This window comes from Myxocyprinus asiaticus, chromosome 30, assembly GCF_019703515.2.
Source record: "Myxocyprinus asiaticus isolate MX2 ecotype Aquarium Trade chromosome 30, UBuf_Myxa_2, whole genome shotgun sequence".
Classification (NCBI taxonomy): domain Eukaryota; kingdom Metazoa; phylum Chordata; class Actinopteri; order Cypriniformes; family Catostomidae; genus Myxocyprinus; species Myxocyprinus asiaticus.
Genome location: NC_059373.1, coordinates 2448462 through 2567625, shown reverse-complemented (window position 1 = coordinate 2567625; position 119164 = coordinate 2448462). Strand labels below are relative to the sequence as shown.

Below are 119164 nucleotides of genomic sequence, written 5' to 3'. Positions count from 1 at the left end.
CAAAAATAACCATTGGCAACATTGCCTTTCTTCACAACGGCATTTCCATTTACTTTAAGTTTATTTATTTTGTTGGTATTTTTCCAGCACATCTCATCGCTGACTGTCATGAATGCAGAGGCAGGACCCAATAGCAGAGTAACAAAAAATGAATTTATTGAATACAAAAAATAAAGGGAAAAGACTCAAACTCCCACAAGTGTGAAAAACAATAAACATAAACTACCTCGAAGGGGGAAAAGGGTATCCAGGCTGGGGTAGGGAAAACAGGGCACAGGACCAACTGGATTGGGTAGAGATGGGAATGATAAACAGGACCGACACAAGACCGATTAACAAGACCAACGAACAGGACCGACTGGAATACACACAAGATGAACTGGCACTGGACAGCACACACGAGGAGGCTAAAATAGGGAGAGAAATCCAACTGGTTTACAGGAGACAGGTGAGGCAAATGAACTAATAATAAGCAAACAAGGAGCCAGGGTATGACGTAAGACAGAGAGACACGCGGCGATACAGAAACAAAACACAAAACACCTGAATGGCATGAGCGCACGTCGCCAAGACAATAAGGCAATATACGCACATGCCAACCGACAAACAAGACGAGAGAATGCGTAGCAACACCAAACCAAGCGATGCCACGCATCTCACACTAACGAAACCTGAGCGTACATCGCGAGACAAATGCCACGCGATGCATGCAACAGGTGACAAAAACAAGACAGGACACCTGTGCGGAGTTCGGCCACACACACACCTGTTACACCTTAGACCGAAGTGACCGAACCTCAGCACAACATGAAGACAGTTCGCGACCCGGGTGCACAACGCAACGCGAGCGCAACGCAAGACGGACCAGTGTTCCCGAGAGACAGACAAACTATTGATGCGAGCACATGCTGCCAAGATGTCATAAGTGCGATGCACCCATGTCAATAACAGACAGACATGGAGCACAAGTGTCCTTGAATGTCTCCCGACATGAAACAAGACAGACCGAAGAGCGCATGGCAGGGAATACAACCGAAACCGTGCGCTCACACAAAGACAGACAACGAATGACATGGGACGATGATGTCACGGTCCTGTCAGACAAAAACCCAGACTGACAGAGTGACAGGACCGTGACAGCTGACAGTTAGTGTTGAACACTGCATTGTTGTTCATGAATAAACAGAGATTGATAAAAGAAAGCTTGTGTTTGTACTGAGGTTTGAGATTTTCTTTCTTGCTATAACATGACAAATTACACATTATAGAACAAATAAGAATCAGCGTAACTTCTGGAAACAGACATGATTTATGAACACATGTGAAACAGTTGAAATTGTTCATGGGAAAAAACGTAACAGAATATGAAGCCATATAAGCCAGACCTATAGATTTGAGGTTCCTCAATAGGAAAAGGCAAATTCTTCTATTAAGCCTAAAAAATCTTCCCATATTTGAAATTACAGGAAAAAACATTCAAGGAAAAACATAACTATTAAATCATTTAAACTTATTCCAGTAGAATGATGCGTGCATGCGTGCATCACAGTTTAATACTCAAGGTTAGGGGTGTTAAAAAACCCCCAAAGAATATCCCAGTAAAACTGAGCATTCAAAGAGACTGATTCACATCAAAACCATGTTGAGTTGAACACGCAGATAAAATCAGCAATCGTCACGTTATACAAACAACTGACTTTAAAATGTGCTACTGTGTTGAAAGTCACTAGTGCAGAGTATAAAACTAGTTTAACCAGCAGCAGAAATATCAGGCAAACAATTTAGACATTTTAAGAGACTCACCTGGGACACAGTGACAGAAAACACAACACATATACTGTATAAAACACACTTTCAAAAGGGACAATTATGTTTGAAACTGTATGGAAAATTCCTCTATGTGTGTGTGAAATATTAAATGTCTTTGCTATAAAGCATGTTTGAAAACTATAAAACCAAGGTTTGAGTGTTTTGCCCATCATTTTTATTATGGACGGTATTCAGCAACTAATATGTGGCAAAAACACGGTCAGTGTGAAATTTGAATGCATGCCAGAGTCTGTTTTAGCTTCTAGTAGATGCTGGAACCAAGGGCGCAACCAGGAAATTACTTTTAGGTGGGCCTTAATAAAAATGGATGGGCCAAGTTTTCACCCCAATTTTTTAAAACCATATTTTACTTAACAACAGAGAAGTGGTGCATTCAGAAAGTTCTTTCACACTTTCAGAAAACAGAATTTAAGCATTTTTTTTTTTTACACTTTTTTTAAAATTAATTTTTATAAATATATATTTGAATTCAAAGAAAAACCTCTAATATTCTGGGTGGGCCAGAGTCTAATTACCCTTGGCTACACCACTGGCTGGAACTGCACCAAGTGATGGCAAAAAGCACAAGAATCGCCGTGTGTTCTGACAATTTATTTTATTTCTATGAAAGATTTGAATCGTAATTATTACACTGTAGTTCATATTTTTCCATGGACAGATTTTTTTTTTTAAAGTGCATTAAATGGCAATTGAAAGGAATGGGAATGCTAACGAATGGCTTTCAGTAAGCGTTGCTGTTACACGCTATTCATGTTTGCGGTGTGAAACAGGCCTAAGCATGTTAACGTGAGTGTTGTGGGTCTCTATGAATTACCTTTATGGATTTTTACTCTCAAACCTCAAATTAGGTGGATTTGAGATTAAATAAAACAGAATTCATGCAGATTCCTCCCTTATATCAAAGTGTGAAAAAGGGGAAATCAGCTCTATTGAAAATACTACTCCAGTACATTTAAAATCAACTTAATACATTTGTGTTTGAGGTGAGAACATAATTATATTGCGTAAAGTCCACGTGATATTCGACACAGTCAGATGGTGTTAACTCAATTAATTAGCTAATGCAACACAATTCTTTAGCATTCGGTCTCAACTTAATTTCATAATACACAACCCATCTATGCTTACTTAATCCATATTTGTTGCATCAATGTATTGCTGAAACCAGGCAGGGCATTTCCAGTTCTCAGCATGCTTGGCATGGGACTAGATTGGGAGAGTAAATTTTGAGTAAGTGTTATTTTAATGAATTTCTACACAAACTGAAACAAGTAGGAGACTTGTGTTTTTAATGTTCTGTTATGTTGGGATTTAGATGAGTTTCTGTCATGTTGGTTTTTCTTTTTGAGAGTTACCATTGTGGAGAAAAGTGGAGCTAATGGTTAGGTCATGGATGGGTACATCACTATTGAAATATCAGTGTGTATTGCTTTTGTCATGATGCAAATACTGAGGAATCAGCAGTATAATGACTGACTGGGGATCTGTAAATCTCAGCAGCACCATACTAATAGGTTATCCTGTTTATATACAGTATATGCAAATGTGATTATTTTTTTTTTTTGCTAGCTAGCAACTTGTTGACTTAAAAACAGATTTTTTAAGAGATCAAATTTAAGTTAGGCTAACTCAATTCAGTTAGGTTTTCGCTACACAAAGTATTTGAGTAGAGCCTACATTTTAATTAAATATCAAGGAAACTCATTTTCATTGTGTGGAACCATTGTCCACAAATTTTTTTTTCAGTGCCACCCCAAGTGTTGATGCATTTCATTAAAACTTTGGGCTCTACCCTGATGTTTCTATTCACATGGTGTTCACATAAGCTGAGAAATGTTGAGGCAGCGAGCAGCAGCTGACTTTAAGTTCCTCATTTTGTTGGGTGAAGATGCTGAGGTGGCCATCAGCAGGTGGAGTGAGAAGCTAAACTGCTTACACACAGAGGAAGAACCATCACGTGGTTCTGTGAAAGATCTGCCATGCTGTTTCACATCTCCACTCCAGGGTTCTCATAACTGGATGGCCAAAAAAATCACACATTATTTTTGTCAAAACATCCTTAAAATGAGATAAAATGACTTAAGAAGCAAAATCATGTAAGATAGTAAAACATGTTTTGAGAGAATATCCTGAATTTTTACAGCATCAGCATTTTTATCTTGTTTTAAGCATAAATCTAGCATCATAAATGAAAATTTAGAGTTGTTAGTGCTTCAACGTGAAAAACTGTGTGTTACTTTACAATGTTATTACAAAACCTATGGCTGCAACTTCATACACAACCCATTTGAAAAGAAATTATGCCCTCTTGTGGTAGAATACATTTCAGTGTCTTACAGTCAAAACCGAAAATAATTGACTCCAAAACAAGATTTAAAAAAGGGTAAATAATTAAAATATATAATTATATTACATATAATTAGTATACATATACATATAACACTTTGTTCTGCAACCTGCACTGTTATTGAGGCCAGGACATCACCTGAACGCCTCTGGACGCAAATACAAATTTGTCTGGTTTTCAATAATCAAAACAAACAAGTACAACACCCCCCCCATCCCCCCAAAATCTATGATATCACCTATGCCACTGTTTTGCTCTTGGTAATGCAAAAGTTGTTTAACTTTACCTTTACTTTAATGTATCTATAAATGTGAGTTCCGACCACTTTATACTTGCATGGCACTCTGCTGAGAGTTCTCAGTGTGGTCTCTCTACACATAAACACATGAGCGAACAGCTCCATTAAATCAAGTGAGGAGCAAAATAAACAGCTCGCACGAGAACTCCGTGTAGGGTGTAAGAGTTCACTGTTATGTATGGCTCCCCAAAAAATATTTGGACACTAAAGTCACACTTTAAAATGTCTGAATGTCATTGCATTAACAAAATATCAAAGCAAATGACATTTATTTGAAAGAAAGGTAGAACGAGTACACTTTTCAAGCAATACATTTCACAAAAAGACAATATGCATACTGTTTGTGGTTGTCAACATTTCTAATATCTCTTGCTAAAGTGCCTGTTTGAGTTTCATTACTCTCTGTCACTCAATTCAGGCAGGGATGTCTCTGGATGGCAGTAAATATGGTGTTAGCGTGAGTGTCGCCACACTGTACGCAATGGCCGTAGGCGTTCCGGAACCTTTGTTGCTCTGGTTACCCTTCGCAGTCGGATGTTCTGCCAACCTCTTTCTCTGTTCTTTGCGAAGAGTAGTGCGGAAACTATCTGGTACGAAGCAGTAAACCACAGGATCGAGGCAGCTGTTTAAACTGCTGAGAGTGATTGTAGCATGGTATGCCACTACGTGCTGCTCTCTGCTGCCCCCTAGCTGGAAATACACCACAGCCTCGCGCACATGATACGGTGTAAAACAAATAGTGAACACCACTAGAACAGCTACGAGCAGCCTTACCGCGCGTGTACGGCGACCCCAGCTCTGCGGCATGAGCCTGCCGTCCGCCAGCGCGCATGCTACGCGTATGGTAAACGTTACTATGACTAAAAGCGGCAATACGAATTCAAGCAAAGTTAGGACGAAAAGAACAGCTAAACGACAACAAGACACGCCATGGAACTCAAGCGCGGAGGTTTGCAGGGAATAGGTGACTACCACGGCGAACAACCACACGCAAACGCTTACGATTTTAGCGACTGCGGGGCTTCGCCAGCGTCCAACGGTCCCTGTGGATCGCACAACTGCCATGTAGCGGTCGACGCAGATGCTGGTGAGGAACAAGATGCTGCAGTACATGTTTACGAAGTAGCTGAAGGTGTGAACGTAGAAACAGGCAACGCAGTTACCACCGCTGTGGTAGAGAGCGATGCGTGCAGGGAGCGACAGCGCCACTAGCAGGTCGGCCACTGCTAGGTTTATGGTATATATGCCAGGTGTTGTCCGAGAACGACTCTGCTGGCAGAAAACATAGAGGGCTAGGCTGTTTAGAACGACGCCGACCACAAACATGAGCGTGTTTACTACTATTAGTGCAATCCAGAGAACGTAGAATTCCTGGTAGAGAGCTTCATCCAAATGGGCCAGTTTCTTTAAGTAGGGCACCCCCAAGTGGCGGTACGTGGCATTGACAGGGCACTCAGAGGTGACGTTAAAATATCCTCCAACGAAGGTCCCCATGGCTCATACACTGATAATACAAGATTAAAAATAGACAAATTAAGTTGGATACAAAATGCAATTAATATTATCCTATTATACAGTAATCAAACTATTCAAAAACATTGACAAACACAGTTATTAAAAGGTAAGTTCAAGAAATGTTTTTAATTCTGTCATCATTTACCAGAATCAGAATGGGAGACTAAGTTTTAAAGGGAATTTCAGGATTCCTGTAGCCCACGGGACATACTTTAGATTTCATCATAGACATCTATTAACGATTATATTAGATTATATTATCTTTTAAAAATAACAATTTTCGTATGTAAACATGCTAGACAGTCATTTTTGATAATCGCGCCACATTTCGCTGTTTGGAGTATATATATACTGAAACGTCTTTTTGCGTCTTTTCCTGGTGGGCCACTAGGGGGCGATATGTATTGAAAATAAATAAAAAATATATATACATTAAAATAGACATTTAAATGACTAAATCCCCTTTAAAATGCTTAGTTCCTGAATTTTTTACTCCCAGTTTGTCATTACTTAAAGACGCACGCCGAACGCATACTTGCTGCAAAACACAAAGGGCTTGGTGCAGCGCCACGAATAGAGCAGAACACAAAGATACATTTTTATCAGTTGGAGTTCTTTTTAACTTGACACACCATTTAAAAAAAGGTGGTGCTCCAAACAGCAAAACGATAAAAAATGACTGTCTAGCGTGTTTACATAAGAAAATAATTGAAAAACAGCGCGGTAAAATCCAAACGTTTGGAATAATGTACAGATTTTGCTCTTATGGAAAGAAATTGGTGCTTTTATTCACCAAAGTGGCATTCAACTGATCACAATGTATAGTCAGAACATTAATAATGTGAAAAATTACTATCACAATTTGAAAAAAAATGTTCAGAACTTCTTAAACTACTTCAAAGAGTTCTCATAAAAAAAATCCTCAATGTGCAGCAATGACAGCTTTGCGATCCTTGTTATTCTAGCTGCCAGTTTGTCCAGATACTCAGGTGACATTTCACCCCACACTTCCTGTAGCACTTGACATAGATGTGGCTGTCTTGTCGGGCACTTCTCACGCACCTTACAGTCTAGCTGATCCCACAAAAGCTCAATGGGGTTAAGATCCATAACACTCTTTTCCAATTATCTGTTGTCCAATGTCTGTGTTTCTTTGCCCACTCTAAACTATTCTTTTTGTTTTTCTGTTTCAAAAGTGTCTTTTTCTTTGCAATTCTTCCCATAAGGCCTGCACCCTTGAGTCTTCTCTTTACTGTTGTACATGAAACTGGTGTTGAGTGGGTAGAATTCAATGAAGCTGTCAGCTGAGGACATGTGAGGCGTCTATTTCTCAAACTAGAGACTCTGATGGACTTATCCTCTTGTTTAGTTGTACATCTGGTCTTCCACATCTCTTTCTGTCCTTGTTAGAGTCAGTTGTCCTTTGTCTTTGAAGACTGTAGTGTACACCTTTGAATGAAATCTTCAGTTTTTTGGCAGTTTCAAGCATTGTATAGCCTTCATTCCTCAAAACAATGATTGACTGATGAGTTTCTAGAGAAAGCTGTTTCTTTTTTTGCCATTTTTGACCTAATATTGACCTTAAGACATGCCAGTGTATTGCATACTGTGGCAACTCAAAAACAAACACAAAGACAATGTTAAGCTTCATTTAACGAACCAAATAGCTTTCAGATGTTTGATATAATGGCAAGTGATTTTCTAGTACCAAATGATCAATTTAGCATGATTACTCAAGGATAAGGTGTTGGAGTGATGTCTGCTGTCTAGATTTGATCAAAAATGACTTTTTTCAAATAGTGATGGTGCTGTTTTTTTACATCAGTAATGTCCTGACTATACTTTGTGATCAGTTGAATGCCACCTTGGTGAATTAAATACCAATTTCCTTCCAAAACAGCAAAATCTGTACATTATTCCAAACTTTTGGCCGCCAGTATATATATATATATATATATATATATATATATATATATATATATATATATATATATATACACTGTATATATAAAACACATCAATGGTGCCAAATGCCATTGGTTCTCGCTTGTCGTGACATGGCAAGTTCGAATACGTGGAAGTGCAAATGAGTTTTGAAAGCTACAGCAGATGGAAAGGATTTCAGTGAATAGCGACTTTTGTTTTGGTATGTTACTTAAAAAAAGCTATTGCATGTCTTCAGAAAACTTGGAAAATAGCGCATGAATCACATGGACTACTTTTATGGTACATTTTGGAGCTTGACAGCCCCATGGTCTCTATATGATTCATTATACAGAAAAGAGCAGCGTGAAACTCTTTTCACTGTGTTCCACTGTAGAAAGGGGGTTGGAACTACATGAGGGTGATTATTTTGATGACAAAATTCATTTTTGGGTGCACTATTCCTCTAAAATCTCTAATATCACACAGCTTTCTCAGATGAAAAATCCTTCATGGACCACCACATCTCTCTAGCAGTGGGCAATCTTTTCATAGCTTTCTAAAAATAGAAAATCCTTTGGCATTTTATTTTTGTGAGAGAGTTCATGTTCTTGTCAGCCCAAGAAGTCTTTTTCTCTCTGGTTAGAGATGGCACTCTTTCTGAATGTTTCAAAGTTCTAGAGTTTTAATTAAATGTGTAGAAGAATAAACGATAGTCTTTCATCTCAGATCTGACATGAACCGTTTAACTCTTTGATCTTTGTACTTGTTGAACATGAATATTCCATTTTAGAAGTTTGATTATTTGGATCTTCTGTCTTGTGTAACACTGAGGGCTTGTTCTGTTCTATAATCTCCCCAATGGCTCAATCAACAAGAGTTCCAGTGTACTTTTGCATGGAAAATATAAAATTACCATATACGGTTTTGGGGTCAAACAAATTCTACTATAAATACATACTAAAGCCAACTGAGAAAAAAATGTCATAATTAAATAATAAAAAATTTTACTCATATTTTTGTCATTCTCTAGTAATATCTAAACAGCTTTAAAACAAGACCTTTGTGCTAAATAGTTGTACGAAGATTTCTTATAACATTTTTCATTTTTATTTTTACCCCATTTTAGCAAATCGTTTTTTTGTTTTAAGCATAAACTTCAATAAAAGTTAGATTTATGATAAAAACAAGATACATCCAAAAGGGCTATAAAAAGAAACTTAATTCAAGATAAACTTACAAGTTTAATACAATATCTTGTGCAATTTTGCTTCACAAGTACATGTATCTTTTTTTAAGGATGTTTAGAAATATGAAAAACAAGACAAAAACAACGATTCAGTGATTTTCTGCAGTGTATTTTCAAGAAGTAGTTCTCACCTGTTGGGTTAGATGCTGTTCTCTCTCAGGTACTGTCGGATAACAGTTTGCTTTTCAACAGCTCTTAAATCAAATGAAACCTCATTGAAATCTCAACAACTTCCCCGTTTAGGCTAAAAAAAATAAAAAATAAATAAATAAAAAAGCATGATATCTCAGAAAAACAGTCCATATTTTAAAAAAAGTTCTCAGTCTTTTTTTATCATTTGCCTTGCAGTCTTTAACCTCCAAACTGCTTCTTTCTGCCAATTTGCCTTTCAAGGGTGACTAAACGCTTTTATTCAACAAGTTGCTCTTTCATGAAGTGAGACTTGTTTGTTCAATAGTTGAATTTTAGTCTCCTTATTCTCTCTCTGTCTTTCACCCTCCCTCTCTTTTGCTCTCATCTTCTCAACAATCCCTGAAACTCTGGGCAGAAGCTCTCAAAAGTCACTTTGCAGTGCCATTACTCATCTGGGACAAGAGCTATATAAACCTCACCCAGTAAGCAGGCCTTTGGGAAAACTGCCATGGCAAAATGTCACATCCATATTCCATATTTAGATAAAGTCTGTTCTGCATTTCCCTGTGTTTTCATGCACAAGTGGATTGCAGGAATGATCTGTCTTACAAACAACCATAGTCACGGTTTCAACGCTACAGTATGTGTTTAGAATAAAAATCATGATATGAATATCCAGAAACAATTCATAAAATTACTTCTTATTTTATGTTAAAGCAGGCTCTCATTGGGTAAGTCATGACACCTGTCAAGAACACGTCTGGGTCATATGTCACCCCAAAATCAGGAGAGACAATTATATTTTGCTAAAACTATAGAAGTATTTAAATAAATAATACAATTTACATACAGAAAAGGAAGCCTATTTTTAGGATCATTAAGATTTTACGCATTAGGACTTTATTTTCATGACAATTAAATGCATTTTCCCCAAATGATTAATATTAATGTGACTTTAAAAGAGACGTTGTGTACATTTTCTATTAATCATAGCAGTGATTCATCGAATTTTGCTGTGTGCTAAGTTGCATTCGGCACACCTTTTTTGGGTATGCTCACTGCAAAAAATCATTTTCACTATCATTTTTGTCTTGTTTTCCAGTAAAAACATCCAAACATTCTTACAAGATACATTTTCTTGAGAAGTAAAATGACATAGGATATTTTGCCTTGTTTTCCGAGAAATCTAACTAAATGTAGTAATGTTTCTGCTTTAAACAAGAAAAAACTATTAGCCGATGGGGTAAGAAAAATAACTTAATTCAAAGGGAAAACAAGTTTTTTGCTCTTACCTCATTGGCAAATCGTTTTTTTCTTGTTTTAAGCATAAACCACACTGAATTTCTCTAAATTTACTGTAAAAAAAGACTTAATATCTTATGCCATTCTGCTTCTTGAGCAATTTATTCTTGCTTTAAGTATGTTTAGATATTTTTGACAGAAAATAAGACAAAAATACTTAAGCAAAAGATTTTTTGCAGTGTTTGCACATCTGATTTAATAATAATTCCATAATTCCTATAGTGAATTACTTGTAAAAGAACGCAGACAACATGTGCAAATAAACAACAAGATCAGCTGCTGCAATTCATTCTCACTGAACTGTGTTTACATTAAGAAATAACTAATCGTGGTTCCAAAATAGCTCTGGATTTTACTGTAGCATGGTGATGGATATACGTTTCTGTTTTGACACTCAATTTTGAGAAGAATGAGGTGCAGGATTTTCTAATGCATGGTTCTCTGCTCAGTGTCTCTCTTATGAGCTCCAGCTGTTAAACTGAAATGCTTTGAAGAGGTTTCTTCATTATCATCTCTTTCTGGGAGATTCACATCAGGTTGAACGACTCAGGGGTGGTCTACCATTCCTTAATGTTTTTTAAAGTAAACTTCATTAATAAGGTATTTTGAGGGATGCTGGTTCTTCCCGCCTATTGAGAAAACAGTTAAACCAGGCTGAGGTACACACTCCACATGTGGGGTAGTCACTATGTTTTTTTTTATAGTCAAAGACATCTCCAAGATTTAATAGGTGATAAACTCTCTATAGCAGATAAAGGCTAATTAGTGTGACAGTTGTTTGAGAAGAATCAATTTAATGATAATTAATTAATGTAATTAGTAATGAGTGTTTTGTTTTGGACTAAATACGTCCAATGGGACTTGTGCCCAGTCCATATCTGTAGATATGGGAAGCTGATTGAATCTGTCAAACATGCCTTTAAAAATGTTAAATAATGCTAACACTAGCGCAGTGATGCTCAGATCATAGCGTGTGCATTGGACAGAATCTCATCAATCACTGTCTAAACAGCTGTCGTCTTGATGAAGCCCAGAGATACAGTATATCAGTACTGACTTTAACAAGCAATAAAACCCCAAAGTTCTGTATATACAGACAGCCTTCACACACAGAAAGGCAAGTGTGTCCAATTGTGTACATTTACAGTTGTACAGTAAAAACTGTCTTATAGCTGGTGGTATAGTTTATCTGTTAAAAATCTGGGCTGCTCACACAAAATGTTTTGGTTTAGTCCAAAAAAACAAAAAAACAAAAATATAATAATAATAATAATAATAATAATAATGAATATACTATTATAGTACCAAAGTACAGTGATGGAATAAGATGGAAATAACAAGTTTCTTTGATGTACAGTATACAATGTTAAATTAAACTAAATGAATTGAACTAAATTAAATTAAACTAAACTGAAATAAACTAAAGTGCACTAAACTAAACATAGTAAACTACAATAAATAAACTTAACTTCACTGAACTGAAGTACAACAAATACTAAATTGCAGTAAATTAAAGGACATAAAATAAAATAAACTGAACTTAACTGAAGTACACTAAACAAAACACACTAAAATAAACTACATAAACAAAAATGCATTAAACTAAACTGAACTCAAATATACTCAACTATACTATAGTAATCTGAACTAAATGAACTAAACTAAACTGAACTTTACTAAAGTACACTAAAGTATACTAAACTAAACAAACTTAAATAAACTACAGTAAACTAAAGTACACTAAACTAAATTAAACTGAACTAATCTAACATACACTAAACTACAGTAAACTAAAGCACAAAAAATAAACTAAACTGAACTGAACTAAACTGAACTTAACTAAAGCATACTTAACTAAAAACATTAAAATAAACTACAGTAAACTTAAGCATAAAAAATAAACTAAACTGAACTAAACTAAATTTAATTTAACTTAAGTACAATAAACTAAACTAAATGAACTGAGCTAAACTGAACTTAACTAAAGTACACTTAACTAAAAACATTAAAATAAACTACAGTAAACTAAAGTACAACAAAATAAACTAAACTGAAGTGAACTAAATTGAACTTTGCTAAAGTACACTAAACTAAAATAAACATACTTTACTGAACTAAACTGAAGTATACTAAACTAAACACACTTAAACTACAGTAAACTAAAGTACACTAAACTAAAATAAACATACTTTACTGAACTAAACTAAACTATACTAAACTAAACACACTTAAACTAAAGTAAACTAAAGTACACTAAACTAAAATAAACATACTTTACTGAACTAAAATAAAGTATACTAAACTAAACATACTTAAACTACAGTAAACTAAAGTACAAAAAAATTAACTAAACTGAAGTGAACTAAATTGAACTTTGCTAAAGTACACTAAACTAAATAAAACATAATTTACTGAACTAAACTAAACTATACTAAACTAAACACACTTAAACTACAGTAAACTAAAGTACACTAAACTAAAATAAACATACTTTAATGAACTAAACTAAACTATACTAAACTAAACACACTTAAACTACAGTAAACTAAAGTACACTAAACTAAAATAAACATACTTTACTGAACTAAACTAAAGAATACTAACTTAAACACACTTAAACTACAGTAAACCAAAGTACACTCAACTAAAATAAACATACTTTACTGAACTAAACTAAAGAATACTAAACTAAACATACTTAAACTACAGTAAACTAAAGTACACTAAACTAAAATAAACATACTTTACTGAACTAAACTAAAGTATACTAAACTAAACACACTTAAACTACAGTAAACTGAAAGTACACTAAACTAAAATAAACATACTTTACTGAACTAAACTAAAGAATACTAAACTAAACACACTTAAACTACAGTAAACTAAGGTACACTAAACTACACTGAACGCCTTCAAACAGGCCAGCACCGACTGGGCGCGCTCGTTCGTAAGGTGCGCCTTCAAGGAGACTGAGTCCAACTCCAAACCGAGAAAAGAGATGCTCTGAACCGGGAGGAGCTTGCTCTTTTCCCAGCTGACCCGAAGCCCTAGTCGGCTGAGGTGTGAGAGCACCAGGTCCCTGTGTGCACATAACACGTCTCGAGAGTGAGCTAAGATTAGCCAGTCGTCGAGATAGTTGAGAATGCAAATGCCCACCTCCCTTAACGGGGCAAGGGCAGCCTCTGCGATCTTCGTAAAGACGCAAGGAGACAGGGACAGGCCGAAAGGGAGGACTTTGTACTGATACGCCTGACCCTCGAACGCGAACCGCAGGAAGGGTCTGTGTCGAGGAAGGATCGAGACGTGAAAGTACGCATCCTTCGGGTCTACTGCCGCGAACTAATCTTGATGCCGGACGCTCGCTAGAATGCGTCTTTGCGTCAGCATCTTGAACGGGAGTCTGTGTAAGGCCCGGTTCAGTACTCGCAGGTCCAAGATTGGCCGCAACCCACCGCCTTTTTTCGGTACAATGAAGTAGGGGCTGGAGGGACAGGTTCTATCGCGTCCTTCCGTAGGAGGGTAGCGATCTCCGCGCAAGGTAGCAGCGTTTCCGTCTTTCACCAAGGTGAAGTGGACACCGCTGGACCTGGGCGGATGCCCAGTGAAGTGAATCGCATAGCCGAGTTGGACGGTCCGGACCAGCCCTCGTGACGGACTGGAAAGTGCAAGCCATGCGTCCAAGTTCCGCGCAAGGGGGACCAAAGGGACAACATCATCGGATGTACCGGCAGGTGGGGCCTCGCGGCGGGGCGGAGCTCGAGGTGCCACACCACATCGTGGCCGTGCTGAGTCCGAGGACATCGAAGCACTTACCTGGCTCCTTGTGACCACCCCCGGAACAGCCTGGGATGGGGGAGGAAGAGGCCTGTCCTCGTGACCCGTGGAGACTGTCACATTGGGGGCGGATTTGTGCCACAGCTGGGCGCTCAGGGCGGGAGACCGCCGCTGGAGCGCCAACCTGCCAAATGGAGTGGTGGATGGTGGTTGTGATGCCAGCCGTACACACCGGATATGTGACCCAGGGAACAAGGAAACCACTCTTGCTGAGCTCTTGAGTACTGCAGCCACTTGGGCATGCAGCGCAATTAAATGCAAAAGGATGCTCCAGAGCAGCGGGTTTCGTTGTCCCTGGGTCGCCCATCTCAAGGGCGCTTTGAAGCCTTTCACGGGTTCTGGGTGGCCGCGAGACGGGTGGCATCTGCTTCCTGCGGTGGGCTCCACGCTGGGGCCAGGCCGAAGGGGCGGGCTGCGGTGGAGCCGGTGCAGTCACCGCAGGGGGACGCCCTCGGCGATGAGTAGATGGGGTGCGGGATCTTGAGCCGCGCCGGGGCAGGATAAGCCGGCTAGCATCCATCTACTGCTCTACCATCGAGAACTGCTGGGCAAAGTCCTCGACGGTGTCACCGAATAGGCCCGCCTGGGAAATGGGGGCAGCAAGGAATCGTGTCCTGTCGGCCTCACCCATCTCGACCAGGTTGAGCCAAAGGTGGCGCTCCTGGACCACTAGTGTGGCCATCGTCCGCCCGAGAGACCGTGCCGTGACCTCCGTCGCTCGGAGAGTGAGGTCGGTCGCCGAGCGCAGTTCCTGCTTCAATCCCGGGGCGGAACTACCCTCGTGCATTTCCTTTAGCGCCTTGGCGGACTTGCAGGAGAGCCATGGCGTGCAGGGTGGAGGCGGCTTGTCCAGCGGCACCGTAGGCTTTGACCGTCAGAGACGACGTAAACCTACAGGCCTTGGACGGGGGCTTTGGGCACCCACGCCAGGTGGCGGCGCTCTGCGGGCATAGGTGCACCGCGAGCGCCTTTATCCACCGGGGGATTGCCGAATAACCCTTGGCTGCCCCACCATCGAGGGTAGCGAGAGTGGGGAAGCTGAAAAGATCGGGACCGGGCAGTAAAAAGTGCCTCCCCCGACCTTGTCAGCTCTTCATGCACTTCCGGGAAGAAAGGAACGGGGCGGGGCGTGGCTTTGAGCGGCGCCGCGAGCCCTGGAACCAATCACCGAGCCGCGAGGGTTCAGGGAAGAGCGGTGAAATCCACTCTAACCGACGCTCGCGGCTGTCCGGGAAAGCATGTCCGTCTCCACCTCCACGTCAGCCTGTGACTGGACAATCGACCCCGAAGGGAGGAGCCCAGCTGAGGCTTCTGACTGGACGAGCCCGCTCTCCGATGCTGCGCTCGAGAGCTCGTCACTTTCGCGGGCTCCGAATAAGAGGTCGAACTCGCCGTGAGACGAGCCGGCGGACTCACCCGGAAGCCCGATCGGGGCAGACAAGCGTGCTGGGGAATGGGAGGTCCGCGGGGGGATACCCGGCAGAGGCGGTCCCATTGGGGTCCCCAAATCACCCCCAGTGCTAGCCGCGCTGGCCTCAAACCCGTGGGTAAAAGGACCGAGGCGGGAGCCTCTGGGGTGGCTTGCTTTCTTACGAAGGCGAGCCGCGACCGCAACGTTGCCATGGACATATTCTCGCAATGAGAATGTGACCATCTATGAACGCTGTCTCCGCGTGAGAAGTGCCCAGACACGAAAGACAGTGATCGTGACCGTTAGAAGGCGAGAGATAACGAGCACAACCAGGAATAACACACAATCGGAAAAGCATCTTTAAAAAGACGCATCTTTAAAAAGACGTTCCGTGTGTGCGCTCTTTTAGAGAAATATATACTCTTTTAGAGGGGAAAAATGCTCTTTCAGAAAATATACTCTCTAGTTTTTCTACCGAAGCGCCCAGGGGCGTTCTCTGCAGTGCACCAGTGCAGAGGAGGGAGAAGCCGCTGAAATGCACCGTCAGATCCAGCAGGTGAATGAACAGTAGTATTCAGCTCAGCGAGCATGACCGTTCGGCTCCGAAGTGAAAATCTGAATGAGTGGTTGCATACCAGCTCCTTTTATACCCGTATGTTCGGGGGAGTGGCATGCAAATACCACTCACCAATTTTCATTGGCCTTTTATCAAAGACCAGAGGTGTCTCGGGCTCCCAAGTGTGACCCCTAGTGTCACTACATCGACACCAACGTCGAGTGAGTGACAGATACGGAACTAAACACACAAACTACTAAACACACTTAAACTGCCCACACTTAATATAAACATACTTTACTGAACTAAACTAAACTAAACTATACTAAACACACTTAAACTACAGTAAACTAAGGCACACTAAACTAAAATAAACTTGCAGGTTCACCACCTGGTCCCTAAAAGGGGTGGTGGGAACCTTGGGCACATAGCCCGTTCGGGGTCTCAGGATTCACGTGAGAGTAACCCGGACTGAACTCCAGGCACGTTTCGCTGACAGAGAACGTTTGCAGTTCACCTACCCTCTTGATGGAAGTGAGCGCAGTCAGGAGGGCAGTCTTCAAGGAGAGTGCCTTAAGCTCGGCTGACTGCAAAGGCTCAAAGGGGGCTCTCTGTAGACCCTGAAGAACTATGGAGAGATCTCATGAGGGAATGAGGCGTGGTCTGGAGGGATTCAGCCTCCTGGCGCCTCTTAGGAACCTGATGATCAGGTCATGCTTCCCTAAGGACTTACCGTCGACTGCGTCGTGGTGTGCTGCTATGGCGGCAACGTACACTTTCAAGGTGGAAAGGGACAGCCTCCCTTCCAGCCTCTCCTGCAGGAAGGAAAGCACTGATCCGACTGCGCATCTCTGGGGGTCTTCGCGTCGGGAAGAGCACCACTTAGCGAACAGACGCCACTAAAAAGGCATACAGGCGCCTCATAGAGGGGACCCTAGCCTGAGTGATCATGTATACCAACGCGGGTGGTAGACCGCTTAGGTCTTCCGCAACCCATCCAGGAGCCAGACATGGAGATTCCAGAGGTCTGGGCGCGGGTGCCAGAGGGTGCCCCATCCCTGAGAAAGAAGGTCCTTCCTCAGGGGAATTCGCCAGGGGGGAACTGTCGCGAGGAGCATGAGGTCCGAAAACCACATCTGGGTAGGCCAGTAGGGTGCTACCAGGATGACCTGCTCCTCGTCCTCCCTAACCTTGCACAGGGTCTGTGCAACCAAGCTCACTGTTGGGAAACGCATATTTGCGTAGGCCAGGGGGCCAGCTGTGTGCCAGCACGTCTATGCCGAGGGGAGCCTCGGTGAGGGCGTACCAGAGCGGGCAGTGGGAGGATTCTTGGGAGGCGAACAGGTCCACCTGTGCCCATCCGAATTGACTCCAAATCAGCTGGACCACCTGAGGGTGGAGTCTCCACTCTCCCCTGAGGGTAACCTGCCGTGACAGCGCGTCCACTGTAGTGTTGAGGTTGCCTGGGATGTGAGTGGCTCGCAGCGACTTGAAGTGCTGCTAACTCCAGAGGAGGAGATGGCGGGCAAGTTGTGACATACAATGAGAGCGCAGACCGCCTTGGCGGTTGACATATGCTACCATTGCCGTGCTGTCTGTCCGAACTAACACGTGCTTGCCCTGGATCAACGGCTGGAACCTCCGCAGGGTGAGCAGAATTGCCAACAACTCGAGGCAGTTGATGTGCCAATGCAGTCGCGGGCCCGTCCAGAAGCCGGCGGCTGTATGCCCATTGCAAACAGCACCCCAGCCCGTTTTGGAGGCGTCTGTCATGACCACGACGTGCCTGGAGACCAGTTCTAGAGGAACACCTGTTCGTAGAAACGAGAGGTCGGTCCAAGGACTGAAAAGATGGTGACAGACCGACGTGATTGCCACGCGATGTGTCCCGTGGCGCCATGCCCATCTTGGGACTCGAGTCTGGAGCCAGTGCTGAAGCGGCCTCATATGCATCAACCCGAGCGGGGTGGCCACTGCCGAGGACGCCATATGCCCCAGGAGCCTCTGAAAATGTTTCAGTGGAACTGCTGTTCCCTGTTTGAATGCTTTCAAACAGGCCAGCACTGACTGGGCATGCTCGTTCGTAAGGCGCGCTGTCAAGGAGACTGAGTCCAACTCCAATCCGAGAAAAGAGATGCTCTGAACCGGGAGAAGCTTGCTCTTTTCCCAATTGACCCGAAGCCCTAGTTGACTGAGGTGTGAGAGCACCAGGTCCCTGTGTGCACACAACATGTCTCGAGAGTGAGCTAGGATTAGCCAGTCGTCGAGATAGTTGAGAATGCGAATGCCCACCTCCCTTAACGGGGCAAGGGCAGCCTCTGCGATCTTCGTAAAGATGCGAGGAGACAGGGACAGGCCGAAAGGGAGGACTTTGTACTGATACGCCTGACCCTCGAACGCGAACCGCAAGAAGGGCCTGTGTCGAGGAAGGATCAAGACGTGGAAGTACGCATCCTTCAGGTCTACTGCCGTGAACCAATCTTGATGCCGGACGCTCGCCAGAATGCGTCTTTGCGTCAGCATCTTGAACGGGAGTCTGTGTAAAGCCCGGTTCAGTACTCGCAGGTCCAAGATTGGCCGCAACCCACCGCTTTTTTCAGTATGATGAAGTAGGGGCTGTAAAACCCTTTCTTCATCTCGGCTGGAGGGACAGGTTCTATCGCGTCCTTCCATAGGAGAGTAGACGATCTCCGCGCGCAGGATGGCGGCGTTTTCGCCCTTGACCAAGGTGAAGTGAAAACCGCTGAACCTGGGCGGGCGCCTGGCGAACTGAATCGCATAGCCGAGTCGGACGGTCCGGATCAGTCATCGCGACGGAGATGGAGAGCACGAGCCACACGTCCAGAGGGACCAAGGGGACAATGTCGTCGGACGTACCGGCAGGTGGGGCCTCGTGGCGGGGCAGAGCGCGAGGTGCCACAGCACGTCGTGGCCGTGCTGAGTCTAGGGACATCGAAGCACTTACCTGGCTCCTTGTGACCACCCACGGAACAGCCTGGGACAGGGGAGGAAGAGACCTGTCCTTGTAACCCGTGGAGACTGCCACATCGGGGGCGGCTGTGTGCCAAAGCTGGGCGTTCAGGGGCGGAAAGGGCACCGCTGGAGCGCCAATCCTGCAAGAAAAAGCCCGTGGACGGTAGTCATGGAGACGACCGTACGCACCGGGTATGTGACCCAGGGAGGAAGGAAGCCGCTCTTTTGCTGAACTGTTGGGTGCCGCGGCCACTTGGACGTGCGGCGAAATCAAACAAAAAGGCAACAAAAGATTTTCCACCCGGCCCTCCACCGGGGGATGGAGTGGTCTTCCTACCAGCTCCACGTGAGTGGGTTCCCTCGTCCCTGGGTCGCCCATCTCAGGGGCACTTCGAGGACCTCCGAGGGTTCTTCGGCGCTGGCTGTGAGACGGGTGGTGTCGGCTTCCTGCAGTGGGCTCCACGCCGGGGCCGGGCCAAAGGGGCGGGCTGCGGCGGAGCCGGTGCAGTCACCGTAGGGGGACACCCTTGGCAACGAGCAGACAGGGTGCGGGATCTTGAGCCGCGCCAGGGCAGGATGTGCCAGATTGCCTCTGTCTGCCGCTTCACCGTCGAGAACTGCTGGGCAAAGTCCTCGACGGTGTCACTGAATAGGCCCGCCTGGGAAATGGGGGCAGCAAGGAACCGTGTCTTGTCGGCCTCGCCTTTAGCCATCAGGGACGATGTGAGCCTACAGGGCTTGGACGGGAACATAGGGCGTCCACGCCAGGTGGTGGCGCTCTGCGGGCATAGGTGCACCGTGAGCGCCTTATCCACCGGGGGAATCGCCGTATAGCCCTTGGCCGCCCCACCATCGAGGGTAGTGAGAGCGGGTGAACTGCGGAGTCAGAGCCTGGCAGTAAAAGGTGCCTCCCACGACTTCGTCAGCTCCTCATACACTTCCGGGAAGAATGGCACTGGAGCGGGGCACGGCTGCTTTGAGCGGTGCCGCGAGCCCAGAAACTAATCATCAAGCCGCGAGGGTTCAGGGGAGAGTGGAGGGTTCCACTCTAACCCGACGCTCGCGGCCGCCCGGGAAAGCATGTCCGTCATTTCGGCATCGGCCTGTGACTGGGTGATCGTCCCCGAAGGGGGAAGCCCAGCTGAGGCTTCTGTGTCCAACTGGACAAGCCCGCTCTCCGATGCTGCACTCGAGAGCCCATCATCTTCACGGGCTCCGAACAAGAAGCCAGACTCGCTGTGAGACGAGCCGGCAAACTCATCCGGAAGCCCGATTGGGGCAGACAAGCGTGCTGGGGAATGGGAGGTTCTTACGAAAGCAAGCCGCGACTGCAACGTTGCCATGGTCATGTTCTCGCAGTGAGAACATGAACGATTCATAAACGCTGCCTCTGTGTGGGTCGCGCCCAGACACGAAAGACAGCGATCATGACCATCCGAAGTTGAGCGATAACGACCGCAACCAGGAATAACACACAATCGGAAAGGCATCTTTGAAAAGACGCGTCTTTAAAAAGACGTTCCGTGTGTGCGCTCTTTTAGAGAAATATATACTCTTTTAGTGGGGAAAAAGGCTCTTTCAGAGAATATACTCTCTAGTTTTTCTGCCAAAGCGCCCAGGGGCGTTCTCTGCAGTGCACCAGTGCAGAGGAGGGAGAAGCCGCTGAAATGCGCCGTCAGATCCAGCAGAGGTGAATGAACAGTAATATTCAGGTCAATGAGCATGACCGTTCAGCTCTGAAGAGAAAATCTGAATGAGTGGTTGCATACCAGCTCCTTTTATACCCGTATGTCCGGGGGAGTGGCATGCAAATACCACTCGCCAATTTTCATTGGCCTTTTATCAAAGACCAGAGGTGTTTCGGGCTCCCAACAGTGACCCCTAGTGTCACTACATCGACACAACTTCGAGTGAGTGACAGATAGGGAACTTCAGTTCCAAAATATTTCAAAGTAAAAAAGTAACATGTTGGGGCCTGGGTAGCTCAGCAAGTAAAGACGCTGACTACCACACCTTGAGTCTCAAATTCTAATCCAGGGCTTGCTGAGTGACTCCAGTCAGGCTTCCTAAGCAACCAATTGGTCCGGTTGCTAGGGTGGGTAGAGTCACGTTGGGTCAACCTCCTCGTGGTCGCTATAATGTGGTTCTCGCTCTCTGTGGGGTGTGTGGTGAGTTGTGCATGGATGCCACGGAGAACAGCGTGAAGCCTCCACACGCACCACATCTTAGCAGTAACGCGCTCAACCAGCCACGTGATAAGATGCGCGGTTTGACGGTCTCAGACGCAGAGGCAACTGAGATTCATTGTCCGCCACCCGGATTGAGGCAAGTCACTACGCCATCACGAGGACTTTGAGCGCATTGAGAATTGGGCATTCCAAATTGGGGAGATAAGTATCATGTTAGCATACTTAGCTCCAAAGAGTTATTGCATTTGTAGAACACTTAACACCATATTATTGGTCACCTTAGGACACTAGAATCAGTTTGTTTGAGTATGTTTGTGTGTTTTTTCAGCACGGTCAGACCTCTCTTCATCTGGCAGCTGAGAACGATCACTCTAAGGTGGTGAAGCTGTTTCTGAGGCACAGACCAGAGTTAGCCACACTAGCTAACGTGGAGGGCGTGACTTGCACACACATCGCTGCGTCTAAAGGCAGTGTGGCCGTCATTAAAGAACTGCTCACGTTTAATCAAAGAGGACTACTCACCCTCAACAACAAGGTACGGAAGTCAACGGTTAAAGATAGGTCACTGATAACCATTGCATAAAATACAATGAATTATAATTGCTATGCTCTTGCTATATCCGCAGGCTAACGGCTTGAGTCCGCTGCATTTAGCTGCTGCTGGCGGTCATATGGAGGTGGTGAAAGTTCTTCTGGAGGCCGGAGCTTCAGTGACATTGGAGGACGTAGTGAGTTAGAAAGAATGAGACACATTTGAGGCAGCATAATTAAGTTCCCTTCCTTTTGAACAGCCTTCAGTCAGACACATTTTTACTAATTGCTTCGGGGTTTACACATCATTATTTGTATGTGTTTTGTTTTCATTTTTTTCACACCGGTCCATTTTAACGATTTCGGTTTTACCTGGCCCAAAATGGTGAGTTACAACAAAACAAACTGTGATTGGTCACTGTACATTTCATTCAGACAGTATGTTCCTGTCTAACCCTGTGGTTTTCAGGAGGGGATGACTGCCGTACACCTGGCTGCCAAGAATGGACACACACATATTCTGGAGGTGCTCAAAGCCAGCGTTTCACTCAAGATTCATAGCTCAAAGGTGTGTTTTTTTTAAATTAATTAACTCGTTCATGACCATCCGAAGTTGAGAGATAACGAGCACAACCAGGAATAACACACAATCGGAAAGGCATCTTTGAAAAGACGCGTCTTTAAAAAGACGTTCCGTGTGTGCGCTCTTTTAGAGAAATATGTACTCTTTTAGAGGGGAAAAAGCTCTTTCAGAAAATATACTCTCTAGTTTTTCTGCCAAAGCACCCAGGGGCGTTCTCTGCAGTGCACCAGTGCAGTGGAGGGAGAAGCCGCTGAAATGCGCCGTCAGATCCAGCAGAGGAGAATGAACAGTAATATTCAGGTCAATGAGCATGACCGTTCAGCTCCGAAGAGAAAATCTGAATGAGTGGTTGCATACCAGCTCCTTTTATACCCGTATGTCCGGGGGAGTGGCATGCAAATACCACTCGCCAATTTTCATTGGCCTTTTATCAAAGACCAGAGGTGTCTCGGGCTCCCAACAGTGACCCCTAGTGTCACTACATCGACACAACGTCGAGTGAGTGACAGATAGGGAACTAGTATTAGTACTTTACGGTACATCAAAGAATACTACCATATTACATGTCCAACAAAAAGGTACTGTACAATAAAGTGTGTTGTGAAAGGTGCTATACAAAAAATAAAAAAATAATTCAGAAGGCCCCTGGTTTATCATGACTATATAAACATGGCAGTACCATACTTGTGTTTTGTTTGTTAAACCATAAGCAGAAGCACACGCATCCAATGGCGAAAGTGCTCAGTGTAGGTGCTTGACCAAAAAAAAAAAAAAAAGAAGAAGGGCAAAATAGCTAAAAAAAAGATAAAGTCGGCACAACACAGCTCCAAAAATAGAAATGTAATATATTCCCACCATGGTGACGTTTCGACCCACCTGGCACTTTATCAGACCAGGTTGTTAGTGTGGGCTACAATTTCGAGTCCACATAATGGCAAACTCAAATTATTGAAGATGTGAAAATTTTACGATGGTTTTGAGATATTTATGTGCAATAGTAATAGAAAGAATACTGGCAGTTCAGGTCAAGTTCGGTAAGCCACCTCTTTATTTTTCCATGCGTAAGTATGAATAATATTATTCTTTAACACAAAATCATCCTGTTTTGCAAAATTCCAAGAGTTTAGTGCTTCTGAATTCTTGCGCTTACTCTTATGTTAAACAGCGAGATGAAAAGAGAGTGCCACAGCAGAATAATAAAAATTAAGTGCTTTTATGGATGTAAAAGGAGCAAAACAGGATACACAAATGCCTTGTGTTTGGTCTATATGTCTAATAAATGAAACTAATCCGTCACTTGAAAGAGTGACTTACGGTTACTTCACTTAAATGTGGTTAATGTCAGGACATTTAAAAAAACTGATCTTTTAATTTTCTGAGAAATACAGTCTGAATTTCCTTCTGATGCAGGAAGGTTGAGTTACTCTCTTTCTGTTTCTCAGTGTAAACACGGAGCCGAAACTGAACTTTCATAAAAGTGAAAAATCTACCTCATTATAAATGTTTACTCTTCCACTCATTGCTCTGTCCCAAGTTAAACTTGACAGTGAGTTTAGACTCATAAACGGATGAATAGTTTTAAGTGTAAAAGCCATTAATCTCCACCGAAAACCACTTGGCTCTCATTTGGCATAAAACAGGTTAGCGAGAGACACTTCCTGTGTCAGAGAGAATGCGAGAGTGGAAATCATCATATATTTGACTGTACGACCGAGCTCTATGGCGCCTGGTTAACCTCACCTCAAAACGGAGGAAGGGGATGACAGCATAAGCCATCAACGTGTTATTCTCAAGTCTTTACTCCCATTGAGACAAATGAATCAAGCAAAACAACTTCAAATCAATACAAGACAGAAACTAATTTTTAGCTAGCTTCATCCTTCATAGATGTAATAGAAAACAGAGTTTGGGCCAAATTTGAGAGAGTTTGGGCCCCAGTTGGGTCAGTTGTCAGTAAAATGTACTGTATGAACTTGTGAATTTAGTAAGAATATGGCATATTTATGAACGTATATATTGTCCCAGATAGCAACAGAGTTTGTGCCAAATCTGGCTTACATTTGTCACTTCTGGTTTGGTTCTGACAGTGGAATTGTAACGCCTTTGACGTGAGACCGGACTACTTTTCATGTCTAACAGTAAATGCGTCTCTTAGTGGGACAGAATGAACGAACTGTTCATCTTGGACGTTCAGGATACAAAGCAGATGAAAGGTCAGGCTGTTGTAAAATCAGAACGGAAAAACCACAGTTTCTCTTCAACAGTAACAACAGTCAAAAACAAACAGATGATGTCATCATTAATATGTGTAATATGCAAGAATATATAACAATAAGGCAGGGTTTACTTTTACTTTTACAATTGTTTTTATTTCTGTTTTCAGGACAGTCCAAGTGCAGAAACAAATAAACAAATTTATGAATATTTGTGAGGTTGTTGACATCATAGTAGTATGACTTACTACTGAAAAAAAAATAGACTCCTGCTGCGTTCACATTATTGACAGATTACCGCAATTACAAATTTCAGACTTCTAAGAAACGTTTCCATTTAATGGAACTCTTTTAATGGAACCCGTAAATACTAGTTTGAAACTCGTAACTTTTGTTAAAGCTTCTACTTCACCCCCTTGAATGATGTGATGTCAAATAAAAACAACCAAAATTGGATCAACAAGTTCCATGTAATTAGGTAGCAACAACCTCTACATGTTTGATATACCATTTTATTCTAACCAATAATCGGGTGTCCGTTCTTTGTTCTTGAATCATTATATATATATAGTATATAGAGAGTATATAGAGACAAATTAATGTCATGATTAAGTGTTTTACTGTCATCAATAACAAAGCCACACATTATGGCATTAAGAGTAGAAAGAGTTGTCATCTTGTAACTACAGTAATTTTGACACGATATCATGTGAACGCAGCATTAAAAAATAAGTTCAATAAGTGAACTAACACCTGAAAATTTTTTATAAATGTATAATTTCATTTAGCATGTGCTACATATACAGTAAATTATTGTAAAACTGTATGCAGCATGTGTGTCATTAACATATAGGTTCCGTAGAAATAAAATTTAGTGCAAAACATAAAAAAAGGACAAAGAAAAATGAAAGACATTCATCCATATCATTAACACTGATATTTCTGTGGCACTAGTCTTAAAAAAACAAAAATAGTAATACTGTAAAACATACTGTTTTTTCTCGTTGCATAATGCTGCATTTCATTGAACTCATTTAACATTTAAGTGCAATAGAATGACACAATGATCGCAACATAAACACTCTAATTATAAGCTTGAAAACGACATATTTCATTAAAGTGACTAGTGAGCAGTGAATATGAGAAACAGATGAAGGTTTGCACACAAACTAAAGCTAACGCTACTGTATTAGACAGGAAGTGCTGAGGTGTGAGAGTGATGCTCATGGGCAGTGCAAACTCATCTGTCATGATGAAGAGGTTGGTCATTCGTCTCAGATGGTGTTCTGTCTCTCGGTCGATGTTGAGATAAAAACTGGTGGACCACCGACGGCCAATCAACAACATTCTCCACACGCAACTCTCCGCCAGTCCTGGACATCGTGATCTGACCATCTGTACAGTAACATGAAAGAATGCATTCAGACAACATACTAACACCTGACAACCTCTGGATAATCTTACTGTTTGCTCATAGCATTAAGTATACAGTACTTAATACATACATCAAAAGAGAACAATTTACCCCTTGTGCATCAATAAAAAAAAGTTACTCAGAGGTCCTTAGAGGACAAAAATGTCCACGTCAAAAATCTGCCATAATAATATTATATATTAATATTATTTTCCACATTTAATTAGTTATTTTTTTAACCAACATCAGTCCTGATCATAACTACCAAATATTCATTCATTTTCAGGATTTTAACCCTTTAAATGCCAGTTTGTTTATATAATGCCACTGTTGTTTTTTACACACACACATTTCTCAATACACACATACAAAACACACTGACATCCATGCCAACACACCCACACAATTTTAGCTGCATCATTTATTCAATTGTCCTGCAGTGCTCTATAATACAGCAAACAGAGAATAGGGGAAAAGCATGAATTTGCTCCATAGGCTAAACATGAGAAAAATGGCGCCACCTGGTGGAAAATATTAACATTTTGAAGCCAGGGCTCCGGAATGAAAGCATAATATCATAGAATTCATGATTTTATGATTTAATGGCACTGGGATCAAATATTGCAGTTTTAATGGGTTTCAATGGGGACACCTGAGTAACTATTTTGTGTACACAGTGTATTATAGATGTATTATAGGAACTGAGGTTGAAATATCAAAATTCCCCCTTTAATACACACCTCTAGTGAAATTTATGCCGTTGGCATTAACAGCCAAAATGATCGAAAAAACAAAAATGAAAAAGACAAAAATGTCCCAAAGGTCGCACAAGGGATAAGAGTGATTCACCATTTTTCTAGTAAGTATCACTTCATTAGCAGTATCATAATTTACTATTTTCTAAATGTACTATCTAATTTAAATGTACTATTCACAAACTATTCTCATCCTGTAAATGTTTCTAATTTTCATAATCTCATGTTGTCTGTTTTTTCATCCACAGCTTTCACGTCTAATGAAACATAATTATATAAACATATTTACAATTAATATTATATTCAATAAATCAATAAAAATATGATTATTATAAACATTTGAATATATGTATTTAAAAAGATATAGATTATTACTGTATTATTTTTTAACGTAACCTGTTTCCTGCAGGCACTCTTACGGACACGTGTGAACAGACGAGTTAGGGGCTGTTCACACCGAATGTGGTTTTGTGTTTCTGTGCTGTTTTTCAATTGTTTTTCTATGTAAACATTGCTGGATGGACGTCTTTGATTGTTGTGCCACGTCACGGATTGTTTTAGCATCTCGTGCAGGACCGCCGCATTTTGTAGACACAAAGCAATTTAAAAAAATTTAAATGCATCTTGAGACACCTGCGTTCTGTTCATTTGTACCGCTGTGTCTAGCTTTTTTTTACCGTAGGTGTCAATTCAAAAGACTTCATGTTACACTTTTACACATGATTCCAGATTGTTCTTCACCCAGCAAAGTTTCAGCACTTCATAAACGGTAAGGTGACATTTTTTTCCCTTGTTAAAACTGTGAATGTTTACTGTTACTATACTGTTATGAATGTTGCCTATGATGCTTACATAAAATACAGCCTCTTGCAATTAATTTACTTGCTCGGAGAAGAAATTTTTGGTTGGGTCGGGTTCAGGCTAAAAATTTGCCAGCACCGGTCGGGTCAGGTTGGGTCGCACGATCTCCAGTATGGACTTCAACTAAATGCCCTTTCATACCTCTAAAGAGCAGGCATCAACTTTTCTCTTAGATTGTAAAAAACAAGTAATTTAATTGATGTGTACTGGAATATTTCCATACTTGATGCTGAATTCAGCAAACAGTTTTGGAGTATAAAATAGATTGTGTGTTGACCGACAAAACTAAAGGTCCAACAAGGCATGAAGTGTTAGTGTGTACTTGCCTTCAGGGATAATCTGCGTTTTCTTGTTTCCTCTGACCCAGCTGACAGATGTTTGAGGCAGTTGATCAAGCGAGCGAAAATCAGACAGACCGTCAGCATCTTCATCTTCTTTCATCAGACCATCCCCAACACCAGAGCACATCTTACCTGTATAAAACATAGAATATAGACACAGAAAAGGAACTCAACACCACAGACACACACTTCTTTGTAATATGAATAATAAAAATAGAAAAGAGAGCTACTAACAAACAAGAAACCGTAAATGGGTGTTTCTTCAACTTTGGGCACTTTTAGCATTGTGGATTTCTAAGAAGACTCGTTAAAACATGTTTCGCACTCTAATGTTTGATGTTTGTCTACTAACGATGTCCAACAGGGTATGCACATGCATAACAGGAGATTTATGTCATTTTTGTCATTTTTTCTGTCATTTCCATGCTGATGGAAATGACATTTTTAATGTTTCTGAAATGAAATGACTGACTCCGTCTTGCTGAGGCTAATTTCATAGCTAACATTTTACACATCCTAAATACACACAATTAAATCATCACAATTTTTGCATAATTTGGAAAAGCACAGCTTGATAAGAAATGACGGCCAATATAAATATTTGATATTTCCCTCGTTTTGTTTCAGATTTCATCTCAAGCATGCTCTTCACTGACACTTTTGTCCACTTGGTTAACAAGTACACTAACTTTTGAACAAACTTCATTAAGGGCAAAATTGTTTGTTGTGGTGGAAATGACGCCACAACTGTGGGACAGTCGAAATGTTTTAAAAATTGGTAGAAATCATTTTCACACAATAAACATTGAAATTGTTTATGCTTATTATTGAATTTTTTATTAATTAATTAACTAATTAAAAATATTAAGTAAACTTAAAAACATTATTTATTAATATATTATTTTTTTACTATTAAATTATATGATTTATTTAATGTGTCCTATTATTTATGTTTATTATTATATTTTATATATTACATTTTATATTGTTTCACACTTTGTTTAAATTATTTCAATATTAAACGTAATAATTAGTATTTTTATAATAAATTGTTTAATATTGAAAGTCTGGGTCTGGGACAAGACTAAATAATCAAATCTATACATAAATATATGTATGATGAGGGCACAGAAAAAGTTTCCTGTTCAGTTTTAATGCGAAATTCAAATAACAAAAACGAAAAAATGTGAATAACAACCCCAAAACATAAAACCGCCCGAAGCTGAAGAAACACCAAAAGATGAAAAGTGAATCATACCTCCACATTTGCACAAAACCTTGATGTAGTAAAACAGGTTGGTGAAAAGATTGAATGGAGACGGTACTCCAGACCTCCGGCTCATATCCCGAATCAGAACGGCACGGCCGAACTTCCACTCCATGTCGGACTGGGCCTGGATGCACTGGTATGTGTTGCTCATCATGGCAATGAGCAGATTGATCAACACAATGAACGTCACCACCAGATAAACACCAAACACCATTTTAGCCAAAATAGCTGTCGCGGGAGGCGACCGTTCCACTTTGGGAATTTTATCCGGCTCGGTCATACCAAACAAGGCAAAGAACAGCAGGACAGACATATTTAAATGGCCAGGCACAGGGACTTCTGTAGCATTGACTGTACTATTTGAATGCTGAAGGATTTCTAGTGGATACAGAGGTTGGCATAAGGCCGTGAGACTCAATGTGAAAGCCGTATGGAATAGCATAAGGATGACGGTGAAACGGCACAGATCTTTTATCAAGTCTCGGATGATGATGACCCACGGGCCGAACAAGTGATGGAACGTCAAGAATTCCAGAAGCTGTATAAAGCCCAATGTCATTGCGACAGCGAGGAGGACGTTCCTGGCGAACAGGCAGTGAAGATGAGTCGGTGGCCACCACTGGGAGAAGACAGCCATGATGTGGCAGAGCAGCGCAGCAGTGGAAAAGCCCAGGAGGAGGAGTCGAATCCATGCTAAACCAGTGCGCTTACCTGGGAAGGTCAGTTCAGATACCAGTATTCCACACAGCCAGATCAGCAACAGACATTCAGACCAACTGGGCACGAGACGGCCTTCGGAGAGCGGGCTTATGGGCGGGTAAACGATTGTCAGGATGAAGAGGGCCAACAGGAGGATGTGTGACACCAGATGACTCAATAACTTCACAATGGGGATGGTGTTAAAGCTGTATGGAGTTTAGAAAAGAAAGACACAAATTTGGGTCCTACTTATATTAGGTGTCTTTAGTATGAACTAACATACAATGCACTTAATTTGTAACTACATGTTGTTCATCAAAATTATCACAAAAGCCACATTTGCTGCTACTGATGTTGAGGTACAGGTAGGTTTAGGGGTTAGGGTTAGGTTTAGGGGTAGAGTTAACAGTGTAATTACAGATGTAATTAAATGCAGGTACTTTAAATGTATGTAAAATGCAACAACACATATGTACATAAAAAGTACATTGTATCAAATGCTTAAGTAGATAGTAGTTAAAGACACCTAATATAAAGTGGGACCACAATATAAAATAAATATTGACCATATTGCTTCTTTTCTTGCTAAATATTCGCTCAGATATATTCAGGGGTTAAACTGGGATTTTTAAGTAGGGGTAACCCCAACAAAACTGAAAGGATTTTTAAATAATATCCCTCATATTATGCACTGTTTTCTGTGTCCAGAAAAAAACTAAATGACTACTGCATGCAATATATATATATATATATATATATATATATATATATATATTTTTTTTTTATTTTTTTTTTTTCAAACGGATTGCTGTTTTAACCATCTGTTTGAAACAATTCTGTATTCTCAATTCATTGTTAAGCATATGTGAATGCTAGATTTGTCAATATTTATAATAAATATTTGACAGTGATCATGACATGATTTTTGTACTTAAGGGTATGGACACATATTGAATGATAGCAATTTTGAAAAGATTTGCCACCAAAACGTAGCTGATTATCTCTGAACATTCACTGGTACATACACTTTTATTTTTTGCAATCCTGTAGCCTATGTTGTCCTATCTTTCAAGAATCAGTGAATTGTACAGTTCCTTTTAAAGTAAATGTTATTATAGAATTTGAGAATGTCAAACCCTTTACCTGTGTCTGAGTGGCAGTGAGAGGGCAAGCCACAGAGGAGGACAGAGAAGCAAGCAGAAGAACAACAGAAGGATCTTCAACGAGTCCCACTGCAGGCTTCCGTACCACACATCTGTCAGGTACTTCTGCACCGCTGGGTGAGACATCACACCTTTCTGTCTCCCCTCGATCAGGCAATCCAGCACACTGGCACCTCGATGGTCTACAGCTCGGAGGACTGGACCCGCACCTAGATCCCCGGCTAAGGCAGCTAGGGCTAAGAGGTCAGAGGCCATGACCTCACAATGATGAGCAGCGGCGTGCAGGTCAACTGAACGCTCCTTCTCTCTCAGTGCGGCCAGAGTCAGAGCTCGTGAAAGACGGACAGCTGTATCCAGCGGAGCGGCAGAGTGCAGTACAAACTCTTCCAGAGCAAGATTATCATTCATTCGCCCGCACACCATCAGATTGAAAACAAACTGCGGACAAAACATGATCAGATTGGAAAAACTGTAGACAAAACACCATCAGACTGAACACAAACTGAAGGAAAAACTCCATTAGATTAAAACACGAACTGCAGACAAAATGCCATCAGATTAAAACACAAACTACAGACGAAATACAATCAGATTAAACACCAACTACCGACGAAAACATCAGATCAAACACAAACTGCAGAATAAAAACACCATCAGATTGAAAACATAAAAAAGATCAAATATAAGATTAAACGCAAACGGCAGACAAAACATGATAGGATAAAACAAATGCAGCCAAAACATCATTAGATTGAAAACAAACAAAAGATGAAACATTGGATTAAACACTAACTGCAGACAAAACATCATGAGATTGACAACAAATTGAAGACAAAACACCATCAGATTAAACAAACTGCAACCAAAACACCCTTAGATTAAAAAAAAAACTCACAAACACCATCAAATTAAATCAAAAACTACAGATAAATTATGATCATAGTAGAAAAAACACACTACAGACGAAACATCAGATCAAAAACAAACTGCAGACAACACCATCAGATTCAAATAAATACTGCAGGCAAAACATCATCAGGTTAAAACAAACTACAGGCAAAACACCATCAGATTAAACACAAACTACTGAGAAATCTTTAGATCAAACACAAACTGTAGAACAAAAACACCATCAGATTCAAACTTTAACCGCAGCCAAAACATCATCAGATTGAAAACATACAAAAGATAAAATATAAGATTAAACACAAACTGCAGAAAAAACATGAAAGGATCAAACAAATGCAGCCAAAACATCATCAGATTGAAAACAAACAAAAATGTAACACTGGATTAAACACTAACTGCAGACAAAACACCATGAGACTGACAACAAACTGAAGACAAAACACCATCAGATTAAACCAACTGCAACCAAAACACCCTTAGAAAAAAACAACCTCATAAACACCATCAGATTAAATCAAACTACAGGTAAAATATCAGATTAGAATAAACAAACTACAGGAGAAACGGCATCAGATTAAAAACAAACTACAGACGAAACATCAGATCAAAAACAAACTGCAGACAACACCATCAGATTCATATAAGTACTGCAGGCAAAACACCATCAGATTAAAAGGCTAACTGCAGAAAAAGCACCACATTAAACACAAACTACATACAAAACATAACATTTAAACAAACTACAGACAAAACACCCTCAGATTAAAACACAAACTGCAAACAGAACATCATCTTAAAACAAGCTGCAGACAAACAAAAAAACAAAAACAAAAAAATCATATTGACTACAAACTGAAGATAAAATAAGATCAGACTGAACAAACTTCAGACAAAACAGATTTAGATTGCACACAAACTGAGGACAAAACTCATCTTTAATACTAAGAACACAAACTACAGACAAAACATAATTACACTAACTACACTAACTACAAACTAAAGATAAAACATCATCAGATTTAACAATCTACAGACAAAACAGATTTAGGTTAATAATAAGAAGACAAACTACAGACACTGTATGACTGAACATACTACAAACAAAACATTGTAATACTGAATACAGACTAGAGATAAAACTTCAGATCAAACACAAACTACAGTGCATACAAAACATCTTTAATATTAAGAAAACAAACTTTACACAAAACTCCATCAGTTTAAACAAACCTCCGACCATCAGATTATAAACAAAATAGAATATACAGACAAAAACACAAAATACAGACAAAACACTTTCAAAGAGAACACAAACTAAAGATAAAACATAATCAGATTTAACAAAATACAGACAAAACACCTTTGGATTGCACACAAACTACACACAATTTCCTCATACTGATTACAAACTAAAGATAAAACATCAACAGATCGAACACAAACAACATAAAAACATCTTTAATATTAACATCACAAACTGCAGTCAAAACACTATCACACTGAAAACAAACTAAAGATAAAAAGTCAGATCAAACACAAACTACATCCAAATACATCAGATTGAACACAAACTGTACAGAAAAGTTGAACAAAACTTTTAATCAAAACACCATCAGAAAAAGACACAAATCAGAATAGCATCAGACTGAACACAACAGAGAGAACACAAAATGCTCAGAAAATACTGTCCTCTAGTGGCACAAACACTATCAGTCGTATTTATAAGATCCGTTGTTCTCACTCTTCTTTAGGCACTTTACCGTCATTCTAATAAAAAGGATTTACAGTACAGAACACCAGCCATAATGTACAGACTAATCTAAATTCCACTTTTGTGTTCTGATATGAGGGTGAGACAGAATGACAGATGGAAGACATGATAAGACTCACCTTCTTGTCATCCAGTAGACATAGCGTGTTCTTCTCTTGTCTGAGCAGGAATATGACAGTGGACTCGTGGTTCTCCTGAGCAGCGTACTGCAATGGAGTCTTTCTAGCATGACACTCCACACATGCCGACGCGCCTCTCTCCACCAGGAATGACACGGCATCCAGACAGCCCGCTTTAGCAGCATAGTGCAGCGGAGTCCAGCCACTCTGAACAAAAGCATGTGATATCATTTGTTATTTTTCTTAACATTTAAAGTACCAGTCTCATTCAGGTTTTTCCTCACCTTATCTGTATGGTTGATTTCGGCTCCCTGTCCCAGCAGAACTCTCAGCATGGACACGTGCCCGTGTGCGGCGGCCAGGTGAAGACAGGTACAGCCGCGTCTGTCCATCAGATGCAACATAGATCCAGACCTGTTGAGCAACAGACCAACCACAGCTGTGTGTCCGCCCTGAGCCGCCAGGTGGAGAGGGGTGGATCCCTATAACACATGACGGGGTCGGTCAGAACTGTGTTAAACTGCTGGGGTTCAAACCGTGTTAGTGGTTTGGGTTTCTTGCCTGTATGACTGTTTCCGCATCAGCCTGAACTCCAGGAGAATTCAACAACAACCGAACCACATTCTCATGACCCGACTGAGCCGCCAGGTGTAGAGGAGTATAACCTGACTGAACACACACAAACACACACAAAAACAGTGGGACAACTAACATAGACTTAATAAACAACATGAAGACCTAGTAGAGAATTGTCACATACTGGTCAGTCCTACAAAAACAGTGACCAGAATTGATTCAATCTACATCTTAAACAAATTAATACTATTTCTGTAACATATTTTATTTTTATATTTGTAATTAAAATACCATTTATTATATAACAAAACTTTCAAAACTGGTCCATATCAATATCTTGGGAGTCTTTTTAAACGATTCTTTAAAAGAACCGTCTCAAAATAATATATTTTTGTAAACGAATAAAGAAGTAATACAATTTTTGTAACACATCTGAATGTTTTTCTTATTAAAATACAATTTATTATGTAACAAATCTCTTCAAAACTGATTCATATCATTATCTTTTGAGTTTGTGAGTCATTTTAAATGATTCTTTAAAAGAACCGTCTCAAAATAATATATTTTTGTAAACGAATAAAGAAGTAATAACATTTTTGTAACACATTTGAATGTTTTTCTTATTAAAATACAATTTATTATGTAACAAATCTCTTCAATACTGATTCATATCATTATCTTTTGAGTTTGTGAGTCATTTTGAATGATTCTTTAAAAGAACCCATACAAAAACAATAAAATGTTTGCAGCCAAATATAAAATAATACAAATTTTTAAACATATATTAATGTTTTTCTTATTTAAATACCATTTATTATATAACAAAACATTCAAAACTGATTCATATCAATATCTTATGAGTTTGTGAGTCTTTCTAAACGATTTCTTTAAAGAACAGACTCAAAAGAATACATTTTTGTAACCGGATATAAAATAATAACATTTTTGTAAAGTACTTTAATGTTTTTCTTATTAAAATACCATTTATTATATAACAAAACTATTTAAGACTGATTCATAACAATATCTTGTGAGTTTGTGAGACTTTTTAAACGATTCTTCAAAACAACCGACTCATAAAAGTCATTCATTTGTGAATCTGACTACATTTGTCACACTGTAAAGCCCCTCCACCATGAGACCACACTTTTTATAAAATAAAACAGCTTTTCCAAGGCTATTGATATGACTGAGTCTTCATCTTATGTGAGCGTACATCACTTTACACTGATTTACAAAAGTACTATTCATTTATGTAGGTGTAAAACTTAATACCGAATGCCCTCACTGCAAAAAAATCCTTTTCTCCATCAGGATCTATGCCTTTTTATCAGTAAACAAACTAAACATCCTTAAAATAAATGTATCTGAGAGAAAACAAATGCATTAGATAAGTATATTAATAATTGTTTGTTTTGTCTTGTTCCAAAGTCATATTGTTTTTCCAATTGATAAAAATGTAAACATTATTGCACTGTTATTTGTAGTGTAGAGATGTTACAGAAGCCTTGAACCTCAGTATGAAAAAAACAATTAATTCACTGCGTTGATTTTTTTTTTTTTTTTTTAGGTGTCTTAGTGCCTTCCTGAGCCTATGTCCTACAAATATTTTTTTCTTCCATCTACATTTTTTTCCTCTCTCTAAAATGTTTTAATTCTCTGTAAAATCCTTTTTTTTTTTTTTTTATCTCTAAAAATGTTTTCTCTCAAATTTGTTTTACTCTCTAAAGGAGAAAAAATGTAGAGAATTTATTTTTGAGAGAAAAATGTTTTTTGAGAGAAATCTTTTTTTTTAGAGAGAGAAAAAAATTAAGGAGAGAAAGAGAAAACATTTAAATATATATAGGATATATGTAGGACAAAGGCTCAGGAAGACACTAAGACACTTAAAACACATTTTTTACCTAGTGACTTATTTTCCGATGCGGTTCAGGGCCTCCATAAGATATAGCTATGTTTCAGTTAGATTGCAAAGTCGTATTACCTCAATTAACGGCTGTTGACATATCACGTCGTTTTTGCCTCCACTACTGCTGCGGTTAGCGGGAAATTCACTGCGGATCGTAGCGGGAACTTCAGTCAGGATTTCTCTCACAAAATCCACCTGACCAAAACACGCTGCCACATGCAGAGCTGATAACCCTGTCTATACACACACACACACACACATATGATTCAGTGAGATGAAAAATAAGATTCATCAAATGAAATAAAAGTTAATTAATTTAAAAAAAACACACCTTTGAGCTATGAATCTTGAGTGAAACGCTGGCTTTGAGCACCTCCAGAATATGTGTGTGTCCATTCTTGGCAGCCAGGTGTACGGCAGTCATCCCCTCCTGAAAACCACAGGGTTAGACAGGAACATACTGTCTGAATGAAATGTACAGTGACCAATCACAGTTTGTTTTGTTGTAACTCACCATTTTGGGCCAGGTAAAACCGAAATCGTTAAAATGGACCGGTGTGAAAAAAATGAAAACAAAACACATACAAATAATGACGTGTAAACCCCGAAGCAATAAGTAAAAATGTGTCTGACTGAAGGCTGTTCAAAAGGAAGGGAACTTAATTATGCTGCCTCAAATGTGTCTCATTCTTTCTAACTCACTACGTCCTCCAATGTCACTGAAGCTCCGGCCTCCAGAAGAACTTTCACCACCTCCATATGACCGCCAGCAGCAGCTAAATGCAGCGGACTCAAGCCGTTAGCCTGCGGATATAGCAAGAGCATTGCAATTATAATTCATTGTATTTTATGCAATGGTTATCAGTGACCTATCTTTAACCGTTGACTTCCGTACCTTGTTGTTGAGGGTGAGTAGTCCTCTTTGAGTAAACGTGAGCAGTTCTTTAATGACGGCCACACTGCCTTTAGCCGCAGCGATGTGTGTGCAAGTCACGCCCTCCACGTTAGCTAGTGTGGCTAACTCTGGTCTGTGCCTCAGAAACAGCTTCACCACCTTAGAGTGATCGTTCTCAGCTGCCAGATGAAGAGGGGTCTGACCGTGCTGAAAAAACACACAAACATACTCAAACAAACTGATTCTAGTGTCCTAAGGTGACCAATAATATGGTGTTAAGTGTGCTACAAATGCGATAACTCTTTGGAGCTAAGTATGCTAACATGATATTTATCTCCCAAATTTGGAATGCCCAGTTCTCAATGTGCTCAAAGTCCTCGTGGTGGCGTAGTGACTTGCCTCAATCCAGGTGGCGGACAACGAATCTCAGTTGCCTCTGCGTCTGAGACCGTCAAACCGCGCATCTTATCATGTGGCTGGTTGAGCGCGTTACCGCTAAGATGTGGCGCGTGTGGAGGCTTCACGCTATTCTCCGCGGCATCCATGCACAACTCACCACGCGCCCCACAGAGAGCGAGGACCACATTATAGCGACCACGAGGAGGTTAACCCAACATGACTCTACCCACCCTAGCAACCGGACCAATTGGTTGCTTAGGAAGCCTGGCTGGAGTCACTCAGCAAGCCCTGGATTAGAACTTGAGACTCAAGGTGTGGTAGTCAGCATCTTTACTTGCTGAGCTACCCAGGCCCCAACATGTTACTTTTTTACTTTGAAATATTTTGGAACTGAAGTTCCCTATCTGTCACTCACTCGAAGTTGTGGCGATGTAGTGACACTAGGGGTCACCCTTGGGAGCCCGAAACACCTCTGGTCTTTGATAAAAGGCCAATGAAAATTGGCGAGAGGTATTTGCATGCCACTCCCCTGGAGATACGGGTATAAAAGGAGCTGGTATGCAACCACTCATTCAGATTTTCTCTTCAGAGCCAAACGGTCATGCTCATTGAACTGAATTCTCACGACTGTTCATTCACCTCTGCTGGATCTGACGGCACATTTCAGCGGCTTCTCCCTCCTCTGCACTGGTGCACTGCAGAGAACGCCCCTGGGCGCTTCAGCAGAAAAAAGAGAGTATATTTTCTGAAAGTGTATTTTTCTCTAAAAGAGCGGCACACACGGAACGTCTTTTTAAAGACGTGTCTTTTTAAAGATGCCTTTCCAATTGTGTTATTCCTGGTCTTTCGTGTCTGGGCGTGACCCACACGGAGGCAGTGTTTGTGGATGGTTCATGTTCTTTGAACATGAACCATTTGGAGTCAAATCGGACATTTGGAGTCGAATCGGACAGGCACAGGTAGACCAGTTCACCTCCCAAGAATCCTCCCACTGCCCGCTCTGGTACGCCCTGACCGAGGCACCCCTCGGCATAGACGCACTGGCACACAGCTGGCCTCCCGGCCTACGCAAATATGCGTTTCCCCCATTAAGCCTACTTGCACAGACTCTGTGCAAGGTCAGGAAGGACGAGGAGCAGGTCGTCCTGGTAGCACCCTACTGGCCCACCCAGACGTGGTTCTTGGACCTCACGCTCCTCGCGACAGCCCCCCCCGGTGAATTCCCCTAAGGAAGGACCTTCTTTCTCAGGGACGGGTCACCATCTGGCACCCGTGACCAGACCTCTGGAATCTCCATGTCTGGCCCCTGGATGGGATGCAGAAGACCTAAGCGGTCTACCACCCGTGGTAGTAGACACGATCACTCAGGCTAGGGCCCCCTCTACGAGGCCACCTTGAAGGTGTACATTGCTGCTATAGCAGCACACCATGACACAATGGACGGTAAGTCCTTAGAGAAGCACGATCTGATCGTCAGGTTCCTGAGAGGTGCCAGGAGGGTCTACGGAGAGCCTCCTTCAAGCCTTTGCAGTCAGCTGAGCTTAAGGCACTCTCCTTGAAGACTGCCCTCCTGACTGCGTTCACTTCCATCAAGAGGGTAGGAGACCTGCAAGCGTTCTCTGTCAGTGAAACTTGCCTGGATTTTGGTCCGGGCTACTCTCACGTGATCCTGAGACCCCAACCGGACTATGTGCCCAAGGTTCCCATGACCCCTTATAGGGACCAGGTGGTGAACCTGCGAGCACTGCCCCAGGAGGAGGCAGACCTAGCCCTGTCGTTGCTGTGTCCAGTGTGTACTTTACGCATCTATTTGGATCGCACGCAGAGCTTTAGGATCTCTGAGCAGCTCTTTGTCTGCTTTGGTGCACAGCAGAAAGGAAGTGCTGTCTCCAAGCAGAGGATCGCCCACTGGCTCATTGACGCCATAGCTATGGCATATTTCACCCAGGACGTGCCGCCCCCAGTAGGGCTACGGGCCCTGGCCAGGGGTGCCTCTCTAACAGACATTTGTAGAGCAGCGGGCTGGGCAACATCCAACACCTTTGCAAGGTTCTACAACCTCCGGGTGGAACCGGTTTCGTCCCAGGTAGTGGCACGCAATACAAGCGGATAAGCCCGGGATGGCCGGCCGGGTATATCACTTGCACATAGCGCCTTTCACCTACTCTGAGCTGAAGACGTGTGCCATTAATTCCCAGTAGTGTTCACAAACTATGTTCCCTGGTTGACTTCCTCCAAGCACTGTGGCAGTCGAGTTTTCGGAGAGACTCACTGCCGGCCCAGTACATGTGCTAACTAAGAGCCCTGTCCTGGGGTAGGTGCTCCTCATGTGGCGGTTCCCTGTAAGGTAACCCCATGCGATGAATATTTTCCGCTAATCCGTTTCCCTGTTGGCAAACTGCATCTTCCTTGGGCAGAGCCCCCTCTGCCACAGTCTCCATGTTTGTAGCAACTCCTCCCCGTTGGGTAGGATCTACCATGAGACTCTCCACATGGTCAGCAAGACCATGTGATGTATTTTTCCACTTAAATATCCCCCCCTCTCTTAGGGTGAGGTGTGGTCTCCGCAGTGTCCTCCCCCTGTCTCTATTTTTTTGGGTAGTCGACTTGTCCCCAAAGGGCCGTTCGACACTCATAACTATGTTGGGAGAGGTTACGTGTCGGCCTGGTGCGCAGGCTACGAGGCACACAGTGGTCTGCCCATCACACACTGCCAGTTCGCGTAACACAGTTCAGCCAGTTGCGGCGTTTCGTATAGGGACCCCTAGTGTCACTACATAGACACAACATCAAGTGAGTGACAGATAGGGAACGTCCTGGTTACTTGCGTAACCTCCATTCCCTGATGGAGGGAATGAGACATTGTGTCCCTCCTGCCACAATGCTGAACTACCCGCTGAAATGGCTGGACCTTGTCTCGGCTCCTCAGCATAAAACCTGAATGAGTGGTTGCATACCAGCTCCTTTTATACAGTATGTCCTGGGGAGTGGCATGCAAATACCACTCGCCAATTTTCATTGGCCTTTTATCAAAGACCAGAGGTGTTTTGGGCTCCCAAGAGTGACCCCTAGTGTCACTACATCGACACAACATCTCGTTCCCTCCATCAGGGAACGGAGGTTACACAAGTAACCAGGACGTTTGGAAGGTGAATATTTATTCAATTGAAAGTTTAAAGCTTAAAGGAGCAATATGTAACACTGACATCAAGCATTTAAAATGGGTACTGCAGTCCAGATTCAAAATATTGGAGAGAGTTGCCTCCCCCGCCCCCTCCTCCCAGACTCATTTTTGATGATGCCTCATGAATGAGCACGCACAGTCGGTGCTGAACTGTCTGAAGGCATTCAGATGGAGAACAGTGGTTCCACTGAAACACTGAAACAACAGAGACTCCTGGGGCATATGGCATCCTCAGCGGCGGCCACACCGCTCGGATTGATGCATATGAGACCGCCTCAGCACTGGCTTTGGACTCGAGTCCCGAGATGGTCATGGTGCCGCGGGACACATCACGTGACCATCATGCCGGTCTGTCGCTTCCTCTTCAGCCCTTGGACCAACCTGGCATTTCTATGGACAGGGGTTCCCCTAGAGCAGGTCTCCAGGCATGTCGTGGTTACAACAGTCACCTACAAGATGGGCTGGGGCGCCGTATGCAACGGGAACACAGCTGCTGGCTCTTGGACTGGCCCACGGCTGCATTGGCACATCAACTGCCTAGAGTTGTTGGCAGTACTGCTCACCTTGCGGAGGTTTTGGCCATTGATCCAGGGCAAGCACGTGTTGGTCCGGACAGACAACACAGCGATGGTAGCTTACATCAACCACCAAGGCGGTCTACACTCCCATTGCATGTCACAACTCACCCACCGTCTCCTCCTCTGGAGTCAGCAGTGCCTCAAGTCACTATGAGCCACTCACATCACGGGCGACCTCAACACTGCAGTGGACGCGCTGTCACATCAGGTTACCCTCAGGGGAGAGTGGAGACTCCACCCTCAGGTGGTCCAGCTGATTTGGAGTCGATTCGGTCGAGCACAGGTAGACCTGTTTGCTTCCTGGGAATCCTCCCACTGCCTGCTTTGGTACGCCCTGACCAAGGGACCTCTCGGTATAGAGGCGTTGGCACACAGCTGGCCCCCTGGACTACACAAGTATACATTTCCCCCAGTAAGCCTACTTGCACAGACCCTGTGCAAGGAAAGTTCTGCCTCCATGACCTTCGTGAAGACGTGAGGGGACAAGGACAGGCCGAAGGGGAGGACCTTGTACTGGTATGCCTGGCCCTTGAAGGCAAACCGCAGGAAGGGTCTATGTCGAGGTAGGACCGAGACGTGGAAGTATGTGTCCTTCAGGTCTACCACCGTGAACCAATGTAGATGTTGGACGCTCGCTAGAATGTGTTTTTGCATCAGCATCTTGAACGAGAGTCTGTGCGAAGCCCAGTTCAGTACTCGCATGTCCAAGATTGGTCGCAACCCACCGCCTTTCTTTAGTATGATGAAGTGAGGGCTGTAGAACCCTTTCCTCATCTCAGCTGGAGGGACAGGCTCTATCGCACCCTTGCTCAGGAGGGTTGTGATCTCCGCATGCAAGGTAGCAGAATTCTCGCATTTCACCGAGGTGAAACGGACGCCGCTGAACCCTGGTGGGCACCTGGTGAACTGAATCGCGTAGCTGAGTCGGACTGTCCGGGTCAGCCATCACGATGGGTTTGAAAGCACGAGCCACGCGTCCAAATTCCGGGCGAGGGGGACCAAAAGGATAATCGTGACGTACCGGCGGGTAGGGCCTCGCAGCGGGGCGGAGCTCGAGGTGCCACGTCAAGGGGACTCGAGCCCCGTGGCCGTGCTGAGTCGAGGGACATCGAAGCTCTTACCTGGCTCCTGCTGCCCACCATGAGATTGGCCGAGGAGGGGGGAGGAGGAGTCTCAAAAGATTCTCCTCCCGGCCCTCCACCGGGGGATGGAGTGGTCTGTGCACCAGCTCCAGAGGAATGGGTCTCCTTGCCCCTGGGTCGTCCATCTCAGGGGTGCTTCGAAGCCTTCCTCGGGTTCTTGGCAGCCGGCCGTGAGACAGGTGGCATCTGCTTCCAACGATGGGCTGCACGCTGGGGCTGGCCACAGGGGCGGGCTGTGGCGGAGCCGGAGATGTTGCTGCAGGGAGACAGCCTTGGCGATGAGCAGATGGGGTGCGGGATCTTGAGCCGCGCTGGGGCAGGATGTGCTTTATAGCTTCTGTCTGCTTCTTCACTGTCGAGAATGGAAAATATACTCTTTTCAGAATATACTCTTTATTTTGCTCTGCCGAAGCGCCCAGGGGCATTCTCTGCACTGCACAGGCACAGAGGGGGAGAAGCCGCTGAAATGCACCATCAAATCCAGCAGTCTTTAGCGAGGTGAGTTCTTCTAAGAGGCATTGAATTAAGTGCACTAAATGCAACCACTCAGCTCTGAAGAGAAAATCTGAATGAGTGGTTGCATACCAGCTCCTTTTATACCTGTATGTCCGGGGGAGTGGCATGCAAATTCCACTCGCCAATTCTCAGTGGCCTTTTTTTCAAAAGATCAGAGGTGTTTCTGGCTCCCAAGAGTGACCCCTAGTATCACCACATCGACACAACGTCGAGTGAGTGACAGATATAGAACTTAACATTCTTAAAACAAGAAAAGATTATGTGAGATATTAAAATATTAAGGGCTCTGTTTTTGTGAGTGCGCAACCATGCGCTACTGTACATCCTATAAAATTTTCATGACCGTGCCAAGCGCAAGTGGCCGTGGGTGGGAGTGTTTGCTCTATCTGTGGGTGTATATGCGCAAACTGTGTGTGTATTGTATGTTAAAGAAGTGGCAAAAAGTGCATTTTCCTATTTTCCTGAGAAAAAGGTCACTGCGCTAAGACGTTTCAAAAGCAGGTCTGTTTTCAGCGCAGTTCCTGTATTTGCGGTTTGGAGATTCCACCAGCAGGTGGTACTAAAATTCATGTACATGAACTCTGAAAATATAGTGAAGCTAAAATTTATGAGATTAGTGATAAACTATCTATAGGCCATGATTTATTTTTCAAATATTAATATTATAATTATATTTACAATTGTATTTATGATTTAATTTGTATTGGTATTTTTCAACCTTTTGTCATTGTGATTTTTAAGCCACTGCACAAGAGGCTGGTGGACCATTTCATTACTTTGATTATATTTTTGTTTAATTTGAAGTGTAATTTTCAATTTACAATTCTTTTTGTTAAAACATTTTCATGTTTCTCTAAATGAATTTAATTGTTCAAAATCAAAATTGAGCAGAAGAAGTGATGAATCACTATTAATACTAGCCATGATTTGTGTGTCAGTAGATGTAAGCTATTTATAATGCATACATCCTCTATAATTTAACGGAGCATACATTCCAATCCTGACATTCAGTGTACATCCAAATCCCATGTAATAGGAGCGTGTCCGTATTTCTATTCTTCTATTTTTTATTTATTTTTTATCCCCTTTTCTCCCAATTTGGAATGCCCAATTCCCACTACTTAGTAGGTCCTGGCGGTGGCGTGGTTACTCACCTCAATCCAGGTGGTGGAGGACAAGTCTCAGTTGCCTCCTCTTCTGAGACAGTCAATCCTCGCCTCTTATCACGTGGCTCGTTGTGCATGACACTGCGGAGACTCACAGCATGTGGAGGCTCATGCAACTCTCCGCGATCCACGCACAACTTACCACGCACCCCATTGAGAGCGAGAACCACTAATCATGATCACGAGGAGGTTACCCCATGTGACTCTACCCTCCCTAGCAACCGGGCCAATTTGGCTGATTAGGAAACGTGGCTGGAGTCACTCAGGGCACCCTGGATTCAAACTCGTGACTCCAGGGGTGGTCGATATTTCTATTCTTCTAATTCACTGCATACAGTCCATTTACACTACCAACTTCTTATAAATGTGCTGTCTTTGTTTATATCATTGGTGCTTGAAAGGGAATGGACTATATAATAGCACGCAGACGGTGCAATATCTGGAGAAGAACCTCCAAATTAAATTGCACTTGATCCAACCCATTAACGTATTACCGCAAGCAATTTAGTCAGACCCACTTGCGCCTAGACTAAGTGCATACTTGCACAAAAATATCAAAACTTCACTGTGTGTGTATGACTAGTGTCATATAGTGCCATGCTTAAAGCTAGCACTCTTAAAATAAGGCCTTAAGTCTTGTTTTCAGAGAAATCTAACTAATTTTTTGTGGTTTATGCTTAAAAGAAGAAAAAACGATTTGCCAATAAGGCCAGAAAAATAAACGTCATGGTTACTTGTGTAACCTCCGTTCCCTGATGGAGGGAATGAGACGCTGTGTCGATGTAGTGACACTAGGGGTCAGTCTTGGGAGCCTGAGACACCTCTGGTCTTTGATAAAAGGCCAATGAAAATTGGCGAGTGGTATTTGCATGCCACTCCCCCGGACATACGGGTATAAAAGAGCTGGTATGCAACCACTCATTCAGGTTTTATGCTGAGGAGCCGATATAAGGTCCAGCCATTTCAGCGGGTAGTTCAGCGTTGTGGCAAGAGGGACACAACATCTTGTTCCCTCCATCAGGGAATGGAGGTTACACAAGTAACCATGACATTCCCTATCTGTCACTCACTTGACGTTGTGTCGATGTAGTGACACTAGGGTCCCTATACGAAACGCCATAATTGGCTGAACTGTGTTACGTGAACTGGCGGTGTGTGGTGGGCAGACTACTGTGTGCCTCATAGCCAGCACATCAGGTTGACACGTAACCTCCCCCAACATAGTTATGAGTGTCGAATGGCCCTTTTTGGGGACAAGTCGACTACCCAAAAGATAGAGACAGGCTTAACCCAGTCGTGGCCTCTTTTCCCCTTCTTTTTTTCCAATCTCTAAAAAAGAAGGGGGAATATCCAATTGGGCCGCCAGGTCTAGTCGGGGGGTGTCCCTCGCAAGGGGAAGACACAGCAGAGACCACACCTCACTCAAAGGGAGGGGGTGGGTATTTAAGTGGAAGAATACGTCACATGGTCTTTCCAACCATGTGGAGAGTCTTCAAGGTAGATCCTGCCCAATGGGGGAGGAGTTACTACAAACATGGAGACTGGGGCAGAGGGGCTCTGCCCAAGGAAGATGCAGTTTGCCAACAGGGAAACGAAGTAGCAGAAGATATATATCGCATGGGGTTAGCCTTACAGGGAACCGCCACATGCGGAGCACCTACCCCAGAACAGGACTCTTAATTAGCACGTGTACTGGGCCGGCAGTGAGTCTCTCTGAAAACTCGACTGCTCGGAGGAAGTCAACCAGTGAACAAAGTTTGTGAACACTACTGGGAATTAATGCCGTACATCTTCAGCTCCAAGGGAGGTGGAAGGCGCTATGTGCAAGCCATACACCCGGCCAGCTATCCCGGGCTTATCCACTTGTGTTGCGTGCCACTACCTGGGACGAAACCGGTTCCACCCGGAGGTTGTAGAACCTTGCAAAGGTGTTGGACGTTCTGGGTCTGCCTCCTCTTGGGGCAGTGCTTGCAGGTTCACCACCTGGTCCCTAAAAGGGGTGGTGGGAACCTTGGGCACAATGCCCAAACGGGGTCTCAGGATCACGTGAGAGTAACCCGGACCGAACTCCAGGCACGTTTTGCTGACAGAGAACGCTTGCAGGTCACCTACCCTCTTGATGGAAGTGAGCGCAGTCAGGAGGGCAGTCTTCAAGGAGAGTGCCTTAAGCTCAGCTGACTGCAAAGGCTCAAAGGGGGCTCTCTGTAGACCCTGAAGAACTACGGAGAGATCCCTTGAGCCTCCTGGTGCCTCTTAGGAACCTGATGATCAGGTCGTGCTTCCCTAAGGACTTACCGTCGACTGAGTCGTGGTGTGCTGCTATGGCGGCAACATACACCTTCAAGGTGGAAGGGGACAGCCTCCCTTCCAGCCTCTCCTGCAGGAAGGAAAGCACTGATCCGACTGCGCATCTCTGGGGGTCTTCACATTGGGAAGAACACCACTTAGCGAACAGACGCCACTTAAAGGCATACAGGCACCTCGTAGAGGGGGCCCTAGCCTGAGTGAGTGGTAGACAGCTTAGGTCTTCCATGTCCCGTCCAGGGGCCAGACATGGAGATTCCAGAGGTCTGGGCATGGGTGCCAGAGGGTGCCCCGTCCCTGAGAAAGAAGGTCCTTCCTCAGGGGAATTCGCCAGGGGGAGCTGTCACGAGGAGTGTGAGGTCCGAGAACCACATCTGGGTGGCCAGTAGGGTGCTACCAGGACGACCTGCTCCTCATCCTCCCTGACCTTGCACGGGGTCTGTGCAAGCATGCTCACTGGGGGAAATGCATATTTGCGTAGGCCAGGGGGCCAGCTGTGTGCCAGCGCGTCTATGCCGAGGGGAGCCTCAGTGAGGGCGTACCAGAGCGGGCAGTGGGAGGATTCTTGGGAGGCAAACAGGTCCACCTGTGCCCGTCCGAATTGACTCCAAATCAGCTGGACCACCTGAGGGTGGAGTCTCCACTCTCCCCTGAGGGTAACCTGCCATGACAGCGCGTCCGCTGTAGTGATAAGGTTGCCCGGGATGTGAGTGGCTTGCAGTGACTTGAAGTGCTGCTGACTCCAGAGGAGGAGACGGCGGGCGAGTTGTGACATACAACAAGAGCGCAGACCGCCTTGGCGGTTGACATATGCTACCGTTGCCGTGCTGTCTGTCCGAACTAACACATGCTTGCCCTGGATCAATGGCCGGAACCTCCGCAGGGCAAGCAGAATTGCCAACAACTCGAGGCAGTTGATGTGCCAGTGCAGTCACGGACCCGTCCAGAGGCCGGCAGCTGTGTGCCCATTGCATACAGCGCCCCAGCCCGTTTTGGAGGTGTCTGTCATGACCATGACGCGCCTGGAGACCAGTTCTAGAGGAACACCTGCTCGTAGAAACGAGAGGTCAGTCCAAGGGATGAAAAGACAGTGACAGACGACGTGATGGCCACACGATGTGTCCCGTGGCGCCATGCGCGTCTCGGGACTCGAGTCTGGATCCAGTGCTGAAGCGGCCTCATATGCATCAACCCGAGCGGGGTGGCCACTGCCGAGGCTGTTTGAACGCCTTTAAACGGGCCAGCACCGACTGGGCGCGCTTGTTCGTAAGGCGTGCCGTCAAGGAGACTGAGTCCAACTCCAAACCGAGAAAAGAGATGCTCTGAACCGGGAGGAGCTTGCTCTTTTCCCAGTTGACCCGAAGCCCTAGTCAGCTGAGGTGTGAGAGCACCAGGTCCCTGTGTGCGCACAACATGTCTCGAGAGTGAGCTAGGATTAGCCAGTCGTCGAGATAGATGAGAATGTGAATGCCCACCTCCCTTAACGGGGCAAGGGCAGCCTCTGCGATCTTCGTAAAGACGTGAGGAGACAGGGACAGGCCGAAAGGGAGGACTTTGTACTGAAACGCCTGACTCCTCGAACGCGAACCGCAGGAAGGGTCTGTGTCAAAGAAGGATCGAGACGTGGAAGTACGCATCCTTCAGGTCTACCGCCGCGAACCAATCTTGATGCCGGACCCTCGCCAGAATGCGTTTTTGCGTCAGCATCTTGAACGGGAGTCTGTGTAAAGCCCGGTTCAGTACTCGCAGGTCCAAGATTGGCCGCAACCCACCGACTTTTTTCAGTACGATGAAGTAGTGGCTGTAAAACCTTTTCTTCATCTCGGCTGGAGGGACAGGTTCTATCGCGTCCTTCCGTAGGAGGGTAGCGATCTCCGTGCGCAGAGTGGCAGCATTTTCGCCCTTTACCAAGGTGAAGTGAATACCGCTGAACCTGGGCGGGCGCCTGGTGAATTGAATCATGTAGCCGAGTCGGACGGTCCGGATCGTGACGGATTTGAAAGCGCTAGCCACGCGTCCAAATTCCGCGCGAGGGGGACCAAGGGGACAACGGCAGGTGGGGCCTCGCGGCGGGGCGGAGCGTGAGGTGCCACAGCATGTCGTGGCCGTGCTGAGTCTAGGGACATCGAAGCACTTACCTAGCTCCTTGTGACCACCCCCGGAACAGCCTGGGACGGAGAGGAAGAGGCCTGTCCTCGTAACTCATGGAGACTGCCACATCAGGGGTAGCTGTGTGCCACAGCTGGGCACTCGGGTGGAAAGGCCACCGCTGGAGCGCCAATCCTGCAAGAAAATGCCCGTGGACGGAAGTCGTGGTGACGACCGTACACACCCTGGGTATGTGACCCAGGGAGGAAGGAAGACGCACTTTTGCTGAACTGTTGGGTACCGCAGCCACTTGGGTGTGCGGCAAAATCAAACAAAAAGGCAACAAAAGATTTTCCACCCGGCCCTCCACTGGGGGATGGAGTGGTCTTCTTACCAGCTGCTTTGAGCTGCTTTGAGCAGCGCCGCGAGCCCAGAAACCATTCATCAAGTCACAAGGGTTCAGGGGAGAGCGGAGGGTTCCGCTCTAACCCGACACCCGCGGCCGCCCGGGAAAGCATGTCCGTCATTTCGGCATCGGCCTGTGGCTGGGCGATCGTCCCCGAAGGGGGAAGCCCAGCTGAGGCTTCTGCATCTGACTGGACAAGCCCGCTCTCCGATGCTGCGCTCGAGAGCTCATCATCTTCGTGAGCTCCGAACAAGAAGCCAGACTCGCCGTGAGACGAACCGGCGAACTCATCTGGAAGCCTGATTGGGGCAGACGAGCGTGCTGGGGAATGGGAGGTCCGCGGGGGGATACCCGGTGGAGACGATCCCATTGAGGTCCCCAAATCGCCCCCAGTGCTAACCGCGCTAGCCTCATACCCGTAGGTAGAAGGACCGAGGCGGGGTGCCGCTGGGGTGGCTTGCTTTCGTAAGAAAGCCATGGTCATGTTCTCGCAGTGAGAACATGAACCATTCACAAACGCTGCCTCCGTGTGGGTCACGCCCAGACACGAAAGACAGCGATCATGACCATCCGAAGTTGAGAGATAACGACTGCAACCAGGAATAACACACAATCGGAAAGGCATCTTTAAAAAGACGCGTCTTTAAAAAGACGTTCCGTGTGTGCGCTCTTTTAGAGAAATATGTACTCTTATAGAGGGGAAAAACTCTTTCAGAAAATATACTCTCTAGTTTTTCCTGCCGAAGTGCCCAGGGGCGTTCTCTGCAGTGCACCAGTGCAGTGGAGGGAGAAGCCGCTGAAATGCGCCGTCAGATCCAGCAGAGGTGAATGAACAGTAGTATTCAGCTCAAAGAGCATGACCGTTCGTCTCCGAAGAGAAAATCTGAATGAGTGGTTGCATACCAGCTCCTTTTATACCCGTATGTCCGGGGGAGTGGCATGCAAATACCACTCGCCAATTTTCATTGGCCTTTTATCAAAGACCAGAGGTGTCTTGGGCTCCCAAGAGTGACCCCTAGTGTCACATCGACACAACGTCGAGTGAGTGACAGATAGGGAACTTGTTTTGCCTTTGAACTAGGTTTTTTTGTTTGTTTGCTTTTTTCCTACCCTATTGGAGAATTGTGTTTTTTTAGTTTTTTTACCCCATTGGCGAATATATATATATATATATATATATATATATATATATATATATATATATATATATATATATATATATATATATTTTTTTTTTTTTTTTTTTTTACCCAATTGGCGAATTGTTTTTTGTTTTCACCCCATTGGTCTCATGGCTAGGTGAACTATTTCTTTAAAAAACTCACGATATCTGTGGCAGTGAGGTCAGCGTTCAAGTTTAACAGGCTGCAGCAAATGTCGAGCTGTCCACTGATGGCCGCTAAGTGCAGAGGGGTCTGTTTTCTCTGCCGAAAATTAGATATACAGACTGTAAACAAATACATGCCATCTCACCATAAGAGCTCTTAACCACAATAATTAGCCATTGTACAGTGATCTTACCAGAGAGAGAGCATCAATACTGGCCTGATGGGTCTCCACCAGCAGTCTAATGAGTCGGGCTGTCCCACTCTGAACGCTCAGGTGCAGTGGTGTCAGACCAAGTTTGGTCTTAGCGTTCACAAAGGCCTTGTGAGACAGAAGGATATCTACGATGTCTTGATGACCTTGTTCTGCAGCCAGATGGATGGCGGCCTTCCCTTCCTGTTGTCGACATGTCAAATTCATTATTCATAATTTCTAACAGTGTTCTTTAAGACACAACATTTTTTTTACCCATCAGTTCTGATGGCAAAAAGCCTATGGGATGCCATGCCCCCTCAACCCCCACTCAGACCCGGCCATGGGCATTATGTTGATTACCACAAAAAAATGGGGTTGTGGCCGAGCGATGTCTGTGGAGAGTGAGGCCATGAGAGGAAGAACAGTAAGGATTGACACCTATGGGAAATGATCTCTAAAAGCTGTTTGTGTTTGCAGTGAGAGCTGAGAGGGATAAAAGAGCAGTCCAGACTGCTGGAGGAGAGAGAGAGTGACACACGCTTGCTGTGTGTATGTGTAAGGACTGCTGTGACATTGAAAAGTAACTTGCACAATAAAAAGATGAGAGAAGGTGGAAATTTGTCTGGCCTCCGCTTCCTCATTACAGAGAGCGTTAAAGAACCTGTCATATATAGCCACATGACGTAAACAATATACATGTTAACATGACTTCAGTGTGAAAAATCGCAAACTAAAATCTGTGTAAAATTATTGCCAATACCAGGATAACAGGATTTCATTATCATGACAACAAAGTTATAATATTGTATATAACTTTACACAGACATGTTTAGTAAGTGATTTTATCACACTAAAATCATGTTAACACGTATAATGTTTACGTCTTGTGGCTATACTTTTGAAACAGTGAGTATTTTGACGTTTACAGATTGGCCCCATTGACTTCTAATGTAAACCATGATTTTAGTTTCTTTTTTTAAATAAACGAGTGGCAATTTAAATAATATTTTTGTGGTAATCAATATTATGCCACAAATGCTTGACCTTTATTGACCTGGGAACATTCGTTTGAACCCTAAAGCATATCAATATTTTTGTTGTAATAATACTAATAGTATTGGCACATGGTAATAACAATAATTAATCATAAAATGAATTACCATTAGCTGTCTTTATTAGAGATTATCCTCATACATTGTTTTTCAGTCTACATTAGTTTTATTTAAAAAAAGTAAAAAAAAAAATAAAAAAAAGTCAATGGATGAATCCCAATTCACATATTATCCTTATTAACAAAAATGTTCATGGTATTTCCATGTTTTTTGTTTTTTTTGGGGGTTTTTTTTTTTTGGACATGTGCCATGGCAATAAGGACCTGTTGAGTACCTTTTATAGGCTATACAGTGTTATATAAATATGGCAATTATTTAGTATTAAAGTATACTGTATATAAAAGTACCATTTTATTACCATCTGATAGTATCACAGCTGTTAATGTAAGAACAATTGTAGCTCTAATATCGAAGCAAAGAAATCTTAACTAAAGGGATAGCTCACCCAAATATGAAAATTCTCTCATCAATTAATCACCCTCATTGAACACAAATGAAGATTTTTAGAAGAATATTTCAGCTCTGTAGGTCCATACAATGCAACTGAATGGTGGCCAGAACTTTGAAGCTCCAAAAAGCACATAAAGCCCACATAAAAGTGGATTAAAAGACTCCAAATGATAATTAATTTATTCTAAAGCGATACAATAGGTGTGGGTGAGAAACAGATAATTATTTAAGTCCTTTTTTAAATTCTCCTCCCTACCCAGAAGATGGTGATTTGCACGAAGAATGCAAATCACCAAAAACAAAAGTAAAATAATGTAAAGGTGGATACTGATAGTAAAAAGGACTTAAATATAGATCTGTTTCTCACCCACACCTATTGTATCATTTCAGAAAACATGGATTAAAACACTGGGGTCTTATGGATTACTTTTATGCTGCCTTTATGTGTTTTTTGGAGCTGCAATGTTCTGGTCGCCATTCACTTGCATTGTATGGACCTACAGAGCTGAAATATTCTTCTCAAAATCTCCATTTGTGTTCTGCAGAAGAAAGAAAGTTATACACATCTGGGATGGCATGAGGATGAGTAAATGATGAGAGAATTTTCATTTTTGGGTGAACTATTCCTTTAAGGTCTTGGCAGGTCAAATGATCCAGAATTTAGACATATCAGTGGTGTTATGATACTTTAGTTATAGTCTCTCTGACCTCATCGAACACGTCCACTCTGGCATTATTCTGCAGCAGGATCCTGACAACCTCTGTGTGACCCTGTTCTGCTGCCAACAGCAACGGAGACCAGCCGTTCTGTTTAATATATACGAAAGCACATGTACACAATGCATTGACAAATATATATTAGCACTAAATGCTTTATTTATCAACTGTGAAAGAGAGAAATTAATAAAGTTAATAAAGCATCAAACCACTCAATACCCACAAACAACACATGCTGTTAATTTTCCCTTCATCCTCTGTAGAGTTTTGACTCTGTACCTTGGCATGTTTGTTAATGGCTGTCTGGAGCTGGCTGGTAGGGACATTGCTGAGCATCTCCTGAAGTACTGCGGTGTTTCCCACCCTGGCACTGTAATGTAGAGGTGTCTCTCCACTCTGAAAGAATTAGAAAACAGTGAAAAATGCAGAACACACTCGTTGCAAATGAGTTCCTAGTTTAGTTTTCACTCTATGAAAAATAATGTAAAAAAAACAATGAATCTTGTCCACGGCCCGTAATAAGGAATATTCCTACCATCGGAGCAATTTAAGCTTGAAGCACCACCTGTTTTCAGCAGGGGGCAGTAAGCGCAACTCCAGCTGTATAGGTAATGCACAGCTGTACAGAGAATAAACCAACGGGACAGCACAAGATGAGAACACGTTCTTGCGTTCAAACACATTTTACATTTATTCAATTAGCAGATGCTTTTATCCAAATTACAAATGAGGAGAACAATAGAAGCGATTCATCCAGCAAAAAGGGCAACAATATAATTGCTGTAATACAAGTCTAACTTAGCTTAGAGCAGTCCACATAACAAGTAAATTATTATAATTTTTTTTTAAAGAACATGAAGGTAGTGCGTTAGTATGAATGTGTTAGATGTTCAAACACAGCTAGACGGAGTGCAATTCCGAAAGCAGGGATCTTGAGACATTGACACAGCGACCTAAAAATGCTGTTTATGATGCAATGCAACCAAATTGAGACACTCCAAAAGTGTCTGTCTGATGCATGTGTACATTGTTGCATACTTAGAAAAGCCCTTAGAGTAAATCTGTCTCGGACAGATTGAAGAATTAAATTGCAAAATGGATTACTGTGGACTGTAGGCCAATGATAGGCTTATGTTCAATAATATGGAAATAAACAATATATTGCCTTTTAAAGACAATTATTGTATTGTATTTTCAATGCTTTACTCGTCTGACACAATAATGTCATGCATTTTAATTATCTGAATTACTATATTTATTATATATATATATATATATATATATATATATATATATATATATATATAGAGCAGGGGTTCTCAACGGGGGCGTTCAAAGGGTGCCAGGGGCCGCTGAGAGCAAATTAGTAGATGGGGGGTGTTAGGTTACAAATGGGGGGCATTTATCAGTCATAATAATCAAATCTATCGTCAAGTTCATCTTTGCATTAAAACGTTTATCTAGACTTTATCTAGACTTCAATTATACTGGTTGGTATGCATTTGTACCACGGTTCATCTGATTTTGAAGTCTAGCGACGCATCTGAAGTATCTGGTTTAGCAGCATCAAATACCCAGGTGGAGGCATAACCTCGGCTAATGCACCTGTAAGGCTCTGTAGATGGATACGGCTCAATGGACAGAGCAGCTCTTAAAGCTCGAGCTCTTAAACTCTCAGCTTTGCGAGAATCAGTGAGAAGCAAAGCGCGAGAAGCGGAAACCATTTGATTTCGGCACAGAATTCTTCATCACCACCCTTGAATTTACTATAGTAACACTAACTGGACTTTATGAAGAAATAGATTGATAAGGGAATGAAGTGGGGGGCATTCATCAAAAAAAGGTTAAGAACCACTGATGTACAGTGTATATATATATATTGTATACTGTATATATACATATATTATATTTATAATTATTTAAATATAATTATTTTTAATTATTAAATCATTATATTTGAAATTATTGTTATTTGAGTTCCTTTCTCAGCAAATATTTATATATGTGATTATTGCAATTAATTAAAAAAAAAAAAAATCCGGTTTAGTCTTTAGTTTTTGTTTTAGTGTTTTAGTTGTTAAAGGTTAAAAGTTTATAAAACTACAATTAATTTGAGGTCTATTTAATTTTAGTTAGTTTGAGTTATGTAAAGGTATTTTAGTGTTGTTTCAGTTTTTCCCTATTATGATTTTTGTTAACGCAAAGGTTTTCATTTTAGTTTCTGTTAATGATAATAACACCGTGACACACCTGTCTCATGACCGCTGTGATGTCAGCATGATACACCATCAGTATCTTGATGATGTGGATGTCCTCATCCGTCTGATGCGCTGCGTCTCTCCTGAGCGCAGCAGCCAGATGCAGCGGTGTCTCGCCGTTCTACAGGGGGCACAAAAACAACCACACACTTACAAAATAAGCTGGGTTTCACTGAGCCTATAGTGTATCTGTGACTCATGTCATCTCATCTTATTCTGACCCCAGCTTAGCTGGGATATGTGAAAAAAAAAAAGAATTTCACTGTATATGTGCAAATGTATAATGTGTGATAAATAAATACAATTATTATTAATTAATTATTAAATTAATTAATTAAGGTGAGTCTGACCTTGTTCCTGTGATAGACACAAAGCTCTGCCTCCTGGCGGCTTCTCTCATTGGTCAGATAGTTTAAAATCTCTTCCACCACATGGGCGTGACAGTGACGCACGGCAACTTGAAGAGGATTTTCTCCAACCTGTTTAGACATAATTAAAAAAATAAGAAAAAGAGAAAATACCAAATCACTACTTTTATTATTACGATATCCTAATATGCAAATAAGGCACACAAGAACAACATATGCATTAACTTTGCATGCACCTTGAAACCAAAAACTGACATTTGACAAAGATTTTTACAGAACGGATATTAGTATTATTATTCTTTATTTCATACATACAGGGTACTCACCTTTTGTGACCAATGAATTTCCATGACTTTTCCATTTGTTTGGAAATTTCTGGATTTTTAATCTACTGAACCATTTAGACCGATTTGGGAACCATTTTGGCCAATTAATATCTATTCAAAAAAGGGCATCGGACAGCACAATGGCTTGCAAGCATTTAAAATCAACAGAAACTCCAACTGAGAAGAAAATTTAGGTGATGAAATATTTCAGAGCAGAGTGTAACTTGAAGACTTGATACTCACTATAAAAAAATGTCCATGATTTCAAAGTTTTCCATGACTTTTCTAGGCCTAACATTTTATTTTAAATGATATTTCCAGGTTTTCCATGACTGCAGGGAAGCCTGTAAATGTTAAAACACTGTGCATAGGTTGGGAAAGCTCATGTTTATATACAGTAGAAATCATGTAATTTATAAGGAAGCAATTCTTATGTAAATAAATCAATCTGTAAAAATGTTTCTATCATGAAAAGGTTGAATACCTATGTGTAAAGTTTGGTTCATGTATGGTTATTGGAAGTTGACATTTCCGTCTCAGAATGTTGAATAACACAAAATATAAACAACTTTCTAAACTTTTTATTATATCACTATTAAAGAGGATGTCAAAGAAAATAATGACCTATCAAAACCTTATAACTGATTGGTGAACCAAAAAAGTTGGTGTGGACGTGGCGTAAAGGCACACTAATACGTTTGTGTTTGAAAACGCATCTTTTTCTCTACATTTTGGCCTTCCGTCCACACTGAGATGGCGTGGATAAATTTGAAAATGCCGTCTTCGTGTTGTAGCGTGGACTGGAAAAACGGAGACATTGGAAAATGATGACGTATTTGTTGTCATGTGATGCAGTCATGTGATCCATTCAACCAAAAAAATCAAGCTGGCGGCCCGTGTTGTAGCGGCGCTGTGCCTGATATTCACTTTGATTACGTTGTTACAGATAAATGTTACTTTGTACAACATTCACATTGCATTCCTTCGAAGGCTATGGAAGTTTACTCGGAATTGGTGTTTGGTGACAGAACACGAGGACAATTGATTTAAGCATTTTCATACGTTTCAATGTGGACGAGCAACTTTTGGAAAACGCTTGAAAACGGCAGTGTGGACAGGGAGCGTTTCGAAAACAAAAACGCCGTTTTCAAATGGATCCGCATGAATGTAGACATAGCCTTGATGTCTTTAAAGGAAAAGTTTACCCAAAATTCTCTCATCATTAACTCAATAAAAACGTTGAAGCTTCATAAAGGCAGCATTTATTTAATCCATAAGACTCCAGTGGTTTAATCCATGTCTTCTGAAGTGACCCAATCGGTTTTGGGTGAGAACAGACCAAAATATAACTTGTTTTTCACTGTACATCTTGCCATTGCAGTCTCTAGGCACGATAATGATTTCAAGCTCGATTACACTTCCTATAGCGCAGGGGTCCCCAAACTTTTTGCTGCAAGGGTCAGTTCACTCTGCTATGTTTTCAAGGGGGGCCGGAGTGAGCCTACGGTATTTTTGTCACAGAGATTATTCTTCTGCTTTTATTACATGGATTCATTTTACAATTACAATCCATTTACAGAACATGATTTTAATATTGTTAACTTTATTGCATGTATACATTTCTTAGCAACTTGCCACCAAAACCAAAAACCATTAATTCAGATTGATTCATTGATTCGTTCATTGACCATTACGCTTTTGCGCCAGTAGATTGAGCCAAATGACCTTCTTTTACACTTTGAACAAGGAAAAAGTAGACTTATTCATGATCAGAAAAAGTCTATTTATCATTTATTAAAATATTAATCTCAACAATTCAACTAAGAGACTAATTTCGTTCGTGAACAAGTGTACCAGTACATTCAGTTCCTTCATGAATGAGACGTCTTATCTTGTTCAGACTCAAACGACCGACTCGAACTTCCATGAAGGGGCATATTTGTTCAGTGGGTCCAACCAGTGACATACTCCTAAAAAGCCTGCAGTCAAATGCTACTGGCAAACACTATGGCCAGCCTTACAGGCATGAAAAGCCACCAAAGCAGTCTCGCGCTTCCAGAGCTGGCCGGTCAAAACGTGTAACAGGCATGGTTCCATGCCGTAGTTGTGAGACCCTTGCTATAGTGCGTCAAGCACTAGGAAGTGTAATCAGGCTTGAAATCATGATCGTGAATTTATGTTCCAAGATCTGGTCACCATTCACTTGCATTGTATGGACCTACAGAGCTGAAACATTCTTCTAAAAATCTTCATTAGTGTTCTGCAGAAGAAAGAAAGTCATGCACATCTGGAATGGCATGAGGGTGAGTAAAATTATGAGAGAATTAAATTTTTGGGTGAACAATCCCTTTAATATACCTTAGATGTCCAGGTGACATCTCCTCCCTCCTGGATCAGAGCTCGTATCATCTGCAGATTGCCGTGACGGGCGGCCACATGCATAGCGGTTTCCCCATTCTGATAAAGAGAGTGTAACAGTGTTTGAATATCATGCTTTATTACATCCAGTGTTGTTTATAACTGACTGACCTCCTGCTGTGCATTCACTTCTGCTCCGCTCTTCAGAAGTATCTGAGCCACCTGTTCACCTTCCTTCACACGTGCTGCAATGTGCAGAGGGGTTTCCTGTGCCTTTACCCATGGGGAAAAAAACATCATATGACTTCACTGAAATACAGTGCACGGGTCGTATGGACTAGTTTTATGATGCTTTTCAGTCACTTTTATTTTCCCCAGAAAAAAAAAAATACAGTTTGAAATGACATGAGGGTGAGTAAATAATGACAACTATTTGAATGGACTCTTTAAACAGGTGCTTGGTTACCTTTCCTCCTCTGAGCTGCACATGTGCCCCGAATCCCAGTAACATCTGTACCACCTGCGGTTTGCAGTTCTCCACTGCAATGTGCAGAGCCATCTGGCCGTCTTTAGTGGTGGAGTCCACATGCGCACCCCTCTGGAGCAGAGCTTTCACTACAGTCGTGTGGCCTCTCTTAGCTGCCAAATGCAAACACACTGCACCTGACTGACAACAGAAATACAGAGACAAACAAGACACAAAAAAGTCTCTTGAAATGCAAATACACCCTCACAGGACAATATTAAAGACCCCATGAAATCAGAATGAGAGTTTTGTGACTTTTAGTCCATTTGCGTCAGCTTTGAGGTCATCAATATGTAGGGCTGGGTAAAAATATAAATTTTCCAATGCATTGCGATCTTCATTTGAACGATCTTGATATCGATTCTTAAATCCCAAGATCGATCTTTTACTCTATGTGCAACCCTCTACAACAATGACAGGAAATAATTCGCATTTGCAACCAAATTTCGCGCTATGCAACTAAAACGTAAATATTTGGCAACTGGCTGGTAAATGTTCAGATTTCACTCAACAGTGATTGAGTAGTTTAGTGGTGAAGAAGTTCAACAGCGAGATTCTTTGACCGAGTGTTGAGAGTAAAAGTTTGCTTTCACTCGTTCCGTGTAATGTGTGTCCAAAGACGAGATCCACACAATCAATCTGTCATTGAATAATGTCTCTTTTAATACCCTTTCTGCTATTTACCATCAGTTGTTGATCAAAAACAACATAAAGAAACATTTAATTCTAATCACACGCAGCACGGATGAGATAAAGCCATTTGAGTCTTCTCTCGTTAATATGCGCTCTTTACAGAACTGCCGGTTTTCTTAAAGAGACAGTAACGTTTTTTAGCACGTGTTAAAAAACCAATGTAATTACTTGTAAATAGTACAAATGTGCATGTTAACTATAAACATGTAACAAAATATAATATATGCAATATAATATCATATTTATTGTTTGAATACATGGATCTGATCATTTTTAAAAAGCCAAAATGTGACCAAAATGATGAAAAACTTATAAAATATAATTATTAAAATTCATATTTTCATAATGTACCTAGTTAAAAGGAATTAACAACATTAGCTCGGAGAGAACTTCTTTCATTTGTAAGCAAAATTGACATTATACCTGGAATATAACCATTTGAATCAATATTGAAATCGCAATTGAATCGAAAGCTTGTGAATCCAAATTTAATCGGGAAATCTGTATTAATACCCAGCCCTATATTTGATCTATATGCTAGTGTACAACTCAATATATGCATTTAATCCAATATATACATTCTTCCTCTTCTGAGAAAACAGACTTTAAATATTGGTGACTCATTTTGCACTACATATTTGACATAAAATGAATGTACACTCCAAAAAATATTTTAGCATATTTTTAAGATTTACGCATTTCAATTTCACAACAAAATTCCATTAAAATGAACTGCGTAATGTATAACAAAATTAAATTAATAAAGCTTTAAAGTAAATAAAGATTACTCAATTCAATATGATGGAATTTGTTATTTTTTGAATGTATGGATGCACAATTAATAAAATTAAATCATGATATGTCCTAGTGTGATTATTAAAATGCAAAAGAGTGCGATTAAATAAAATAAAAACACAGTCTGCATGTGCTGCACACTTCTGACTAAATGCGTGAGTATCACGTGAGCTCTGTGTGAGTTAGAGATGACAGAGAGCAGAGAAATTGCAAAAATAACGACAGCAATATATTACTACTGTATAGTAAAAAGTTACAATTCAATGTAATAATAATACTAAGCAATATCTCACAAGCAAAAGAGATGTACTGAATATAGGTTTTCATAAATGCTTTATACTGTAATTGTTCTATTTCATTTGATCAAACCCCCTTCTAATTATAAAATTGAAATAAACTTTAAAAATAAATATATAAAGATAAATAAAGAATTTAGGAAAAAGTAAAACGGATATCATGTGACCATGGTAAATAAAGCAAATTGCCTATTTTTTTTTTTTTTTTTTAAAAAGGACGAGGCCTTCGATACAATATCCTGCCCCAAACTTAATGTTACAATAAGACAACAACATCAACACAGGACAGAAAACAGAGTTCATTAAGCAAATTTACAGAGTCTTTAAAAGACTATATACTTAAAAACTTCCTAAAACAAATTCTAAATCTTACATTTCAGCAACCAGAATGAAACGAAAACACATGAAAGAGATTCCGTAGGAAACATTTCCGAATTGATCTTTGGGCCTTTCTAAATTCCCCTTTGTGTAATTATCATTTATTTGATGTATAAAACTAAATCGGACTAATAATTGGTTGTGGTCAGCACCTTGTTTGGCATGTGCAGTGGAACACCTTTCCTCAGGAACGTGAGGGCCGTTCCAGGGTGACCGCACTGGGACGCGATATGCAAGAGTGTGTTTCCATCCTGTACCATTCGGGAGAGTGTCGTTTGAAATACACAAAAAGATCAAGTAACATGAAGGATTAGTTCACACAAAAATTAATTGTCTATCTTGCAAAGGACACAAAAGGAGATATTTACAGTACAGAAAAATGTATAGTAATGTGTGCATAGTAACTTTATAGCGGTCTAGCAAAACTTGTCATATTTTTTGTGGAAGAGAAAAATTTGGACCAAAATGAGTACAAAATTATGACACAATTTTCATGTTTGGGGAACTACTACTTTAACAAATTATTTAAAAGTGAGTCACCTTGGTCCTTGCTAACACACATGATTTGAACTTCTCAGTGAGAATCTCGACCACACTGGTGTGGTTCTGCTCAGCTGCGATGTGCAGAGGAGATCTGTCCATCTGACACAAAAGAGAAAGAGAGAAGTGAGCAATTACACTGTAGTAATAATACAGAAACACACTGCTATTACCCAAAGGATGGATGGATAAATGCATGATGAATAGAATCAAGGATCCAAGTTCAGCAAACCGTGTAGATAAAGAGACAAAAAGATGTTCATGCTCCCTCTCTGAATGTTTGTGTTTTACCTTGTCTAAAATGTTGGGATTGGCTTTACAGTGGTATAAGAACGTCAGCATGTTCTCATCTCCTGTTAAAGCTGTGATGTGAAGAGAAGTCTGCCAGTCATTCTGCACACACAGTAGCAAACAAACAAGCTTCACATGACGGGTAATGAACTCTGGTTTCTTCAAGGGCAACAGTGATGGGGCAACTCAGAACCTCTCCATTAGGTATGAGAATCGCTCGTGAATCAGGCTAAATTGTTCATTTTGCACTGAAGGAAAAAAAAATCTGCCTCAAAAGAGTAATTCGTTCAGGAACCAGACTACACTTGTCTCATATATATGTTTTTGATTTACTAAAAAGAACTGGCTCAAAAGAGTCATTTGTTCTTGAATCAAACTACACTGGTGCCTCTGTATGTTTTTGATACACTAAAAAGAACCAGCCCAAAAGAGTCATTCGTTAAGGAACCAGAATACACTAGCCGGATGTTTGTTTTGCACTGTAGATTCAAATAAACCAGCTCATAAGAGTCATTCATTCAATAATCAGACTACACTGGCATCGCTGTATGTTTCTGATTTACTAAAAAAGAACCACCTTAAAAGAGTCATTTGTTCTGGAATCAGACTACACTTGTCACGCTGTGTGCTTTTGATTCACTAAAAAGAACCGTCTCAAAAGAGTCATTTGTTAAGGAACCAGAATACACTAGCCGGCTGTTTGTTTTGCACTGTAGATTCAAATAAATCAGCTCATAAGAGTCATTCATTCAATAATCAGACTACACTGGCATCGCTGTATGTTTTTGATTCACTAAAAAAGAACCGGCTCAAAAGAGTCATTTGTTCTGGAATCAGCCTACACTTGTCACGCTGAATGCTTCAGATTCACTAGAAAAGAACCTGCTCAAAAGAGTCATTCATTCGGGAATCAGACTACACAGGTCATGCTGCAAGTTTAGTGCTGTTGAGTATTTATGCACGGTGCTGCGTCCACACAGCAGAAGAATGCACATTTGAGAACCGTTAACGGAACCGATAGTCATGAAAATCATCCGGTTCCTGTATATATTTTTTTACTTTCCTTGTTCATGGATCACACCTTCCATGGTTTGACGCTAACACCCCCTACCCCCTCCCCCAAACATTCTGTCATCATTTACCCTCATTTCGTTCCTCATCTGTGTAACTCTCTTCCTTCTGTGGAACACAGAATGGAATTGGAACACCAAGAGGGCAAGTAAATGACAGAATTCTCATTTTTGGGTGAACTACTCTTTTAATATTTGCTGTCTGTACTTAAATAAACAAACATCAGTCTCTCTCCATCCCCACCACAACCTTAAATATCCTTCAAAAACTCACCCTTTAATTCATTTCCAAACCTCACAAAAAATTTTAAATGTCTAAAATGTTTTGTGTGTTACACATGGGCCACTTTCACAAGAGAAATAACCCACTCTATGCTGCTCTTCATACTTCAGGCATCTCATTTTAGTGACAAGTTTCATTACATCCCCAAAAACCCAAAGGAATATGAACAAATATGTTATCGGGTCGTTGACTGTGAGGTTTCAGGGTCTATCAAAGAACAATTACAACTTAATTCATGTATAACAGTATTTCTCTTTTAATTAGGAGCCCTAATTAGACCATCCCTGGGTAGGGACATCTGACATCTGAAGTATTTTGGTATCTTTGACATCTTTTTGGGTGAACTATTCCTTTAAGCGCTGAAAAAGTTCTCTAAAAGCTCTTTCCTCTAAAAATGGTAAACTTCCTCCACCATGACCAAACATTATGAGAACATCAATATCTCATTAAGTTGTTTCTCTTAGACAGGAACAAAGGGGGAAAAAAAATGGAAACATTTCCCGAAATCTCCTGCTTCTCAAATGTTCCCCTGAGAAAAAGACTCCAGTAATCTCACACGAGATCTCAACAATGTCTCCAACTGTGACCATGTTTGCCAAGACACCAAAGTCAGAGATCTCAATATGAACTCAAACATTTCTCATTAAATTCTCTAAACTCTATAGCTCTATATTTTTACTGAATGTCAAGAATTGACTCCTTTGCCTCTGCCTGCGTGCATGTGAATTTTTCTCCCATGCTTTATTCTGCAATTGGACCTGATGGCAAGCAGAGGAAATGATAATCAACACAGGATGTTTGTGAATTTATCAGACTCTTAATCTGTGATTATTACAGTGGGATAATTGTCAGTGTCTTTGAGACCGTTGATGGGTTATCAGACCAGACAGATGGGCAAAAACGCCACTAACCCAGAGACAGATGGTTGAGCAATTCAAAGGGAAATAACTGTCAAAAAGACCTTTGGTGCAGAATCCGCCTTTTCTGCCTCTATTGTCCATTATCAGATATCAGATATTCGGTTCCTGAATCGCACATTTGCATCACTCAAAAATTGCGGTGCCAAATATTGTCACGCAATTTAATAAAACAAGAGGTCTTGTAAACATTTGAAAAACTCTTAAAAAAATGGTGTGTACTGGTAAAAGTACTACCTGAAATACAATACCTGAACTCAGAATGTGTTAAAATGTTTGTTTACCAAGATATTATGTCTGTGAATACTGTGCTGATGATTAAATTTGTGGCACGCTCATGTGGAAAACTGAAGTATACTTTGGCCTTAAGTGTGATATAGCAAGTAATTTTTGTTTGTATGTGTAACATGTACAGTATATGATGAGTGTGTATTGTTCTGTTGTGTCCTCTATACATTCTGAGAGTCTGGATTCGCCCCAAACTCCACCAGGACTTTGGCCATCTCAACATCTTTCCGTCTACAGCAGATGTGAAGTGCCGTGTCGCCGTTGCCCTGGAAACACAATTCAGATGCATTTGTCATATTGTTTCAAAATCACCTGAGTCGTTTATATTAAAGAAATAGTGCTGCCATTATTTAATTACCCCCCCCCCAGGGATGGGGCACTCTCTGGCACCCACACCCAGACCTCTGGAATCTCCATGTCTGGTCCCTGGACTGGACAGCACACCACGACGCTATTGAAGGTAAGTCTTTCGGTAAGCACGACCTGATCATCAGGTTCCTGAGAGGTGCCAGGAGGTTGAACCTTCCTAGGCCGCGCCTCTTTCCCTATATATATATATATAGATAGATAGATAGATAGATAGATAGATATACAGAAATTAATAATAATAGTAATTTATTTATTTAATAACTTCTTAACTTTATTGTGGCATTGTTGCACAGTCCGATAAAAAATCTTTATTTTGGCGGAAACTTTTATTTTGACAAAGTTTCTGTTGTTTGTAGTTGAGTTGACAACAGCCTTTTAATGCAGTGAAATGTTGTCATCTCCCTTTCTGTTCACAAAACCTGCTGTTATGGGGTTATTTTAGATTTGTAAATTGTAGCGGCCAAACAAATGTGAAATTATGCAAATGTGCAATTAAAGTAAATCTGGGGCGCTTTAAATATAATGCGTTTAGCGCATGTTTAGCGCACGTTAGCTCACCGAACCAAACTCGGAGCACATCAGTCACTCAGGGGACCAGATAAATATCATTATTTTGTGTATGGAACACAGAAATGCTCTGAAAACACGTGTAATACACTGACCCCTTTTACATGTATGTAGGAAAGCACTACACACTACAAACAAAACAGCCACGCAAATAAGAGCAGTACATGGGTCACAACGTGATTTCGATTTTATTTTGATTAATCGTTCAGCCCTAACCCTTGTTTCAATCCAAACATGTTTGCTGGTATTTTTTCAGGGGAACGCAAAAAGGAGAATTTCTGAAGAATCTTTCCGCAGCTCTTTTATATACAACAGCAGTTCCAAGCTTTAAAAAGACAAACACAAGAAAAGCTCCAAAAAATAGTAGTCCGTATGACTTGTGCGCTGTATTCTGAGACTTCTGAAGTCATATGATAGATTCTACAAAATTTCTCCTTTTGTGTTCAACAGACAAAATAACAGTATACAGGTTTGAGCCGAACATATGGATGAGTAAATGATGACAGAATTGTAAACTAGTCAACTATTCCTTTGACCGTTTGCTAAAGTGCTAAACTCCCACACTTACTATAAGACCAGTTAAATCTGAACCACTTTGTGATCAGAGATTCATATAGAGAGCTTTTATCAGATGAAACCTAAACAACGTTCAACCACAATTAAAACAGCATGTCGTTTGTTAGCTCCACACATGGGAGTTCCAGAACAAGATTAAGAGACGCTTTGCGTTACGGTAGCCCCAAACCTAATGACTCAGCTTTTCATTGATGGCAGGAAATAGACATGATTTGACTGTATGAAGAATGTTATCTTCATTCTTACTATTTTCACAGCTTGGAGCTGCGGTTCCGATTGATCGGTGAGGAGTTCTCGGACTATTGCAATATTCCCGGCTTCTACAGCTAGCAGCAGTGGCAGGCAGCCATCCTGTATGAGAAAGAAAACGATCCAGACAGCAAATCAGAACTAATATTCTGAGAAAAGAACGTCAGACTGACTCAGAGGAAAGAAATGTCAAGATTTTTCAGATCCATTTTTGTACCTTGTCAGGAGTGAGTCGAGCGTCTTTGCTGCTGAACTTGAGTAAGGTTTGCATGACGGGGAGTCCACCGGTGGGTCGAGATGCTGCGTAGTGCAGGGGCAACTGATCATTGGGCTACACATAAAAAACAATAAAACAAGAATAAAAAGTGTCAACTTTATTTCAATACTTGAATTCTACATTCATTTCACTTATTCTGAAGGTGATATTTCATATTTAATAAGCTTTGACTATATTTTTTCACCCTATAAAGTATGAAATTAACTTAAAAGTCAAATCCGGATTTCATGCATAAATTAATCAACCACTGAAACCCCCCCCCCCCATTGTGATTTCATAAAACCCTTCATTAAACGGTTGTGAGCTATGATTCAATCCAACCAGCTCCGAGCTGAATGACATTACAAACTTTGATTTGAGTCAAAAAACTATTTCAAAATCGTAAAAAAAGACAAAGGTAAAAGACTGTGTACTTAACATCTTTAATGAGAGGATGAACTACAATCCCATGAAGCATTGTGAATTAAAGGTAGGCCGATATATCGGTTTTACCAATTAATCGGTGCTGATAGTTGCTTTTTAGCACTATCGTTATCTGCAAAAATCTATGATGATAGTTGCTGATAGTTTTTTCATAATTGTTTTAGTTCAAAATAAGGGTCCCCAGTATGTATTGGGCTTGTTTATACTTAAAATTCCCTCATGATGCACCAAATCTTATTTTTTTCTGGTTATTTTGGGGATTTTGGTTGAACAATAAACTGCATCTGGGATTTTATTCATTTAGGACTCCTTGCCTGTGCCCGTCATATTAAGGAGAGAATAAGATTTTTTTTTTGACATTTTACAAATCATTTTTAAAACCATCATCCGATTAATCAGTTATCAGCCTTTCCCACCAACTTAGTTATCGGTATCAGCAAAATCCACTATCGTTCAAACTCTATTGTGAATGACATAATTGAATTAAAAACTATGGAAAAATCTAAAAATATTGAATTAAATTAGTTAATTTTAATACAATTTCACATTGAATACAATAATACATTTTAAGTTTATTGCAAAATAGTTATATACAAAATATTAGTAGTTTGAGAGTGTATCATGGGAGTGAGCGGAGCTGTAGAGCTCTTTTGACGCAATTTGTTTGCCACGATTCACTGATTTTTTTATTTAACATTTTTTTTTTATCCCCTTTTCTCCCAATTTTGAATGCCCAATTCCCACTACTTAGTAGGTCTTTGTGGTGGCGTGGTTACTCACCTCAATCCGGGTGGCAGAGGACAAGTCTCAGTTGCCTCCAATTCTGAGACCCTCAATCTGTGCATCTTATCACGTGACTCATTGTGCATGACACTGTGGAGACTCACAGCATGTGGAGGCTCATGCTACTCTCCACGATCCACGCACAACTTACCACACGCCCCATTGAGAGCGAGAACCACTATCGATAACCACGAGGAGGTTACCCCATGTGACTCTACCCTCCCTAGCAACCAGGCCAATTTGGTTGCTTAGGAGACCTGGCTGGAGTCACTCAGCATGCCCCGGATTCGAACTTGCGACTCCAGGGGTGGTAGTCAGCGTCAATACTTGCTGAGCTACCCAGGCCCCCCATCGCAATTCTCTGATTTGTGGATTTTCCCTCTCAGGATTACGGGTAGTGTAGTTCTCCGCTTTTAAACACGATTTTTAAAAATTGAAGTTGAAATAACGTGGACTGATGCCATCAACAGAAGCATATACCATTGATTAACAATGTCGAAACTTATGGTAGGTCTGTCTTTAAAGAATTATAATTAATCATTATTAATCAATTCCCCTATGGAGAAAATATATTGTATTTTTACTTCTGGAACCAGACTGTTACACTCTTTATGCACTAATGCTCATATTCCAACCAGTATTTAGAGATCATATGTATTAAATGTCAAATTAGGTAAATAATATTAACTATGTTAAATTAATGTTATTTTATTAGAGTAAACCACTTTCTTAAGGTATCTTTGACAGCCTTAATGCAATTAAAAAATATACATATTTTAAACATACGCATGTGACGAGGAGGAGGGTGTGGCCAGGCTGTAACGATGGACGCCCGGTGCTGAATCAGCCCAATCAGCTGGGAGAGGGATAAAGAGGAGCTGGGGGTGCCAGTTTAAGAGAGAGAGAGAGAGACGCACGCAGCAGTGTTCGTGTGTGTGCACTTTTGTGTTAAGGAAAGCAGTTTTATGTTGTGTTTTGTTCATTTGTTCAATTGTCAACTTAAATAGTTTACGTTGACTGCTCAGCCAGTTCCTGCCTCCTCCTGTACATTGATGCTGAATCCTGGGAGGGAGGCACTGTCGGAGAGCCCTCGCCGCTGATGGAGGGTCACAACGCCGAGGAGGTATGGTCCAATGGTACTGGAGCAGTTCGCTAGAAGGCGGAGGAGCCCGCTGCTGTCCGCCAGGAGACGAAGGAGCCGTTGCCGTCCACCAGGAAGTGGAGGAGCCGTTGCCGGCCACCAGGGGGGTGTAGGAGCTGCTGACATCTGCCGGGAGGCGAGGTCCAGTGCCATCGCCCAGTGTCGCGGAGGACCGCAGCACAGCTGGCTGAGGACCAGTCGACAGCATGTTCGGGGACAGGTGAGCCAGTTTTTCTCTCTCTCTCTCTCCTCTCTCTCTCCTCTCTCTCCTGATCACTCTTTCCCTCTCCTCTCTCCCTCCCCACATCCTATTCAGATTCCCAGGAGGCAGGGAAGACTGGCCGGAGGAAGGATGGCTGCAAGGGCAACACCTCCCCTCCAGGAAGGAAGTGGGGGAGTAAGCCAGGCCGGAGGTTTCCCCGGCCTGAATCGGGCGTTAAGGGTATGTAACGAGGAGGAGGGCATGGCCGGGCAGTAACGATGGACGCCCAGCGCTGAATCAGCCCAATCAGCCGGGAGAGGGATAAAGAGGAGCCGGGGACGCCAGTTCGAGAGAGAGAGAGAGAGAGAGAGAGAGAGAGAGAGAGAGAGAGACGCACGATCTGTGTGTGTGCGTGTCTGAGGGTTTTGCTGCAAGCAGTCTTTATGTTTGTCTAAGTTAATTTGTGTCAAAAGTTTATGTTAACTGCTCAGTCGGTTCCCGCCTCCTCCTTGCCCATTTTGTGAACCCGTTACAATGCAGTAATATGCAGCTATTTTTTTCCACTTCCCCAAAATTTTCTTTACTATAATATGTCCATTATTGCTGATTTTCATTAGATTCTCGTTACTGAAATATAGAAAACTGTATTCTATTACAGTAAAAAAAAAAAAAAAAAAAAAAAAGAGATTGAAATAAAACGTTTTCTGAGATTGATTTTGTTGGTCACAACAAAGGGGTCAGTGAACAATAACACATGAAATGACTCTATTGCCACATTACAGATTCAATTACATATTAAAGAAGCACATATATAGAAAACATAGTAAATTCCAAAAGTTCACACTGAAATCCCATTTAAATCTGGAATTAACAGACATTTTAAGGATTTTGATAAAAATACAACAAAAAAATGAACAAGAAACATTTTTTAAACTTTGCACTATTTCTAGGTGTAAGGGGGTTCAGTGGAAAGGAGGAGGCGAGAACCGGCTTAATAATATAAATAATAATTTAATAAACAATTTAAACAAAACACACAACCAAAAACACACAGTACAGCTGCCTGCAATTCTCTCTCTCTCGAACTGTGGTCCCCGGCCGCCTTTATCACTCGCGCGCCCCATCAGGCTGATTGGGGACCGGGTGTGTCTCATTCCAGCCCGGCCCCGCCCTCCTCGGCTCTACACTAGGTAAACTGTAAGCAAATCTGTGACACTGATCATGTTAACTCTTGTACAGTACAGATGGTTTAGATTAGAACAATGCAAAACAGAAGCATTATTACTAGTGGTCTCAGACTTTTGGACCCCAATGTATTTCAAAAAGCAACAATTAATGTAAACAGTTGTGAAAACAGTAAATAATGCAGAACTCTTAGCCGTCACTGTTGAGTGAAATTTATCAGCCAGTTGTCAAATATTTACATTTTAGATGCATAGCGCGAATTTTGGAGACATAGCATGGAGGCTTCATGCCATCCACCACGATATCCACGCACAACTCACCACGAGCGAACCACATTATAGCGACCACGAGGAGGTTATCCCATGTGACTCTACCCTCCCTAGCAACCGGGCCAATTTGGTTGCTTAGGAAACCTGGCTGGAGTCACTCAGCACACCCTGGATTCAAACTCACGAACTCCAGGGGTGGTAGTCAGCGTCTTTACACGCTGAGCTACCCAGGCCCCCGATAATCAATGTTTTTACCCAGTCCTTCGTCAAATCAACCTGGAATCTTGTGAACATTACTCCGTTTCCAAGCAGTCTAATGTAAAGTCCCGTGTGCTTCAACTCGCAGAAGGTCCATCAAACCAGCCAATCTGATTGCTGCTTATTAGATGGAGAAAGTGTTTTCCATTTTTGTGTTTCACAGTCTGTGCACTAACCGTCTGAGGCTAAGACTAAATCTAGGGAAGGCTGTTAAATTGATCAGTAAATCTTACCCCTCCTGGTAAATTGGGATCACTCTTTCTTGCCAGAAGTTTGACGATCTCGTCTTTGGAGTGAGCTGCAGCAATATGCAAAGCTGATCTGCCATCCTGATTGACAAAATCAACATAGAAATTCACTAATTACTACAACAACACAATGACTTATTGTTATTATACAGCTATTTGGAATATTTGGTTGTGATTTGGTCTTAATTCTAATGACAGGTAAATTGTAGGAAATAAACGAAAAGGTACAACTTTTTTCCCATTGAGAACAACCAATCAACAAACAATTACAAACCGATACATTATTCCTCCTATTCAACACTTTATTTAGGTTTGAGTTAGGGGTTAAACTTCATAACAACACTCTTCATTGGTTTCTTTATTTTTGGCTATGGGAGTAAAAGTAATATGTTTTATGAGTTGTCATATTACCAAGGTTGGTTTTGTCCCATGTCTTACAAACCATTGTTTTATAGATATGGATGTCTTTTCTCTCACTTAGACACATTCCCTAAGGCTTGTGTGTGATTGCTACTTTGAAGAGGAAGTCTTTAGTGCAACAAGAGGTTATTCTAGGACAGCTACAGGCAGAGGCTTTGAGTCAAAGACACAAATTTAATCCAACTCAGTTGGAGTGACATTCCAGCAGGATCGCCAGGGTTACAGAACGGCCAAAGATCTCGTAAGTTCTCCAGCAAAGGAAAGAAGGATGCAAGCAGCTAGTTTGTGCTTGTAAATTAATGGAATACTGAGCAAAAGCTCAGAACAAACTGGACACTCACACATACACATGCATTACCCCATTTATTTGGAAGACTAAGGGGCCATTCACGCTGAATGTGTTCTTGCGCTAAAAAAAGCTAGACCCAGCGCTACGAACGCAGGTGTCTTGAGACATGTTTTTAACAGCTCTTAACTGTTTTCAACTTGACATGACATCAAAATTGTGGCGTTACAGCACAATACACACACACACACTAATAAAAAACTTCCTAAACTCCCAACTTATTTGGGAATGCTTGTCCTAATGGAAGGGAAAAATCCCAGAAAAAAACAGCGTTCATGTGAAAAAATTTAACATTTATATTACATACTAGATGTGCATACGCTGTTGGAATCTTACAATAAAATAAAAATGCATGCTATTTATTTTATTGAACCACAACCAAACTAAATCCTATCCGTTTAAAAACTCAGTTTTCAGTTTCCTAACGTCAATGGCTCCGTTTTCAGTGGAGGAAAACACAGTTTTAGTTTGGATGAGAGGCGTAAATGTCGCAAAATTAATGCATTTTCAAACTAAAACGTATTAGTTTGGATGTGGCCTCAATCTGTTGACACCATTTCGAAGTAAAGAGCTTTTGTCTTTGTAATATTTTATCAAAATGTAATTTTAACCACTCGCTTTCAATGGAAGAAAGAAAGTCCTATGGGTTTGGAATGAGATGAGGGTGAGTAAATTATTTGATTGAATTTTTAGGTGAACTATCCCTCAAAGACCACAGCTCTCCCGTGTTTTAATATACCTGCAATAAGGAGCATTCCAGACACCTCCAAAGATGGACTGCAGAGGGATTTCTCAGTAAATCGTTCCAGGTTAGACTCAGCGTAGTTTCCACTTCACCATCCACACATTTCTAAAGCAACTGGTTTTGATAGATAACTGGCAGCCAGACAGATGTCTCGTCCCAACAGTGATTCTATCAAGCATTGTGCACTACACAGGGTCCAAAAGTTATGTTTTCAACAGTGGTCCAATAGAGAAGACACTTTGGGCCAAATCCAGACCTCTCAAGTACAGACAACAGCAGAGACAAACGACTCTCCGTAACTCACTCTGGACATTTCTACGCCTTCCCCTGATTCAAAAGTGGAAGGCGATAAGCACTAATGACATTTGCGAAATAAAAGAACGGAAAATAGAATGTGGCGCAACAGACTGCCAAAAAACTAATCCAGAAATCATGTTGATTGGAAAAAACATTGAAGCCAAATGAACGTCCCCTATGAATTGAGATTGATGCACATGTTCAAAATGAACTTTGTAATAATTCATGAATCCTATATTTTTACTTTTCCAAATCATAGATTAATTACTGTTTGTTAAGGCAAGCATCACTTTGACTATATGCTAATACCAAAGTCAGTGATTTGAACAAACCCTATACAACAAACCATAAGTGGGTGCTTCTTCAACTTGGGGCAGTTTCATGTCCCAGGGTTTTTTTTCTTTTTGCTATACGAAGGTCTTATTTAAACTGAATTGGACACTTTTCAACAGGTCTTTGCCATTTATTTTTTGGAACTTTTAAAATGTAATTTATGTGTAGATTTGACTGTTTTATCCTTGTCCCAGACCCAGACTTTCAATATTTAACTATGGCAATCCATTTTAAAATTCAAATTATTGCCTGTTTAAAATTGATCATCTAAACAAAAAGTTGAATAAACATACACTTATAAACCATTTCAATATTTATCGTGTGAATATGATTTCTACCTATTTTTCAAAAATTACGACTGTCCCACAGTTGTGGCATTCCAGCACACCAAACAATTTAGCCAATCATAACGTTTTTTTCCAAATTTAGTGTACTTGTTAACCAAGTGGACAAACGTGTCAGTGAAGAGCATTATTGAGATGAAATATGAGACAAAACAAAGAAAAATCAAGAGAAATATCACATACTTTTATTCAACGTTATTTCCAATCAAGCTGTAATTTTGCCAAATTATGCAAAGTGTGAAAATATTATTCATGTTTAAAAATTTTCATTATTATTCATTATTAAATATTTTATTAAATCTGTGAAGAATATACATACACTATTGGACATTGTTAGGAGACAAATTATATTAAATAAACACCCTCACTAAAACAAAGCGAGTGTGATAAATGTTTTAACAAGACTTTACTTTCTAGATGTTCATAGTGCTCGAAATGAAAGAAACACCCAAGTATTACAAGATTAGTTCACCCAAAAGTGAAAATTCTCTCATCATTTACCCACCCTCATGTAATCTCAGATGTGTAGGACTTTCTTTCTTCTGCAGAACACAAATGAAGATTATTAGAAGAATATTTCCGCTCTGTAGGTCCATACAATGCAAGTGAATGGTGACCAGAACTTTGAAGCTCCAAAAATCATAAAAAGGCAGCATGATAGTAATCCATATGACTCCAGTGGTTTAATCCATGTCTTCAAAAGCGATATGATAGGTGTGGGTGAGAAATAGATCAATATTTAACCCTTGTGTTTGGGTCTTTTTTGACCCGTTTTGATTTTCTTTAATAAAAAAAATTGTTTCCTTTAGCCATAGGAAATGAATGGGAAATACTAAAATACAGAGATTTTTATTTGTTTTTATAAAATAAAAATCAATAAATCAGACACAATGCAGAACACAACCACACATAAATGAAGGGGTGAGACTATAAAACATCCACAATGCAGAAAACACACTCACACACACATGCACACTTACACACACACGCACACACACACACACACACACACACATGTTGGTGCAGCTATCATTATGAGGACTCTCCATAGATATAATGATTTTTATACTGTATGAACTATAGATTCTCTGACCTAAACCTAACCCTACCCCTAAACCTAACCCTCACAAAAAACTTTCTGCATTTTTACATTTTCAATAAAACATTTAGTATGTTATTTAAGTGATTTGAATTATGGGGATACTAGAATTGTCCTCATAAACCACATTTATAGCATAATACCCTTGTAATTACCAGTTTGTAACCTAAAAAAATGTCCATTTAAACCCGCCCACACACACACTCTCACACTCACACACAGGTTTGTTTGGCTATATCATTGATCTCTCATTGACAATAGTAATGATAATATTACTATAAGAAAAAATATTTCCAAACTCTACCCCTAAACCTAACACTAACCATCACACAAACATGTGTACATCACTAGATTTGAAGATCAACATCATCTGACCAATTTAAGAGTTTTTTTTTTCCTGATGAGGACATTTGGCCCTCACAAGTGTAGACAAACCTGTCTATATATACCAACCATACCACACAGGTCGAAGTCTGAGTCTGACCCCTGCGTGACAAAGTTTATGCTAGAATTTTGATGTTTGATGTTTGAAATAAATGACAGGTAACAAATAATAACTCTATTTTCTTTGTTACACAATCGGATTTGACTGGAGCATTGTCATGTTTGACAGCATATTGGAGCATCATTGCAAAATCTGACACTTCAACACAAGTGGTTTAGAAAAAAATGCTACAATTTGATAAATAATAGTTTTTTATAATATCTAAATATACTGTACAGGCACATGTTAGACTCCCAAACATTACTTTTGCAAATAGAAAAGATTAGAATAGAAGAACAGGGAGCCCTGCAACAGATGTCATGGCCCCCACAAAGCCCCCCACTGAACATCGTGTCAGTCTGAGATTACATAAAGAGACAGAAGCAATTGAGACAGACTAAATAGATAGAAGAACTGTGGTGAATTCTCCAAGAAGCTTGAACATCCTATCTGCCAACAACCAAGAAAAACTGTGTGCAGGTGTATCTAGGAGATTGGGGCTGTTTTAAAGGCAAAGGTGGCCGCACCAAATATTGATTTAGATTTTTGTATGATGTTAAATGATCAATGAAAATTATTCATGTCATTATTTTTGAAGACATTCCTCACTATGCAACATTTTTCACAAGTGCCTAAAACTTTTGCACAGTACTGTATATCCAATGTATAACTTAATATCTAGAAATTAAGTTTGTTAGAACATGAGCTTATAGAGATCAGCCAATGCAAGGAGCACTTAAATCATCTACTGGACACTGTTGTTATTTCATGTAATTATAATTTTTTTATTCCAGCAGATGTCACCAGAGACCCCCAATGCATGGCAAATTGTGATGTTTTGATTCTTTCAATTTACTGAAATGAAGGTGTTTTTTTTTATTGAAGTAAAGATAACATAAAATGTGCTTGTTTTATATGAAAATGAATGGTGTCATTTAGTAATTAAGAGCTAAATAAAGTCTAAATATCATAAAATCACCCCCAAAAATGCACAACTTTAATGTGTTTACTTTAGTAAAATGAGTGTTATTACATATATAAAAGCTTTCAAAGAGCTTCAAAGTTCTGGTCACCATTCAATTGCATTGTAATAGCATTGCACTAATTATTCTCCCATGATCCCATTTGGAGAAGCAAAATCTGCAAAGGAACATTGCACATCTAAATGAGTTGGTAAAAGTCGCCACAGCTGAGATGCAATAAGTAAAAACAGCTGACAGGAATTACACTAAAATCAGTCCAACCACACCAGCAATGAGACAATGTAGTCCCTGTGAAACACAACTATTGCAATATCCATTCATCATGGCCTCAGACGTGGCGTAGCGTGAATTTATTTATTTTTTTTCAAGAATTCCACTCTTTCCACACAAAGCAATACACTTCAGTTTTATGCTTGTAAAGGTGGTTCTGCCTAATAAAACACATAATAATAATATCCCATCAATTTCATAAGCACTGGATAAAAGTCTCAAATAATTACATGTAGGTTCAGTGTTAAAGTCATCCATTTCATTGTCCAACAGGTTAAAAATCATAAGTCTGATCGCTCAGGAAAGTAAACACACACCTCTTCTCAACAAGCTGTGAGATTTGCCTCTAACAAACACCACTAATTACTCCACAGCCGTTAATTTTCCAGCCCACCCCGTCAAATTCGACTTACTGGTTAATGTTGATCCATGTTGCACTTTTAAACAACTCATTGCAAATCATTCTTTATTAATGCTGTTTTTACACAAGTTAGAACAATAATAAAGGCATCAAAACTACAGAAGAACACAAACTGAAGTATGGGAATTATGTTGTGACCAAAATTTTTAAACAAAACCATCTTCAATTTGAGCTTGTTTGAGCAGATTCCAGCTGTGCACACATTCTCTGAGAAAGCGACTTTATGAGGTGCAGAGATGCTTTTAAAACAGTACTGAAGGAGTTCCCATGTGTGCTGTTGATAGCTTTTCCTTCGCTATCTGATCGAACTCACCCATTTCAAAAATTAATTTATTAAAATTGTAGTTTCGTGAAGAAATGCATCCATAGACAATTAATATCTGTCTAAAAAGCCAATTTCATGCATTTAAGCATAAGCCTTTGGTCAAAAGTCTTTTAAATCAACGTTCCCGGTCCAATAAAATGTAAACTCAGTGGACAGCATTTGTGGCAAAATGTAATGCAAAATATTTTTGACTTGTCCCTCGTTTACAGCTAAAGTAAGGCACTTACAATGGAAGTGAATGAGGCCGCAACATTAAATTACACAATACATTGGGGCATGGGTAGCTCAGAGAGTATTGACGCTGACTACCACACCTGGAGTCGTGAGTTAGAATCCAGGGTGTGCTGAGTGACTCCAGCCAGGTCTCCTCAGCAACCAAATTGGCCCAGTTGCTAGGGGGGGGGGTAGAGTCACATGGGGTAACCTCCTTGTGGTCACTATAATGTGGTTCGTTCTCGGTGGGGCGTGTGGTGAGTTGTGTGTGGATGCCGTGGAGTATAGCGTGAAGCCTCCACACCCGCAATGCAGTAACGCGCTCAACAAGCCACGTGATAAGATGCGCGGGTTGACGGTCTCAGACGCGGAGGCAACTGAGATTCGTCCTCCGCCACGTGGATTGAGGCGAGTCACTACACCACCACGAGGACTTAGAGCGCATTGGGAATTGGGCATGCCAAATTGGGGAGAAAAAAAATACAATTACACAATACATTGAAATGCACAGTTTCAAAAGTACAGCCACAACATGTAATTGTAAAAAACATGTAAAAAAACTATATTTATTTATCACACATTTGCACATATACAGCGAAATTCTTTTTTTCAGAGAGCAGGGTCAGCCATGATATGGCGCCCTTGGAGCAGATTGGGTCAAGGGCCTTGCTCAAGGGCCCAACAGTGGCATCTTGGCAGTGCTGGGGCTTGAACCCCTGACCTTCTGATCAGTAACCCAGAGCCTTAACTGCTGAGCCACCACTGCCCCCTCAATCTTTTGATACACGTTAACATGAATTCAGTGTGATAAAATTACTTATTAACCTTCTGTGTGAAGTTATATACTTTGTTGTCATGGCAATGTAATACCAACTAAGACCTGTAATCTGATAAATACTGTAATGCTGGTAAAACCTGATTTTATCACACTAAATCATGTTAATACATAATGTTTATGTCTTGTGGCTATACTTTTAAAAGATTGTGTATTATAACGTTGACGGACTAGCCCCATTCAGTTCCACTGCTTTACACTAACCACAGTTTTTACTTTATTTGAAATGAACGAGTGGCGAGATGGAATTCTTTTTGTGGTAATCAACATTATGCCACAAATGTTAAGATTACATTCACACATTTTGATTTTTAAGATTACATTAATTCAGTCAAGTGTGGAGGACAGTTGAAACATTAAAAGGTTTGTTTTTCAGGTGTACATTAGTGTCCAAATATATGAATACAGACATTGTGTCTTTCATACAGTAATGAAAAGTAATTTTCTTTAATAAGCTACTACCCCTTGAACCATTTTCATTAAAAAACTTAATTGTGTGTGAATAATTAACAACATGTGTGTGAGTGGCTGGTGTTGGGAAAGTTTCCTGGTTATTGAAGACAAACGTCCAGACAGAGGGAAACTCCTACCCTTGTTCTGTCACTTGGACTGACCCCCAGTTCCAGCAATCTGTCAACGATAGACAAACAGCTCTCTCGCACAGCAACCATCAGCAGACTCAAGCCCGACTCCTGAGGGAAAACAATGAAATAAATAATCAGGAAACAAGTCAATATTTCACTGCACAAAGAGATTATTCAGTAGAGTACTTATATTCAGCGCATTAGTGATTTGTAGTGAAGTTACACAAGAAAGGAATCAATACAGTACATACAGTATATATATATATATATATATATATATATATATATATATATATATATATATATATATATATATATATATATATATATATAAGCAGGGGCATTGCCACACACCCCAATACATTTTTGCTTTGCAAATGTTCTTCGGTTTAAGGAAGTGACGTCTTTGTTCCTTGAACATTTCCGGCAGGAGTTGTGTAAGGCTGGCACCAGTGTAAGGCTGGCACCAGTGTAAGGCTGGCACCAGTATGTCTACACACAAAAGGCACCATTTCCGGTAAAAGTCAAAGAACTCTGTGAGAACCAACGTCATAGAACTCTCTCACAAAAGCTGAAATCTACACCTGAATATCACCACAGTGTCATAAATTGCAAATCACCTTGCTCCCCCCTCTTCTCTCTCTCCCCCTTCTCTCCTTCAACAGCTCAGGACCAATAAAAAGACACAAGATTTATATGTAAAAATATAACAAATACCATGAAAACAAAGAATGCAACTGTATGTGTTTGATATCATTTAAGAGGTCTCTGTGCGACTGGTATAATGGTCTCTTTCCCATGTTGATAAAACTAATGGTAACAAAGTTATAAGGTCTTTGCCAAATTGTCTCCTTGATAATTGAAATTATCTCCTGTATGTTAACAAGGTTAAACCCCAGGAAGTCAAGAACCCATTCACCCCCAAATTCTCATGGTTCAAAGAATAATACCATTTGATACACAATGTTTATTCTGTCTGGATATTTAAGGAAGGTTGGCAAGGAACTCTGGGAGAATCTGTTTTCAGAGATCCCATACTGTCACTGTATGTAGTTCTATTTGCCATGAATGTTTCTCTGACTTATATCTTATTTTTAGGAATGTTTGTTTATTCTGATCATATGTGAAATTGTTATTATTTGATTTATTCTGAATTCTTCCGAAATCATTTGTGACCGGTAGATTGTGTTAAGATACTGTTTGTTACCGCAAGTATGAGACCAGGATAAGACCATTACTGAAGCTCAGTGTAGGAGAATCCATGTAAGACTTCAGTCAATGCTTATCGTCCGTCATAGCAAGTTGTGTGTACGTGTCTAAGCGATGGTATCATCTGATTATGAGAGAAGCCAAATCTGATGATATTTAGATTACCCTACAACCTTTGACTATGAACTGAACGGGCTCGCTTGTGACGTGAGATCCTCGTAATTGAAATAATGGCCGGCGTGAGACTCTAAGCGACATTCAAGTATTGATTGAAAGGACAAAATTAAAATTAAGATGATTCAGAGTAATCAATAACTTAAAAAGATAAAATTAAAAGAATGATCAGAAGTTAATTAGAGCTATAATTTAAATTAGAGGTCAATTTATATTGGAGTCAGATTAAAAGACAGATTTCAGCACTCAGAAAAGACAGAACAATGCAGAGACATTCAAAGTGCAATTTATTGAAGTTCCACTCCGAACCAATTTAGGTTTTGTCCTTTTACAAAGTGGTGACTGTCCTCTGTGATCTCCAGCGAGCGAGTGATGTCTTTTCAGCGTGACATTCAGTTCCATTCCTTCTGTCTCCAGCTGCTGTGGTAAGTGCATTCTTTATGCCTTTTAGAAGTGTTGAGGGAAAGCAAAGATGCACCCCATATAGACACATTTTGTAGAACGGGTCAGAATACCCACTGTTTGACCGGAGACCGAAAAAATCCGGTGGGGCTAAAAAAATGTGTATCAGGGAAGTGGTAGCGGCAGTATACGAGGAATGAAATCTCTTGCACTGCAAATTAATGATCACTTTGTTCGCCCAAGCGACAAGAGATCAAATTTAAACTGGAAAAAACATCATCCATAATTTTATTCTGGTATTCAAGGGAGGATTACAACTGGAACTTTAATTCTAAAATCAATGAACACTGTCACTATTGTTTATTTACTTTGCTGCAACGAATTCGCAACATTTAAAAAGAATGAGCGGGTAGCAACTGTAAACAACTAAAAAGTAGCGATTGAGATATAAACATTGCAAGTCGATGTGTTTGCATATGAAAAGCAAGGCTGGGAAAAACAGAGTGATGTAATGAAAAAATAAAAAAATAAAAAAATCATAACAAAATAAATGTCACTAGTTCCCTATCTGTCACTCACTCGACGTTGGTGTCGATGTAGTGACACTAGGGGTCACTCTTGGGAGCCCGAGACACCTCTGGTCTTTGATAAAAGGCCAATGAAAATTGGCGAGTGGTATTTGCATGCCACTCCCCCGAACATATGGGTATAAAAGGAGCTGGTATGCAACCACTCATTCAGATTTTCTCTTCGGAACCGAACGGTCATGCTCACTGAGCTGAATACTACTGTTCATTCACCTGCTGGATCTGACGGCGCATTTCAGCGGCTTCTCCCTCCTCTGCACTGGTGCACTGCAGAGAATGCCCCTGGGCGCTTCGGCAGAAAAACTAGAGAGTATATTTTCTGAAAGAGCATTTTTCCCCTCTAAAAGAGTATATATTTCTCTAAAAGAGCGCACACACACGGAACGTCTTTTTAAAGACGCGTCTTTTTAAAGATGCTTTTCCGATTGTGTGTTATTCCTGGTTGTGCTCGTTATCTCTCGCCTTCTAACGGTCACGATCACTGTCTTTCGTGTCTGGGCACTGCTCACGCGGAGACAGCGTTCGTGGATGGTCACATTCTCATTGCGAGAATGTGTCCATGGCAACGTTGCGGTCGCGGCTCGCCTTCGTAAGGAAGCGAGCCACCCCAGAGGCTCCCGCCTCGGTCCTTTTACCCACGGGTTTGAGGCCAGCGCGGCTAGCACTGGGGGCGATTTGGGGACCCCAATGGGACCGCCTCCGCCGGGTATCCCCCCGCGGACCTCCCATTCCCCAGCACGCTCGTCTGCCCCGATCGGGCTTCCGGGTGAGTCCGCTGGCTCGTCTCACGGCGAGTTCGACCTCTTATTCGGAGCCCGCGAAAGTGATGAGCTCTCGAGCGCAGCATGGGAGAGCGGGCTCGTCCAGTCGGAAGCCTCAGCTGGGCTCCTCCCTTCAGGGTCGATCGCCCAGTCACAGGCTGACGCGGAGATGACGACATGCTTTCCCGGACAGCCGCGAGCGTCGGTTAGAGTGGATTTCACCGCTCTTCCCTGAACCCTCGCGGCTCGGTGATTGGTTCCTGGGCTCGCGGCGCCGCTCAAAGCCACGCCCCGCCCCGTTCCTTTCTTCCCGGAAGTGCATGAAGAGCTGACAAGGTCGCGGGAAGGCACCTTTTACTGCCCGGTCCCGATCTTTTCAGCTTCCCCGCTCTCACTACCCTCGATGGTGGGGCGGCCAAGGGTTATTCGGCAATCCCCCGGTGGATAAAGGCGCTCGCGGTGCACCTATGCCGCCACCTGGCACGGGTGCCCAAAGCCCCCGTCCAAGGCCTGTAGGTTTACGTCGTCTCTGACGGTCAAAGCCTACGGCGCTGCTGGACAAGCCGCCTCCGCCCTGCACGCCATGGCTCTCCTGCAAGTCCGCCAAGGCGCTAAAGGAACTGCACGAGGGTAGTTCCGCCCTGGGATTGATGCAGGAACTGTGCTCGGCGACCGACTTCGCTCTCCGAGCGACGGAGATCACGGCGCGGTCTCTCGGGCGGACGATGGCCACACTAGTGGTCCAGGAGCGCCACCTTTGGCTCAACCTGGTCGAGATGGGTGAGGCCGACAGGACACGATTCCTTGCTGCCCCCATTTCCCAGGCGGGCCTATTCGGCGACACCGTCGAGGACTTTGCCCAGCAGTTCTCGATGGTAGAGCAGTAGATGGATGCTAGCCGGCTTGTCCTGCCCCGGCGTGGCTCAAGATCCTGCACCCCATCTACTCATCGCTGAGGGCGTCCCTGCGGTGACTGCACCGGCTCCACCGCAGCCCGCCCTCCGGCCCGGCCCGGCGTGGAGCCCACCGCAGGAAGCCGACGCCACCCGTCTCACAGCCGGCACCGAAGAACCCACGGAGGTCTTCGAAGCGCCCCTGAGACGGGCGACCCAGGGACAACGAAACCCGCTGCTCTGGAGCTGGTAAGCAGATCTTCTTTTTGTTACCTTTTGCATTTAATTGCGCTGCATGCCCAAGTGGCTGCAGTACTCAAGAGCTCCGCAAGAGTGGTTTCCTTGTTCCCTGGGTCACATATTCGGTGTGTACGGCTGGCATCACGACCACCGTCCACCACTCCATTTGCCAGGTTGGCGCTCCAGCGGCGGCCTCCCGCCCTGAGCGCCCAGATGTGGCACAAATCCGCCCCCGATGTGACAGTCTCCACGGGTCATGAGGACAGGCCTCTTCCTCCCCCGTCCCAGGCTGTTCCGGGGGTGGTCACAAGGAGCCAGGTAAGTGCTTCGATGTCCTCGGACTCAGCACGGCCACGATGTGGTGTGGCACCTCAAGCTCCGCCCCGCCGCGAGGCCCCACCCGCCGGTACAGTACCGGAAAAAGGCGGTGGGTTGCGGCCAATCTTGGACCTGCGAGTACTGAACCGGGCCTTACACAGACTCCCGTTCAAGATGCTGACGCAAAGATGCATTCTAGCGAGCGTCCGGCATCAAGATTGGTTCGCGGCGGTAGACCCGAAGGATGCGTACTTTCACGTCTCGATCCTTACCTCGACACACACCCTTCCTGTGGTTTGCGTTCGAGGGTCAGGCGTATCGGTACAAGTCCTCCCTTTCGGCCTGTCCCTGTCTCCTCGCATCTTTACGAAGATCGCAGAGGCTGCCCTTGCCCCGTTAAGGGAGGTGGGCATTCGCATTCTCAACCATCTCGACGACTGGCTAATCCTAGCTCACTCTCGAGACGGGTTATGCGCACACAGGAACCTGGTGCTCTCACACCTCAGCCGACTAGGGCTTCGGGTCAGCTGGGAAAAGAGCAAGCTCCTCCTGGTTCAGAGCATCTCTTTTCTCGGTTTGGAGTTGGACTCAGTCTCCTTGACGGCGCACCTTACGAACGAGCGCGCCCAGTCGGTGCTGGCCTGTTTGAAGGCGTTCAAACAGAAAACAGCGGTTCCACTGAAACATTTTCAGAGGCTCCTGGGGCATATGGCGTCCTCGGCGGTGGCCACCCCGCTCGGGTTGATGCATATGAGGCCGCTTCAGCACTGGCTCCAGACTCGAGTCCCGAGACGGGCATGGTCTGTCACCGTCTTTTCAGCCCTTGGACCGACCTCTCGTTTCCACGAGCAGGTGTTCCGCTAGAACTGGTCTCCAGGCGTGTCGTGGTCACGACAGACGCCTCCAAAATGGGCTGGGGCGCTGTTGGCTACGGGCACGCAGCCGCCGGCCTCTAGTGGGTCCGCGGCTGCGTTGGCACATCAACTGCCTCGAGTTACTGGCAATTCTGCTCACCCTGCGGAGGTTCCGGCCGTTGATCCAGGGCAAGCACGTGCTAGTTCGGACAGACAGCACGGCAGCGGTAGCATATGTCAACCGCCAAGGCGGTCTGCGCTCCCGCTGTTTGTCATAACTCGCCTGCCGTCTCCTCCAACGGAGTTAGCAGCACCAAGTCGCTGCAAGCCACTCACATCCCGGGCAACCTCAACACTTCGGCGGACGCGCCGTAACAACAGGTTACCCTCAAGGGAGAGTGGAGACTCCACCTTCAGGTGGTCCAGCTGATTTGGAGTCGATTCAGTCAGGCACAGGTGCACCTGTTCGCCTCCCAAGAATCCTCCCACTGCCCGCTCTGGTACGCCCTCACCGAGGCCTTCCTCGGCATAGATGCGCTGGCACACAGCTGGTCCCCTGGCATTCGCAAATATGCGTTTTCCCCAGTGAGCCTGCTCGCACAGACCCTGTGCAAGGTCAGGGAGGACGAGGAGAAGGTCGTCCTGGTAAGCACCCTACTGGCCCGCCCAGACGTGGTGCTCGGACCTCACGCTCCTCGTGACAGCTCCCCCTGGGCAAATTCCCCTGAGGAAGGCCCTTCTTTCTCAGGGAAGGGGCACCATCGGGCACCCACGCCCAGACCTCTGGAATCTCCATGTCTGGCCCCTGGACGGGACGCGGAAGATCTAAGCTGTCTCCCACCTGCGGTGGTAGACACGTTCACTCAGGCTAGGGCTCACTCTACGAGGCGCCTGTATGCCTTTTAAGTGGTGTCTGTTCGCTAAGTGGTGTTCTTCCCATCAGGAAGACCCCCAGAGGTGCGCAGTCAGATCAGTGCTTTCCTTCCTGCAAGAGAGGTTGGAAGGGAGGCTGTCCCCTTCCACCTTGAAGGTGTACGTTGCTGCCATAGCAGCACACCATGACGCAGTCGACGGTAAGTCCTTAGGGAAGCATGATCTGATCATCAGGTTCCTAAGAGGTGCCAGGAGGCTGAATCCCTCCAGGCCACGCCTTGTTCCCTCATCGGACCTCTGTAGTTTTTCAGGGTCTACAGAGAGCCCCCTTTGAGTTTTGCAGTCAGCCGGGCTTAAGGCACACTCCTTGAAGACTGTCCTCCTGACTGCGCTCACTTCCATCAAGAGGGTAGGTGACCTGCAAGCGTTCTCTGTCAGCGAAACGTGCCTGGAGTTCGGTCCGGGCTAATCTCACGTGATCCTGAGACTCCCGACTGGGCTATGTGCCCAAGGTTCCCACCACTCCTTTCAGGGACCAGGTGGTGAACCTGCAAGCGCTGCCCCAGGAGGAGGCAGACCCAGCCCTGTCATTGCTGTGTCCGGTGCGCGCTTTACGCATCTATTTGGATCGCACGCAGAGCTTTAGAATCTCTGAGAAGCTCTTTGTCTGCTTTGGTGTACAGCGGAAAGGAAGCGCGCTGTCTCCAAGCAGAGGATCGCCCACTGGCTCATTAACGCCATAACTATGGCATGTCTCGCCCAAAACATGCCGCCCCCGGTAGGGCTACGAGCCCATTCTACCCGTGGTGTAGCGGCTTCTTGGGCCCTGGCCAGAGGTGCCTCTCTAACAGACATTGCAGAGCAGCGGGCTGGGCAACACCCAACACCTTTGCAAGGTTCTACAACCTCCGGGTGGAACCGGTTTCGTCCCAGGTAGTGGCACGCAATACAAGCGGATAAGCCCGGGATAGCCGGCCGGGTGTATCGCTTGCACATAGCGCCTTCCACCTCCTTTTGAGCTGAAGACGTGCGCTGTTAATTCCCAGTAGTGTTCACAAAAGTTGTTCCCTGGTTGACTTCCTCCGAGCCCTGTGGCAGTCGAGTTTTCGGAGAGACTCGCTGCCGGCCCAGTACACGCGCTAACTAAGAGCCCGGTTCTGGGGTAGGTGCTCCGCATGTGGCGGTTCCCTGTAAGGCTAACCCCATGCGATCTATATCTTCCGCTAGTTCATTTCCCTACTGGCAAACTGCGTCTTCCTTGGGCAGAGCCCCTCAGTCTCCATGTTGTAGTAACTCCTCCCCCATTGGGCAGGATCTACCTTGAAGGCTCTCCACATGGTTGGAAAGACCATGTGATGTATTCTTCCACTTAAATATCCCCCCTCTCTTGGGGCGAGGTGTGGTCTCCGCGGTGTCCTCCCCTTGGGAGGGACACCCCCCGACTAGACCTGGCGGCCCAGTCAGATAATCCCCCTTCTTTTTAGGGAGTGGAAAAAGAGAAGGGGAAAGAGGCCACGACTGCGTTAAGCCTGTCTCTATCTCTGGGTAGTCGACTTGTCCCCAAAAAGGGCCGTTTGACACTCATAACTGTGTTGGGGGAGGTTACGTGTCGACCTGGTGCGCTGGCTATGAGGCACACAGCAAGTCTGCCCACCACACACCGCTAGTTCACGTAACACAGTTCAGCCTTGTGGCATTTTGTATAGGGACCCCTAGTGTCACTACATCGACACCAACGGCGAGTGAGTGACAGATAGGGAACGTCATGGTTACTGGTGTAACCTCCGTTCCCTGATGGAGGGAACGAGACGTTGGTCCCTCCTGCCACAACGCTGAACTACCCGCTGAAATGGCCGGACCTTATATCGGCTCCTCAGCGTAAAACCTGAATGAGTGGTTGCATACCAGCTCCTTTTATACCCGTATGTTCGGGGGAGTGGCATGCAAATACCACTCGCCAATTTTCATTGGCCTTTTATCAAAGACCAGAGGTGTCTCGGGCTCCCAAGAGTGACCCCTAGTGTCACTACATCGACACCAACGTCTCGTTCCCTCCATCAGGGAACGGAGGTTACACCAGTAACCATGACGTTTATAAATCAGTAAAGAGTACTATGACAAACTGTTTTTTTTTTCTATTTGCAACTGTGCTAAACACTGTTGTTATCATAGAACACACGTGATGATACTGCATGAACACATAGGCTAATGCAGTTTATTTCTGAAAACACGACTGTTTCTGCTGTAAGTGTTACAAGAAACACTTAGGTTAGAGGTTGTAAATGCTTCGGGCATTCTAGACTTTTCGTCTTGTGTAAAGTTGAAATAACTGTAATCATGTTTCTCTTGAAATTGTTCATCAGTTTCAAGCTGAATGTGTGACTATGTCGGATATGTTTGTCTCTGATACGGCACACTGTGCTATTTACCATGTAGCTGCAGTTAAACCATACAGAGTACAAAATTCCATGTGACTACCAGTAATTTTACACAATTACCAAACTCTCAGTAGTTTTACAGAATTAGCAAACTCTCGGTAGTTTTACACAATTAGCAAACTCTCAGTAGTTTTACACAGTTAACATTAACCTTCAGTAACTTTAAAAAGACTGAAGAACTTCATTAAGCCTTTAAAATTCAAGAATACTCTTTGCGCCTTGCATCACCTCTGACTCTGCCCAGCCCCCCCTTCATATTCAAATAGATTTGCATGAGAATACACCTAGTGACAGCTTAACTCAAGAAAATGAGAAAATTGCATTCAATTTCATATTGTAATCGCAAAAGCTCTGCAGCTTGAGCAGAAATTTGACCCATGTAAAAATGTGGCTGCAGTCATTGGGTGTTTACAGCAACATGTCCAAACATGCTCATACATTTGATACAGGGCCAAATCAAAGGCATGTATTCTCAAAAGAGCAACAAGATGACAAATATCTCATTCCAGAAAACCTCCAGAGACCAGTAACAAAATTATTTTAATTTATACTCTTTTTTATATAATATAATTGTATTATAATCACATTGTAATATGCATTATATTATAATGGCCAAGCATGGACATGTATATTTGTAATGACACTGCCAACCGAACAACCTTACAGGCCTTGAAGAATTCTTGCTATTGAATTTCATTGGTTCACTTATCAGTGCCAAGAGGGAGGGTATACGGTCGTTTTTTGCTGTGCATCAATGCTGTAAAGACAGTGACACGTGATAACAAACCAAATCTTCTCTCACTGAAAAGCACCAATTCAAATTAAATCTGATCAGGGGAACCATTTGCTGTGTAGACAATGAAAAATATGTGTGTAAAATGCTAAACATCAGGCAGAAATTTCACAACCCTGACAGACCACAGAGATCATAGATGATCAAACGTGTGAATAGCACCCTTAAAAAAAAAATTAAAAAATTGCTTAGCAGACAACACATCACCAAAAGAGGTGGACTGATTCTTTGACCACAGAGCTGTGTTGAGAGCAATAAAAAATAAAGCTATGGGCATCAGCTCATTTGAGCTAATGAGTGGAAGGGTGATTAAGATACCCATGAATTCAGAAAGTTCCTATATTGCTCACAACACAGACTGTGCAGACTCAACTGCAAGAACAGCTTTAGGTGCTACACACTTCAAACTGCACTAAAATATCAGCAGTAATTCAGATCTCACCAAAGATGCTCAGTCTAATTTGATCTCTGAAACTAAATTTGCATTAGACATTGTAATGGTACGTGTCTTTTGTAAAGCAAAATGCATTTTCCCCCTGATTTGACCATCAGAGGAAAATAAAGAAAGTACCACATGTCTGAATGCAAAATTATTTAAAGGTTCAACATTAACTGTTTTCTCTCTGTGGTTGTTCCCATTTCAGGTTGCAATCTTGTGAGGGACAGATGCCAAAAGGTTTCTGATCCCCCTGCATCAAGCCAGAACAACGGATTGTCCATACGGGAGATGGGTGCGAAGGCAATCTAAAGGGGCCATTTACACCTCACAGCACTACACAAACAAAAAATAGCTATATGGCCTCCCGGTTTAGCAACGGAACCAAATTGTGCAACACCAGTTGCTCTAGAACAGGGTCCACCCATCTCCCCGACATGAACATACAGAGCACACACTTTCATCACTACACTCTCATGACATATTGACCTGCTACAGACAGTAAAACTAACCAGGCTCAACCACTACACATCATGGAACAAAATAATGGCCTAGATTCCGAAAGTACTAATCCACTGAAGATCTGGCCTGCCTCTCATGAAACATAGCCCCTCACATATACGACATTACAAACCTGTTTCCATAAAACAGTTATAATTATGGCACACATGACATGCACTATTTACAACTTCCCAACAACTTATCTGAAACACTGTAATGTACATAGGACATGTGCATGGCTACAGTCACACATCGATGATTTAATTACTAATTGCAAGCAAACTTGCCACCCAAATTTCAACATTTCCACCTACATATAAATTGAACCAATTGATTGTTGTTGGCATGGTTGCAAACCAGAGGGCCCCTGGTTTTCAACACATCGCTTATAATAATGCAAAAGTAATAAGAAGTGGATGATATGAAGTGTAGACACTTCTATCGGTCCACTACACGCTTTGAAAATAGACATGCATCATCGATTGTGACTTAGCCAGCAAATCACACACATTGGATCAATTTGAATTAGCACTGTGATTATTATATATGTCTGTAACTGTGATTCTACAATCATAGAATTATTATTATAACTATATGCTTAATGATGTTTATTGGAAATGAATGCATTGGAGTTTTTTTGTCACCTTTCCTTTAATCCATCCAGACCAAGTATTTCCAAATTCCACTCCTATAGTGAATGATCAGATCATCAAATGGGACCACCTTACTGGGTAAATGACGTCGAAGGGTACACAATATACCAGTCGCACTTGCTGTCATGAAACTCATCATTATGGTCATTATGATGCTATTCAAGTATCTCATACACAATGGTGTGTTGTCAGTGAGATGAATTCCTTCACCTATGGGGGGTTGTTCTGCCCTGCCAATCATTATTTTTGCCTAGAAGTAACAGAGGACTTTTCCATGGGACAGATAAACAATCTGGGGAGAATACCACTGGAAGCAGAGGCTTTGCCATGGTGGGATGACACCTTCTATGAGCAAAGCACACAAGCTGTGGCAGACACAATGGACTTGGCACAAAGAATCATCTTGCAGATGGAATATCACCTCACCCAGGCACATGTAGAGACAAACCTGGCCAAAAAGACTGCACAAATCCTTTCCAGATCATCTATACACTTCAGCAACTGAGATAAATAATAAAATGAAACTAAATTCAGACACAATGACCCCACAGGGACTTTTCTGGAATTGTCCTCGGGGGCCAAGCGGAGGAAACTGTAAGGCTGGCACCAGAATGTCTACATCTAAAAGGCACCATTTCCGGTAAAAGTCAAAGAACTCTGCGAGAACCAACATCATAGAACTTTCTCACAAAAGCTGAAATCTATACCTGAATATCACCACGGGTGATAAATTGCAAATCGCCTTTGCATTGTTTTACAAAGCTGAAATCTTCACCTGAATATCAACACAATGTGATATTTTGCAAATCACCTTGCTGCCCCCTCTTCTCTCTCTCCCCTTTCTCCCCTTCAGCAGCTCAGGACCAATACAAAGACACCAGATTTATATGTAAGAATATAAAAATACCATGAAAACAAAGAATGCAACTGTATGTGTTTTATATAATTTAAGGGGTCTCCGTGCGACTGGTATAATGGTCTCTTTCCCATGTTAGTTAAACTAAGTATGAGACCAGGATAAGACCATTACTGAAGCTCAATGTAGGAGAATCCATGTAAGACTTCAGTCAATGCTTATCGTCCGTCATAGCAAGTTGTGTGTACGTGTCTAAGCGATGGTATCATCTGATTATGAGAGAAGCCAAATCAGATGATATTTAGATTACCCTACAACCTTTGACTATGAACTGAACGGGCTCGCTTGTGACGTGAGATCCTCGTAATTGAAATAATGGCCGGCGTGAGACTCTAAGCGACATTCAAGTATTGATCGAAAGGAAATTAAAATGATTCAGAGTAATCAATAACTTAAAAAGATCAAATTAAAGGAATGATCAGAAGTTAATTAGAGCTGTAATTTAAATTAGAGGTCAATTTAAATTGGAGTCAGATTAATATAAAATTGGAGTCAGATCAAATTAATAAACAGAATCAATTTTTAAAGTGTAAATTAACAATAATTGCTTTACTTCAGCGCTCAGAAAAGACAGAAAAACGCAGAGACCTTCAAAGGGCAATTTATTGAAGTTCCACTAGGTTTTGTCCTTTTACAGTTGCTTCATTCATAAAGACTTTAACACGATTAAAGTTACTAACGCTAACACGATTGTCGTTAAATGTCATTATTAAAATGTGGAACATGATGCTCCCTGAGTGCCTGGAACTAACGGAAATTAAAGTGTTTAGATTGCCAAAAAAGCAACCGCAAATGGATGCATCCCTTACAAAAAAATCTAGAATTCTGTCTAACTAACCGCAAATTTGCCACTCATTATTTCCTCATGCAAATTACCTTGTGATTCACTGCAAATGTTTGCCAGATTGCAGCTCTTCACTGGTAGTGGTGAAACTGCAGCAAACCTTTGGCAACAATAGACAATTTGCCGCAAGTTTGCTGCAAAGCTCATTTGGATGTGACAATGATCAGTGGTGAATTTGTAGAAAGTTTGTCGCAGATTTGCCATGAACTCTATTTTTGTAAGGGATGAACCACTGCAGTGAAGCGAGATGGCTGGATATGTGCAGGGGAAAGTTTACCTTCCATCAACTGAAACAAAACCTCCATATAAACCCCATTGTTTGCTAATGATGAAGAAGCACTTTATTAAACTCAAGTCCTGCATGTGCAGCTTTGTTATGCTGTTTCTGAGAGTGCATATTATGCCAATCTGTGGTTCAATACCCAACACAGCTATCGTAAATCAGCCTCCACTGCCAATAAACATAACTACTTGCTTTTTTATTTTTTATTTGATCCCCTTTTCACCACAATTTGGAATGCCCAATTCCCACTACTTAGTAGGTCCTCGTGGTGGCACGGTTACTCACCTCAATCTGGGCGGCGGAGGACAAGTCTCAGTTGCCTCCGCTTCTGAGACCCTCAATCCATGCATCTTATCACGTGACTCGTTGTGCATGACACCGCGGAGACTGTGGAGGCTCATGCTATTCTCTGCGTTCCACGCACAACTTACCACACGCCCCATTGAGAGCGAGAACCACTAATCGCGACCACGAGAAGGTTACCCCATCTGACTCTACCCTCCCTAGCAACTGGACCAATTTGGTTGCTTAGGAGACCTGGCTGGAGTCATTCAGCACACCCTGGATTCAAACTCGCGACTCCAGGTGTGATAGTCAGCGTCAGTACTCGCTGAGCTGCCCAGGCCCCCAAATACTTGCTTTTAATGAGCATAGAAAATGTTGGCTTTGCACTCTGGTCATAGTTTTTGGTTTGTAGATTATTTCAAGCAGAGGTCAACTGACTTTGAACATCGGGCGTTTGGGTTGTCTTATTAGTTTTACAGGTTTTACACAAACACACTTGCATGCTCCTCAGAACATACAACACACTATGGATGTGGATCCTCATTTTATAAACTGTTCATCAAAGTTATCGTTTTATCCAATCTTTTTCACTTTTTCGCGAATGGATGCCTAAAACACAAGTCGTCAGTGAACGAATCAATGATTTTCAACAAATCTTTTAAGTGAACGAATCGTTTCCCTAAATGGTAAAATGGTAAATGGTCTGCACTTATATAGTGCCTTTTTTAAACTTAGCGGTTCTACAAAGCGCTTTACACTGTGACTCATTCACCCATTCACACACAAACTCACACACCAATGACGGCAGTGCTGCCATGCAAGGCGCTAGCCTGCCATTGGGAGCAACTTGGGGTTCAGTGTCTTGCCCAAGGACACTTCATCATGTGGAGTCATGTGGGCTGGAAATCGAACAGCTATTCCTGTGATTAGTGGTCAACCCACTCTACCACCATTTCAACGTAAATGGCAAATGGTAAATTTGCTAATATCACACATACATCACCAAGACGCCTATATGATGTGTGTTTACATCTGGAAGACATATTTTTTACGTGGTTTGCTCATCTGCAACACGTCTATGTGACGTTTCCTCTTGGATGTCAGTAAGACATTCAGCAGATGTCTCTGAGACATTTATGATTCAGAGCATTTGTAAATCTGATCTTTTTATGATATTTAGCAGATGTTAATTAAAATGCAATAATATCCAGATGAAAAGTGTTTAAACAGACATCTCAGAGATGTGCATGTGCAATCTGGGTATTTGATGTGTGCGTTTACATCTGGAAGACATATTTTTTAGGTTATATGCTCATCTGCAATAAGTCTATAAGATGTTTCCTCTTGGATGTCTATAAGACATTCAGCAGATGTCTTTGAGACATTTATGATTCAGAACGTTTGTAAATCTGATCTTTTTAAGATGTTTATCAGATTATAGATTGTACTGCTTTCCAGATGAAGAAGATGTATGTGTGTTATCTGGGATCTCGTCCACTTGTTTCAATCATGAACGACTCAGTGTTTAACAAATCACTTGAATCAATGAATCAACACTCGATCATTTCACATAAAATACGCTCAGCAGTTGACTTTTAGCAGATGTTCATTAGATTACTATGTTTTCCAAATGAAAAGATCTAAAACAGACAACTGGGAGATGTACATGTGCTATCTAGGGAAGATGTATTTTTTAAATTGTTAGTTCGTCTTTAATACGTCTATGAGACGTTTCCTCTCGGATGTCACTAAGAAGTTCAGCAGATGTCTCTGAGATGTTTATGATTTAGAATGTTGTAAATCTGATTTTTGTAAGATGTTTAACAGATATTCCAGAAAGCACACATACTGTACATCTCCGTTTAGATCTTTTTCATCCGGAAAGCATTGCAACCTAATTAACATATGCTAAACATTGTAAAAAGATCAGCTTTACATGCAATCAAAATCATAAACCTGAAAAAGTTCTGAGAAAACCTCTGGCATCATTTATTTGCAGGGAGCCATTTGCTTTAATATTTTGTTATACAATGCATTTACTTTTTTTTAACATCATAATATAATATAATATTTGATAACTGATATCTTCTGACTTGAAAACCTGCAGTTTATCTCACCTCATCAATTTGGAAGATCTCCGGGTCTCCCTTTTCCAAAGTCTCGAGTTTCTGCTCTAATGCCTCCCATTCTCCACTGAGGGCCAGATGCATCAGGCACTGAGGGACCCCAGAGTTTACACAAGAGCTTTCAGACATCATAGAAGACAACACAAAATAACTTCCCAGGAATAAAATCTAAAAAGTATATTAATGCTATAAGAAATGCATGTCTATTTTAAATGCTTCGTTTCATTAAAATAAAAAACAGATGTACATCAAGTCTATTTATTGAGCACACATTTCCCCTTCTGTCTCCATTGACTGTGGGCGGCGGTGGGTTAAAGTTTGAAAACTCCGCCTTTAGTTCCTCCTGTTACCCTGGATTCGCTAAAAAAGACAATGGAAAGCTGCCCAGCAGCAGCAGATCCCGAATAAATAGAGCTCACGCTGCTGTTAACAGTCTTTAACTATCTGTCCAAAGAAAACAGCAGAAGTAATTATTTTAACCGCACAATTATTATCTGCTGTTTTTGCCATTCATCACAAAATTATCTAAACATTGGAAATGCACAAATCTTGTTAGTTTACGTTTCTATTTTAGGGTAAAATGGGCATTACAGTGTCTGTGTTGAAGATTGTTTTCATTTGATAAATTAAAGTTTGTTTACTGTAGCATGTTACGTTTGGCAGAATATTTCACGATATTATCTAACTATATTAATAGTCAAAGTTAATACCTATTATTGATGGAGATTAAAAGTTGTGCTCTCATTAAAGAAAACAAGTTCATATTCATTTATAAACAACACAATACTAATGTTTTAACTTAGGAAGAGTTCAGAAATCAATATTGTGGAATAACCCTGATTTTCAGTCACAGCTTTCATGCGTCTTGGCATGCTCTCTACCAGTCTCTCACATTGATGTTGGGTGACTTTATGCCACTCCTGGTGCAAAAATTCAAGCAGCTCGGCTTTGTTTGATGGCTTGTGGCCATCCATCTTCCTCTTGATCACATTCCAGAGGTTTTCAATGGGGTTCAGGTCTGGAGATTGGGCTGGCCACCCCCAGATCATCACCGATCCTCCACCAAATTTCACAGTGGGTGCGAGACACTGTGGCTTGAAAGCCTCTCCAGGTCTCTGTCTAACCATTAGATGACCAGGTGGAGGATCGGTGATGATCTGGGGGTGCTTCAGCAAGGATGGAATCAGGCAGATTCGCCTTTGTGAAGGACACATGAATCAAGCCACGTACAAGATTATCCTGGAAGAAAACTTGCTTCCTTCTGCTCTGACAATGCTCCCCAACTCTGAGGATTGGTTTTTCCAGCAGGACAATGCTCCATGCCACACAGCCAGATCAATCAAGGTGTGGATGGAGGACCATCGGATCAAGACCCTGTACAACTGTGGTAAGAAGAATATCACCAGAATGCTATTCTGAGATGCGGGTTGGCACTGTTTTGGCGGCACGAGCGGGACCTACACAATATTAGGCAGATGCATTTAATGTTGTGAAATATATATAAATATACAGGTGCTGGTCATATAATTAGAATATCATCAAAAAGTTGATTTATTTCACTAATTCCATTCAAAAAGTGAAACTTGTATATTATATTCATTCATTACACACAGACTGATATATTTCAAATGTTTATTTCTTTTAATTTTGATGATTATAACTGACAACTAAGGAAAATTCCAAATTCAGTATCTCAGAAAATTAGAATATTACTTAAGACCAATACAAAGAAAGGATTTTTAGAAATCTTGGCCAACTGAAAAGTATGAACATGAAAAGTATGAGCATGTACAGCACTCAATACTTAGTTGGGGCTCCTTTTGCCTGAATTACTGCAGCAATGCGGCGTGGCATGGAGTCGATCAGTCTGTGGCACTGCTCAGGTGTTATGAGAGCCCAGGTTGCTCTGATAGTGGCCTTCAGCTCTTGTGCATTGTTGGGTCTGGCATATTGCATCTTCCTCTTCACAATACCCCATAGATTTTCTATGGGGTTAAGGTCAGGCGAGTTTGCTGGCCAATTAAGAACAGGGATACCATGGTCCTTAAACCAGATACTGGTTGCTTTGGCACTGTGTGCAGCTGCCAAGTCCTGTTGGAAAATGAAATCTGCATCTCCATAAAGTTGGTCAGCAGCAGGAAGCATGAAGTGCTCTAAAACTTCCTGGTATACGGCTGCGTTGACCTTGGACCTCAGAAAACACAGTGGACCAACACCAGCAGATGACATGGCACCCCAAACCATCACTGACTGTGGAAACTTTACACTGGACCTCAAGCAACGTGGATTGTGTGCCTCTCCTCTCTTCCTCCAGACTCTGGGACCCTGATTTCCAAAGGAAATGCAAAATTTACTTTCATCAGAGAACATAACTTTGGACCACTCAGCAGCAGTCCAGTCCTTTTTGTCTTTAACCCAGGCGAGACGCTTCAGACGCTGTCTGTTGTTCCCATGTCTTGCATACGTCTGTGCGTAGTGGTTCTTGAAGCACTGACTCCAGCTGCAGTCCACTCTTTGTGAATCTCCCCCACATTTTTGAATGGGTTTTGTTTCACAATCCTCTCCAGGGTGCGGTTATCCCTATTGCTTGTACACTTTTTTCTACCACATCTTTTCCTTCCCTTCGCCTCTCTATTAATGTGCTTGGACACAGAGCTCTGTGAACAGCCAGCCTCTTTTGCAATGACCTTTTGTGTCTTGCCCTCCTTGTGCAACGTGTCAATGGTCGTCTTTTGGACAACTGTCAAGTCAGCAGTCTTCCCCATGATTGTGTAGCGTACAGAACTAGACTGAGAGACCATTTAAAGGCCTTTGCAGGTGTTTTGAGTTAATTAGCTGATTAGAGTGTGGCACCAGGTGTCTTCAATATTGAACCTTTTCACAATATTCTAATTTTCTGAGATACTGAATTTGGGATTTTCCTTAGTTGTCAGTTATAATCATCAAAATTAAAAGAAATAAACATTTGAAATATATCAGTCTGTGTGTAATGAATGAATATAATATACAAGTTTCACTTTTTGAATGGAATTAGTGAAATAAATCAACTTTTTGATGATATTCTAATTATATGACCAGCACCTGTATATATATATATATATATATATAATTTTATATTCCCATTTTTTTTCTTCCACACCTCCAGTCACCTGTGGGACCCTCCATTACTATAGCAACCCTTGTGTCAACATTAAAGGGTCCGACGTGACAACCGAGATTACGTCACGTCTCCTAGCAACTCCAAAATAAACTCGAAGAAATGTCGTCGTTGTCAAAGGGGGGATTAATCAGATCAAACGCGACCTTTGTTTTGACGTAAAGCACTTTAAGGAAAAATAAGACAGTAAAAAAGTTCCTTTAGTGCTTGTAAGCGGAACCAGATATCGAGAGTTCAGCGATCCTCCCGGAAGTGTTTAACGCAGAATAAACACAGTGCATGGTGTGAAATTACTTCAAAGAAATCTGTGGGATTATGTTCAAAAATACATTCCAGAGTGGATTTCTGTCCATTCTCTACAGCATCGGTAGTAAACCTCTTCAGATATGGGACAAAAAGGTAAGCAGATAGTTAAATGATGTTAGTTTAGGCCCAGATGATTCTAATAAACAGCTATTGCACATTATCACAACTGAAGTTCAGGTGTTCTTATAAATAACTATCATGCTACCATGTTTTTGGACATTGGTCTTATGGTAATGCCATTTTGTTTTGAAGCCAATTATGGTTGTATAGTTATATAGTACATTAGAAATATTATATTAGTTCATGGAAACTATGATAATCACTCAGTACCACCTGATATAGTCTCTTCCAGATAGACTGATGAACAGACAGACATTTACTACATTTAGATAGACACAATAGATAGTATGTCTGTCTTTATCTGTATTTTCTGTTTGTCCGTCCGTCTGTCTGTCTGTTTGACACTTTCTAGCTAGCTTCTGTCTGTCCGTCTGCCTATTTATCCTGTCTGTCGTATCTATCTATCTATCTGTCTGTCGTGTCTGTCTGTCTATCTATCTATCTATCGTGTCTGTCTGTCCGCCCGCCCGCCTATTTATCCTGTCTGTCCATCTATCTATCTATCTGTCTGTCTGTCTGTCGTGTCTTTCTGTCTGCCTATCCGTCCGTCTTGTCTGTCTGTCTCTCTTGTCTATCTATCGTGTCTGTCTGTCGTCCGTACGCCTATTTATCATGTCTGTCTGTCCATCTATAGTGTCTTTCTGTCTGACTATCTATCTATTAAGTTTCAATTAAAGTACTGTAGTAGCATGATTGTGTTTACATACAGTATTGCCAGTGCATTAATATCTGTCTGTCCGTGTGTCCGTCTGTTTATCCTGTCTGTCTATCTATCTGTCTGTCAGTCTTGTCTGTCAGTCTATCTATTCTGCCTGTCTGTCTATCCGTCCACCTATTTATTCTGTCTGTCCCTTCGTCTATCTATCTATCTATCTATCTGTCTGTCTGTGTTATCTGTCTGTCTGTCTGTGATGTAAGTATATGAATCGTGTAATAACTGTGAACTAACATGTTTTTGCAGGTCAGAAATGGACACATAAAACGCATCACAGACAATGACATTCAGTCTTTAGTGCTTGAAGTGGAGGGGACCAATGTGAGGTAAGAGTGTGTCACCAACCCTCTGTCTGATTCTGAACACACCAGCATCATGAACAGATCTGAACTGTGTTTGTGTATCTGCAGCACCACGTACATCACATGTCCAGCCGACCCAAAGAAGACCCTCGGCATCAAACTCCCGTTCCTCGTCATGATCATCAAGAATCTCAAGAAGTATTTCACATTCGAAGTTCAGGTGGGAATCGGATTCATAGGGTTGTGATGCGAGCGAATCAAAAAGCAGGATTCACACGGAAATATCAGGGATTTTTTAAAATTGTGATTTAAGGCCTGGGAATGAATGAAGTTGTAAAAAGTCCTTGACATTTCTAGAGTAAATATATACAATTTTGTAGTTATTCTCAGCTCTAGTATATTTCCTAGACATTGAGTGCAGTTTTTATAAAAGTATTTTGCATGAAAGTTGCATTAGTCAAAAGGTGTGGTAACCCTGAAAAAGTGTTGGACGTTTTTAGGCTATTAAGTTCTGTGGGGTCTTGATGTTGCTGTTCTACATCACTGTTCTACATATTTGATTTTAAATATGGTTTCAGGTTCTGGATGATAAGAATGTCCGACGGCGATTCCGGGCGAGTAACTATCAGAGCACAACACGTGTTAAGCCCTTCATCTGTACGATGCCCATGAGACTGGACGACGGCTGGAATCAGATCCAGTTCAACCTGTCAGATTTCACGCGGCGAGCGTACGGCACCAATTACATCGAGACTCTGCGAGTGCAGGTAATTACAAACAGCTGCTCTGAGCCAATCATCAGCCTCCATTATAACTTTAACCATAATGATGATTAACTCTGGATCCAGTCATATGCAAAGTTTGGTCGATAGCTAGTATATTTAATTATGTGACCAGTAACCATTATGATAGCTCATATAACAAATCCAATTTTCCAAATTGGAAAAATAAGTCCTGACTTCATCAGCTACTAGGGGAAGGAAAATGCATCAATGCATCGATCCTTAAAATAAATTTTGACAGACACTGAGCAGAGCACGCAAGATTAAAAGGAAAGAAAGCGCACTTTGAAATAAAGAGAGTTTATGCAGCCGAGTTCACCCCGCAAACCTACATAAGATAAAATGAATGGATGGATGGATGGATACTGACGAGTTTGGATTTCTGTGTCATTTCCAAACTGTTTGTATCCATTTGACCAATGTAAGTTCGTTGTTGATGTCTTCTTCTCCGATTACTATATATATTATGTTAATATTGCTTTTGTATCTCCATAAAATGTGCCATTTCTCCATAAAACAGTTTAACCACGAATAGAACTTGGCTTAAATAAACGTGACTGGTAGGCAGACACTGGCTGTGAACGAAAACACTCACTTGTTAATTGATTCTCTTTATAGTGAATGTCAGAGCATATGGAGCGATTTCAGACTGTTCTGAAGGGAACTAGCCAGTTGATTACAGTCACCTGACCTGCGATTGGTCAATGACACGCGGCAGCTGTGAAAAGATATTTTTTTTTATCTTTCGCAGTGTGTGCCACAAATAGTCCTGCATGAAAATGCGATTGAATTCTCATGTACGGGCTTGACAAGCGGAGGCGACTCTGTTTAGCTGCCTGGTGCCTCTTTCCCTATCCCAAAATGAAAAGGGAACTCATGGTTGTCACATCACATGGCCCTATTCACTTCCATTGTAAGTGTCTCACTGTAACACAGATTTGTGCTTTTTTTTTAAAGAAAAGAGGGACGAGTCAGTTAATTTTTGTGGTGATCAATATTTTGCCACAAATGCTGTCGATTGAGCTTAACTTATCCCGGAATATTCCATTAACCCTTGAATCCAGTTCTGGGTCAATTTGACCCATTTAAACATTTAACACCAATTTACACCAAATTAACTTTTAACTTTTTGCACTGAAACTTCATGACATCCTCCAAGGTATTGATTTAAATCTGACAATGTTAAAATGATTAATGTCATGTATTTATAAACAATGCTATAAAAATAGTTGTTCCGGGTCAATTTGACCCGGTTCATATAAAGACTTACGAGAAAGCTGTAATATGGCAGAAAACTTGTATTTTAAAATTGTAATGCAGTGTTTCACAATATTATTTGTTCAGTATAAAAACAATGGGAGTCAGTGGAAACAAATGGAAACAAAAGTGTGTGTGTGTGTCTGACCAACCCACACACACCCATACTGTACATAAACATATTCTAATGTAAATTTGGTAAAGCTTTAGCTCTAGTCAAGCCAATCAGACTAATTCAGGATCATTAGGGGTTAATAATTGTCTTTCTGTTTTTTTTCTAGATTCATGCAAACTGTCGCATAAGAAGAGTTTACTTCTCTGACCGGCTGTACTCTGAAGACGAGCTCCCGGCTGAATTTAAACTCTATTTACCAGTACAAAACAAAGCAAAGGTGAGTTCCTGTTAGAATATAACAATGAAGTTTGTTTTGTCTTAAACATTTAATAATGCATGCTTATAGGCAAACTCAAAGATAATGAAAAAGGTGTATTTAAAATATATAGATGGGCTTATTGTTTTGTATTAATCTTGATTGTCTTCTCCACAGCAGTGACACGATGGATTCCCTCGCCACGCCCCCCCCCAGTTTCATTAAAGTGTTGTTTTGGATCTGTTTGACTAGTTTCAATCTTTGTTGTCTGCTGAATAAATATTTTATATGCACAATGTAAAACTCAAGAGTCTTAATGTTTCGTCAGTTTCTACAGTTGTTGTGTTAACATCAAAATATTTCATGCACAACAAGATAAGTTTCAAAAGATTTATTAAACTGGAACGTGAGCTGCCATACAGAATCACTGTCTCTTCTGTTAAACAACTTCGGCTTTAACTGGAGGTACTGTAAACTGATCTCTCCAAAGCTCTGAAAATTATTTTACCACGACTTATTGCAAAAATATTATGATCTCAGTGATTGCAACAGAATTTGGATACATTCATACAACAGTATGTAATGTGTATATCTAGTGCATGTGTATATCTAGTTACGCATAAAACCTTATGGATGAGAAAAAATGTTTGTCGCTAGAGATTTAATCAAACTTTTGAGAGATTTATGCCAGCTAAAATACAAAGCAAACGAAAAAAGGAAAAGGGTACACTTTAAATATATTTAAATTCTATTTAAATAATATTGCAATCAAATAGAATGGCACAAAATGAAAATGTTGTTTAAACAGCTTCACAGATTAACATATTATACATATAATTGTATTATTGTAATAGTTTCAAATCAACATAAAAGCAGTTACACTACTGAAATTTAAACTGATTTAAGTTTAAAATAATCTTGCATTCTTTAAAACACTGACAAACTTCATGCATTTTCAAATAAAGTGCAAAAAACATGATTCGATCACAAATCATTAAACGCATTCGATTTATTCTGCAGATTAAGAAAAAAAAATGGCATCACTTTTGTGGCACTTTTTGCATTGATCATCTTGGTATAAAAGTTTCAAGTATAAAACAGAAGTGAGAAGGCGCTGCGATCTCGTGTTGCTTTGGCTCGGCAGTGTTTCAATTACGATTGCATATGATAAAACAAGCCTACTCACTCTGCTCAGTACAAGTGCCTTTGCAGAAAATTGGTCTTTTATTGTGTTGAACTAATCATTTGGGCCTAAAAACGTTTAATTTCCCCTGTAAAAATATATGCATTGCTTTACATTCAACATCTCGGTTATTGCAGAAAATTGGCAACTCTGTTGTCGCGTCATGATACGTCGTCTTGCATCACGCCCCCAGAATTCAGTACGTAATAGTCGTGGACGTACATGAGCACGGCAACCGGCTGGCCAATGATCAGCGACATCCACACGGCAGCGTTGCCATAGTTTCCTCTCAAGAATCGACCCACAAAGTAGGCGAGTGGGATCTGAAACAGGAAACAGAATGTGAAATGAGGAAACGTTAGGGTTTAAATGTGATTTAAAGGAATAGTTCACCCAGAAATGCAAAATGCCATCGTTATTTACTCAACCTCATGTCGTTCCAAACTTATATGCCCTTATTTGTCTATGGACACGAGCTTGGGTGGACGAAAGTGTATCAGTGAATCAAGGGCGTAGGTTTGTTTTGAAAGTTGGTAGGGACATGTTGCAAGAAGGGTCAAATTAATATTTGTGGTATTAAGAATATGCAAGAAAGCCAGTCTGGTAATATAGGCAAAATAACATTATTTCCTCATATTACAAGTCCCATTTCCTATATCTCTGCCCTAGCATTTTAAATATTTACTAAAGAATAAACAGATTTAGAACTGGCCCCTAGGGTAGCACAATATGTAATAAACGTTTTGGACAATGAGATGGCAATATGGAGAGACATGCAACTTTCCTTAAATGCATTTACATTCACAATTAAGACAATCTGAAATTGCATTTTCATTAATCGGCCCCCTTATCTGGCACAGTCAATTCAAACATTACTTGGTTACTATCAATTATCTTATCTATCAAATCTATCAATTTCAAGAATTGGACCTAACATACAAAAATAAAATCTTCTGATGTAATCTCCAGAAAATGATTTGCAGTAATCACAAACGACTGATTGGTGTATCCAGAATAGCGCTGAGGAAAATAACATGCAACTTGACAATGCCATTTATGTACTACTTCAGAAGAGGTTGGACAATCATTTACACATAAACAACAATACTGAGAAGCTTTAATAGTCATTATAGTCATTCAAATGAAAATAAAACATAGTTTTAAGTTAAAGTATTTTCTAAGTGGTTAAATTGCCCAAATATTGGCCGGGATATTTCAGATTTTCTGAAAGTTGGTTGGGACATGCCCCTTCCATCTCTACCTCAATCTATGCTTATGCAGTGAATAACAACTTAAATGTCAGCCTTTTCCCTACACGAAGCTATCGGATTTCATCAGAAGACGTGGAATATAACACACGAGTGGTATGGGCTACTTTTATGGTGCATACATGGTGATTATTTTGTCCTCTTTGGAGCTTGACAATGACATGAGGGTGAGGCCAGATGAAGCTGGATTTTCCTTTTTGGGTGAACTATTCCTTTAATGGGCAATATGGGATATTTAAGACTGACCTGTGACATCATGCCCAAGAACGCCCAAAGCCGAAACATCTTAAGGGGAATGCTCACCAAATACTGACGAGAATGAAAACACATACCGTCAGCATTGTTGAGGATACAAGAAAAATAGTCTAAAGTAATTATAATCATATTCTAAAATTTTAAACCTCGTGGAAAAATGCAGACAGGAAAAACACAGCGGTCTGAGCCAGTAACTTATTAACGCCTTTCACCATCATAGGCTTATAAAAATGTCTGTTGGGAATAAAGAGACATTAGGAGAAAGTACTCAACAAACAGACTTCAAACTACAATGCTGGTAATTGACAACTGAAATGCAAAGCTACGTTGACTTGCAACATTACTGCCATCTCACCGTAGACACCATTTGTGTACAGGAATATTCCAGTTCGACCAAAAATATGGGACTGTTTCAGAGTTCCTGCAAATACAAAGCCAATCATTTACAGTGAAACACTCAAGTGTGAAAACATTTGATGTTCAAGTCAACATGAAACGCCATTCAGCCACTGCAACATGATTTTCAACAAGCAAGTTATACAATTTTGATCAAAGATTTGGGAGGACAAACTTATATGGAGCTAACCCTTGGAGGACAGGGAGGGAATTTATTATTTATTTATTTATGTTATCTCGCAATATTTTTTGCGTTCCCTCACGATAGCTTTATCCATTCCTTACGAAAATGAACCACAATTTTAGTAACCATAATTGAACGATGGTATAGATGGTATTTGTAGAAAACCCCTAACCACTAAATTAATTTACCATGGTTTTACTACTTTGACAATATTTAACCATATCTGTGGTAGAAACATAGTAATAATACATGAAAACTTTTTGGTTAAATACATGGTTAGATTTTGTGGTTACTATGGTTTTACTGTAAATACTGTACTAAAATTTAAATATAGTTTCTGTAGTAAAACCGTTTACGTAAGGGATAGATATTGCGAGTAAATCCGACATAATTGCGAGGGAATGCAAAACTATTCAAAGAAATTGAATACATTTAGCGTAAAAAGCATAAATGTTCACTTCATGTTGACTTTTATATTAGACGTCAGACTGCAGTGATTTTTGTTTAATTGGTGCTTTTTAAAAAAATCTTATCTGTGATATTTACTGTAGCTGGAGAATACCACAAAAGTGGTAATCTCTTCAAAAGTCATTTAGGAAGTAACTAAGTTAGCAGAAAATAATTAATGTCAGACTATGTGTTTGAGATTTTCTAATTCAAAATTTTAATCATGCTAGAGGTTTTGATAAACCTTGTTTCAAACCAAAATCAGCCTGGGAAATTCAAGAAGAACTCACCACCAGTCTCGGTAAAACTCGCGGTCTCCGAACTGCATGAGCTCAGCTATGAGGTTCATAGAGGAGTGGAAATACCAATAGAAAAAGATGAGCCAGATTAAATGATTGGGCACCTGTGGAGGCACAGGGAGAAGGGGAGGGGCTTCAAACATGTTAAACATCAATCAAAACAACACTAACCATTGATGTGTGAAATTCAAGCCTCTGTTTAAGCCTGAATCCTCTTGGTTCCTTAAATAACAGGCATTAAGTTGAAGCCCAAACCTGGCCTGAACCCAAAATCACTAACTTGTTATTTCCTCTCCAAGTGACGAACTACGAACGATAAAATAATGAAATATCTGGAATTTCTATGTTGCTTGTTATTTCGTCAGAACACACAGCTACTTTTGATTAACTGTCGATAGATAAAGATAGCCTGAAAGTCATTTTCAGTCCAAAAGGGGGTTGAATTTTGTACCACACTGTAGCAACAGTAGTGGCAACAATGAAAGCTGTTGTCTGACTGTCTGTTTCGTCACTTACAGCGAGTTTCAGCAGTCGTTCAACCATTCTAGAGAAATCCATGTCCTGTTAAAACAGACAGAGCATCATATTAATAATGAGGTAGATAAAAACAATACACCAAAGCAGTTATCCTGTACTACTAGTACTACTGTAAGGGAAATATACAGTCAGATGATCATTATTGCAAAATAAAACCCTGGCAGGGTGGTCTTGTATCGGTCTGAAGGGGTTTATTTTGCGATAATGATCAGCTGACTTGGATAATCCCTCTCATTACATGGCTACTTAACAAATAACTAAATAATGCATGGAAATTGTGCTATTGTATGAGAAGAAAGAGAGCGCGTACACAGCAAAATCACTGGTGTTAAATTAATACTCCTTGGTGTCTCCAGGAGTCCACTCTACAGGAGTTAAAAACTAACACTGAGCAGTGTTGAATCAACTCTGTGTTGTGTTGGATGTTGGATTGGCTAAACAGTTAATGAGATCATGTAGGTACACTCTCTGAGTGATGATTGATCATTAGTAATGACACCTGCTGTTAACAAGCAGAATCTACTGAAGGAAAGAGGAACAACAAGAACCGGAAAACAAGAGAACAAACCAGAAACTACCACAACAATTCAATGTGTCTTACGGAGATGTACATCAACTGCAAATAAAATACTGAACAACAATCTCTTAATATGTCATGTGAGGATGCTTAAGAAATGTGTGTTATTTTGTTTTTCATATGTGTGCAAAAGTTATTTTAGTTTGCGTCAGAGTTCTGTTGGTGTTTATTTTGCCAATCTGACTGCTCATTATCCTGCTTATTACACGACTACTTGCCAAATAAATACTATAAATAAATGGACAGGAAATATTGAGTTTAAATTATTTTATTAGCTTGTAGAAGTCACAAAGTGATAAATGAATTAGGAAAGGTGACTCGCAATAATCTTATGACTGGTGAAATATCACTTTATCCCAGGATGTGGGTCATTATTCAAAAATATATTTATTTCTAAGATATATAAAGATAATTAAAACTAAATAATACATAATCATTTAAATAATTATTTATATATATATATATATATACAGTACTGTGCAAAAGTCTTGGGCACTTAAGATGTTTCACAGAAGCATTTGTCTGAAGATGGTTATTTATATCTTCAGCTTTAGTGTGTCAATAGGAAATATAAATGTTAGACTCCCAAACATTACTTTTGCAAATAGAAAAGAATAGAATAGAAGAACAGGGAGCCCTGCAACAGATGTCATGGTCCCCACAAAGCCCCCCACTGAACATTGAGTCAGTCTGAGATTACATAAAGAGACAGAAGCAATTGAGACAGACTAAATAGATACAAGAACTGTGGTGAATTCTCCAAGAAGCTTGGAACATCCTATCTGCCAACAACCAAGAAAAACTGTGTCCAGGTGTATCTAGGAGAATTGGGGCTGTTTTAAAGGCAAAGGTGGCCACACCAAATATTGATTTAGATTTTTTATGTTAACTGGACTTTGTATGATGTTAAGTGATAAATGAAAACTATTTATGGCATTATTTTTTAAGACATCCTCACTATGCAACATTTTTCACAAGTGCCTAAAACTTTTGCACAGTACTGTATATATATATATATATATACACACACTGTATATAATTATTTGTCTTCAGTAGATTATGAATGTAAATAATGAATGTAAATATTTCTCTACAATTTATTTCCATGATAGATTTGGCCCTCTCCATACTCTTATTGAGTTAGGTCAGATTAAACGTTTTTTTAAATGTTGTTAAATTTTTTTATGTATCCTTGGTTATAGATCAAACGAGTTCCGTTCTGAAGTGTAATACTTGTGTTACAGGTTTGTTCAAATCACGAATCCTCCGTATGAGCAATAGTAGTTATAGTGATGATACGTGCCTTAGCAAACACTTACTAAATATTAACAGAATAGAAACTTTTTAACCACTTTAGAAAACTAAAACAAGATTTTACCTGAAAGGGTTTCATTGAGTTTTGAATTGTAGGCACCATCCACTATAAAAAGACAAAAAGTATAAAAATACTCAAAATATGCAGGTAAGTGAGCTTTAACATACTCATAATATACATACCTGCTGTATCAATCCAACCATTAACTGTATTAAAAACAGCTGCAACAAAGAAAATACTTATCAGGTTTTTTTTGTTTGTTTGTTTTTTAATTATTGTGATGTAAACTGTGATGTAACATTTGTCTCAGGTTTGGAAACATCTGGATTAGTTTCTGACGTCATATGACTCACCATCTCGAACAATCGCCGCAGTAAGAAACTTTTTCTTATCCGTGGAGATCGTGGGAAGTTGAGCTCATAACACAGAGTCGGAGCAAAAATAAAATAATACATGTCTGTAAAATATAAATGAGAAATATGTAAATATTTAAATATAGCTGTATAATTAAAAGAGAAAACATAGCTGATAGATGGCTGAGGTCGTTAATTGGCATTAGCTCATTTTTTACATAATGCAAAATAAATTAGTGACTTTTTAATCACAAATGAGCTCAAATATTTTCATAATTAAAGTCTCTCAGGTTCTGTTTATTCTGTAATTACAGAAGTCAAGAGGTGTCTTTAAAACATATTCAGGTCAACTTTCACCTGAAACACAAAAGAAAGAAAATAATGTTTTGAATAAAAAAAAAGAAGCCTTTTTAGGACTTTAATTTGTTTTCATTGTGACATAATCCCCCCCCCCCCCCCCAATAATTCACATTACTGTAGTAAATATTTATTTTACTGTATTACTAAATTATTTTATAAATACTATTATGTGTATAAATACTTAACATTTTATTTGATATATATATATATATATTATAATTATTATTATAATTTTTTTTTTTAATGGTCCTAAAATAGGCATCACTTTCTTTATGGTCTTATATGTTCTTTTTTATTTTTATTCTGGTGTGAAATATGACCTGGACGTGTTCTTGACAGGTTTCGTGTAAACTTTTGAAACAGACTGACCTCTGTGTGTAAGGTTACCCGGATACGTCACATGTGTGTCTGCGATTGTGCAATTCGCTCTGTGCACAGACGGACCTGTAAGCGAAAGTTAAAGTTTAACAAACACAAACATTTTCCCTGCCAAGAGACTAAACAACAGCAACAAAATCTCACTAATCATGACGAAACATGTTTAAAATGAACTGAACACAGTCAAAATATCAAAAGTAAATTAACTCTGATAAATATAGTTCACATGTTAACAGTAAAGATTAACTAGATTTTAAAGGAATAGTTCACCTAAAAATGAACATTCTGTAATTATTTATTCACCCTCATGTCGTTAAAAACGTGACTTTTATTGTTAACGGATGCATATTTAAGCTTGCCATGACATCTGGCAGAATGTGCCTTCAACTAGCTGATGGATTTTATAAAATAGTTATTTTTTACAAAACTTCTGTTGTTTAATAAAATATAAATATTTTTTTTTATACAAATTATGTTGATGGTAAAGTTTGCATAAAATGATCCTTGCTGTTTTGCGGATCTTGTAAATGATCCAGCAGGTGGCAGCAGTACATTGCAACATCAACACATGTCTGTTTGTTTGTGTTGCATCTATAAACAACGGAAGCCTTTCACACACTGTTCCTCATTCTAAACTATTATATGACTTCAGAAGACTTGGAATACTTTTATGATACTTTAATGGTGCATGTGTCAGCAGTGTTAGACTCACAGGAGTGTGAGTGGGACAGGGTGTGGGCTTTGGCCTGTCTTATCTCTCTGCACCATTTGTTGACGTCTCTGTATGAGTAGAGTTTTAGGAAGAGAACTGTGTAGACCCCCAATGCCACAGCACCGCCCACTGAAAAACACACATCAAATAAACAAAAAAAAAAAGATAAAAAAAAAAAAAAAAAAAAAAAAATAAATAAATAAATAATAATAATAATAATAATAATTTACTTAAAGGGATAGTTCACCCAAAAATGAAAATTCTCTCATTATTTACTCATCCTCATGATATCCCAGGTGTGTATGACTTTCTTTGTTCACCAGAACACATTTCAATAAAATAGAAAAATATCTCAGCTCAGTAGGTCCTTAAAATGCAAATGAATGGTGATTTCTCATTTGAAGCTCCAAAAATCACAGACAGTCAGCAGAAACATCATCCATATGACTCCAGTGGTTAAATTAATGTCTTTTAAAGCGATATGATCGCTTTTGGTGCGAAAAAGATCAATATTTATGTACTTTTTTAAACTCTAAATCATGCTTCCGTTCTGCAGCGGTATGCGCGTGTGATGTAATGTAATCGCATAGGCATTTGAGACATGCAAAAACTGACGCATGTGCAGCACAGCCGAAAGATCAGCGCTGTTTACAAGTGAGTAGGAGGAACTCTGTGCAGAAGCTTGGTTGGTTTTGGTTTAGATCTGTATTTATCTGTTTCTTTACACAATGGTGCGCTTGTGTGCTTATTCTGGATGTCTCAACTGAGAGAAGAACATGAGATTACCTCGGTATCAATACGTCTCACGAGAGACTGCTTGGACTCCACCCTCTCCTGAAGCATTGTATTATAGTTAAAAAGTACTTAAATATTGATCTTTTTCACACTATTAGCGATTGTATCACTTATGAAGACATTAATTTAACCGCTGGAGTCATATGGATGATGTTTATGCTGACTGTCTGTGATTTTTGGAGCTTCAAAAGAAAAATCGCCATTCATTTGCATTTTAAGGACCTATTTAAGGAGATATTTTTCTATTACACTGGCGGCCAAAAGTTTGGAATAACGTACAGATTTTGCTCTTATGGAAATAAATTGGTACTTTTATTCACCAAAGTGACATTCAACTGATCACAATGTATAGTCAGGACATTAATAACGTGAAAAATTACTATTACTATTTAAAAAAAAAAAAAAAAATGTTCAGAACTTCTTAAAAATCCTCCACGTGCAGCAATGACAGCTTTACAGATCCTTGGCATTCTAGCTGCCAGATTGTCCAGATACTCAGGTGACATTTCACAGACAAGTAAAAAATTGCTTATTTTTTAGACAACTGCCTAAGGTAAAAGCAGATATAAAGTTTTAAGATATTTGCGGCTTACAGCAGCAATAATCGGTGCATAAAAGAAACATATGTATTTGATGACTTACAAAAATCATATTTCATTTTGTGATTCTTTTGAAAATCTTTCAAACTGTGGTATTAGGGCAACAAAATAAGTGTACAGTCACATTCCTGAGAATGAGAGCTTTTATTTGAATACGACTCGTCCATTTAAGTGCTATGTGAAAGACTTTTATATTCAAATTCATATTTCTACCCCATTACCTTTAGGGGGTGCTATTTTGCGATGCAAATGTTTTCAGGCCTTATTTTGTTATTGTGTGTAACATAAATGCAAAAGTGATGGTATTCTTTAAAAAGTTCAGATTCTAAGCTTTCAAATGATACCTCATATGCCTGACCTATGTCTACGGGTACTTTAACGTTTTAAGTGAAAAACATTTTCGTGATATAGCGCCCCCCTGTGGTCCCGGCAGAGATGAGAAGTGAGAGCAGTAAGTGAGTGGCATGGTTACATTTGGTACAATCGCTGCACGCAAAAGCCTCCTTACACATACTTGCAGATGTGGTTATTTGTTCAGTCTTTCTTAGTAAGTCACACGTAATACACTCATGAAATCTGACAGACTGCACAAGCAAATTAATACCTGTTATTTGGGACCTTAGTAAATCAGGGCTTTAATGTGACATTTCCATTTTAGACAGGTGCAAGATAAAGGTGTTAATATGAAAATATTTACATATGTGGAACATGTTAGAGATACCTGGGGTCATAGAGGTCAAGATGAGAACTGTGGCAGCTGGGAAACACAAAAGTGCTGCAAGATTGACAAAATAAAGGAATGCTCCGGTACCCTCAGAGATAGAGCCCTGCATTAAATCAAAAGTGTCTTTTTTTAGGTGAATCTAATGAAGAAATGTCCAAGTAATATTGTATCCCAAAAAATCTGAAGATAAATATGATTTTTGACATTATACTTCTGACACGTATAGGCACAATAAATGTAATTGATAATATTGGTCAGCTTTTCTATAGTAATCACCCATATTTGCGATGAAAACTCACCACAGCTAGTCTTCTCTCAGTGTACAGAGCTGCCATTATAAACATGTTTGAAACTGCAAATGCAAACACACAGATAAGACTTGGCACATGTGTGAAATATAGACATGATGTTGTAAGCATCACGCATGACAGAAACTGTATATATGGCATGAAATTATGTCTTTGGCATGAGCAGCTCTGTAATGGATGAATCTGCGCAAATAAAGGTGAACGATTGAATGAACAGAAATGTGTCTTACTGATGATCAGGCAAAGGGCAGGCCAGCTGTAGGGGTCATTCAAGAAGAGAGACACCACCTGGATGGGGTCCACCAGTATGCCATATCTAAAGACAAGACAAACATGTTCGGAATTGCACTGATACAGTGCACCATTGATACAGTATAGAGTATGTATGCATTTTCTCTTTTAATTCATTTCCAGAATTTTGAGGGGTTATTTAGGTTCTCTGAAACTGACTTAAGATAAAACTCTGATTTAGAATTTAAGGTACACTTGTTCCCTAGGGTTCTAAACATAGTCCTATCAGCAGAGGAGTTTGTAAATCTAGCTTGGGCCCATGATTTATTTCTTAAACGAATTGGCTCTGAAAGACAGAGAACCAGGGATTGTCCCTACCACTGATCCTAAACTTCTTAATAGGAACATGTTTATTAGAGATAGACAAAAAGATTGAATGATACTTGGGAAATTTTGTATTCCTAACACAAGCAGTTGCACAATGATTGCTAACATCATTGCAAAATATGCCAATTGAAGTGTATTTATATGATGGATTCGTTATAATTAAACCAAGCAAGGTAGATTTATTTTGTACTTTGGGATTTGGCCTTGTTGGTGCACACAGTTCTTAAACAATCTGAGGTCCCTGAAAGCCAATCCCAGTTTAAATCACCCATAAGGATGAATTCAGAGTCATTTAATTTATGTACAATATCTGAAATAGGTTTAAGAGCATCCTTTGAGGCAGACGGGGGTCTATAACAGCCAACCACAGTGATTTGAGAATCCTTTGATACACTCATTTTGACGGCCAAGACCTCAAACTGTTTATCTTTAGCGACTGACAGAGTTTACATGGCAAACCCACCTCCATTACCAACCCGATCGGTTCTATAGACAATTAATAAAAATGTATTCATCAGTTACCGATTTCTTAAGCCAAGTTTCAGATAAAACCATTATGTCAGCGTTTGTCGTATTTGCCCAAATCTAAATCATATCCATTTTAGGAACAAGACTTCTAACATTTAAATGTATAAAACCAAGTCCTGTTCTACTTTTAAAATCTGAGGGAGTAGGTAAACACTGCACAGAGGTAGTAGGCCCAGGATTGGGCTAAACATTTCCAGACAGCATCAGTAAAAGCATAACCATACATCACAAATTTGATTTGACAGAAAATGGTTTATCAGAAATGCCGTCACCTACAAACTGTGAGAAGTCCTCCGAGACAATAAAATAGTCCTTTAACATCATTAGATTGTGAAGATTCAGGATCTCGTTGACTTGCACTTGAGAATGGTACATTTCATTTGATGTCGTGGACTGATTGACAGGTGATATGACTCAATAACTTTCAAAGAAACTGAGAATTGTCTGTAATGTAACATGGTGTATTCACTCTCCCTGTTATGCCCATTTAGTTCATTTAATCCAGGGTTGCATTGAATAAGCATCAAAAACATAAAAAATACATGATGTCAGCTTAAATCCGGTTTGTTAAGGATAGACCAGGTAGCAGTGTAGGAATCTTAAACTGAGAAGTGGGGGTGGTTAAATCCACAGACCAGGAGAAACAGTCATTCCAGCTCATCCAGAGTCCACATCTAATACATAGTTTGGCTACAAGGCCATAATGAAAAAAATCAGTCGCAGAAACGAGTCACCCAGAGGATCCGTAGAATGCTGTATTGGCTCCCAAAGGTGCTATACTCCAGCAGGTGGCCTCAAACAGTCCAGATTTAGAGTTCTGTGGTAATCCAGTAGCATCTAATAAAAGAGTATCATCCAGAGATCCTGACCTGAAGAAAAGATGTTGTCCTTGGAAAATACCACTCATTTAGGCCCAAATGACATAGAGTATCACACATAAAAACATAAAAACCTCTGACACACAAAAAATGGACTGACTTGGCTGCCACCTTGGATTGTTTCATCAAGGCACTCCAGAAAGTGTCCCTGCGATTAGTGTACTGTATGTTGTGTTGAATAAAAGTGTTTGTTTAAAGACAAGTAATAAAAGATGTGTTTAATTCCTGCTGGGCGTATTCATTATCTATCTTATTCAGACATTCCTACTGGATCATTAACCAGAAATTAGTGAATCACTGAGCATGATTAATCAAATTACCATGGCAAATTATTTATGAGTTAAAGTACGAACAGTGTTAATGATATACTTACTTAATAAGGTTCTCCAGGAAAAGGCGTGCATTGGTTAAAACCTGTAAACAGAAACAAGTAAACTGATTTAATGCATTTGCAGTTAATTTACATCATCCCCTGTAGGCAAAACAACAGATATCTCAGTAACTATTGTTTAAGGTTTTGGGTCAAACGTCTAGTTACACAAATGTGTGTTTTCTCTAGCAGTGGTTTAGGATTAGGAAAACTGATTAGGATCATTTTCGTGAATTCTATTCTTCAATCTACAATTCTGCAAAAAAACAAACAAAAAACAAACAAAAAAACAAACAAAATATATATATATATATATATATATATATATATATATATATATATATATATATATATATATATATATAAATAATTCTGTTAAATGTACGGTAAAATACCGGCAGCTGTGATAGCCAGAAATGTACCGTTAAAAATAAGGTCACCATGTTTCAGTCTTTATGGGATGTAATTTTGATGCCTGTATATGGTTCACTACCATTTATATTATTACATTATATACAGTAAACTTGATATATTAATGTTATGGAACTATTAAAGTCTGCTTTTCACTTTTGAAATGAATTGTTAATCACTGTATTAACTACAAAAGGATAAATGATGACACAAAGTTCATTGAGAGTGACCCTCTCAGGAGCAATAATTAATAAACATTTAGAGAATCTAAACTTATTATCTCACGCCGGACTGTCATAAATTATATTCTCTCTTAACAACACACTGGCAACTGACTATCAACCGACAGCCTGAATGTCAATACAGTACAATACAACCTACTGTATATTTTATATATACTATATATACTATTTTTATTGTATGTGTATTCTTTAATATGTGTGTTCTATATTGTGTGTATTGTATACTGTACATTGTATATTATTATTGTGTTTTGTAATTATGTGTATATTAGATATGTAAATTGTGTTGTGTAAATCTGATGTTTATTTGTAAATTGGTATATGTCTCATCACTTTCGTGACTGCTATGTTGTTCAGAACTGCACCCAAGACTTTCACCCACTGTTGCACTTGAGTATATGGTTGTGTGACAATAAAAGTGATTTTGATTTTATTTGATTTACTTAAAATGAACGCAACACAATTCTAGAACATTTTGTCACAGCTTTATTTCATTGTGTTCCATCCATTTAAATGTGTAAACTGAACGTTTACTTAATCCATTTGTGTAGGGACTACATGAATACTTATTGTGGTGTTAAAGTAGCATTGATAAAACTGGGGGGAGGATTTCCATTTCCCAGTATGGGACTCGATAGGAAGATTAAATGTGATCAAGTGTTATTTTATGTGTTTTTGTGCAAGATGAATATAAAGGGGGATACTTGTTAGTGTTTAATGTTTTATAATGTTAAGATTTAGAAGAGCTTCTCTTTTGTTGGAGTTTTGGGGGTTACCATTATGGGGAAGAGTGGAGCTTGACCTAATGTTAAGGACAGATAAATGTTGCAAATTAAATTGAGCAATTTCTGCGCTAACTACCAGCCATGGTAGTACCTTCCAACCAGCATGTATTAGCATGCTAACATTCACGTTCACTAGTTAGTTACTAAAGAAATAAAAAAGATGTATTTGAGTTACACTGACAAGTAAAATTTTGTTGGGTTTAACCAATTCAACTGGGTTCTTTCTACACAAAGTGTTTGTGTTGAGATTACATAGTAATTTTAAGAAACCTTATTTCAAACACATGGAACCACTGTCCATGATTGAATCAAGTTCAGTCAAGGAGTTATTTTTTGAGTGTACTTTTTACATCTAAAAAAACATTACCATAAAATATGTTACTTGTTTTTTATTTTTTTATTTTTTTTTTACATTCTTTTACAATTAAAATGGCAGAAATGTTTCGTTAAACAAGTAAACATCATAAAACTGTACTGGCATGCTATACATTAAGTCAACAATATAATAAAAGATGAAAAGTTGAACTGTTGTCTCAGGACAAGAAATGAAAGTCAAGTTGGGACAAATTGTCCATTTCTGTTGGCCAAAATTATTTTATTTTTTAAATACCTTGTCCATTTTTCTGTTAATTAATTGTTCTGATAATTGTTTAACTTTAAAAATGTAGCTGAAAAGTCTATAATAGGCTATTTAATGCAGGTTTACATTGTAACAACAGTCACTATTTCTGTTCTCCACAAGCAGAGAACAAAGTCCACATCACCTCTTCAATTCAGATAAACTTCTGATAAACCTGCACTGACACCTGATAAACAGCTGTAGACACAGATGACCTCTCACATTTTGCTGCTTTCACAGCATTGGTGTGAGCATAGTTCCCTATCTGTCATTCACTCGACATTGTGTCTATGTAGTGACACTGGGGGTCACTCTCGGGAGCCCCAAACACCTCTGATCTTTGAGAAAAGGCCAGTGGGAATTGGCGTGTGGAATTTGCATGCCACTCCCCTGGACATACGGTTATAAAAGGAGCTGGCTTGCAACCACTCCTTCAGATTTTTTCTTCGGAGCCGAGTGGTGTTGAGCAGCGAGTTCCACTGCCGTTCCATTCACCTCATAGACGAGAAGCGTATGCTGTTGGATATATGGCGCATTTCAGCGGCTTTCTCCCCCTCTGTACGACTAATGCAGAGTACGCCCCTGGGCACTTCGACAGCTGAAGGAGTATACAAGAGTAACAAGAGTATATTTTCTTCTAAATGAGTGCGAGTCACGTTGAGGCTGTGTTAGTGGATGGTTCATGTTCTCACTGCATGTTCTCTTTCCTTCTTCCGTGGGAAAGCCACTCCAGCCACTCCCTGCCCTGGTCCTTCTACTTACGGGTACGAGGCCAGGACGGTCAGTTAAACGTGATCGTCCCCTTGGTGCCCCTCGCTTGAAGTTTGGAGGCATGGCTAGCACTCTCCAACCCATCGCGCTGGCTGGCCAGGACAATCTGACTCGGCTATGCGATTCAGTTCGCCCAGTGCCCGCCCGCATTCAGCGGCGTCCGTTTCACCTCAGTGAGGGACGAGAACGCCGCTGCCCTGCGTACGTAAATCACTGTCCTTCTGCAGAAGGACGCGATAGAGCCTGTCCCTCCAGTCGAGATGAAGAAGGGGTTCTACAGCCCCAACTTCATCGTGCCAAAGAAAGGCAGTGGGTTGCAGCCAATCTTGGACCTGCGAATGCTGAACCGGGCCCTGCACAGACTCCCGTTCAAGATGCTGACTCAGAAGCACATTCTGTCATGCGTTCTGCATCAAGATTGGTTCACGGTGGTAGACCTGAAGGATGCGTACTTCCATGTCTCGGTTTTACCTCGGCTTGGACCCTTTCTGCGGTTCACTTTCGAGGGCCGGGCGTATCAGTACAAGGTCCTCCCCTTTGGTCTGTCCCTGTCGCCTCACCTCTTTACGAAAGTCACAGAGGCAGCCCTTGCCCCACTAAGGGAAGTGGGCGTTCACATCCTCAATTATCTTGACGACTGGCTGATTCTAGCTCACTCTCGAGACCTGTTGTGTGTGCACAGGGACCTGGTGCTCTGGCACCTCAGCCAGTTGGGGCTTCAGGTCAGCTGGGAAAAGAGCAAGCTCTCCCCGGTTAAGAGCATCTCTTTTCTCGGGATGGAGTTAGACTCGGTATCTATGACAGTGCGCCTCTCGGTGATGAACTGCCTGAAGTCGTTCAGGTGGAGAACAGCGGTCCCACTGAAACAGTTTCAGAGGCTCCTGGGGCCTATGGCATCCTCGGCAGCGGTCACGCCACACGGGTTGATGCATATGAGACCACTTCAGCACTGGCTTCAGACACGAGTCCCGAGATGGGCATGGCGCCGCGGCACGCATCGCATGGCCATCACGCCGATCTGCTGCCACATGTTCAGCCCTTGAACAGACCTTGCATTTCTGTGAGCAGGGGTCCCCTTAGAGCAAGTGTCCAGGCATGTCGTTGTTATGACAAACACCTCTAAGTTAGGCTGGGGTGCCGCGTACAACGGACACGCAGCCGCAGGCTCCTGGACAGGGCCGTGACTGCATTGGCATATCAACTGCCTCGAGTTGCTGGCGGTGTTGCTGGCCCTGCGGAGGCTTTGGCCATTCCAGGGCAAGCATGTGTTGGTCCGTATGGACAACATAGCGACGGTAGCATATATAAATTAACCTCCTCTGGAGTCAGCAGCGACTGAAGTCATTGCGGGCCACTCACATCCCAGGCTTGTGGGATCTCTCCGTGGTCCTGCTGGGCCTGCGGAGAGCCCCGTTTGAGCCCCTAGAGTCAGTTGAGCTAAAGGCTCTCTCATTGAAGACTGCCCTCCTGACTGCGCTCACATCCATCAAGAGGGTTGGGGACCTGCAGGCATTCTCTGTCAGTGACACCTGCCTGGAGTTTGGTCCGAAGTACTCTCACGTGGTTTTGAGACCCTGACCGAGCTATGTGTCCAAGGTTCCCGTGACCCCTTTTAGGGATCAGGTGGTGAGCCTGCAAGCGCTGCTCCGGGAGGAGGCAGACCCAGCCTTGTCGTTGCTGTGTCCGGTGCGTGCTTTGAGCATCTACTTGGACCACACGCAGAGCTTTAGATGCTCTGAGCAGCTCTTTGTCTGCTTTAGTGGACAGTGGAAAGGGAACGCTGTCTCCAAACAGAGGCTTGCCCACTGGATCGTGGATGCCATCACTTTGGCATACCAGGCCCAAGGCGTGCCCTCCCCTTTGAGATTACAA

General features: G+C 41.3%; 4 protein-coding genes across 6 annotated transcripts in view; 1 reads left to right on the top strand and 3 right to left on the bottom strand.

Moving 5' to 3' along the window:
* Window positions 1-4121: 4121 nt before the first annotated feature.
* LOC127420669 (G-protein coupled receptor 20-like) lies at window positions 4122-9678 on the bottom strand. The gene is made up of 2 exons (XM_051663119.1): window positions 9294-9678; window positions 4122-5979 (listed from the first exon to the last, which is right to left on the bottom strand). The coding sequence occupies exon 2, from the start codon at window positions 5967-5969 to the stop codon at window positions 4890-4892; it is 1080 nt and encodes a 359-aa protein (XP_051519079.1). The 5' UTR covers window positions 5970-5979; window positions 9294-9678; the 3' UTR covers window positions 4122-4889.
* Window positions 9679-25058: 15380 nt separating this feature from the next.
* On the bottom strand, window positions 25059-94643 carry LOC127420675 (serine/threonine-protein phosphatase 6 regulatory ankyrin repeat subunit B-like). The gene is made up of 29 exons (XM_051663125.1): window positions 94362-94643; window positions 78791-78892; window positions 71071-71166; window positions 66517-66630; window positions 66297-66401; window positions 64706-64804; window positions 61981-62082; window positions 61690-61791; window positions 61302-61400; window positions 58928-59128; window positions 58633-58734; window positions 58462-58560; window positions 55760-55888; window positions 55402-55530; window positions 53431-53547; window positions 53143-53241; window positions 50873-51073; window positions 50677-50775; window positions 37569-37775; window positions 37376-37477; window positions 37005-37103; window positions 36749-36910; window positions 34750-34857; window positions 34473-34670; window positions 34189-34395; window positions 31370-31827; window positions 29516-30432; window positions 28243-28389; window positions 25059-26281 (listed from the first exon to the last, which is right to left on the bottom strand). The coding sequence occupies exons 1-29, from the start codon at window positions 94500-94502 to the stop codon at window positions 26127-26129; spliced, it is 4896 nt and encodes a 1631-aa protein (XP_051519085.1). The 5' UTR covers window positions 94503-94643; the 3' UTR covers window positions 25059-26126.
* A 2963-nt stretch (window positions 94644-97606) lies between these two features.
* LOC127420672 (cilia- and flagella-associated protein 20) lies at window positions 97607-101703 on the top strand. 2 transcript variants are annotated; one of them, XM_051663123.1, is made up of 6 exons: window positions 97607-97926; window positions 98915-98994; window positions 99079-99190; window positions 99549-99737; window positions 101291-101401; window positions 101561-101697. In XM_051663123.1, exons 1-6 carry the CDS (start codon window positions 97843-97845, stop codon window positions 101561-101563), a joined length of 579 nt encoding a protein of 192 aa, XP_051519083.1. In that variant the 5' UTR covers window positions 97607-97842; the 3' UTR covers window positions 101564-101697. The 2 variants fall into 2 exon arrangements, with proteins under 2 accessions (XP_051519083.1, XP_051519082.1); XM_051663122.1 differs by having other exon boundaries at window positions 97609-97926; window positions 101558-101703.
* Window positions 101704-101756: 53 nt separating this feature from the next.
* LOC127420668 (diacylglycerol O-acyltransferase 1-like) overlaps window positions 101757-119164 on the bottom strand; it is a 44019-nt gene continuing 26611 nt past the window's right edge. The window contains exons 3-17 of one of the 2 annotated variants that reach the window (XM_051663117.1): window positions 114468-114508; window positions 112301-112386; window positions 112062-112114; window positions 111760-111865; window positions 109645-109773; window positions 108924-108998; window positions 108195-108298; window positions 108024-108062; window positions 107905-107946; window positions 105929-105973; window positions 105404-105516; window positions 104442-104507; window positions 104233-104320; window positions 104078-104140; window positions 101757-102886 (exon numbers count right to left, since the gene is read on the bottom strand). In XM_051663117.1, the coding sequence (XP_051519077.1) occupies window positions 102725-102886; window positions 104078-104140; window positions 104233-104320; window positions 104442-104507; window positions 105404-105516; window positions 105929-105973; window positions 107905-107946; window positions 108024-108062; window positions 108195-108298; window positions 108924-108998; window positions 109645-109773; window positions 111760-111865; window positions 112062-112114; window positions 112301-112386; window positions 114468-114508 (1212 nt within the window). In that variant the 3' untranslated portion in view covers window positions 101757-102724. The remainder of the gene's footprint in view (window positions 102887-104077; window positions 104141-104232; window positions 104321-104441; window positions 104508-105403; window positions 105517-105928; window positions 105974-107904; window positions 107947-108023; window positions 108063-108194; window positions 108299-108923; window positions 108999-109644; window positions 109774-111759; window positions 111866-112061; window positions 112115-112300; window positions 112387-114467; window positions 114509-119164) is intronic. The other variant, XM_051663118.1, reaches the window with a different exon arrangement.

Excerpts from the sequence above, each read along its gene's own strand:
- LOC127420669 (XM_051663119.1), bottom strand. The coding sequence starts at position 5,969 with ATGGGGACCTTCGTTGGAGGATATTTTAACGTCACCTCTGAGTGCCCT.
- LOC127420675 (XM_051663125.1), bottom strand. The coding sequence starts at position 94,502 with ATGATGTCTGAAAGCTCTTGTGTAAACTCTGGGGTCCCTCAGTGCCTG. Across the intron at positions 64,805-66,296 it reads AGCTCCAAGCTGTGAAAATA|GGCAACGGCGACACGGCACT; the intron begins GTAAGAATGAAG and ends TTGTGTTTCCAG. Across the intron at positions 53,242-53,430 it reads CCATTAACAAACATGCCAAG|AACGGCTGGTCTCCGTTGCT; the intron begins GTACAGAGTCAA and ends TATATTAAACAG.
- LOC127420672 (XM_051663122.1), top strand. The coding sequence starts at position 97,843 with ATGTTCAAAAATACATTCCAGAGTGGATTTCTGTCCATTCTCTACAGC. Across the intron at positions 98,995-99,078 it reads GTGGAGGGGACCAATGTGAG|CACCACGTACATCACATGTC; the intron begins GTAAGAGTGTGT and ends GTGTATCTGCAG. Across the intron at positions 99,738-101,290 it reads TCGAGACTCTGCGAGTGCAG|ATTCATGCAAACTGTCGCAT; the intron begins GTAATTACAAAC and ends TTTTTTTTCTAG.